Raw genomic sequence first — 123,087 nt, forward strand, 5'->3', positions numbered from 1 at the left:
AGACCTGGGCTTTGGCCACTGAGGTAGTAGGTCCACAGGTGGCAGGCAAATTTTTTGGCATCTTCAGCTGAAGCAAGCGAACCAGAAGCTCCTCCGAGAGAAAGGAAGATTTTGACGCCCAGGCTTTGGCAAGTGGCTATTTGGGAGGCATATTTAGTGCAAGGGACATCCGAGGACCAATGACAGTGTCCTGCTAGGTTTATGTCTGGAGTTTGGCCATTGCCGAATGTGTTCATGAATGCTATGTTGATGATCTCGTACTTTTTGGTTTGGCATGCTGCATCCAACTCTCCTTCTTTCACATTCTGGCCCCAGTAGGTGACAATTGGGCAGCTTTGGGATGAGCTCAAGTGAGAGAGGAGCAACAAGGGCCAAAGGAGGAGGACCAAAGCTTGTGTTTTCGAAGCCATGGAGGTAAGGTTGAGAGAAGAAAAAGGCAATGCTTTCTTGTTTATTGCAAGAGCAAGAGAAAGAGCCAATTTATAATGGGCTAGGGTCAGGGGCAGTAGCGTCAAATTCTATTATTTTTAATTCAATTTGAGGCAAGGAAATATATAAATATATATATTAATTTAAGTTGTAGCGGTCTATAAGCAACAAATGGGTGAGAAAATTGGGTGGAAGTATATATCAAATATTGAAGGTCCTTGAAGGTGCATGCAGGCCTGCAATCCAGTTTCAAGAACTATTAATATAGATTCTTAAAAATTTCCTGAAGGTCAGTCGCAAATTTTGGAGTCTGTAATGATGATTTTCAAGTTTTAGTCCTTCTTCCTGCCAAATTTCTCATTCCATTTTTCCAAGAATCAATCAATTAATATCAAATAAGACAGCTTGGCAGCATGTGTTTTGAATGTCAAAATTCATATAGAATCACTTGTTTCCCAAGAATCAAGTGTTCTGGTATTTGTTAAGAGAGCCGCGCATCATACAGTGGTAAACCTCTATTTTGCCTTGTTATTTTGTATCTTTTTGGAGGTTTTTATCAACTAAAATAAGTTATTTTGCAATTATTATTACTATTTTTAATTAATGAATAATTTTAGTAAATAGAGCAAAAAGGTTATTTTTGTCATATTTTTATGCTTGCTTTTAATTAATAAATTTTGGGATCTTTGATATTACAATTTGTTAAATTATTTTGTAGGTTATTCTGAAAAATTTGGATTAAAAAAAAAAAAGAAAGAGCTAAAAGAATTGCAGGAGAAGGACCACAAAATTTTAAAATTGTAGTGAAGGACCCTTGCTATCGAACTCACCGTTTTGACCAAAGCATCAGGGCAAATGGATTTGAAAAAGGACATTCTATGGTGAAAGGAGGAGGCCGCCACCCATACCTCCGGTTTCGGACCTCCAGACCACTTCTCTCAAATGACCGCCTTTGCCCTTCTCCATAACCTTCATCATCTACATTTGACCCTCCACAACCTTCACCATAACGCGACCATAGCCGTTCATCCGCCTCACCCGTGTCCTTCTTCATCATCTACCAGCATCATATTCTTCTCAGCCGAATCGGAACCAGGGGGGCCGTGGCTTCATTCTGCAGAACCACAACGACGACTCATTCTTCCTCAAGCTTCGACCACCAACATAACCATCTACAATGGCTGCGGAATCCTTGGAGCTCGTTGTGGTTGGGTTCAAGATCACGAGTGACTGATACTTTTTCTGGTGCTCTTTGGGATTGGATTTAATGGCTTGAGTTTGGGAGCTACAAAGGGGAGTCTAGTTCTAATATTTAGTTTAAACTATATATTGATGATTTCTGGTTTGAAATTTGTTATGTGTAGTTTAAAACTTAAAATTGCTAGTTGTAATTTTTGGTTTGGATTGGAATTGTTGAGATTTGGGTTGCTAATTTTAAGTTTGAGTACTTGGGTTTATAAATATATATTCAATTATATGTTTATACCTTTGTTGATTCATTGTTAGTATGATTTTTATGCTAGTTGTGTAGAGATTATGCTTGAAGTGAATTTAACAAAAAATTAGTATTCTCGTTGAGCATTCATTTAAAAGGAATAACTTCTTTAAAATGATCCTTATCAATTAATTTACTCTCACATCATTAATCAAGCTAAGATAGTCATTGGTTTATTTTTCAAAGAGCATCTCATTATTAAATTCCTTAAAATCCAAATTAATATTTTCACTTATCATTTTATTAAAAAGCCCAAAAAATAGTAATTAGGATTTATCTAATTTGCATTGTTTAGAAAGTAGTTTTATTAAAGAAAATTGATTTTAAAACCCTCTCAATGTTTTTGGTACTTAGTTTAACTTAGATTTTTAAATAAAAAGTTTCCGCGAGGGAAACGATTCGGATTATACACTATATTGCATTTATATTCAGTTTTATTTTTGATTTAACCCAAAACAACTACAAATGCTTAAATCATACAGAGTCACTTGTTTCAAAGTTCTAATTTCCTATAATTGATTCTTACTTCATCCATCATCAATTAATATGATAGCACAAACATTTGGACTCGATCTTGGCACAAACATCTGGACTTTTGCCAGTAGTTAATTGATTCTTACTTATCTCTAATTAAGAACAATACAACTCATGCATAAAATTCTTATTTTATTTTTGTATTTCTACTTTTATCTTTTAAAAAATATGTCTATATATTCTCATGCTTATAAACATAAAAGTTTCAAATTGTTAGCAGTGGTCCTGCGACGCAACGTGAGGGGAACACCAAGGTGTAAGAGCAGCATCACCCTTATCTTCTTGTCAAATTAAATATTTAAAGTTTAGATATTTATACTTTGAAATATTTGGACAAAAATAATATGATATATGTGTGTATATATGATTTGTGTAATATATATATATATATATATATCAATATATGATTTGTTTTTTGATACAGTATATCAACATACGATTACATCAATTTGGCGGTGCATTATTGTTCTTTTAAGGCCCTTAACACCTATTAATTCATACCCCCATTAATTCAATCCCCTGCATTTTTTTCATAACACGTGCGTTAATTATAAACGCGGTGATTCTTATTAGTCACTGCTTCCGATGAAAGATTGGTCTCCACTACGCTTCCCAACAAGTTAACTCAACCATCGACTATATACATAGAACCTATATGGCGAATAATTCAAATCTAACTAGCATTTTGGATTAAATTTCAACAATACTATCTTCTATCCTAATAAATAAGACTTTATTTATAGTTTATAAATAAGAACTTATATTTAAGATTGGAGATAGTATCTTAGACCGACTTCTATTCACTTATTCGAGGGTACAAATGAGAAAGAGAGATGGGGCCTGAGGGGAATAAAATATTAAATCCATCCAGATCATTCACTACAAATCTAATGAATAATAATGGGCTCTCCACTACCTTCCCATCCTCTTCCCCTCCACTACCCTTTTTTTCTCTTCACAACCATTGGATCAAAATTCCAATGATCCAAATTTAACATCTTATAAAAATAATGTTATTAAAAAAATAAATAAATAAATTTAAACTGTTAAAATCTGGTCTAAACAATTTACAATTGTAATAAAAAAAATTAAAAAAATTTGCTTTATAATAACAGTCTGTAGTTATAAACTGTTCAGATTAGATTTTAACAGTTTAAATTTATTTATCTATTTTTTATCATAATATTTATTTTTATAAAATGTTATAACATATTAAATCTGGACCATTGGAGTTTTGATCTAATGGTTGTGAAGAGAAAAAGAGGGTAGTGGAGGGGAAGAGAATGGGAAGAGTAGTGGAGAGAATCCAATTCCGAATGGGTTGTGAAGAGAAAAAGAGGGTAGTGGAGGGGAAGAGAATGGGAAGAGTAGTGGAGAGAATCCAATTCCTGAGAAATGCTATGTTTACTATCTCGTAATTCCCGGTGGCACATGCTTCATCCAACTCTCCTTCGCGCACATTCTGGCCCCAGTACGTGACCATTCCTAGTTCCTTTGCAGAGCTGAAGTGAGACAGCAGCAAGGACAGAAGGAGAAGGATGCAACCTTGTATATTGGAAACCATGGCGGACGGATTGGAGCAAAGTAATGTTTTTTTTTTTTTTTTTTTGGTTTAGAACAAGCAACAGAAACAACCTATTTATAAAGAGCTAGGGCTCGGGTCATTTAACATCAAATAAGTTCTTTTCCATGTTTTAATTTTCAGTTTTAGCTGTGACAAAAGAACCTTCGGATACGTGGTTGCTAGATTGATCATATTCCCTATATCATAAGAGAGTATCGCATGAGCTAGAAGATTTACATGTGACGCGTGTTAAAGTTGAATTTTGCAGTCATTAATTATTGGCTCTGGGAACATAACAGCTACAGGCTAGAGGACCATGCCTGGATGCTTGCGATGTTTAATTCAGAATGTGGTCACAATATGGTGCCGCTGATAGGTGAGTCTTTGTAACGTCAGTACTTCAACAACACTCACAATATAATCAGGTCCAGCTCTGAATGTATTATTAAGTACTCATATGAGATTACAGAGCATACGCATGGGAGAACGTAAGGCATGTAATATGCGGAAATATAATCTCAGATGATGCAGAAGCTTAGACAGAGAGAGAAGGGGGGGAGAGAGTACAGAAAAAGCTGTGAGAGAGAGAAAGGATCCCAAAATCATTCCACACACGTCTACCCGTTTCTGACCTCCATATATTATTCTGCACCCTCCAACGCACGCAACTTCCACGTTTTCTTCCGCATCTTCACGCTTCTGCGCAATGCCTCGGGCCTCTGCATATCTGAAGGGCCTCCATTTCCTAAGCCCATACACTCCGGAGTTACAGTCCCATTGTGGCTGTATGCGTGAAGCTCTTTCACGACAACATCACATATGGTAGTTCACTAGTTTGCACTGCCTTCAATGTCAAAGTCCATGCCATTGAGACAACATTTCCTGGTATGCTTTCTAGCAGCTAGATTGATCCTAATCCTATGCAAGAAAATCTTGAGCAATAGAAGATCTATTTATAGCTCTTCGTTATCAAGGACGAAGCTTAATTTGTCACTGATTGTCTCAACTACGATTTCCATTCACTTCACATTCATCGTAAATCAACCATCAAATTTGCGGTTAGCAATTCAAATGTAACTATTTTTTTTATATAAAATACTACCTTTGGTCTTTAATATAAGAGCTAGTTTGATTTTCAATTTGCATTGGTCATAAATATAATATCTCAATCCACTTTAGTTTGTCTCTCATATTTATTCATTTTTTTAAGATAATCTTTGTAATAGTTGTACATGTTAAAAGTTTTATCAAACATTAAAACTAATACACTTAATTAGTAAGGATATTTTAGGAAAAACAACACGTATTCATTACAAATAACTGAACAAATTTTTTTAATATACTCAAATTAGTCAATCAGTACAGCAAATAGTATATATTAATCTCATCCATTACTAGAAATCCAACGATCTAGATCTACGTGAAAATAGTGTGCTGGTGGGAAGGACTGCAGGGAAAAACTTTTTTTGTTGATTGCGATTCTAGGGCATGAAGCAACAACGACCGATGAGAACGTGACAATTGGGTGTGCCTCTTAACGTACTATTGGATAGCTTGTAATAATTGCCTTTGTCTTATTGCCAGCTGGTTTACAAAGTGATATCCTTTGGATATTGCTTCGTTCATCAATCCCCCCGGGCCGCAAGTTTGCACCCTGCCGGGTGCGTATGTTGGCAAATAGATAATGCACATCGCGAATAAAAGAGTGTTTTGGGTAAAACCAAAACATAACTGAAAAATAATTTTTAGAGAATAAATTTTAAAAATGGATTTGAGAAAAATAAATTTATGAAAATCTTTTAAGAAATAAGAATGTTTGGATAGTTATTATCAAAATTACTTTTATATATACAAATTACTAAAAAACATAAATTAATATGATAATTACATAAAAGATAGATTTTATAATATATTTAATTGAAAGAATAAAATGCTCATAATATATTTTTTACCAACATAATTAATAATTACATAAGATGATATAATTATAAATAATTAATATGTGTATTATATTTATGAGATAATAAGATTAAATATGTTTATAAAAAATAATTGCGGAATGTCAAAGTCATATTATTGTTTAGATATACTCTGGACAAGTATAATCATATTCTCTAATTTGAGCCACAAGTAGAATGGATTCACTTCTCATGAAACCATGATTTTGAGATTCAAAACTATGGTTTTGGCGCAAACTATGATTCAAATTATTTTCTAAAATAGATACTGTTTGGGTGACATCCCACTCAAATCATGATTTTACCTCACAAACCATATTTTGGGAGCACCCGAGCCCTAAGTCAAGGAATTCTTAGGTAATGGTACCTCACCTGTACACTAACCGATAAAAACATTCCATTTGGCCAAGTTCAACCTACGTAGTAGCTTATGTGTGAATTTTCAGATTTATAATTATTTAATAATTTTTTAAAAAGGTCCTTTTTTTTTTTGAATTTTCCAACTCTCTTTTTGAGGCATTTCTTTACCCCATTTTCTTTCTCTCTCTTATTATCCGCAACACTTCAGCATGCTCATCTTCCCCTCAGATCTATTGTCTCTCCTTCCTGCTCCTCATCCCTCTCTATTCAATCCACCAATAAAGCAAGGCCTGAGACTTTGGCTTTCATCTAGCCTCCAACAATATTCATCGGTTTGCAAGCAGTAACGCTGAAAGGGGGAAAACCACTTTATACTCTATAGATGGGCCTTCACAACCAAAAGCACTCAAGCATATACAAGATACGTTGGGTGTGAGAAAAGAGAGAAGAAAGAAGATGGTTTGAAAGAAGATGATGGTGGTGAAAGTGTGTGATGAGGTTACTATTCCTGACCAAACAAGCTAGGTAGACGGGAAATTGACCATGGTCACCTGACCGGTCCAGTCAGCAACAAAAACTGGTAGGTGGGTTGACCGATATGACTTGTTCAACTCAGAAGAAAACCGAGTTAACCCGACCGATTTGATGGGTTAACCCAGTTGTGTGTGTGTGTTTTTAAAGTTATTTTGATGCTAAAAAATATTACTCCGTGGTCCTATTCATAACGCATTTTAATATATTTCACACAAATAAAAAAAACCTTAAAATGTATTAACTTTCCATTAACATATAATAATTTTCTAATTTTACTCATATTTAATATATACACCTTTCAAAAAAAGATAATTACCTACACCATAATAAATAAAGGATAAAATAGATATTCACACTGAAAATTTAATAAAGTGACTTATAAATAGGACAAATAAAAATCTTCTCTCCCTGCCCTATAAATAGGATCAGAGGAGTATTATTTAGTGACTAATTGATTGTAGATATGAGTATTTTGTTGTCGTAAATCTATCTGGATATTTTTTTTTCGAATGAATATTTAGTAATTTGATAATATGATACTGTTGATGTCAATTTATCAAGAGAATTGTAGATAAAATCGAAAAGGACAATGTAAGTATATGATTATTTTGTCAGAGATTTTAGAATTAAATTAATATTTAGTCTTTTGGGTGGCAGGATTAGAATTTAAACTAATTTTTAATTTTTTTATTCCTCCATGTTTCGACCAATGTTTTAAAAGCCGGATTCAGACATTGAACTGGAAAAAAAAACTAACGTCATGGTTCAATCGGTCGGATCGGTCGGATCGTTAACATAATAATTAAATTAAAAATAATATTATATATCTATATAATGATATATGTGAAAAAAAATATCAAATCATTAAAAATTTTAAAAATAAATTTTCTAAATACATATACACATTTAAATTATGTTAGTCATTTATATTTTGGCAAAAAAATCGTTTCATATAAATTTTGAATAAATTAATTTATAGCCAAAAAAAAACACACACACACGAATATGAACATACCTCTAAGAAGTTTTTGTAAACGGAAATGGAAAACATGAGATTTAATATTAATATGGTCGTATGATAACCTAAAAGGCCTACTTATTTATGCTCCCGAGGTGCATTTATGTGATCTTACTTTTCAAAGAGCATGTGCTTAAATCTCTGTGCAACTCACCCTTTTACCCGTTGGACAGTGCCTCATATGCTTGGTATCCAGCAACCCCGTTTCATTTTAACAATTTCAAAACTCTCCCGACACCAGTTCCAGCGACCTTCAGGATTCATTCGGGTTCTTCTTCTCGGTTAGATCAAGTTTATCTCCTTCTTATAGTTTTTCTTCCCTTCCTTTTCCTTTTGTTACTTCTTTCTTCCTTCTACCATTTCTTTTTTTTTTCCCTTTTGCAGTCTATCAGTTTTCTTCCTTCCCATTTCATCTTCACTTTCAGCTCACAATGTCAGACCCACTCCACCTCTAACCTGGCCGGCTTTTAAAAATCCGTTCCGGTTCGCGGCTCAAATCCGGCTTCTGGCTCAAAAGCCGGTTCAAGACGGCTCAATTCGGTCTAACCTCTCAAACGGTTTGAACGGCAAAAGGGAGCCGTTGATGCTTCCGGCTCACGGTTTGACCGGTCCAACCGTCTGGTCTGGTCCGGGTTTTAAACCATTGGTTTCGACCTTGTTTTAACTCTAGCTTACACACTAACTTTTTACCCACTATCTCGACCTATTCAGAGACCCGCCTATTTTTCAATACCTTGTTATAAAGCACTCAAGTCAAATCTTAGCAACGTTTTGGGCAAAAAAAAAAAAAGCATAAACCACAAGATCGATTAAACTTTTAGTTGTAGATAACAAATTGAGTAGAATCAAGTTGTCACTTAAGGATCGAAGGCACTAGCCTTCTACACAACTTATTCCATACACGATAGTAGCTAGAGAGGCTGCAGTCACGCACTACTACTAAGATAAAACGCGATACAGAACGTCGGAGGCAGATTTCATCATGGCAACCAACGGCGCACGGACAATCTTAAGAGCTGCAGGGGCAGTACAGTTGATTTTACCACTGTACCCGGATAGATAATCGTAGTACCTGCTCCATAACATAACCCCACCAAACTTGGGAGAGGTTTCTACCTGCGGAAGAATCTCCTTGTTGAGCACATCGATCGGCACATAACCACCGGCACTACCATTTGCAGCGGGAGACGCCGGGAGGCCGACATAGAACTTGGTGGCGGTGTATGTGGTGGTCCACTGGTTCCATGAATTGATAAGTTTATGAGTATCTCCATCATCTGTGTATTCGCAAGGAGGGTTGTTGTAGAACTGGATCCAGATGTAGTCAAAGAGGCCAGTTCTCATGGCGGAGTCTAAGTAGTAATCTGGGATTGGACATTGTGGTGCTGCTGATAAGTAAAACTTCTTTTGCTGGGTGTATGCGTAAAGATCTCTAAGAAGGATATCCCAGTATAGGTTTGTACCAGCTCGGATGTCAAAATCAATGCCGTCTAAGGCCACCAGTCCCAAGGGACCTATGGCTTGGCCACTGAGGTAGTGGGTCCAGAGGTGATCTGCAAGTTCCTTGGCCTCAGCAGCTGAAGCCAAGGTATATTGCGAAGAATATCCTCCGAGAGAAAGGAAGATTTTGATGCCCAGGGCTTGGCAATGGGCTATTTGGGAGGCATATCCGGTGCAAACAGGCTCACCGGATGGAGTGTTCCAATTACAATGCCCTGAGAGGTCTATCTCTGGAGGTTGTCCATTGTCGAATTTGTTCAAGAATGCTATGTTGATTATCTCGTAATTTCCGGTGTCGCATGCTGTGTTCAACTCTCCTTCATTCCTATTCTGTCCCCAGTATGTGACAACTGGGCAGCCATGGGAGGAGCTCAGGTGAGAGAGTAGCAACAGGGATAAGAGGAGGATAGTGATAAGAGGTTGTGTTTTGGAAGCCATTAAAGTAGAGAGGCTGAGAGAAGCCAAGGCAATTATGTGGTTTCTTGCTGTAGGAGGAGCTATAGAAACCACCAATTTATAATGGGCTAGGTTCAGGGGCAGTAGCGTCAAATTCTATTATTTTTAACTCATTTTGAGGCAAGGAAATATATATATATATATATATATATAAAGTTGTGGCTGTCTATAAGCAACAAATGGGTGAGAAAATTGAGGGGAAGTATTTACTCGGCACTTCTAGTATATTTTATATAGATAAAACATTTTAAAATGTATTAATTCTCTGTTAAAATATAACATTATTTAATTTTACCTATATTTAATATATACATCTTTCAAAAGAGATAACTACCTATACTATAATAAATAAAGAACAGAATAGTATATTCATGCTGAAAATTTAATAAAGTGACCAATAAATAGGACGAAAAAAACTTTCTCTCTCTGTCTTATAAATAGGACCAGAGGAGTATTAAATATTGAAGGTTCTTGAAGGTGCATGCAGATCTGCAATACATTTTCAAGAACTATTAGTATAGACTCTTAAAATTTTCTTGACGGTCAATCGCAAATTTTGGAGTCTGTAATGATGATTTTCAAGTTTTGGTCCTTCTTCTTCCCAAATTTCTCATTCAATTTTCCCAAGAATCAATCAATTAATATAGAATAAGACAGCTTGGCAGCACGTGTTTTGAATGTCAAATTTCGTAGCCACTGATTCCAGGGCAAGGGTACCAACATCGTACGTCCATAATGGAGCTCTTGGAGATACAAGTGTTCTGGTATTTGTTAAGGGAGCCGTGCATTATACAGAATCACTTGTTTCAAAGTTCTAATCTCCTATAATTGATTCTTAGTTCATCCATCAGCAATTAATATGATAGCACAAACATCTGGACTCGATCTTGGCGCAAACATCTGGACTTTTGCCAGTAGTTAATTGATTCTTACTTATCTCCAAGTAAGAACAATACAACTCATGCATAAAATTCTTATTTTATTTTTGTATTTCTATTTTTATCTTTAAAAATATGTCTATATATTTTTATGCTTATAAACGTAAAAATTTCAAATTGTTAGCAGTAGTCCTGCGAAGCAACGTGATGGGACCACCAAGGTGTAAGAGCAGCATCAACCTTCTTGTCAAATAAAATATTTAAAATTTAGATATTTATACTTTGAAATATTTGGAGAAAAATAATATGATATATATGTATGTATAAATATGATTTGTGTAATATATATATATATATATATCAACATATGATTACACCAATTGGGCGGTGCATTATTATTCTTTTAAGGCCCTTAACAGCTAGCTAATTTCTTTCTTATCCTATTCACACACCCATTAATTCAATCGCCTCCGTTTTCTATAGCACGTGTGTTAATTATAAAGGTGATGATTCTTATTAGCCACCACTTCTAATAGAAGATTGGTCTCCGCTACACTTCCCAACAAGTTCACTCAACCATGGACAACATACATAGAATCTATATAGCGAATAATTCAAATGTAACTAGCTTTTTTCATTAAATTTCAACAATACTACCTCTTCCCCTAAATATAAAACTTTATTTATAATTTACAAACGAGATTTTATATTTAGGATTGGTGGTATCTTAAACGGATATTTATTCACTTAACATTTCGGGGTACAAATAAAAAAGAGAGACGTGCCTTAAGCGGAATAAAACATTAAATCCATCCAGACCATTCGCTACAAATCTAATGAATAATGATGAAGGTTTGCCGTGCCGGTGACAATAGGTGGGAAGTATAGGAGAGAGGGGGAGAGAGACCACTTTTTGTGATGATTCGAGGACAATGAAGCAACAAGTAGCTAGATTATATATATGGGCACGTGACATTAATCTTGATTCCCCTTGAAGGTATTGTTTTGGAAGTTTCTAATAACTGCATGCCTTTAATTAATTTGCTTTAATTTAATTCCTTCCCATGTGGTTGTACTTTTGCCTGGTTCAGGAGATAAGATGATCTTATTAATTTGAAGTGGCGAATAGACCATGCATATGTTTATATGTGGGAGGATTCGATTTTTCGGGAGAAAAAAATCCTATGATTACATTTTGTTGCCCCCTTTATAGTTGGTTCCTTGCTGAGAATCGTTTAATTTGTATATGTAATTTTTTTACGTGCTAGGTTCTTTTCATTATTTGTTACTACAGATTGGGAACAGCGTAACTTGTAAAGAAGAGCGAGAAGTCATAATTTGTAGATGATTAATGAAATTAAGGTCACTGTATTTATTTGTAGTTAATATTTCTTCCCCTTAATCCTCCTAAATCCTAACAATGAGAACATAATAATTCATCAAAAACTTGTCTAAGCTTTTTTATATGATCAGGTGACCACGTGATATCTCAGTCGATAAAGTAGTGACCACATGTGATGATAATTGGTTTTTGATACACCTGTTATCGCAATAATAGTACGTATCGCTGTGGGTTTTCTTTTTCCCGTCTGCTAAGTAATTAATAGTACATTCATGATTGAGGCAAAAGTGTTCGTTTCCTGATCAATGAAAACGGGCATCTTTTTATATCCTTTTTTTTTTTTTGGGCAAGCAAGCATCTTTTTATATCTGTATGTGAAAAACAGAATCACATAAAAAAATATTTAAACATTTAAAGGTATACCTAATACTTTATATTATTTTTTTAGTTATATTTAACACTATAAAAATTAGAATATAAGGTTAAAGTATTTGATGCACACAAAAAAGGAAGAGAAAAGGTCTGGATCAGAATACTGAATATATCTGAAAGATAAAATAAGGGTGCTGAATCTATCTTTACTTTTTAATTTATATTGTGTATCTTCATAGAAATATACTTTATTTTTTTCCAAATTTTCATTGAATAATGTTTAAAAAAAATTAATGAGAAGTCTCTGACAAAACTCAATTCCCTTTCTTTTGAATTTTGATGATATTCTCTCAACTTAGAGGTGTTTGGCTTTTTTACCAAACCATGGTTTGGCAAAAAATTTGCCAAACACCCCCATTTTTTTTAAAACCAAGGTTTTGGGCAAAACCTTGGTTTTACCCAACAAAACCTCGGTTTCCAGATAAGCAGGCGGGGGTTCAATTCAGCTCACGGTTTCCAGATAAGGGAATAATTTATTGGCTTCAATTATTGGCTCTCCCCAACAAAGGCTCAACGGTCAGCTCCTATTTAAATAATAATATTTTCTTTAGCAAAATAAATCATTTTCCTAAAAACATATTTATTTATTTTATTAATATATACACACACTAATTTCTTATTATTTATATTATTTATGCCATATTTATTATGTTGCCAAAATATATATTATTAATAAATTTATTACTTCAAATAAACATATATTATGAAATATATCTTATATGTAATTATCATTTAAACTTATGTCCTTTTTAGTAATTTCTACATATCAAAAAGTACTTCTGACAATAATTATCCAAACACTCTCACTTTATCAGAATCACTTTTCCAGAAAATCTATTCTTTCAAAATCTATTCTCTCCAGAATCTATTCTCCAGAAGCTATTCTGCAAACCATGGTTTTGCTTCATCCAAACACCCCCAATGTAGGGGACAGATATTATAAGCTCTTAAGGAGTTCGTGATATATTTTTTATAAGAATGAGAATTAAAATGACAGTGAAATTTGATAAAAAGACATAAATATATTTGTTATGTTACAGAATGAAATATTCAATACTATAAAAATAAATTTTATATTTAGTAGCAGATGTAGTATAAAAAAAGCTCATTCTATGGATGTTGAAGCCCCCTCATTGCTGAAAATTGGGGTGAGTCGCAATTAACGGAATGATTTGACAATTCTAAATATAGGCGTTATGGGCTTGCCGGACCTTAGGGAAGGACATTTATTATTTTTATTATTGGGCTTTAAGTTATACTTTTGGCCCAACAGAAAATTGGGTAGCCCAGCTACAATTGAGTCCTTTAGGATGTCCACTCATATGAGCTTCTGAACTGAATAGACCCAGCATACTTTCAAATCATTAATTTCAGACCAAACCCTAATTACATTATATTGCTCAATGATGAATGCACTATCGAAGAACTCGTGATTCCATTAGGATGTATTTGAAAATGCAAAAAGTTGAGTGATTAATTTATTTTCAGTCACAACTGCATTCTTCCTTATCTCATGCGACGCATAAAAGAGATGATAACTTAAAAAAAATACTTAAAAATAAAATAAAGTTGTACACAGTCCAATAAAGTCTACATCGTGTTTGTAACGCGTAATAAACGCATAATTAGTCCAAGTGAAACTGGACCATTAAAAAGTTTAATAATGTTGTTATCCTAAAATGAAGGTTTTAGTGACAGCAAGATCACAACTTTTCAAGTCTATAGCAATGTCATTACATATCAAAAGCATTTTTAAAAAAATATTTTTACATGAGTCGAGATAATTTATTTTCATATATTTATTTTGTATATTATAAAATTATTTTCAAAAATTTAATCCAAACACCTCATAACATTTTTAAGTACATTAAATTAATGACAGCAACGATCTTCAGCTTTTTTTTTTCCCCCTTTGCCAACGAACGATCTTCAGCTTTTGAAGTCTGCGGACTTTCTAAGTCGTTTTCATTATTACTTTCATGAAAATGTGAGTCTCGCAAATATTGCTCCACTCCTACTAAGTCTCTACAAATGTAAACATAATTTTCATAAATTATAATTTATTTAAAGTGAAACTTTAACTTACAAATTAAATATATATACCACGTAAAGGTAAGATCATTGCAACTTCGTGATCACTCACTTTAGTCTAATATAATCTAATATGGCCGCGAAGCCTCTTGGAAAATCAGTGATGGAATATATAACGGCCACAAAGCTTATGTTGAAAATAATAATTTAGCCGTCACAAAAGCATGGTTACGATAGAATAAAAATTCAAAATAAAAAAAGATGGAGTCATGAGCCTACTACAAATTAATATTGAGAGAATTGCTACGGAGTTCTAAGCAAATAACATAATTTTTAAAAAGTCATAATAAACATATAGCAGCTTATAATAACAAGTTTTGAAATAGAAAATGATAACTACTTACTTATCATTAATATTTTTTTATAATTGACTTTTTTAAGGCGCATCTAATTTAAATAATCTCTGGTAAAAAAAATTTAAATAATCTAATATTGGAAATGACATGGTATTATTAGCTATGAGGTCAGGGGATTTGATAGAAACATTGCCGTCACGCGACTGAGTTAGAGGAGAATATGTATGAAAATGGCAAAATGGGTGCTAAAAATAAGAAGAGAATTTTTAAGTAATTTTACATCTTTTAAATTATTTAGATTTAAGATCACATTTACACCGTTTTGAAATGCCGTCAATAAGTTAAATGAGTTTTTTTCTTGGCTCCTGTATTAAATGATGAATTCCAACTCTCAATTGCGTGTGCGTATCTGTGAGAGAATGTTTTGATAAAAAAAGAGTGTTTGTCCAAGGAAAATATATCTTAAAAGAGCGCACTATCCGGCACCAACAAAAATGCTTAATATTATGAACTCCAAGGACATTGTGCATTTTTTTTTTTTGAATTTTTATCTTTTTTTGAAAACAAGGTGGTTGAAATAACGTGTTCTCTCCGCATTTAGTCTTCTGATGACTTGTCTTCATCAGAAAAGGGTACAAGTGATCTGCCAATGAACTCTATAAATTCGACGATCCGTTTTCTGTGCGTGACAACATCTCATGAGCTGAGAAAAATAAACAAAAGAAACCACGGTTATCTAAGAACTGTGTGTTGTAATCCTCTCTAGTTGTTTCACTTTTGAACTTGTATTGAAGCTATTTCATCAATGTGATGGGCTGTGTGTTCAAATTTTTTTATGCATTATTGACATTGTTGTTGTTGTTGCATAAAAGACTCAGTTTGGCCATTGATGGTGAAGCATTGAAGAAGTGCATCGAGAAGGAGAGGAAAGCTCTTCTGTTGTTCAAACAAGGCATCTATGCTGACTTTGGTATGCTGTCCACATGGAGGGACGGAGATGATGAAGATTGTTGCAACTGGAAAGGAGTTCATTGTAGCAACCAAACAAGTCATGTTCAAATTCTTGATCTTCGTGGTTCAGATTCACTTTATATGGCTGGTACTAGTAATATTACTTTGTTGAGGGAGCTGCAAGATCTGAAACATTTGGATTTGAGTTACAGTTATTTCTATCAAAGTGACATCCCTCAGTCTATAGAGTCATTCACCAACTTAAGGTATCTCAACCTCTCTTATTCTCTTTTTGATGGGAGTATTCCCAATGAATTAGGAAAGCTTTCAAACTTACAATATGTTGATCTGAGTAACAATTACTTGGATGGAGCTATCTCTTGGCAAATCGGAAATCTTTCCAAGTTGCAGTACCTTAATCTTGGAGAAAATTATCTTGTTGGAGTGATTCCTTATCAACTTGGGAATCTCCCCAAGCTCCACACTTTATGACTTGGTGGTGATGGTTCTGACCTCACAGTAGCCGATAGAAACAATGTTGATGCAGAGTGGATATCAAAGCTCTCTTTATTAACCAATCTTGATTTGAGTTATGTGAGTGATGTTGGCAATTCTCAGGTGTGGCTGCACATGATTGGTAAAGTTGTGCCAAAACTAATAGAATTGACACTAACCGGATGTGGCATTTCTTATGCTCATAGCCTTCCTCTGTCTGCTTCTTCTTTCAACTATTCTTCTTCTCTTGTCACCCTTGACCTCTCTGACAATAACTTGAACTCATCATTATTTCAATGGCTCTTCATCTTTAGCTCTAGCCTTCAACAGCTTTATTTACAAAATTGCAGTCTTTCATCTCATAATCTCTATTTTTTATCTTCCCATTTTCATTTTCCTTCTCTCATTGTTCTTGATCTCTCTTATAATAAATTGATGTCAGCAATGACGTTGAACTTCGGCTCCAATCTTCAGGAGCTTTATTTGGCAAATTGTAGCCTTTCATCAAATAATCTTATCTTCACATCTTTCAATCCCAACCTTACTTCTCTTGTCCTTCTTGATCTCTCTCATAATCATTTGAAATCATCAACCATATTCTATTGGATTTCCAACTTCACTTTCAATCTTCATGAACTCGACCTCAGTTACAATTCGCTTAGTGGCTTCATTCCTGATGGTTTTGGAAACACAATGAGGTCTCTTGAAGATCTTTCTCTCTCCTATAATCATCTTCAAGGTGAAGTCCCAACATCACTAGGGAATATGTGCACATTGAAGAGCTTAACACTTGCCTACAATAACTTTAGTAGGGACCTTATGAGGTTCATTTCTAATATATCATCGTGCGATAGACATTCATTACAAAGTTTGGATTTAGAAGGAAATCGATTGACGGGCATGTTATCTAATCTTTCAGATTTTTCCTTTTTGCAAGTTTTGGACCTATCTGCTAACCAACTAGAAGGAAAAAATACCTAAAAGCATTGGACTAATGTCTCAATTGGAAAGATTGTATTTGGACAGGAATAATTTGGAAGGTGTAATCACCGAGTCACATTTCAAAGATCTTTCTAATCTGTTACACTTATCATTGTCTCACAATCCACTGAGCTTGGAAATCAACACGAGTTGGATTCCCCCTTTTCAGTTACGATATATGGATATGGCTTCTTGCATGATGGGTCCTAATTTTCCACTTTGGCTTCATAATCAACATCAATTATTATATTTGGATATCTCTTATGGCAGGCTTTCAGGTTCTATGCCAGAATGGTTTTTGTCGCTGTTAAAAAATATATATTACATGAACATCTCATTCAACAATTTTTTGGTGAAATCTCAATGTTTTTCTCCTTTCCCTCATTTGTTATCAAGAAAATTTGGCCTTCAGAAATGTTCAATGTTTTTCTCCTTTCCCTGACAGACATATTGGATGCATTTAGTTATGTTGTACTTATACCTTTTTTGGGCTTGAGTTCTCTCATCTTGGTCGATTGTCTGTGCACATTGGTGAATATTTACATTTACAATGTTACAATTTCCCTAATCCTCCAGGATTTAACCGATGCATCTGATGGAATTCATTCCATTCTTTCCCCGAAGATGTGTGCATTATGTCTTTAAAAGCTAAACTGATACATATTACTGTTTTTTGTTATACATTGTGTATTTGTGAAAGCTTTATGATCTGAAAACTGAAAATTTTGCTGCCCACACAGCAAGAGGATACAACAGCGGCTGGCTTTGTATCAAGGGGTGTGTCCCATATATATGGAATTTTCTGACGATGCGGAGGAGACTTTTGCTAGAGCGCTAGGCTTGCTCCAGGTATTGTTTTGAAGCATTTGTGTTTTACACGCCTGGTAAACAAGCTATTATTGATGTGTTAAAGTTGATATTTCATACTTCCATGTAAACACCCCTTTCGCCCAAAAAAGTAAAGGAGAAAAACGAAAAAATAAAGGGAAGAAAAGGATTGCTGTACTACAATGCTTGTTTTACTCTCGTGTTTGGTCTTTTGCGTGCACTTATGATGAGTATATATTCATGGTTTCTACCTTCAGAAGCAAGGAATGGTAAAGGAAGGAGAAGAAGTGGCCCTTGTACAGAGTGGCAGACAACCCATATGGAGGTCCCAGTCCACTCACAACATCCAGGTCCGCCAAGTGTAAACAGCAACAAGAGATGGGTTACAACCACTGGTTAAGTTTTGAGCTCATAAAACAGGATAATCTAGTCTAGAGTAGCATTACGTTACCTCTTTGCCTCTTGGTGGTTTGATGTCACAATTGCTTTGCTTGCTTGGTTTAGATTGTTTCTGTTTCAATTGTTTTATTACATGATATTGTATTTGTTCTCTTATGATTTAAAATTACTATATAGGTTGTATGTGGGACTGAATTTTGTTAGAGACTGGAAAGAGCAGTTTCTTCCTTGGTTGACGGACTCGGGATCGAATTGTTATATTCTGTTGTATTTTTTCAGAACTTGATCACTGTAAGAAAGCAATCAATAATACTGAATGGATGTGATGAATTTAGAGAGCGGTGGATTTTATTTATATTACCCTGTTCTCACTTGAAACCATCGATGCATTTGTTTCGAAAATGTGGATGCAATGTCTCGTCTTTGGGAACAGTTGCGTCACGTATCTAAAGTCGAAATAATTTGACTTCATTTAAAAAAATCAACTTATAAAATCAAAATAGTACTGATCCATTGAATTTTGAGATAAAATTTGTAGGAAATTGAAGAGGTCCCACTCGAGTGAGTTAGTCTCCTTCTGTCAACGGTTCCCTCGGTGTCTCTGTAGTTTTAAATAAATTTACTCGTTCAATGAGCTTCGTAGTTGCTATTTACTTTTCCTCGCTTTTTTTCCCGTTTTGGTGACAAAGATTAAAAAAAAATCAATTTTATTTCATTAAAAGAAAAAAGGTACGTTGACCCCCGCAGCGTAATGCATATGCCCCAAGCAAAGTCGTCTTATTCTCTAAAATATTTCAATATTTTCAAATGGATTTTTTAAATTATAATTGATGTAGATGAACAACATAATTAAATTTGAAAATATGTCTTGCATTAATAAAAGGAGGGAAGTTTTTTTATTTGGTGGATATACTTCTTCCAACAATTCTCATAACCTAGAGCCCGTACGTTTTCCTTTAAAGAAAAAAAGAAAAAAAATTATATTAGAGGTACCTATATTTTCTTTCAATTTTTAATTTGGTACCTATGTTTTTCCTTAGTTAAATAATTTGATTTTACTTTTCTTAATAACATTAACTCTTGTAATTTTATTCTATTAGCATGTTTAGTCTTCATGCAAGAGGAAATGACGTTACTAGAACAAAATTAAATATTTAATTAAGAGAAAAAACATGTAAGTACCAAATTAAAAATTGGAAAAATGTATACGTCTCTTTAAAATGGTTTTCCAAAAAACAAAAAAAAAACTGGCTTAATTGAAATTCGCTTTTTCTTTATTAATAAGGTAAATAGAAATTACGCGCACAAACAATCGTATAAGTTGTACAAATAACTTCAATCTTATCAGAAACAACTTAATGCGAAAATAGTTACTATTTCATGCTCCAGCCCCTCACACGCTGCTAATAATGGAATCAGTGTATCCACTATTCTTATCATGAAACCGTGACCACAGCATCACTCCTCCGTACTTGGGCGACTTCTTGATCACAGGCAAGATTTCCGATGTCAACACATCAGCCGGAACATATCCACTTCCGGCTGCTGCCGGAGCTGCCGGCAACCCCAAAAATATCAGCCCCGCCGGCACCGAACTTGTCCATGTGTTCCACGAATTGACAAGTGTTAGAGTTATAGATATTGAGTTGATGTATTAATATGGTAGTCTACTGTTGGGCCAGCGTAGGGCCTAGAGCCCAAACAGTCTTCTTGTTGTTGGACAAAGCAGTGTACCGTGTGTATATATATTTCTCCTAGTTATCAATAAAGTGTAGAGGTTTTCTCCAGTATTTCTTGGGCTAGTTCGCCCTGTTTACATGGTACCAGAGCTGGTTATTCCCTACGGCCCAAGACCCCTGGTAGTGCAGTGTTGAGGCGGTCCAGAATTTCTCACCATTGTGAAGCCTCCAGTCCCACACGCACCGTTAAGATTCAGTCCCAAATGCAACGACGTCATTGCATTCGATCAGATCCAAGAAGATTGATTCAAGAGATCTGAAATGTGTCCCACATCTTTCCCAAAAATCAACGAGCTGACACCTTGATCCAGAAATTTCGTCTCTCAAATCTCCATTTTTTTTTCTTTCTGTCAAAAACTATGGAATAGAACGAATCTTGGACGAGCTTCGATTCAAGATTCTCAACAGGCGGTGAAAATAAACGTTGATTTTCCTTCCTGGCCTTTTTTTTTTTTCTTTCCTGCACATCAGTGGTTCAGTCTACTCTGTGGCTTGTGCTGTCAAGCAAGTTCCACCGATTTTTTTTTTGGTGCTGTCCAGATCGGTGTTTGTTCGTGGTTTGGTTTCATTTATTTGTTGCAATTTCACTAGTTTTTCTTCTTTCTTTCAACCTGTCACTTCTTGCTCATCTTCCGCTGCGATCTTTCACTTCACCTCTAAAAGAATTCTACCAATGGCAACACCAATTGATTCCAACCATCCCCTTTACTTGCACCCTTCAGACACCCAGGCAGTTACGTTGGTCCCGCAAGTTTTGACAGGTTCTGGAAATTATGTAATATGGAGCCGTGCGATGTGTTTGGCTCTCCGTGGTAAAAATAAGTTGGGATTTATTGATGGTACTTATTGTCGTGAGAAAGCCTCAGAATTTTCCCACCAGTGGGATCGTTGTAATGCGGTCGTGTTGTCTTGGATCATCAATTCTGTAGAAAAGGATATAGCTAGTGGTTTGGTGTTTTCTGACAGTGCACACCTCGTTTGGCTTGATCTTCAAGAACGTTTTCTTAAGACAGATGGTACAAAAATATTTTCTATGTACAAAGCAATTTCATCACTCACTCAAGGCACACTCACAGTGGCAAGCTATTTCACAAAACTGAAGGAGCTATGGGATGAACTTTCAGTGTTGGTTCCTCTCCCCACATGCAAGTGTTCCACTGCCCAAGAGTATAATAAAGTTGTCCAGCAACAGTGCCTATTTCAGTTCCTTATTGGACTTAACGACACCTTTCACCAAGCAAGATCACAGATACTCCTCATGACACCACTCCCTACTGTGTCTCAAGCTTATTCAATGATATGTCAAGATGAGGAGCAACGTATGATCTGTTCACAGATTCCTGCAAATCCATTTGACACTGCTGCAGCCACCATTAGAGGTGGTCGTTCTGGTAGGGGCAGAGGCAGAGGTCGCCCTCAAGAAGTATGTACTCATTGCCATAGACGGGGGCACACTCGTGATCACTGTTATGAGCTTGTTGGGTTTCCCTCTACCTTCAAAGGCAGAAAGGCACAAGCTGCTAACCTGAGTCATTCACAAGAAGAGCACAAGGATTCAAAATCCAGCCCCACAAATGGACAACAGTCCATAACTCAACAACAGTATAATCAAATCTTGCAATTATTGAAGAAGGATTCCAAGGATGAGACATTAGGAGCAGCCAATTACATCGAAGAACATGTGTCTGGTATGCTTAACGCCTTACCCCTTTCATTATGTAAGACTCATTGGATTCTTGATTCTGGTGCTACATGCCATGTAGTTAGTAGCTTAACCATGTTGGATACTGCCCATGTGTACAATGGTCCCCTTAGGAAGATTCAGATGCCAAATGGTCAGAAAATCATTGTTACACACACTGGAACAATCAACTTATCTGAGAACATAACACTTACTGATGTTTATTACACTCCTGAATGTTGCTATAACCTAATTTCAGTCTCTAGATTACCCAAAGAAATGCAATGTATCATATCTTTTTACCCTGAATTTTGTACTTTGCTGGAGATTTTAACTGGGAGATCTCAAGTGATTGGTAGAATCACTAATGGACTGTACTTAATTGGAAAAGCCTTAAGACTGGACACACTTATGAGTTTTCAATCTAGTGAGAAAAGTGAGCAACTTTCAGAATTATGGCATAAGCGTCTAGGTCATGCACCCTTAAACGTTTTGAAACACTTAGAGCCTATAAGGAAAGATATCATAGATTTCCCAAGAAATAAATGTATTGTTTGTTCTCAAGCCAAACAAACTAGGCTTCCTTTTTCTCCTTCCATGTCTAATACTTCTTCTTCGTTTGAATTGTTGCATGTTGATGTTTGGGGACCCTATAAGGATCCCACTTATAAAGGGCATCGATATTTCCTTACAGTGGTTGATGACTATTCTAAGTGTACTTGGATTTTTCTGCTGATCAATAAAAATGAGAGCATGCAGTGCTTAAAGAACTTTGTAGCCTATGTTTCTAATCAGTTTTCTGTTACTGTCAAAAGAATTAGATCAGATAATGGTTTGGAATTTGTAAATAATCAATTAAGGACTTTTTTTAATGAGAAAGGCATAATCCATGAGACTACTTGTCCTTATACACCACAACAAAATGGTGTTGTAGAGAGAAAACACAGACATTTACTAAATGTTGCTAGAAGTCTCATAATTCTTTCAGGCATTCCTATTAAATTCTGGGGAGAGAGCATCAAAACTGCTGCCTTTTTAATTAACAGAACTCCCTCTAAAAGTTTAGGGTATAAAACACCTTATGAAATTCTTCATAACAAATGCCCAGATTTGAGTTTTCTTAAAGTTTTTGGTTGTCTTGCTTTTTCAGCTACTCCTAATAATCATGATAAGTTTTCCCCTCGTTCTGAACCTTGTATTTTTATGGGTTATCCCCCAAATCAAAAGGGTTTCCTGCTGTACAATTTGAAAACAAAGACTATTTTTGTTAGTAGAGATGTCCAATTTGCAGAAGACAAATTTCCTTTTAAAGATATGGATCATATTACTTCAAGGGGGGTTTCTAGACCTGTCCAGGATTATTTCTTGTATGATACTAGTGATTTTCCTTCCCACACGGACCCTGTTAATCACCACATCAATCAAGACCTTCCTGACATTAATATAGATCCTGAAATTCCTGGGAATGAGACTAATGTTGACATTGAGTGACCTGTAAGACACACAAGACGCCCTTCTTGGCTCAATGATTATATCTGCATCACTGATACAGCTTTCATGACTCAAGTAAAAGCCAAATGTAAGTATCCTCTCCATGAATACATTTCCTATGCTCATATATCTCCATCTCACAAACATTACTTGTTTTCTACTGATCAAATTTCTGAGCCATGTAGCTTCCATGAAGCTGCCAAGGACACAAATTGGTTGGATGCTATGAAGCAAGAGATGGATGCCTTAGAACTCAATCAAACTTGGAAGATAGTGGACCTTCCTAAAGGTAAGAAACCCATTGGATGCAAGTGGGTCTTCAAAGTCAAGTATGGCCCCACTGGTAAGGTTGAGAGGTATAAGGCTAGGCTAGTTGCCAAAGGCTATAGCCAGCAAGAGGGTGTTGATTATTTTGAGACATTTTCCCCAGTTATTAAGATGGTTACAGTTCGTTCTGTTCTTTCCCTTGCTGTCATGCAATGTTGGCATCTATATCATATGGATGTCAACAATGCATTCCTTCATGGAGACTTGCATGAGGACGTTTATATGCAAATTCCACAGGGATTTGATCAGTTTGGGGGGGACAAAGTATGCAAATTGCTCAAATCCCTCTATGGCCTCAAGCAAGCCTCTAGGCAATGGAATGCCAAACTCACTGAAACTCTTGTACGAGGGGGGTTTAGACAAAGCAAATATGACTACTCTTTATTTGTTAAAAGAGATAAAGGGGAAATTACTGTTATTTTAGCTTATGTTGATGATCTTGTGATTGCTGGAAATAGTCTTGACAGAATTAATGAAACCAAACTACATTTGCACAAAAAATTCAAAATTAAAGACTTAGGACAACTCAAATACTTCCTTGGTTTAGAACTAGCAAGGTCTGCAAAGGGTATTGTTCTCAGTCAAAGAAAGTATACTTTGGATCTCATTTCTGATACAGGTTTGAGTGGTTCCAAACCACTAACAATTCCTATGGAAAGAAGTACCAGATTGAGTTCAGTAGGCACTAATCCAGCCATTAAGAAAAGGACAAGACAGAAACAGAAAAATAACAAGGAAAATGATCCCATCTTACAGGATCCTTCATCCTATCGGCGATTAATAGGTAGGTTGTCTTATCTTACTGTTACAAGACCTGATATTTGTTTTGTTGTGCAGACTTTGAGCCAGTTCATGAGCAATCCAAGAAAATCACACATGGGGGCTGCTGTACGTGTAGTGAGATATTTGAAAAACAGTCCAGGATTGGGGATATTGCTGGCTGCAACCTCCAGAAGAGATCTGAAGTGTTATGTGGATTCTGACTGGGCCACATGTCATGATACAAGGAGATCAGTAACAGGCTATGTCATCCAGTTTGGTGGGTCCCCCATATGCTGGAAGTCAAAGAAACAGCAAACTGTGTCAAGGTCTTCAGCAGAAGCAGAGTATCAAGCTATGGGTACAGCTATTTCAGAAATAACTTGGTTGACTCGGATGTTAGGAGATCTGGGAGTAAAAGGACTTGAGCCAGTTAAAGTACATTGTGACAGCAAGGCTGCCATATACATTGCCACAAACCCGGTCTTCCATGAACGGACAAAGCACATCGAAATTGATTGTCATTTTGTCTAGGAGAAGCTACACCAAGGGCTTATCAACTTGGAGCATGTTAACTCTAAAGATCAGCTAGCTGATGTGCTCACTAAAGCACTTGGAACAGAAGATCATCGCAGGTTGATAGGCAAATTGGGTACCACCAATCTCTATGGTCCCCAACTTGAAGGGGGGTGTTAGAGTTATAGATATTGAGTTAATGTATTAATATGGTAGTCTGCTGTTGGGCCAGCGTAGGGCCTAGAGCCTAAACAGTCTTCTTGTTGTTGGACAAAGCAGTGTACCGTGTGTATATATATTTCTCCTAGTTATCAATAAAGTGTAGAGGTTTTCTCCAGTATTTCTTGGGCTAGTTCGCCCTGTTTACAATAAGGTTAGTGATGTTCCCATTAGCATACTGGCATGGACGATTGTTATAGAACTGTACCCAGACAAAGTCAAAGAGGCCTGTGTTAAGGGCAGTGCCCAGAAATCTATCAGGGTAAGGGCACTGTGGGGCCCCACTTATGTACACCCTCCTTCCTCCTGCCCTGCCATAGTTCTTCAAGAAACGAGCAAGATAATCATAGTACTGTGTCGAGCCAAGTTCAATGTCGAAGTCTATTCCGTCCAAAACTGCGTCGCCTAGAGGCCTTGACGATGACTTACCTCCCAGGAAAGTGTCCCACAAGTACTTGGACACGTTTCTGGCATCCTGAACGGAGGAAAGAGAGTAGCTGCTGACGCCGCCGCCGATAGAGAGCAACACTTTGATTCCCTTTGCCTGACAGGCTTTGATCTCCGAGCTAAACTTGGCGCATGAGCCGGCAATTGCAGGGTTACAGTGCCCGGCGAGATTCATTTGTGGGGTTTGGCCGTTGCCGAACTGGATGAGAAAGGCTACGTTGACGTAGGCGTATTTCCCGGTGGGACAAGCCTCCGACAGGGTTCCCTCATTGCCGTTTTGGCCCCAGTAGATGGCGATGCCGCCTTGTGAGGCATCGGAGAATCTAAGGAGAAGAAGGAAGAAGAGGAGGAAGGGGAAAGCTTGAGAGGATTTAGCCATGGTCGTACAAGTTGTTTGATTTGTGGCATGCTGGTGATTGGTGAAGCTATATATATCGTAGTCGAATATTTATTAATAGGGCCAGTTGGTTCCTTGTCACCAGCCACAAAGTTTGACGTTTGAATATAAATTGGCCGGTTCGTAGAATATGAGGAGGCCATTAAGTTTAAGGGACCAGTTCACAAAATATATATATATATATATATATATATAGAGGACCATTTCCCACTAACTAAAGGTCGGTCCTAGATATTTTACTTGATTCCTCTGTCAATTAATTAACAACTCTTACGTCAATTAATTTTTGCTGTTTGTTTATATATTTCACCTAGAAACTTATTTTCAGTTCGTCCTAAGAGGAGGCATGCGTGTCTGTTTGGAATAAAATTGGAACGGTACACATGATGAGGGGAATTAGTATGTGAACTTTTAATTGAAATATATGTTTAGTTTAACTTAATTAAGGTAGATGTTCCTACTTTCTTATATTCAAGCCCAATCTGTTTTGTGAGGAGCTTTAGCCCAACTAATATTAAGCCTCTCCTTTAATTTTTCAAATGTGAGTTGTGAGGGAATATGATAGATGTGTGAATATATCGCCAAAAAAAAAATCAAAATCTATTTTATGGGGAAAAATCAGATTTAACTTTTTTTGGTAACACCAATAGATTTAACTTTAATTAAATAAAATGATGTCCGAGTTAATCCGAACTTGTCCTTATATTTAATCCGTGTCTGTCATATAGATAATTATCGATTCATACTCAATATAATGAAAAGCTTCTTATTTTTTTTTTTGACCGAAGGGGAAAAGCTTCTTATTGAAACATTCATTTTTGTTTGGCTACGTACTCTGAAAGTTATCTTCAAAATAAAACTGGGTTTGCCTAAACTGATTAACCATATGAGTTGAGCTAATATAAAAAATTATTTTTATGAGAAAAAATGTGAGGGGAGCTGAGGTCAACAATTTTAATATTAATTGTTGTTTACTTACTTTTAAATTTAAGTTCCACATGTTTTGATTTGACTAAAATGTATTGCTTCTACGAGCATGAGTATGTAAATGTTCTTATTGATAAAGATAAGCATAAAACTGAAATTTTCAAAAGTTTGCCAGCAAGTTATTTAACCAAGATGAGCTAAGACAAGTCAGAAATAAAAATATCGCTGCAAAATTAGATTTGACAAGCTTACGCATATCTTTATAATTAAGTTGATCCATTGTCTTTTGACAGATCAGATGAGTCAAGGAATAAAAACTCATCTAATTTGTCCCGAAAACACATAAATAAATATCGATAGAAATTTTTCTTAGTAAAATAATATATGTTTGAGATAAGGAAAAGCCACAGGAGTGGGATAACATAGACCAAGATACAAATACTTGTTAATTGTTTGAATTTCATGGCCTAATGTTAATTATTTGATGTTAAAAGCCAAGCGTATCCCTATCTGCAAGGAAGCATTATCTGCAACTGCAAGTTTAATGAAATTTATCTCCCCACCTAATGTTCAGTTATTATTATTTATTATATTTCCCTGTTACAAATAATTTATATATATATGGTTCTATACAACATTGCAATGGATAGCGTTCATTCTTTAATCCAATTGTTGACCAAGAAGGGGATTTGATAATGATACTGTGATTAAATCAAGACGTTGAAAATGTCAGAAGTCTAAAGTTTAGTCGAATTTGTAGATTCATTAATCATAAAGATGGAGAATAAGATAACATAATGATATATGGAAGTCAATGATGTGGGAATCATATTTTGTCCTTTGAAAACGTCAAGCTATCATTTCCTTTCCTACTTCAGGGCATTAATATGTAGAGATGCTTCGTGTCTCTGCGAGAAAAATGTCAAAGGTCGGCCTGGTCAACCTGTAACATATACTTCTTCCGGTCTTTAATATAAGAGTTGTTTGTAATAAATATATGTTGTTTTCTCTAAAATACTTTTACTAATCATGTGTATTAGCCAGAACTACCATTTCATGAAACATTTAACATGCACAATCACTACAAAGATTACTTTAAAAAAATCGATAAGGATGACAGATAAGGTGGATTGAGGTTTTATATTTATGACTAAATTAAAAGTTAAACTAGTTTTTATATTAAGAACTGGACGTAGTATGCAATATGAAATGTATCATACTAGTATAACTTGAGATATATCCATAAAACAATTAAATTAAGTATGAGGAATATAAAGCAGATCAATCCGCAGGTTCGTGGTCGATCGGCTGGCTCAATGATTTATGTGGAATCCGAAGTTTCCATAGTTTCTCCCGTAAATTGCTTGAACCCTCCTGATGGCGCGTTAAGTGTTCACCATCAGGAGGATGCAAGCAATTTATTTATTTTTACTTTTATGCTCATTAATTATTAGTTAGTTTTACTACTTTAATTATCCACTCACTTGGTTTCTCTTTCCTCAAAAATAATAAATAAGGGTGTGCTGAAAATAAGTTGGAATTCATTTTTATATTTAATATTTTTAACTAACTTTAACCAAATTTTATTCATATAATTTGGTTATTTATATCTTATAAAAGGGGCTGAAGCTGTTGGCGGGGGGGCTGAAGGGAGTAATTTTTATCCTGATGAATGATAATGCTAGATAATAACCAATTACATATTCTCAAATCAACATTTATATTCCTTGCTCCTCATTAATTATTAATCTAATATCTTTATCATTCTTTGGGTGTTCAACATTGTGGCCCAAATACAAACCTACTAGAATGACGACATATATGGGCCAGCTTAAATACAAACCCAGTGGTCAATTATTTTGCCACGGCATATCTCTGTAATTTTTAAGCTTAAGATCAGTTAGTCATATTAATTTTTCATGAGCTCTAGCAGAGCATTGGTTGGTAAAAATGATCATCATTGTTTGTTTGCTCGTTATAATATTAAAAATGCTGGAAAGAATCTAATTTTTATACTTAATTAAATAAAAATGAAAATGAAGAGGTCTTATTGAGAATTACTATCTCCGGTCCTAAATATAAGAGCTAGTAGACTAATTTGAGGATATTAAAAAAATAAGTTAAATTATTTATTTGTAATAAATAGATACTGTCTTTTCTAAAATATCTTTACCAATCAAGTGTATTAGTTAAAACTACTATTATTAGAAGGACTAATTTAGAAAAAAATGTGCAAATATTAGAGATAAAATGGATTGGGGTCTTATATTTAGGAATAAAAAAAAAATCAAACGAGGTCTTATATTAATAATCGGAGGTAGTATATATAATTTTCCCCATCCCCTTTCCTCTTCATTATAGCTTCTCCTTTCTACGTTCTCCACCACCATAATTTATTGCGAGTAAATATTTTTTATATGAATAAAAACAGCAATTTTTTGGCCCAAAAAAATATACAAATCACTCAACTCAAATCATCATATAACAATTAATATTCCGTGTCCCACCCCAAAATTGGCTTTTCATTAATCGAGCAACTGTAGTTTTACTCTATTATCCTTTTCAATGTTTTAATTAAATAAACGTACAAGATTGGCCTGTATTTTATTATTTCTCTTGTCATCATTTGCTTACAATCTAATACTATTCCTCCGGTCTTTAATATAAGACTTATTTAACTAATTTGATTAGATTAAGGAAGTTAGGTAAGTTAATTAATTATAAGAAATATGACACGTTTTTTTTTAAAATATCATAATCATCTTTCTTAATACCCCCTCTTTCTCTTCTACTTGATTATGGTTGAGGGAGTATATCTTTCTTAATACCCCCTCTTTCTCTTCTACTTGATTATGATTGAGGGAGTATCTATAGGGGTAATTTAGAGAAAATTGATAAATCTAAGAAATGGGTCTTATATTTAGGATCAAAACCAACTCAATAATTGGGTTTTATATTAAGCACCGGAGAAGTATTAAAATCACATTAGAAGGCGTTGGGGTCGGTGTAATGGGCATGCTAGAAATGCAAGGATATATCAAATTAATTAATTAAACTGATTCTTTTCAACGAAAGAATTTGAGAGTTCTTGATGGGGTCCTTTCTCACAATTTTTCTAATTGTAATTGGAGAGGAATTTAGGAATTAAGAGCCTGGAAGAAATGAAATTGGATATAAATAATAAGGCATTTAGAAGGCAACTCAAGTATTTGGAACGAAGTAAAGAGAAAACAAGCAAATGAGGTAAATACATGAAGGGAGAAATATAATAAAATTACAAAGGAGCTACTACACAGTGCAGAGGATTTGTCTTTGTATCCTATTTGTTTATAAAATAATCATTTTATCAAAACTACATACCATATCATATATATATATATATATATATATGTTATTTACTAACTTATTTGTTTATCGATTAACATTTTTCTCTGTCAATCAAAAGAGGGCAGTAATAATCTTTGAGAAGAATATTACGTAAATGTACAAATGTGAAGATCCATATTGTTTTTAAATTGTCAACATGTTATTTCATATAAAAATGTATTTAAATTATGATTTTTTTATCAAATGATTTTATATGTTATAAAATCATATCCTTGATAAATACACAAAATAAGGAATTTGAGCTAACGTCCCCAACACCCCCCCAAAAAAAAAAAGGAAACTTCATTGCCAGCTTGGTACTTAATTATATAAATTGCATGTAGTTAATGGCTTTAATTTGTTACTCAAAGTTTCCCAATTTCTAGAATTTTGACAGTTAATATTAAATGTCAATTTTAAAGGCCTTCTAATTTAAATTGAGCCAGACTTTCAATTTCAAAAAAATTACAATCATAAAAACAAAAACTAAAGACTAATAATTATAGGATTAAACTTTTGTTATAGTTGATAACAAACTGACAAGAATAATCAAGTTTGCCACGTAATTAAAATGCAAGGCACTAGCCTGCTCCTACAACTTGGTCCATACACGGTAGCAGCAAGAGAGGTTGCAGTCACAGTCTGGTAGTGCGATAAAAGGCGATACAGAACCTCCGCCGCAGATTTCATCATGGCAACCAATGGCGCACGAACAACATTAAAAGCTTGAGAGGCATGGCATATGATCTGATCGCTATACCCAGACATTTTGTCATAGTTATAGCCCCATAACATAACCCCACCAAACTTCGAAGAGGTTTCTACCTGCGGAAGAATCCCATTGTTGAGCGTATCGATCGGGACATAACCACCGGCACTGCCGTTAGCAGCGGGAGATGCCGGGAGGCCGTCATAGAACTTGGTGGCAGTGAAGGTGGTGGTCCACTGGTTCCATGAATTTATCAGTTTTTCAGTGTCTGCATCATCAGTGTATTGGCAGGGAGGGTTGTTGTAGAACTGGACCCAGATGTAGTCGAAGAGGCCAGTGGTAATGGCTGTGTTTAAGTAGTAATCTGTTATTGGACATTGGGCTGTTTCTGATAAGTAAAATTTCTTTTGTTGGGTGTATGCGTAAAGCTCTTTAAGAAGGACATCCCACTACAAGTTTGTACCGCCTTCGATGTCAAAATCAATGCCATCTAAGGCCACAAGTCCTAGGAGACCTGGGCTCTGGCCAGTGAGGCAGTAGGTCCACAGGTGGGAGGCAAATTGTTTGGCTTCTTCAGCTGAAGCAAGGGAATGGGAGCCAGAAGCTCCTCCGAGTGAAAGGAAGATTTTGACGCCCACGCTTTGGCAAGTGGCTATTTGGGAGGCATATTTAGTACAAGGGACACCCCAGGACCAATGACAGTGTCCTGCTCGGTTTATGTTTGGAGTTTGGCCATTGCCGAATGTGTTCATGAATGCTATGTTGATGATCTCGTACTTTTTGGTTTGGCATGTTGCATCCAACTCTCCTTCATTCACATTCTGGCCCCAATATATAGGTGACAATTGGGCAGCTTTGGGATGAGCTCAAGTGAGAGAGGAGCAACAGGGTGATAAACGAAGCCCAGCGACTGAGAGAACAAAAAAACTCTTGTTTTATTCCATCTCAGAAAAAAACTAATCAGTCAGTCATATTTACAAGGCTCTCGGCCAATATATACAAACCTATCTAACTATTACAACCCTATGGGCTTTGAGAACAAGCCCAAATCCTATAACTTAAACACTAGGCCCAATACAGAGGAGCAACTAACTCTAATAATTCTAACACAAGGGCCAAAGGAGGAGGACCAAAGCTTGTGTTTCGGAAGCCATGGAGGTAAGGTTGAGAGAAGAAAAGGACAATGCTTTCTTGTTTATTGCAAGAGCAAGAGAAACAGCCAATTTATAATGGGCTAGCTAGGGTCGGGGTCATTAACGTCAAATACTTATTTTTCATTTTTCTTTTTTGTTTTTTGCCAACGTCAAATACTTATACTTTTCACATGTATGATTAGGATAGGAAATGAATCATATTAAAGTTTATAGCTGCCAAGAACTTAGCCTTGTGATTCAAAAAACCAATGAACCCGTGCGGGAGATGGATTCTGCTTTTCACTATAAAGAATAAAATCTAGAGAGGTGCAAGATTTTTACGTAGCCACTGTTAATATAAGAAGCAAGCTAGGGGACCAACAAATGGTCGATCTTTAATTTGTATTACAGGTGATCTAGATGGGGATGTGTTTCTTTTATCTTTTAGTTTATGAAATTTTGATCACCACTCTAACGTTGGATAGGTTTTCTTGAAAAGGGAACCTTATAAAGTGTTGGTTTCCTAACTCCTAATTTTTAAAAGGGAAAATTAATCTGGAGTTTCTTCTAATTTACTCAAGTTTTGAATCAGGTCCTTGAAATTTTTTTTCTTTTTATTTTAATTTTTCACCTTTAGGGTTGTTAGTTCCTACAGTTTAAATTTGTTAAATAAGTATTAACACTGTTAAGAATTTCTGTTAAAAAGCACTGCCCACTTGATTGCCACTTCTGAAAACATCATATTCTCTTCTGGTTAGCATCATCTCCTTCCATTACAACCTCAGGACCAAACTCTCCTCTCTCTTTTAGCTTATTCATCAACATCTCCCCTACCATTCTTGAACGACACAATCGTGAAACTGTACCTAGAGATGAATTCATAGATGAGAAGGGATTGGCAATCCAGTTTGACACAATAACCAAGGAAGTGGACAAGGTTACCATGGTTGACTTGGCAATGACTCAAACCTTGTTGAGAATTTAGTCTAGTTTAGCTTTGGAGAAGTTGTTGGTTACTTCCTTGATCTCTCTGTTTTTTCTATTACTAAAGCAGGGGCTTGAATAAAAATAGAATTGTTTCTCTGTGTTGCAGACAACTTTTTGGCCATTTAGACATCATTACCTTAATTTTCAGAGGCATCAGAAAATTGCTTAGAACCAATGGATCTTTACTTTTGTGCTTAAACGTTGATCTGTGAAGCATCTACATGGCATGGCCAAGATTTTGGGTCCTATTTTGTGCTTTACTGTGACAATAGTATTTGGTTTGGTTAAAAGACCTCCAATACATTTTATAAGGTTGCATCCATCAAAACTGTAAAATAATTCTCATTCATTGAAAGAAGATTCAAATGGCCTCAAGTTGGACAGAGAAGGAGATGTGACCGCAGGGAGGTGTTATAGTGAAATGAGAAGAAATTGGGAGCCATTTATAGGTTGAGAGAATGAGGGAGAAGAGGAGGAATGAGCAAAAAGAGAGAGAGGGGAGCGTGGCAAGGTGGAAGAAGCTTTTAGACGTGGCTTTTTATTATTGAGTAGGCCATGCTTTTTAAGGAAAATTCTCAACCGCGTTAATACTTATTTAACAGATTTAAGCCACTGGGACTAACAGCTCTAAAAGTAGAAAGTTAAAATACCCAATTGAAAAAAAAAAATTTAGGAACCTGATTCAAAATTGAAGTAAATTATAAGGGTATCTAAATTAGTTTTTCCTTTTTAAAATGTGGTTTTTCTAAAGATTTGTGCTCCTATTGAGAGGCAACCAACGAGAGACGGCCTATTAATCTTTGGTATACACATGTTAATGAATATATTATTTCAAAGTTGCAATTTCCTATTGATTCTCATCTCTAAGAAGAATGCAAAATTGACACGATTGGTTGATGATATCTACCTACACATATAACACGTTTAAATTAATAAAATGTGTGTCTGCAGGCGTACGTAAGAGAGAGAAAGAGATGGCTACACCTATTAAGTCGCTCTGTTCTTAATTTAAGCAACAGTTTATCTGGCAACACTTAAAATTAACCTTAATTGCAGAAGGATAGCAGCATTGTTCACGGTAAAATACACACGTCATAAATGGTGAAAAATGGGACTCATTCTATCAAATGTTGAGCATAGTGCCAATCAAGAAACCGTACGTGTCTCTCGTTTCAAAAGGAGCTTTGAAACGGCAGCAATATATTAAAGGAGATTAACCAAATATAGACATGGATGGTTGGTAAGATTTCTTATCATGGAGTATAATATTAAAACTTTAAACGTGGTTTTCATGTCTGATTAAATTTATTTCTATTAATTCCCTATCCAACATAATTAAAGTGTATTCCCCCCGTCCCCCTTTTATTTTAATTGTCACTTTCAAAAGATTACTACTATATACTAGTTTCGATTCTAATTATACGAGTTAATTGACTTATTTGAAAAGATTAAGAAAATAAATTAAGTTAGTTATTTGTACTAAATATGTGTTTTTTTTCCTTAAAATATACTTGTTAATCAAGTGTATTAGCTAGAATTATTATTGTTAGAATGATTACCTTAAAAAAAAAGTATAAATATGAGAGAAAAAGTAGATTGAGATCTCATATTTATGATCAAAATAAAAATCAAACAAAATCTTATATTAAATATCAGAAGTGGTATTTATTTGTTATTTTATAGTTGTTTGAAACAACAAGCACATCATTCATTTATGAGAACGGACGCGTGAAGAATGAATAAATATAATGCAGCCGATTGTTGAAACCGTGCGATGTGGGAGGCGGGGTGCCACGTCTAAGCTAACTGGGCCTTCTGCTGATTCACGTGATGGAGAGTTGGAGGCTAGCGAGGGATGCATTCGGCCATATTCTGGGTCATGGATGGGTACATCGAATCTCGTGTCTAGTAAGATATGTATGATTCTTTGATTTGGCAGCGTCACGATTCATAATTGCTTCCCCCAGTACATGCCACGGTGACACACACACACACACACATATATATATATGTATGTATATATAATTCTATATATTTATACTCCCTTCCTTACTTGTTATAAAATTCAATTTTGTGAATAGGTTTGTCTTTTTTTATAAGATTTTTTTTTTGAGTTTGTCAGAATATTTAATATATTATTATCTATTTTATTATTAGTTTAATATATTTAATATATTCGTTTTCTTCATTTATCTTACTATTACTCTCTCACATCTGTCTATTTATATGTAGGGATATATTTGGAAAAAATTATATTTGTTACATATTAATTGCTTTTTATTAATTTTAACAATTAAAAAAAATCTTATAATAAGGAGCAAAGTAGTATATATTCTTGGGAAATCCAGTCCTGATATGATATTTTTTTTGGGACTTCGCAGGTAAAATAATTAATCAACCGCCTGTAGATTTACTCTATCTCTTCATCAGGACTCAACTAGACATGATGATCGTGATTTGTGAGCGCAAACGAATAAATAATGTCGTTGAACTATTGGCCCGGTTTGATTTGTGTCATTAACACCAGGATCGCCAAAAACATCCAAACCAACAAGAAACAAGAGTTAAAACCTCAAAAGAACAATATCACATCCATACTCAATTGAAGTTTATACTTGCTTCCGATCCTTAATATAAGATATAATCAATTAATTTAGAAAGATTAATAAAATTATTAAATAATTTAATTATAGCATATATTATATGACTTTTCTAAGCTACTTATATAGATTATTATATTATATCTCAATTTATAAGTGAAACAAATTAATTTGAAAAAAATAATAAATATAAATAGTTTAAAATAATTTAATATTTTTTTAATTTATTTAAATTAGTTAATTAAATCTTATATTAAGAATGAGAGTGAGTATTCGATTTAGTTTGTAGTTTAAATTTTTGAGCGACTAACATGATCAACTTAGAGATTCAGTAACAGTCAAATAAATGCGGACGATGTTTTCTCATTAATTGTGCCACGGTGCAATTAATTAGACTTTGCCTTTGTTTTTATTCATTGTATTTTCTTTTCTAAAGTATTCCACGTTCTTCTTATGGAACTTGTTATCCAAACAACTGTTTCGTTGCGGTCACTATTTTTCTAATAAATTGTTTTTTCTTCAAAATTTTCTTTAATTCTCACTTGAGAAAAATTTCTTGAGTTATGTGCATTTTCCCCCATTTCTTCAATTTTTTTATAATTTGTTAACAAATTTATAGATTAAAATCGATATATTTTCAAGAAAATTTTAATTCATTTTGGTAATGCACCCCTCGCCACACGTCATCTAATTAGGGTACCCGAGGGAAAACGATAGATTGGCATGAGGCTGCGAAATTGGAAAATTAGTGATCAATTGTACTTTGCGTTTGAGAGGGTTTTTAATCACCTTGGCTTCTCTCCTTTTTGGTTCCGGTCCCGGCCTTCTTTTACCCTGAAACCACAGCGTTTTGGGGTAAAATGGGGTGATAAATGTATACTTTTCTAAAGATCATTTGACAAAGTGAAATATTTTTTACTGGCACCCAGTATGTTAAAATAATTTTTTATGTACATAATACTCTAAAACACTTATTAAAATGGTTTTTTTTTATTATACTTATTATATATATAAGAAAACGATTTGCTAAGATTTGTTTTTATCAAGTATAAAATATATTGCATAGTTCAATGAATATTTGATGCGATCCTTTATGCCTTGAGTATTCCCCATATTTTATCCAATGATATACTACAACTTAACGGTGTTTAACGATGGAGATACAAAGTAAGAAAGAAAATGTTTTCAGATATCCAACTATTTTTAATTATGTCACTATACTTCCTTTTCCCCCTCAATATCATGATAACGTGGAGGAGTGAAATACGAGACCATCGATAAAATTAAGAAACACTATCTGAACCAAGTGCCTTTCCCCTCTCATATATAGCTCTTCAATTTTTCTTAAGATTTTTTATTTTATTTAATCTTGTGTTATATATATAATTATTAGTTTTTGAAGTCTTTGAACGAATCGTCCCATACTCAGGTCGTAATATGAAGTTATTAAACCCAGAATTGCAGTAGTGAAATCATTTTCTATCCCCAAAAACAGTGAAACCAGGATTTGTGATGGTGAATCCTCCATCTATGACAAGATTGTGGCCGCTCACATACTTAGACTGGTCACTTGCCAAGTACAGTGCCGCCTCAGCCACATCTTGAGTTTCAAGCTTTGCGCCTTTCAGGTTGGAATAAACCCCATGGACTCCGTCATCATCAAGCCTGAAGAAAGCCTTAGCCGACGGTGTCGCCACCAAGTACGGCGACACACAGTTCACCCGAATCCCAAACTGTCCGAGCTCCACGGCGGTGTTCCTCGTCAGGCCCACCACTGCATGCTTCGAGCTCGTGTACGCATGTGAGGCCCCACCGCCGATACAGCTACACACACTGGCCGTTGATATGATGCTGCCACATCGTGCAGGGACCATCACCCTAGCAGCGTGCTTGGTCCCCAGAAAGACACCGATCAGATTCACGTTAATGACTTCCTCGAATTCGGATTTCTGGTTTTCGAGGATGTTGGTTTTGTTGACACCGCCAATACCAGCGTTGTTGAGCATGATGTCAAGCTTGCCGTACTTTGAAACCGCAGTGTCCACGGCGTTTTCGATGTCCTGTTCCTTTGTGACATCGCAATGGACGTAGGTAGCAGAAGAAGAGGAGGAAGAAGAAGAAGAATCCATGATGCTTTTGGAAACTGAGTGACCCAAGTCATGTTGGATATCAGCGATCACCACTTTAGCTCCGTGCTGCGAAAAGAGCCTGGCAGTACACTCGCCAATTCCGCTCGCACCGCCTGTGATCAGAGCCACCTTACCTTCAAGCCTGAAAGTGAATGATTTTACTCACAAGTATACATATTAAAACTTGAAACGTATTGGGGAGTTATACTCCCATTAACTGGTAGATGAGATTGTAATCTTTGCATACCTTCTCATGGCGACCGTGGCTAACATGGAGGCACTTCCCATGGTGGAGCTTTTAAGCCTTCTTCAACTAATACGTGCTAGTTCGATTTTTGCTGTGTGCTATATAACAGAGGACGAGGTGGGCTATTTATGGACAACATGTGAATGGCTGTTTATGGATTAAAATTGTCATTCCTTAAAGTGAATTTGTTATTTCTCATATTCAACTTGTCATTTGGTTGAGGGACATTTCAGATATTTCACCCACAATTTATATTTACAAAAGTAAGATTGGGTCCTTATTTGCTATTTTTCAAATTTAGAGTCTTAAATCATAATTATATATATTTGGGGGGTCTTTTTTTGCAATTTTTTCTAAAGTTTATCCTTAGAATAATTGGGACTTTTCGGTATGTAGCACGTGTCATGAATGCGCGCGATCCTTGTTAAGTGATAAGACAAGCATTAGAATTAGGTCCAATTTAACCTCACTCAATGTATTATTTAATTCAAAGTTGCAAACTTGTAATTGCAATCCTCTATATAAATTAAGAGAAAACGACATGATTGCCAGCTGATGAGGTAGAGAAATGGAATATATATATATCACGTTTAAATTCATAGATTATGTAAGAAATATGATGGTACTAAACATATAGGTGATTATTGGTCATGGAATATCAAAAGTTCAAGCGTGAAAATCGCATACGTCTTTGATTAAATTTATCGCGATTCCTTCGATCTCATATCAGTCACATAAGCATCATCCTTATCTTATTGTTAGACAAAATATCTTATATATATATATTTGTGTGTGTGTGTGTAAATACATATTCATTCATAGGATGATATGTAATAACGTGACAGTGTAATGTCTAATAATATCATTATCACGCTGGCCAACAAAATAATAATATCATTATATCACAATCGTCATCTCTTTTAATTTGTTTTGTCTCTCTCCTAAAGCATCTGCAATACCATTTGGCTGTGCATTCATGAAGGCCCTTACAACTACATTCTTTCTTATCCTATTCATAAACAAAATTAAAGATACTCACTGCATCATTTTCACCACCCACTCCCCAATATATATACTCCTCTGGTCCTATTTATAAGGCACTTCCAATATGTTTCACATAGACCAAGGAAAATCTTAAACTGCATTAACTCTCCATTAAAATATAGCAACTTTCCAACTTTACCCCTATTTAATGTATACTCCTTTCAAAAAAGATAACTACTTATATTATAATAAATGAAGGACAAAGTAGTACATTCACACTAAAAATTTAATGAAGTGGCTTATAAATAGGACAAAAAAAAACCTTCTCTCTCTGCCCTATAAATAGGACCAGAGGAGTGTATATATATATATATATATATAAGAAGTTCATAACTAAGAACTCTGTATCTAGAGAGTTGTCACTCGTACATGCATGTTGCACAAATACCCTTCATTATTTATCTCTGTGCATACATTGGCCTTTTTCCTTGCAGGTAATGAAAACTTTTGTCCTTAGGGCTGAACATATTGAGAAGTCGTTTTACAATACCCATATAATAATAATAATAATAATAAAACCATATTCTTGTTTATATATATCTAATGTGGCTTTAGAACTTCAACCATGTACCAAAAAACCTAGTTCAACTAACAAAGCTCGACACAGTTGGTAGATGGCTGGGTCCCTTAAACTTGATGTTCTGGGTTCGAACCAGGCCGTATGCATAGAAAAAGCTTTGTTGGGAGAGGTAAAACCCATTTCGGTGATCTCTACATCTTAAGAGGATTAGTTTCTAGTTATCAGCTGGGAGAAAATTTTAAAAAATGAAAATAAAAAAAAAAAGATTCATATTGACAGTTTAATTAACATGACAAGCATGGCTTTGAATTTATGTTCTACTTTTTCAAATAAGGCTTGCCAGAACGGCGTTCAGATCCTGTACACCTACTATAAAGAAATGCAAGCAGTGCCTCTGCCCCATATAGAGCCCTTTTTCGTGGTCGTTGATTGGTCTATGATCCACCAGCTTTCTTGATACCAATGTCCCGAAAACGAGGTGGTTCCAAGGACAGCGTGGCGGGAAGGTTTTGGGGATCGAACGAGTCATTAACTAACCCATTATTGATCTTTGCCAGGTTGATTTGTGGTCGTCTTCGTTAACATGGACATACTAGATCATAGCGGTATATGTGAATACTAAATATCACATTTTAAAACTTTTTCCCCTTTATTTTCAATTTTAAAAAGTTAAATAAAAACTTATATATATAAAAGAAGACATATGATTAAAGTTGCATTCATAATGATAACTTGAGCATAATGAAGTCGTCACTTAAGGACCGAAGGCACTTTGCCTCCTACAGCTCATTCCATACAGGATGGTAGCTACAGAAGTTGCAGTCACACTAGCTATAGTACAGCGATAAAAGGCGATACAGCACTCCCAACGCAGATTAGATCTTGGCAACTTTATTAAAAGCTCCATAACATAACAGAATTTATATCATATAGTACCCGCTCCATAACATAACGCCGCCATAATTGGGAGAGTTTTGTATACGTGGAAGAATCTTATTGCTGAGCTCATCTATTGGGATATAACCACCAGCCCTGCCAATTGCCCCCGGAGACGCCGGCAGGCCAAGATATAACTTGCAGATGGGGAAATCAGTCCACTATTCCACGTGTATACCGTTCTGAGCATTCCAGGGAGAATATTGGCACGAAGGGTTATTGTAGAACTGAACCCAAACATGGTCGGAGAGCCCGGTTTCAATCGCTAAGTATGGACCTGAGATAGGATTTGCGGCTGATAGGTGAAAATCTGTTATCCTTCTGTGGACTCATAACATGTTCCTACTTGTTTGATACCAAAGTCGATGCCATCTAAAACCGCGTTTCCTAGCAGGCCTTGCGAATTATTCTGATGGCCACCGAGAAAGTTGGCCCAGATGTAGTCTGCAACTTGTTTGGCGTCTTGGGCTGAAGAAAGCGAATAGGTCCGAAACTCTCTTCTGAGAGAGAGGAAGATTTTGACGCCTTTGCTTTGGCAGCAAGCTATTGGGGAGGCATATTTAGTGCAAGGGACACCCCAGGATTCAGAATAAGGTCCGCACAGGTTTATGTGTGGAGTTTGTCTATCGCAGAAGATACTGAGGAATGCTATGTTTATTATCTCGTAATCCGGTGGCGCATACTTCATCCAACTCTCCTTCACGCGCATTCTGGCCCCAGTTCGTGGCAATTCCTGATCCCTTGGCAGAGCTGAAGCGAGACAGCAGTAAGAAGGACGGAAGGAGGATGATCGAATCTTGCCTTTTGGAAACCATGAATGCGGATTGATAGAAGAAAAGACATGCTTTTCTTGTCTAGGACGAGGAACATGAAAAACCAATTCACAATAAAGGGTGTACGGGTTATTAACATCAAGTTCATTAATTTTTTTCCCTGTCTTAGTTCTCCACTTTAGCTGTGATAAAAGAACCTTTGGTGGTTTGGTTACGTGGTAGATTGATCCTATTCCTTATGTTATGAGAGAGCATCGCATGAGATAGAAGATTTACATGGGAAGCGTGCTAAAGTTGAATTTTTGCAGTCATTAGTTGATTCTGGGAACATAACAGTAGCAGGCTAGAGGACTATGCCTGGATACCGTGATATTTAATTAATTCGATTCCTCTCATTAATGCGAACGGGCCAATGTTTTTTTATCCTAACAATTGCTTCTTGTTATACTGCATGTGCGGTTATCAGTGCTTTTCAAAGAAGAATTAATTGTTCGGATATTGCACGGTTTCCATATGTCTACACCTTGAAAATTCATTGCAACATGAACTTGAAGCAATCTTCTAAATTATGATCTAGCGATTTTTTGTGACTAGCTAGCTTTAGTAGCGTGCTTATAATCATCGATACCCGTTCAGAGTTATAATTATTTCAAAATCTGGTTGAGGATATAATCTCCCCCACCCTCCAAAACCAAACCTGTAACAATGCGTAAAGCTCTTTCACAAGAGCATCCTGTAATACAAGTTTCCGCCGCCTTCGATGAACGTCAAAATCAATGCCATCTAAGACAACGAACGGTTCCGAGTATGCAACTTGTTAATGGTTCATCAGCCGAAGAAAGGATATAGATCGACGACATGATATCTGGCTAATAACGGTCTGAGAGTTTGGGCTTGGGCTGGTTTTGTGCTTCAACAGGCCCCCAACGGTAATGGTATTATAGCGAGACTCGACCTCAAGAGTTGAAATCTCAGAGCATCTAATGGTTTAGTGAAAAGATCTTTCAATTGGTGTTTTTTTCCATAGAAACAAATATCCTCCTATAGAAGTAACCATATTTAAAGTATGGTTAAACACTAAATATGAACACTTTTCTTAATAAAAATTTGAATATTAGTTTATCACGTTTTAAGAGACTAATTAGCCAGTCTATTCCCGTGTCAATACTCAGCTCTTGTTAGTCAATTGCTGCAGGCCCAGTTATTTAATATATATACTTTGCCCTGGCATATTTTTGTAGTCTTTTTGAAATTTTAGAGCTTGTAATATTAATTTGGAAAAATCCCATTAAAATACCCCCAAAATATAGAAATCCCGTAAAGGTGACTCATATTTGCGACATTTTTTTTTAATGAATTTCGAACTTGGAAAGATTAAAATAAAAAGGCCCTATTTCAGAGAATTTACACTACTAGAGGAAGAATATAATACATTTGAGTGTAGTAATTTCTATGAAACATGTCCGTGATGAGTTCTATGAAACATTTCCTTTTTTACTTTGATTTTTCCAAGCGTGAAACTCATAAAAAAATTGTAAATCGGTGAAAGGTGCTTCTAGTGTAGCAAATTTCTTAAATTTCCTGAAGTATGCTCGTCTTCGTCTTTGATTTTTCCAAGAGTCCAATTTGTAACAAAATCTTGCAAACCGCTAATATGAAATGGTGAAACTTATTTCAAGCGCAGTAAACGGTGCAGTAAATCTCCTGAAATATGCCGTTTTATTTGATAGTTTATATATTATTTTACACCATTTTAGTAAAATAGTTTGATTTGATGGCCAATAGTTATAACTTTTTTCTTTAAGAATTCAGCGGCGGATCAAATTCCACTTTGACCAACTTTTCCAGAAAAAATCTCGGCCGCTAGAGCATCGGCAGCCTTACTTTTGAAAAGAGCAATGTCATTAAAAAGCACAATATCTCACAATTCTATTTAAATACACTTGTGCATTTTATTATTTCTGTTGAAAGTGGAGTCACCGTTCTAATTTTTGTATATGTCCAAGGTATTTTTAACGTAATTTTTCTCAAGTTTAATTTTTATATTTAATCAAATGAAAATGGAAATGGAAAAATTGAAAAGGCCTTTTACAATTATATTTTTCCCTATCCCATCCCTTTGTCCTCATAGCTTCTCCTTTATTTTTACTCCACCTTCATAATATCATTGCGTGTAATAAAAAATTTTATATGAATAAAATAACTTTTGAAAAAATCACAAAAAAGTCCCTGAAAATTGAAAAATTGCATACAAGGAACCATTCATAAAAATTTTATCATTCGCTTATCAATTATTATCAAAACCAATATTAATATTGTAACGGGTTCCTATTTGCAATTTTTTAGTGTCTTTTTTGTGATTTTTCCCATAGCTTTTTGGCCCGAAAAGTATTCAAATCACAACGACTAATTTTTCGGCCTGTTGGCTTTTCATTAGTCATAGCCAAGCAACTGTAAGTTTACTCTATTATCAGCAAGATTATCTTTATTAAACATAACTAGGTAGACGTGTCCAAGCTTGGCCTGTATTTCATTATTTCTGTTGTCACGACTTGAGCAAAATCTAATATTAAAATCAGATTATTAGCAGGAGTTGGGGTCTGTGTAGAGGGATTAGGTGGAGATGCAAGGATTTGCTATCGAAATAATTATCTATATACATGTGGCAGGCACGTACGGGTCAAACGCTAGCAGCAATATAGGGAACAATGTCGTCGATCTTACGTGAAATTTCGGTTTCTCCCTGATGTGATTTGGTTGTTTTCAAGTTAAAATTTCTTTTGTCAAAAAATGTGGTCATCTTATCGGAAGCACCTTAGAAAAACAAAGTATATATGATGAGAAGTTTCACAGTACATATGAAAATAATGGACTAGGACTTCGGTCATTAAAGCATATAACCACCAATAATTTTGCCTAAACAGTGGTTGAAAGACGGAAACTTATGTACTAGCTAAAAAAATGGACAAATATAATTATCAAAATGGTTAAGGCATACATCAAATGGACTGGCCCTTGATGAGCTCGAGTTTAAAGAGGCCAAGTCAAGACATACGTCAAATGGCGCAAAAATGTTACGATTATTAAGTTAATCAACATTGACAGTTTAATACTATTGTGAGTAATAATTTTTCATATCAATAAAATAACAATTTTTTGTCCCAAAAAAATTATAGAAATTACTCATCTCAAATCATAAATATAAAAATTGATGTCATCATTGGTTTATTCCACTAGTCATAGTCAAGCAACGTAGTTTTACTCTATTATCTATTTAAGTTTAGCTAGATGTAGACGTACACGCTCGGCCTTTTTCTGTTGTCACAATTTGACCACAATCTAATATATTACCGGTTCTAATTATAAATGTACAGATAAAATCTCATAACTAAGATGAGAGATAATATTAATACCGGATCGATTATTAGAAAGAATTGGTTTCTGTGTGAAGTGGGTACGAGAGATATGAAAAGATATCAAATTCATTAATTATATACGTGGCGCCTCGAGTTACACGCGAAGCTTTGTCGCCATTGATCCTGGGACCACGCGAGGGTGAAATTTCGATTCCCCTCTAATGCGACTTGGTTGTTTCTAGTTAATAATTTCCCTTGTCAAAAAATTTGGCCATTCTGTCGGAAGCATCCTGGAATAATATTAAAGTACAACGATGAGAACTCTCACATATGAAAATAATAGACTAGGGCTAGGGTTATTAACGTCAAGTTTCCTTTTTTTTCCCCTTTTCCACAATACGACGAGTGACAACGCAGGCGAATGCCTTGTACATATCTTAATTGTAATTATCTCTTAGTTGATTCTTGATCCTTACTTATTGTCTCTAGCAACAAGAATATATAAAAAAAAGTATTATGCGTGGCAACTGCGGATTGGCTTATGGATATTTTAATATAAATCTGAAAAATATTGTAAGTAATAATTAACAACTACGTTATATTGTACCTCAAAGCATTGTAAAAGATCTATCTTGTCCTCTAGAATATATATGCCTCTATGTAAAGATATAAGGAACACATATTGTAAGTGTCTGAAACTATTTTTGCATACGACCACTTGTTGGTACTTTTAAGGCCTGGTTGATGAAGCGATAATGGAATATTGATTATCACAGGGCGTTTGAATGAACAAATTGTGTGTGTGTGTGAGAGAGAGAGAGAGAGAGAGAGAGATGACTTAAAAAGTCGTCAAAGACCAATGAAAAGAGAAAAAGGTTTTAAGCTTTTCCTAAATATATGGTCATCGAGCAGCTTTTAAAGGTAAATTTAAACTACAATTTAATACATGCATGTCCTTAGAGAAAATATAAATAAATAACTTGAAGTACAAATATGTGACATATTTGTCCATATATCGGCAAAAATATTTATGGACATTAACCAAAAGAAAAGAAAAAAAAAATCAACTAAAACAGAAAAATGTTTTGATATGTTCTTTCAAGGCATGATAGATCATCACGCATTTTTAGATACAAATCTATATCAAAATTTAAAATATTTTAATCAAGAAAAAATATAGATAAATACAATGTACAAATATGAACATGGTTGCATTATTGATAAATAAGTTATGGACATAGCCAAAAAAAAAACACACCAAAGAAAATCGGAAAATAGGAAGAAGTTGTAAGCGAAGAAGCAGAAATTAACTATGGCCTTGGAAGGCGGTCACATTAACGTCGATATATTTTCCACAAAATAAAAGGAGTATTATCTTAAAATTTTACTTCTCATAACTTAGCTATGGACAAAAGAACCTATGATTGATTCTATTCCCTATAGAAGAAAATCTCGCGAGGTAGAAGGACGTTTATATGTGTCTCATGTTAAAGGCGAAGCTAGCTAGCTAGACATTTGCGGCTTGTATTTTAATATTAGTACCAGAATATTAGAAGGAGCTGGGGCCTAATTAATTAAATAAGCAACGTCGTCGCTGAGTTATAGGTGCAATTTGATTTGTGTTAATTAGCTGTGTCAGCTGCACGCAGCAGACGGATACGACCGCAAACATCGTCAAAATGAACAAGAAACAAAAACTAGTAAAACCTTAAAAGAACAGTATCACGTACTAAATTATTAAAGTTTTTATTTCTCATTGATGATAACCTGACTAGAATCAGGCTTTCATCACTTAACATGGAAGAAAGGCACTAGCCTCGGACAATTGATTCCATACATGACATAGTGGCTAGAGAGGTTGGAGTCACAGTCTAGTACTGCGATAAAAGGCGATACAGAACCTCCGACGCAGATTTCATCATGGCAACCAACGGCGCACGGACAACCTTAAGAGCTGCAGGGGCAGTACAGTTGATTTTACCGCTGTACCCAGATAGATAATCATAGTACCTACTCCATAACATAACCCCACCAAACTTGGGAGAGGTTTCTACCTGCGGAAGAATCTCGTTGTTGAGCACATCGATCGGGACATAACCACCGGCACTACCATTTGCAGCGGGAGACGCCGGGAGGCCGACATAGAACTTGGTGGCGTTGAAGGTGGTCGTCCACTGGTTCCATGAACTTATAAGTTTCTGAGTATCCCCATCTGTGTATTCGCAGGGAGGGTTGTTGTAGAACTGGACCCAGATGTAGTCAAAGAGGCCAGTTCTGATGGCGGTGTCTAAGTAGTAATCTGGGATTGGACATTGTGGTGCTGCTGATAAATAAAAGGTCTTTACTTCCTTATAAGTGTAAAGATCTTTAAGAAGGACATCCCAGTACAAGTTTGAACCAGCTTCGATGTCAAAATCAATGCCATCTAAGGTCACGTTTCCGAGGAGACCTGCGCTTTGGCCACTGAGGTAGTAGGTCCAGAGGTGTTGTGCAAACTCCTGGGCGTCTTGGGCTGAGGAAAGGCCATATTGACCAGAGGCTCCTCCGAGAGAAAGGAAGATTTTGATGCCTAGGCCTTGGCAATAGGCTATTTGGGAGGCATATTTAGTGCAAGGGACACCCCAAGACTCAGAGCAATGTCCTGAGAGGTCTATATTTGGAGTTTGCCCATTGCCGAATGTGTTCATGAATGCTATGTTGATGATCTCGTACTTTCCGGTGTCGCATGCTGTGCTCAACTCTCCTTCGTTCACATTCTGTCCCCAGTAGGTGACAATTGGGCAGCCTTGGGATGAGCTCAAGTGAGAGAGCAGCAATAAGGGCGAAAGGAGGAGGACCAGAGCTTGTGTTTTGTAAGACATGAAAGTAGAGGTTAAGAGAAGCCAAAGGCAATGTGCTTTCTTGTCTTAGCAGGAACCACAGAAATGACCAATTTATAATGGGCTAGCTGGGGCTAGGGTCATTAGCGTCAAATCCTATTATTTTTAACCCATGTTGAAGCAAGGAAGCATCATTAATTAAACTATAAGAATATTAAGACTTCTACGTAGCACGTGCTATGAATGTTGAATTTTGCAGCCATTTTCTTCAAGGACCCCGCAAGCTATGTAATCACTAGCTAGGGAACCACGATCGGCCATCTTTGGTCTTCCTACGCTTCTAGATACATCATCATTTTTTCAAAAAAGTTTATGTCTCTTTTTTATACTATATAGTTTAGAATTTTACGATATTTTACAATATTTTTTAAGAAAACTAATCCTACTTTATAAGTTTTTTCACCTTTAAGAAATGATCTTTTAAAAAATATCCCTATTTAATTAAGGACATTTTTAAAGAGAACCAAAAATAAGTTTAACACAAACAATTTCCTTGATCTACATATTAATATAGGAACTTAATAACTAATTTACATATATTAAAAATCTAGTAAGTTGGTTATTTATGAAAAAATGTTTGTTGACTTTCTTAACTATCATTTTTTTTTAACAATTATCCTCTCTGATCGTTACTTCTACTAATAGAAACTCTCTTTAATATATCAATAATTTGAGTTTGTGAAAAATTTATAAGTTTGAGAAAAAATTAAGATCTTACATTTAAAATATAAAAAAAAAAATAGATATGATGTGTATGGGTGTATGTGAAGTGTGGGCGTGCGATCCCCTCTCCTATGGAGGGAGAGAGGTTTAAATTGTCTAATTCAAAAACCAAAAAAAGGGATATCACGTGTGTAATGATCACTTTTTGCGGTACACTTGTTAAATGATGATGAGCCAAGCATTACATCCAAATTTAACATTACTCATCGATATTCGGTACACATATTTTGTAGTGAATGTGTTATATAATTCAAATTATTATCCAAATGTTAAATTATAAAATAAAAATAAATAATTAAATTTATGCCACTAAAATTTGAAATGAATACTTGCATTAAAAAAATAAAAAAAATTTAATTTGTAGGAAATAAAATCTAAACCATTTAAATATTGATTTTATGATTAGAAAAGGAGAAGAGAAAAAGAATGGGAAGGAAAAAGGAAAGAATGGAATTATATCTCTAATAAAACAAAAGAAAACGACACGATTGCCAGCTGATGATGATGTGGAGAAATGGAATTATATGTATAGCACGTTTAAATTCATGATGCAAGAAATGTGATTATTGATCATGGAATATTAAAAGTTCAAACGTTATAATTGCATACCTCTTTGATTAAGTTTATCTCTACTCCTTCGATCACATCACATTTTTAATAATTGCTTCGCGCATCGAGTATTAATAAAGGGGTAGTTACACCGAATTTTTTAATTTTGCGGAATATATATAACATTTGGTTTTAATAGTGTTCTCTTCTTCATCAGGTTGAAGCATTAAATTAATTTTTTATGTAGAATATATAATTATTTCATTTTAATATTATTATTTTCATCTCTTAAAAATATGTCATATATAGTTATTTCTATAAAATATATAAACTCAGATTTCTATCATGGTCCTGCGAAGGGCATGTGTGAGAGAGAAGCATCATCCTTATCATTTTGTTAAATTAAATTTTGCATATCTATACATTCATTCATAGGATAACATATAATATTCCTCTGATCCTTAATATAAAACAATTTGATTAAATTAAAAAAGTTAGGTAAGTTAGTTAATTATAAGAAATATGACATAATCCTAAATTCATCTTGATTAATATTCCCTCTTCCTCTTCTATTTGATTATGGTTGAGAGAGTATCATAAGAGTAATTTAAGAAAAACTAATAAATATAAAAAATATGTCTTATATTTAGGAACTAAAATTAACTCAAAAAATATTTATTAAGAGGAGTAACATGACTGCCTAACGTGTAAACACCATTTAAAAATAGGGAAAATTACACTCAGGTCCCACAGAGCACAATTAATATCAAAAAGGTCTCTCGAAATCGCGAAATGATTCTGAAGTCCCCAGGGACATGTGTGTAATTAATTCTAATTGTGAAATTACGTAGTTACCCCTGTTAATTTGAACCTATTTACAACCTCAACAGTGCTGTTAACAACCTGAGAAGAAGTGGTTAACAACCTCAACAACGCCCCTGGTATTCCACAAAGTGAGTTATCATGAGCACTGCTGAGGTTGTCAATCACGTCTTCTCGGGTTGTTAACAGCCACTGTTGAGATTGTAAACGAATTGTTGCAATAAAATTAACAGGGGTAAGTAAGTAATTTCACAATTAGAATTAATTACACACAGGTCCCTGGGGACTGCAGAATCATTTCGCGATTTTGTGGGACCTTTTTGATATTAATTGTATTCTGTGGGACGTGAGTGTAATTTTCCCTTAAAAATATAATAGAGGCATGCAAGCAAGGCAATCAATATGTACTGTAGGTTGGGAAATTCATGTGTGACAGTGACAGCAACGAGGATGCATGTGAAACCTTTTTTTGGCAGTATCCTTCTGCATATTAAATTTAGGGTTAATTAATTCTCCGGTAGTTTCAATCAATTTTGAGTTAGGTACCTATAGGTTTTTTTTTAATTAGGTTTTATACTTTTACCTGTTTTTAATATGGTTTTTGTATCTATTTTTCTTTTTATCAAGTCCTTATAAGTTCACCCTATTTTTAATTAAGTCCTTGAATTTTTTTATTCTTTATTTTATTTTTATTTTATAAAAATAGTGAATTATTATAATAATTTTATTATATAAATAATGAATTATTATAATATTTTATTTTTTAGCAGCAAAAAAAATTAATTGTTCTAGAAAATTTCCTGAATTAATTAGTTATATTACTTATTTTTTATTATATAATTATTAATTTAATTTCATTATCAATATTTTATATTTCAGTATTAATCTATTTAATTAAGTGTATATTTAATTAATAAATAAAAATTAAAACTACATGGACTTATTGAAAATTTAGCAAAATTATGGGGACTTGATAAAAAGAAAAATAAATGCAAGGACCTAATTAAAAACAGATAAAAGTATAAGGACCTGATAAAAAGTGAAAAAACTATAGGAACCTGATTCAAAATTAGTTGAAATTATAAGGACTTGCAGATTAATTAATCCTTCAATTTACGGGTGATGTGAGTATGCATATGGAACTTTTTGTCCTTCCTTCTTTTGGCTTCATCTTTCTGTATTAATCAATGTATGGATACATGTGAATACTAAATAATTGTCACCTTTTTAAAATTTTTCCCTTTATTTTCAGTTTTGACATCTAAGTTTAATGAAAGAGAAACCAAAAAAAAAAAAATTAAATAAAACCTTGAGCATAATCAAGTCGTCACTTAAGGACCGAAGGCACTTTGCCTTGTACAGCTTATTCCATACATGATAGTTGCTAGGCAAGTTGCAGTCACACTAGCTATAGTACAGCGATAAAAGGCGACACAGCACTCTTGAGGCTGATTAGATCTTGGCAACATTATTGAACTCTCCAAGAGTAGTACCAGATTTGATCTTACCGCTATGCCCAGAATCTATATCATAGTAACTGCTCCATAGCATACACCCCCGTAATTGGGAGAGCTTTTTATACGTGGAAGAATCTCATGGTTTAGTCCGTCTACTGGGATATAGCCACCAGCCCTGCCAGTTGGCGCCGGAGACGCCGGCAGGCCAAGATATAACTTGGAGATGGGGAAGTCAATCCACTGGTTCCACGAGTGCATAAGGTCCTGAGTATTCCAAGGAGAATATTGGCACGAAGGGTTATTGTAGAACTGAACTCAAACATGGTCGAAGAGTGCAGTTTGTATGGCTGAGTCCGAGTATGGATCAGGGATTGCACATTGTGGTGCGGCTGATAGGTGAAAATCTTTTACCATTCTGTAGGAGTCAATATCCTTGGCAAGATCATCATAATAACAGGTTCCCCCTTGTTTGATGCCAAAGGCGATGTCATGTAAAATCGCGTTTCCTAGCAGGCCTTCTGAATTATTCTGATGGCCACCGAGAAAGTTGGTCCAGAGGTAGTCCGCAACTCGTTTGGCGTCTTGAGCTGAAGAAAGTGAATATATCCGAGAGTCTCCTCCGAGAGAGAGGAGGATTTTGACGCCTTTGCTTTGGCCGTTAGCTATTTGGGAGGCATATTTAGCGCAAGGGACACCTCAGGATTCAGAACAATGTCCCGACAGGTTTATGTCTGGAGTTTGTCCATTGCCAAAGATGCTGAGGAATGCTATGTTTACTATCTCGTAATTCCCGGTGGCACATGCTTCATCCAACTCTCCTTCACGCACATTCTGGCCCCAGTACGTGACCATTCCTAGTTCCTTGGCAGAGCTGAAGTGAGACAGCAGCAAGGACAGAAGGAGAAGAATGCAACCTTGTATATTGGAAACCATGGCGGACTGATTGGAGCAAAGATAATGTTTTTTTTTTTTTTGGTTTAGAACAAGCAACAGAAACAACCTATTTATAAAGAGCTAGGGCTCGGGTCATTTAACATCAAATAAGTTCTTTTCCATGTTTTAATTTTCAGTTTTAGCTGTGACAAAAGAACCTTCGGATACGCGGTGGCTAGATTGATCATATTCCCTATATCATAAGAGAGTATCGCATGAGATAGAAGATTTACATGTGACGCGTGTTAAAGTTGAATTTTTGCAGTCATTAATTATTGGCTCTGGTAACATAACAGCAACAGGCTAGAGGACCATGCCTGGATGCTTGCGATGTTTAATTCGGTTCCTCTCATTAGTGTGAATTGGTTTTTTTCCCCCATAATAATTGCTTCTTGTTATGCTGCATTTTTAGGTAGCAGTGCTTTTCAAAGAAGAATCGATTGGTTGGATCTTGCATGGTATCCATGCGTCTGCACCTTGTGTGCGTAATATTTGATGTGGCAAATAGAAACCTCATGCATGTCTGAGGTAATGATGATGTAGCTTTATGAGGCTTGAAAAGGCATTACAATGTGAACTATTGAAGGAATCTTCTAGATTATAACCTAGCGATTTATTGCCTCCTAGCTAATTAGTAGCGCGCTTATAAATGTTTCAGAATGTGGTCACAATGTGGTGCCGCTGATAGGTGAGTCTTTGTAACGTTAGTACTTCAACAACACTCACAATATAATCAGTTCCAGCTCTGAATGTATTACTAAGTATTCATATGAGATTACAGAGCATACGCATGGGAGAACGCAAGGCATGTAATATGCGGAAATATAATCTCAGATGATGCAGAAGCTTAGACAGAGAGAGAAGGGGGGGGGGAGAGAGTACAGAAAAAGCTGTGAGAGAGAGAAAGGATCCCAAAATCATTCCACACACGTCTAACCGTTTCTGACCTCCATATATTATTCTGCACCCTCCAACGCACGCAACTTCCACGTTTTCTTCCGCATCTTCATGCTTCTGCGCAATGCTTCGGGCCTCTGCATATCTAATGGGCCTCCATTTCCTAAGCCCATACACTCCGGAGTTACAGTCCCATTTTGGCTGTATGCGTGAAGCTCTTTCACGAGAACATCACATATGGTAGTTCACTAGTTTGCACTGCCTTCAATGTCAAAGTCCATGCCATTGAGACAACATTTCCTGGTATGCTTTCTAGCAGCTAGATTGATCCTAATCCTATGCAAGAAAATCTTGAGCAATAGAAGATCTATTTATAGCTCTTCGTTATCAAGGACGAAGCTTAATTTGTCACTGATTGTCTCAACTACGATTTCCATTCACTTCACATTCATCGTAAATCAACCATCAAATTTGCGGTTAGCAATTCAATGTAACTATTTTTTTTTATAAAATACTACCTTTAGTCTTTAATATAAGAGCTAGTTTGATTTTCAATTTGCATTGGTCATAAATATAATATCTCAATCCACTTTAGTTTGTCTCTCATATTTATTCATTTTTTTAAGATAATCTTTGTAATAGTTGCACATGTTAAAAGTTTTATCAAACATTAAAACTAATACACTTAATTAGTAAGGATATTTTAGGAAAAACAATACGTATTCATTACAAATAATTGAACAAATTTTTTTAATATACTCAAATTAGTCAATCAGTATAGCAAATAGTATATATTAATCTCTTCCATTTACTAGAAATCCAACGATCTAGATCTACAGTGAAAATAGTGTGCTGGTGGGAAGGACTGCAGGGAAAAACTTTTTTGTTGATGCTATTCTAGGGCCATAGAGCAACAAAGAGCGATGAGAACGTGACAATTGGATGTACCTCTGAACGTACTATTTTGATAGTTTCTAATAATTGCCCTTGTCTTATTGCCAGCTGGTTTACGAAAGTGATATCCTTTGGATATTGCTTCGTTCATCAATTTCCCCAAACTGGATTCTCTCCACTAACCTTTCCATCCTTTTCTCTTTCATTATCTTTTTTTCTCTTTACAATTATTGGATCAAAATTTCAATAGTCTAAATTTAACATCTTATAAAAATAATGTTATTAAAAAAATAAATAAATAAATTTAAACTGTTAAAATCTAGTCTGAACAGTTTACAATTGTAATGAAAAAAATTTGCTCTATAATAACAGCTGTAGTTATAAACTGTTCATATTATATTTTAACAGTTTAAATTTATTTATCTATTTTTTATCATAATATTTATTTTTATAAAATGTTATAACATATTAAATCTGGACCATTGTAGTTTTGATCCAATGGTTGTGAAGAGAAAAGGAGGGTAGTGGAGGGGAAGAGGATGGGAAAATAGTGGAGAGAATCCAATTCCAATTCCCCCCGGCCACAAGTTTTGCACCTGCTGGGCGTGTATGTGGCAAATAGATAATGCATATCGCGAATAAAAAAATATTTGGATAAAACTAAACCATAACTTGAAAAATAGTTTTTGGAGAATGAATTTTAGAAAGGATAGATTTTGTGAAAAATAGATTTTGTGAAAAAATAATTTTGAGAAGTAAGAGTGTTTAAATAGTTATTATCAAAAGTACTTTTTACATATACAAATTACTAAAAAACATAAATTAATATAATAATTATATAAAATAGATTTTATGATATATTTTAATTTGAAAGAATAAATTGTTAATATTATATTTTTTACCAACATAATTAATAATACATAAGATGATATAATTAATAAATAATTAATATGTGTGTATATATTTATAAGATATAAGATTAAATATGTTTATAAAAAATAATTAAGGGATGTCAAAGTTATATTATTATTGAGATCTACTCTAACAGGTACAATCATACTCTCCAATTTGAACTACAAGTAGAATGGGTTTACTTCTCATGAAACCATGATTTTGGGCTTCAAAACTATGGTTTTGGCGCAAACCATGGTTTCAAATTATTTCTCTAAAATAGATGTTGTTTGGGTGATATCCCACCCAAACCATGATTTTGGACCACCCAAACATGCCCTAAGTTGAGGAATTCTTAGGTACTGGGTGCCTCACCTGTACACTAACCGATAAAAACATTCCATTTGGACAAATTTAAACCTCCGTAGTAGCTTATGTGTGAATTTTCAGATTTATAATATAATCTTTTTAAAAAGCTCCTTTTTTTTTTTTGAATTTTCCAACTCTCTTTTTGAGGCATCTCTTTACCCATTTTCTTTCTCTCTCTTATTATCCGACATTTCAGCATGCTCATCTTCCCCTCACATCTATTGTCTCTCCTTCCTGCTCCCCATCCCTCTCTATTCAATCCACCAATAAAGCCAGGCCTGAGACTTTTGGCTTTCATCTAGCCTCCAACAATATTCATCGGTTTGCAGGCAGTCACGCTGAAAGGGGGAAAACCACTTAATACTGTAATAGATGGGTCTTGACAACCAAAAGCATTCAAGCATATACAAGATACTTTGGGTGTGTGAGAAGAGAAAAGAAAGAACATGGGTTTGAAGATGATGGTGAAAGTATGTGATGAGGTGCTATTCCAGACCGAACAAGCCAGGTTAGACGGGAAATTGGCCCACGGTCACCTAACTGGTCCAGTCAGTAACAAAAACTAGTTGGTGGGTCGACCGATATGACCCGTTGCAACTCACGAAAAACCGAGTTAACCCGAGTTAACTTGACCGGTTTGGTGGGTTAACCCATTTGTGTGTGTGTTTTTTAAAGTTATTTTAATGCTAAAAATATTACTCTTTTGGTCTTATTTATAACGCATTTTTAACATATTTTATACAGACTAAGAAAAACTTTAAAATGTATTAACTCTCCATTAATATATAACAATTTTCTAACTTTACTCATATTTAATATTACACTTTTCAAAAAAAATAACTACCTACATCATAATAAATAAATAAATGACAAAATAGTACATTTACATTGAAAATTTAATAAAGTGACTTATAAATATGATAAAAAAATCTTCTCTCTGTGTCCTATAAATAGGATCAGAGGAGTATTATTTAATGACTAAAGGATTGTAGATATGAGTATTTTGTTGTCATAAATCTATCTTAATATTTTTTTCGAATGAATATTTAGTGATTTTAATAATATGATACTGTGATGTCAATTTATCAAGAGAATTATAGGAAAAATGGAAAGACAATGTAAGTATATGATTATTTTGTTAGAGATTTAAGATATTAAATTAATATTTAGTCTTTTGGGTGGCATGATTAGAATTTAAATTAATTTTTAATTTTTTTATTCATCACTGTTTCAACCTTGTTTTAATTCTAGCTTTCACACTAACCTTTTACCCACTATCTCGACCTATTCAGAGACCGGCCTATTTTTCAATACCTTATTATAAAGCACTCAAGTCAAATCTTAGCAACATTTTGGGCCAAAAAAAAAAAATCATACCAACCACAAGATCGATTAAACTTTTATTTGTAGATGACAAATTGAGTAGAATCAAGTTGTCACTTAAGGATCGAAGGCACTAGCCTTCCACACAACTTATTCCATACACGATAGTAGCAAGAGAGGCTGCAGTCACGCACTAATACTAAGATAAAACGCGATATAGAACCTCGGAGGCAGATTTCATCATGCCAACCAATGGCGCACGCACAGCTTCAAAAGCTCCAGTGGCAGTACACACGATCTGATCGCTGTATCCCGATAGACTATCGTAGTACCTACTCCATAACATAACCCCACCAAACTTGGGAGAGGTTTCTACCTGCGGAAGAATCTCATTGTTGAGCACATCGATCGGGACATAACCACCGGCACTACCATTTGCAGCGGGAGACGCAGGGAGGCCGACATAGAACTTGGTGGCGGTGTATGTGGTGCACTGGTTCCATGAATTGATAAGTTTCTGAGTATCTCCATCATCTGTGTATTCGCAGGGAGGGTTGTTGTAGAACTGGATCCAGATGTAGTCAAAGAGGCCAGTTCTAATGGCGGCGTCTAAGTAGTAATCTGGGATTGGACATTGTGGTGCTGCTGATAAGTAAAACTTCTTTTGCTGGGTGTATGCGTAAAGATCTTTAAGAAGGACATCCCAGTACAGGTTTGTACCAGCTTCGATGTCAAAATCAATGCCGTCTAAGGCCACCAGTCCCAAGGGACCTGAGGTTTGGCCACTGAGGTAGTAGGTCCAGAGGTGATCTGCAAGTTCCTTGGCCTCAGCAGCTGAAGCCAAGGTATATTGCGAAGAATCTCCTCCGAGAGAAAGGAAGATTTTGATGCCTAGGCTTTGGCAATAGGCTATTTGGGAGGCATATCCGGTGCAATCAGGCTCACCGGATGGAGTGTTCCAATTACAATGCCCTGAGAGGTCTATCTTTGGAGGTTGTCCATTGCCGAATTTGTTCAAGAATGCTATGTTGATTATCTCATAATTTCTGGTGTCGCATGCTGTGTTCAACTCTCCTTCATTCCTATTCTGTCCCCAGTATGTGACAACTGGGCAGCCATGGGAGGAGCTCAGGTGAGAGAGTAGCAACAGGGATAAGAGGAGGATAGTGATCAGAGGTTGTGTTTTGGAAGCCATTAAAGTAGAGAGGCTGAGAGAAGCCAAGGCAATTATGTGCTTTCTTGCTGTAGGAGGAGCTATAGAAACCACCAATTTATAATGGGCTAGGGTCAGGGGTAGTAGCGTCAAATTCTATTATTTTTAACTCATTTTGAGGCATATATGTATAAAGTTGTAGCTGTCTATAAGCAACAAATGGGTGAGAACATTGAGAGGAAGTATATACTCCTTTAGTCCTATTTATAAGGCACTTCTAGTGTATTTTATACAAACAAAAAAAAATCTTAAAATGTATTAATTCTCTATTAAAATATAACTTTTTTTAATTTTATCCATATTTAATATATACATCTTTCAAAAGAGATAACTACTTTTACTATAATAAATAAAGGACAGAATAGTATATTCATGCTGAAAATTTAATAAAGTGACCAATAAATAGGACCCAAAAAAAACTTTCTCTCTTTGCCCTATAAATAAGACCAGAGGAGTATCAAATATTGAAGGTTCTTGAAGGTGCATGCAGATCTGCAATACAGTTTCAAGAACTATTAGTATAGAGTCTTAAAATTTTCTTGAAGGTCAATCGCAAATTTTGGAGTCTGTAATGATGATTTTCAAGTTTTAGTCCTTCTTCTTCCCAAATTTCTCATTCAATTTTCACAAGAATCAATCAATTAATATAGAATAAGACAGCTTGGCAGCACGTGTTTTGAATGTCAAATTTCCTAGCCACTGATTCTAGGACAACGCAACCAACTAGCAAGGGGACCAACATATCGTACGTCCATAATGGAGCTCTTGGAGATACAAGTGTTCTGGTATTTGTTAAGGGAGCCGTGCATTATACAGAATCACTTGTTTCAAAGTTCTAATCTCCTATAATTGATTCTTAGTCCATCCATCAGCAATTAATATGATAGCACAAACATCTGAACTCGATCTTGGCGCAAACATCTGGACTTTTGCCAGTAGTTAATTGATTCTTACTTATCTCTCTAATTAAGAAGAATACAAACTCATGCATAAAATTCTTATTTTATTTTTGTATTTCTATTTTTATCTTCTAAAAATATGTCTATATATTTTTATGCTTATAAACATAAAAATTTCAAATTGTTAGCAGTGGTCCTGCGAAGCAACGTGACGGGACCGCGAAGGTGTAAGAGCAGCATCAACCTTATCTTCTTGTCAAATAAAATATTTAAAATTTAGATATTTATACTTTGAAATATTTGGAGAACGATAATATGATATATGTGTATATATATATATGCATGTATACATATGATTTGTGTAATATATATATATATATATATCAACATATGATTACCCCAATTGGGCGGTGCATTATTTTCCTTTTAAGGCCCTTAACAGCTAGCTGGTTTCTTTCTTACCCTATTCACACACCCATTAATTCAATCGCCTCCGTTTTCTATAGCACGTGTGTTAATTATAAAGGTGATGATTCTTATTAGCCACCACTTCTAATAGAAGATTGGTCTCCGCTACACTTCCCAACAAGTTCACTCAACCATGGACAATATACATATAATCTATATAGCGAATAATTCAAATCTAACTAGCTTTTTTCATTAAATTTCAATAATACTACCTCCTCCCCTGAATATAAAATCTTATTTATAATTTGCAAACGAGATCTTATATTTAGGATTGGAGGTACTATCTTAAACGGACATTTATTCACTTAATATTTCGTGGTACAAATAAAAAAGAGAGACGTGCCTTAAGCGGAATAAAATATTAAATCCATCCGGACCATTCGCTACAAATCTAATGAATAATGATGAAGGTTTGCGGTGCCGGTGACAATAGGTGGGAAGTACAGGGGAGAGAGAGACTACTTTTTGCGATGATTCGAGGACCATGAAGCAACAAGTAGCTAGATTTTATATATGGGCACGTGACATTAATCTGGATTCCCCTTGAAGGTATTGTTTTGGAAGTTTCTAATAATTGCATGCCTATTATTAATTTGCTTTAATTTAATTCGTTCCCTTGTGGTTGTACTTTTGCCTGGCGCAAGAGATAAGATGATCCTATTAATTTGACGTGGCGAATAGACCATGCATATGTTTATATGTGGGAGGATTCGATTTTTCGGGAGAAAAAAATCCTTTGATTACATTTTGTTGGCCCATTTATAGTTGGTTACTACAGATTGTGAACAGCGTAACTTGTAAAGAAGAGCGATAAGTCATAATTTGTAGATGATTAATGAAATTAAGGTCACTATATTTATTTGTAGTTAATATTTCTTCCCCTTTAATCCTCCTAAATCCTAGCAATGAGAACATAATAATTCACCAAAAACTTGTCTGAGTTTTTTTGATATGATAAGGTGACCACATGATATTTCAGTCGATAAAGTAGTGACCACATGTAATGACAATTGGTTTTTGATACGCCTGTTATCGCAATGATAGTGCGTAACTGCGTATCATTGTGGGTTTTCTTTTTCCCGTCTGCCAAGTAATTAATAGTACATTCATGATTGAGGCAAAAGTGTTCGTTTCCTAATAAATGAAAACGGCATCTTTTTATATCTTTTTCTTTTTTGGTAAGCAAGCATCTTTTTATATCTGCATGTGAAAAACAGAATCACATAAAAAAATATTTAAACATTTAAAGGTATACCTAATACTTTATATTATTTTTTTAGTTATATTTAACACTATAAAAATTAGAATATAAGGTTAAGGTATTTGATACACACAAAAAAAAGAAGAGAAAAGGTCTGGATCAGAATACTGAATATATCTGAAAGATAAAATAAGGGTGCTGAATCTATCTTTACTTTTTAATTTATATTTTGTATCTTCATAGAAATATACTTTTTTTTTTCCAAATTTTCATTGAATAATGTTTAAAAAAAATTAATAAGAAGTCTCTGACAAAACTCAATTCCCTTTCTTTTGAATTTTGATGATATTCGCTCAACTTAATGTAGGGCACAGATATTATAAGCCCTTAAGGAGTTGGTGATATATTTTTTTATAAGAATGAGAATTAAAATGACAATGAAATTTGATAAAAAGACATAAATATATTTGTTATGTTACAGAATGAAATATTCAATACTATAAAAATAAATTTTATATTTAGTAGCAGATGTAGTATAAAAAAACTCATTCTATGGATGTTGAAGCCCCCTCATTGATGGGGGGTGCTGAAAATTGGGGTGAGTCGCAATTAACGGAATGATTTGACAGTTCTAAATATAGGCGTTATGGGCTTGCCGGACCTTAGGGAAGGACATTTATTGTTTTCATTATTGGGCTTAGGGAAGGACATTTATTGTTTTTATTATTGGGCTTTAAGTTATACTCTTTGGCCCAACAGAAAATTGGGCAGCCCAGCTACAATTGAGTCCTTTAGGATGTCCACTCATATGAGCTTCTGAACTGAATAGACCCAGCATATTTTCAAATCATTAATTTCAGACCAAACCCTAATTACATTATATTGCTCAATGATGAATGCACTATCGAAGAACTCGTGATTCCATTAGGATGTATTTGAAAATGCAAAAAGTTGAGTGATTAATTTATTTTCAGTCACAACTGCATTCTTCCTTATCTCATGCGACGCATAAAAGAGATGATAACTTAAAAAAATGCTTAAAAATAAAATAAAGTTGTACATAGTCCAATAAAGTCTACATCGTGTTTGTAACGCTTAATAAACGCATAATTAGTCCAAGTGAAACTGGACCATTAAAAAGTTTAATAATGTTGTTATCCTAAAATGAAGGTTTTAGTGACAGCAAGATCACAACTTTTCAAGTCTATAGCAATGTCATTACATATCAAAAGCATTTAAAAAAAAATATTTATTTAAAGTCTCTACAAATGTAAACATAATTTTCATAAATTATAATTTATTTAAAGTGAAACTTTAACTTACAAATTAAATATATATACCACGTAAAGGTAAGATCATTGCAGCTTCGTGATCACTCACTTTAGTCTAATATAATCTAATATGGCCGCGAAGCCTCTTGGAAAATCAGTGATGGAATATATAACGGCCACAAAGCTTATGTTGAAAATAAGAATTTAGCCGTCACAAAAGCATGGTTACGATAGAATAAAAATTCAAAATAAAAAAAAGATGGAGTCATGAGCCTGCTACAAATTAATATTGAGAGAATTGCTACGGAGTTCTAAGCAAATAACATAATTTTTAAAAAGTCATAATAAATATATAGCAGCTTATAATAACAAGTTTTGAAATAGAAAATGACAACTGCTTACTTATCCTTAATATTTTTTTATAATTGACTTTTTTAAGGCCCTGTAGTAATTCTCTAGTTGATATTGAGGCGCATCTAATTTAAATAATCTCTGGTATAAAAAATTTAAATAATCTAATATTGGAAATGACATGGTATTATTAGCTATGAGGTCAGGGGATTTGATAGAAACATTGCTGTCACGCGACTGAGTTAGAGGAGAATATGTATGAAAATGGCAAAATGGGTGCTAAAAATAAGAAGAGAATTTTTAAGTAATTTTACATCTTTTAAATTATTTAGATTTAAGATCACATTTACACCGTTTTGAAATGCCGTCAATAAGTTAAATGAGTTTTTTTTTTGGCTCCTGTATTAAATGATGAATTCCAACTCTCAATTGCGTGTGCGTATCTGTGAGAGAATGTTTTGATAAAAAAAGAGTGTTTGTCCAAGGAAAATATATCTTAAAAGAGCGCACTATCCGGCACCAACAAAAATGCTTAATATTATGAACTCCGAGGACATTGTGCATTTTTTTTTGTTGAATTTTTATCTTTTTTGAAAACAAGGTGGTTGAAATAACGTGTTCTCTCCACATTTAGTCTTCTGATGACTTGTCTTCATCAGAAAAGGGTACAAGTGATCTGCCAATGAACTCTATAAATTCGACGATCCATTTTCTGTGCGTGACAACATCTCATGAGCTGAGAAAAATAAACAAAAGAAACCACGGTTATCTAAGAACTGTGTGTTGTAATCCTCTCTAGTTGTTTCACTTTTGAACTTGTATTGAAGCTATTTCATCACTGTGATGGGTTGTGTGTTCAAATTTTTTTATGCTTTATTGACATTGTTGTTGTTGTTTCATAAAAGACTCAGTTTGGCCATTGATGGTGAAGCATTGAAGAAGTGCATCGAGAAGGAGAGGAAAGCTCTTCTGTTGTTCAAACAAGGCATCTATGCTGACTTTGGTATGCTGTCCACATGGAGGGACGGAGATGATGAAGATTGTTGCAACTGGAAAGGAGTTCATTGTAGCAACCAAACAGGTCATGTTCAAATTCTTGATCTTCGTGGTTCAGATTCACTTTATATGGCCGGTACCAGTAATATTACTTTGTTGAGGGAGTTGCAAGATCTGAAACATTTGGATTTGAGTTACAGTTATTTCTATCAAAGTGACATCCCTCAGTCCATAGAGTCATTCACCAACTTAAGGTATCTCAACCTCTCTTATTCTCTTTTTGAAGGGAGTATTCCCAATGAATTAGGAAAGCTTTCAAACTTACAATATGTTGATCTGAGTAACAATTACTTGGATGGAGCTATCCCTTGGCAAATCGGAAATCTTTCCAAGTTGCAGTACCTTAATCTTGGAGAAAATTATCTTGTTGGAGTGATTCCTTATCAACTTGGGAATCTCTCCAAGCTCCACACTTTGCGACTTGGTGGTGATGGTTTTGACCTCACAATAGCCGACAGAAACAATGTTGATGCAGAGTGGATATCAAAGCTCTCTTTATTAACAAATCTTGAGTTGAGTTATGTGAGTGATGTTGGCAATTCTCAGGTGTGGCTACACATGATTGGTAAAGTTGTGCCAAAACTAATAGAATTGACACTAACCGGATGTGGCATTTCTTATGCTCATAGCCTTCCTCTGTTTGCTTCTTCTTTCAACTATTCTTCTTCTCTTGTCACCCTTGACCTCTCTGACAATAACTTGAACTCATCATTATTTCAATGGCTCTTCATCTTCAGCTCTAGCCTTCAACATCTTTATTTACAAAATTGCAGTCTTTCATCTCATAATCTCTATTTTTTATCTTCCCATTTTCATTTTCCTTCTCTCATTGTTCTTGATCTCTCTTATAATAAATTGATGTCAACAATGACGTTGAACTTCGGCTCCAATCTTCAGGAGCTTTATTTGGCAAATTGTAGCCTTTCATCAAATAATCTTATCTTCACATCTTTCAATCCCAACCTTACTTCTTTTGTCCTTCTTGATCTCTCCCATAATCATTTGAAATCATCAACCATATTCTATTGGATTTCCAACTTCACTTTCAATCTTCATGAACTCGACCTCAGTTACAATTCGCTTAGTGGCTTCATTCCTGATGGTTTTGGAAACACAATGAGGTCTCTTGAAGATCTTTCTCTCTCCTATAATCATCTTCAAGGTGAAGTCCCAACATCACTAGGGAATATGTGCACATTGAAGAGCTTAACACTTGCCTACAATAACTTTAGTAGGGACCTTATGAGGTTCATTTCTAATATATCAAGGTGCGATAGACATTCATTACAAAGTTTGGATTTAGAAGGAAATCGATTGACGGGCGTGTTATCTAATCTTTCAGATTTTTCCTTTTTGCAAGTTTTGGACCACTCTGCTAACCAACTAGAAGGAAAAATACCTGAAAGCATTGGACTGATGTCTCAATTGGAAAGATTGTATTTGGACAGGAATAATTTGGAAGGTGTAATCACCGAGTCACATTTCAAAGATCTTTCTAATCTGTTACACTTATCATTGTCTCACAATCCACTGAGCTTGGAAATCAACACGAGTTGGATTCCCCCTTTTCAGTTACGATATATGGATATGGCTTCTTGCATGATGGGTCCTAATTTTCCACTTTGGCTTCATAATCAACATCAATTATTATATTTGGATATCTCTGATGGCAGGCTTTCAAGTTCTATGCCAGAATGGTTTTGGTCACTCTTAAAAAATATATATTACATGAACATCTCATTCAACAATTTTTTTGTTGAAATCACAAATTTACCACTCAAGTTCAATTATCAGCCAATAATTATTTTGAATTCAAATAACTTTGAAGGTGCAATTCCACCATTTCTTTGGCAAGCATCAGGACTTCATCTTTCCAAAAATAAATTTTCAAATTTGATTCCGCTTGTCTGTGGGCAAACTAAGGATGGAGGCATTGTCACTTTAGATCTATCAAACAATCAATTGAAGGGGCACATACCTAATTGCTGGAGCCAACTATATACGTTGGAGTTTGTTGATTTGAGCAACAATAATTTATCAGGAGAGATCCCATCATCTTTAGGACTCCTTGTGAATATGGAGCCAACTATATACGTAATTTTTCTCAAGTTTAATTTTTATATTTAATCAAATGAAAATCGAAATGGAAAAATTGAAAAGGCCTTTGACAATTATATTTTTCCCTATCCCATCCCTTTGTTCTCATAGCTTCTCCTTTATTTTTACTCCACCTTCATAATATCATTGTGCGCAATAAAAAATTTTATATGAATAAAATAACTTTTGAAAAAATCACAAAAAAGTCCCTGAAAATTGAAAAATTGCATACAAGGAACCATTCATAAAAATTTTATCATTCACTTATCAATTATTGTCAAAACCAATATTAATATTGTAACGGATTCCTATTTACAATTTTTTAGTGTCTTTTTTGTGATTTTTCCCATAACTTTTTGGCCCGAAAAGTATTCAAATCACAACGACTAATTTTTCGGCCTGTTGGCTTTTCATTAGTCATAGCCAAGCAACTGTAATTTTACTCTATTATCAGTAAAATTATCTTTATTAAACATAACTAGGTAGACGTGTCCAAGCTTGGCCTGTACTTCATTATTTCTCTTGTCACGACTTGAGCAAAATCTAATATTAAAATCAGATTATTAGCAGGAGTTGGGGTCTGTGTAGAGGGATTAGGTGGAGGTGCAAGGATTTGCTATCGAATTAATTATCTATATACATGTGGCAGGCACGTACGGGTCAAACGCTAGCAGCAATATAGGGGACAACGTCGTCCATCTTGCGTGAAATTCGGTTTCTCCCTGATGTGATTTGGTTGTTTTCAAGTTAAAATTTCTTTTGTCAAAAAATGTGGTCATCTTATCGGAAGCATCTTAGAAAAACGAAGTATATATGATGAGAAGTTTCACAGTACATACGAAAATAATGGATTAGGACTTCGGTCATTAAAGCATATAACTACCAATAATATTGCCTAAACAGTAGTTGAAAGAAGGCAACTTATGTACTAGCTAAAAAAAATGGACAAATATAATTATCAAAATGGTTAAGAGTTAAGACATACTCCATCAAAAGGACTGGCCCTTGATGAGCTCGAGTTTAAAGAGGCCAAGTCAAGACATACGTCAAATGGCGCAAAATGGTTACGATCATTAAGTTAATCAACATTGACAGTTTAATACTACTGTGAGTAATAATTTTTCATATCAATAAAATAACAATTTTTTGTCTCAAAAAATTATAGAAGTTACTCATCTCAAATCATAAGTATAAAAATTGATGTCATCTTACTCTATTATCCATTTAAGTTTAGTTAGATGTAGACGTACACGCTCGGCCTTTTCCTGCTGTCACAATTTGACCACAATCTAATATATTACCGGTTCTAATTATAAAATTTTATTTATAATTTACAGATAAAATCTTATAACGAGGATGAGAGATAATATTAATACCGGATCGATTATTGGAAAGAATTGGGTTCTGTGTGAAGTGGGTACGAGAGATATGAAAGGATATCAAATTCATTAATCATATACGTGGCGCCTCGAGTTACACGCGAAGCTTTGTCGCCATTGATCCTGGGACCACGCGAGGGTGAAATTTCGATTCCCCTCCCCCTCTAATGCGACTTGGATGTTTCTAGTTAATAATTTCCCTTGTCAGAAAATTTGGCCATTTTGTCGGAAGCATCCTGGAATAATATTAAAGTACAACGATGAGAACTCTCACATATGAAAATAATAGACTAGGGCTAGGGTTATTAACGTCAAGTTTCCTTTTTTTTTTGTCCACAATACAACGAGCGACAACGCAGGCGAATGCCTTGTACATATCTTAATTGTAATTATCTCTTAGTTGATCCTTGATCCTTACTTATTGTCTCTAGCAACAAGAATATATAAAAAAATATTATGCGTGGCAACTGCGGATTGGCTTATGGATATTTTAATATAAATCTGAAAAATATTGTAAGTAATAATTAACAACTACGTTATATTGTACCTCAAAGCATTGTAAAAGATCTATCTTGTCCTCTAGAATATATATGCCTCTATGTAAAGATACAAGGAACACATATTGTAAGTGCCTGAAACCATTTTTGCATACGACCACTTGTTGGTACTTTTAAAGCCTGGTTGATGAAGCGATAATGGAATATTGATTATCATAGGGCGTTTGAACGAACAAATTGTGTGTGTGTGTGAGAGAGAGAGAGAGAGAGAGAGAGAGAGAGAGAGATGACTTAAAAAATCGTCAAAGACCAATGAAAAAAGAAAAAGGTTTTAAGCTTTTCCTAAATATATGGTCATCGAGCAGCTTTTAAAGGTAAATTTAAACTACAATTTAATACATGCATGTCCTTAGAGAAAATATAAATAAATAACTTGAAGTACAAATATTTGTCCATATATGGGCAAAAAAAATTATGGACATTAACCAAAAAAGAAAAAGAAAAAAATCAACTAAAACAGAAAAATGTTTTAATATGTTCTTTCAAGGTATGATAGATCATCACGAATTTTTAGATACAAATCTATATCAAAATTTAAAATATTTTAATCAAGAAAAATATAGATAAATACAATGTACAAATATGAACATGGTTGCATTATTGATAAATAAGTTATGGACATAGCCAAAAAAAAAACACACCAAAGATAATCGGAAAATAGGAAGAAGTTGTAAGCGAAGAAGCAGAAGTTAACTATGGCCTTGGAAGGCGGTCACATTAACGTCGATATATTTTCCACAAAGTAAAAGGAGTATTATCTTAAAATTTTACTTCTCATAACTTAGCTATGGACAAAAGAACCTATGATTGATTCTATTCCCTATAGAAGAAAATCTCGCGAGGTAGAAGGACGTTTATATGTGTCTCATGTTAAAGGCGAAGCTAGCTAGCTAGACATTTGATGCTTGTATTTTAATATTAGTACCAGAATATTAGAAGGAGCTGGGGCCTAATTAATTAAATAAGCAACGTCGTCGCTGAGTTATAGGTGCAATTTGATTTGTGTTAATTAGCTGTGTCAGCTGCACGCAGCAGACGGATACGACCGCAAACATCGTCAAAATGGACAAGAAACAAAAACTAGTAAAACCTTAAAAGAACAGTATCACGTAGTAAATTATTAAAGTTTTTATTTCTCATTGATGATAACCTGACTAGAATCAGGCTTTCATCACTTAACATGGAAGAAAGGCACTACCCTCGGACAATTGATTCCATACATGACATAGTGGCTAGAGAGGTTGGAGTCACAGTCTAGTACTGCGATAAAAGGCGATACAGAACCTCCGACGCAGATTTCATCATGGCAACCAACGGCGCACGGACAACCTTAAGAGCTGCAGGGGCAGTACAGTTGATTTTACCGCTGTACCCAGATAGATAATCATAGTACCTGCTCCATAACATAACCCCACCAAACTTGGGAGAGGTTTCTACCTGCGGAAGAATCTCATTGTTGAGCACATCGATAGGGACATAACCACCGGCACTACCATTTGCAGCGGGAGACGCCGGGAGGCCGACATAGAACTTGGTGGCGTTGAAGGTGGTCGTCCACTGGTTCCATGAACTTATAAGTTTCTGAGTATCTCCATCATCTGTGTATTCGCAGGTAGGGTTGTTGTAGAACTGGACCCAGATGTAGTCAAACAGGCCAGTTCTGATGGCGGCGTCTAAGTAGTGATCTGGGATTGGACATTGTGGTGCTGCTGATAAATAAACGGTCTTCACTTCCTTATAAGTGTAAAGATCTTTAAGAAGGACATCCCAGTACAAGTTTGAACCAGCTTCGATGTCAAAATCAATGCCATCTAAGGTCACGTTTCCCAGGAGACCTGGGCTTTGGCCACTGAGGTAGTAGGTCCAGAGGTGTTGTGCAAACTCCTGGGCGTCTTGAGCTGAAGAAAGACCATATTGACCAGAGGCTCCTCTGAGAGAAAGGAAGATTTTGACGCCTAGGCCTTGGCAATAGGCTATTTGGGAGGCATATTTAGTGCAAGGGACACCCCAAGACTCAGAGCAATGTCCTGAGAGGTCTATATTTGGAGTTTGCCCATTGCCGAATGTGTTCATGAATGCTATGTTGATGATCTCGTACTTTCCGGTGTCGCATTCTGTCCCCAGTAGGTGACAATTGGGCAGCCTTGGGATGAGCTCAAGTCAGAGAGCAGCAATAAGGGCGAAAGGAGGAGGACCAGAGCTTGTTTTTTGGAAGACATGAAAGTAGAGGTTAAAAGAAGCCAAAGGCAATGTGCTTTCTTTTTTTAGCAGGAACCACAGAAATGACCAATTTATAATGGGCTAGCTGGGGCTGGGGTCATTAGCGTCAAATCCTATTATTTTTAACCCATGCTGAAGCAAGGAAATGCATCATTAATTAAACTATAAGAATATTAAGACTTCTACGTAGCACGTGCTATGAATGTTGAGTTTTGCAGCCATTTTCTTCAAGGACCCCGCAAGCTATGTAATCACTAGCTAGGGAACCACGATCGGCCATCTTTGGTCTTCCTACGCTTCTAGATACATCATCATTTTTTCAAAAAGTTTATGTCTCTTTTTTATACTATATAGTTTAGAATTTTACGATATTTTACAATATTTTTTAAGAAAACTACTCCTACTTTATAAGTTTTTTTCAACTTTAAGAAATGATCTTTTAAAAAACATCCCTATTTAATTAAGGACATATTTAAAGAGAACCAAAGATAATTTTAACACAAACAAATTCCTTGATCTACATATTAATATAGGAACTTAATAACTAATTTACATATATTAAATTCATGATGTAAGAAATATAATGGGACTATACACGGGTGATTATTGATCATGGAATATTAAAAGTTCAAACGTTATAATTGCATACCTCTTTGATTAAGTTTTTTTTTTTTTTTACCAGCCTTTTTGATTAAGTCTATCTCTACTCCTTCGATCACATCACATTTTTAATAATTGCTTCGCACATCGAGTATTAATAAAGGGATAGTTACACCGAATTTTTTAATGTTGAGGAATATATATAACATTTGGTTTTAATATAGTGTTCTCTTCTTCATCAGGTTGAAGCATTAAATTAATTTTTTACGTAGATTATATAATTATTTCATTTTAATATTATTATTTTCATCTCTTAAAAATATGTCATGTATAGTTATTTCTATAAAATATATAAATTCAGATTTCTATCCTGGTCCTGCGAAGGGCGTGTGTGAGAGAGAAGCATCATCCTTATCATTTTGTTAAATTAAATTTTGCATATCCATACATTCATTCATAGGATAACATATAATACTCTTCCGATTCTTAATATAAGATCTATTTAATTAATTTGACTAAATTAAAAAAATTAGGTAAATTAGTTAATTATAAGAAATATGACAAGTTTTTTCTAAAATACCATAATCATCTTTCTTAATATCCTCTCTTCCTCTTCTACTTGATCATGGTTGAGGGAGTATCATAAGGATACTTTTAAAAAAATTAATAAATATAAAAAATATGTCTTATATTTAGAATAAAAATTAACTAAAAAAATGGTATATTAAGGATTAGAGGAGTAACATGACTGCCTAACGGGTAAATACCGTTTAAAAATACAGAGGCACGCAAGCAAGGCAATCAATATATACTATCGGTTGGGAAATTTATGTGTGACGTGACAGCAACGAGGACGCATGTGAAACCTTTTTTTGGCAGTATCCTTCTGCATATTAAATTTAGGGTTAATTAATTTGCGACTACAGTAGCTTCAACCAATTTTGTGTTAGGTATCTATAGTTTTTTTTCCTTTTTATTAGGTTTTTATATTTTTATCTGTTTTTAATTAGGGCTTTGTATCTATTTTTCTTTTTATCAAGTCCTTATAGGTTTATCTTATTTTTAATTAAGTCTCTGAATTTTTTAATCTTTATTTTATTTTTATTTTATAAAAATAATGAATTATTATAATAATTTTAGTATGTAAATAATGAATTATTATAATATTTTATTTTTTACCAGAAAAAAATAATTTTTCTAAAAAAATTTCCTTAATTAATTAATTATATTACTTATTTTTATTATATAATTATTAATTTAATTTCATTATTCATATTTTATATTTCAGTGTCAATCTATTTAATTAAGTTTATATTTAATTAATAAATAAAAATTAAAACTAACATGGACTTATTGAAAATTTAGCAAAATTATGGGTACTTGATAAAAAGAAAAATAAATATAGGGATCTAATTAAAAACATGTGAAAGTATAAGGACCTAATAAAAAGTGAAAAAAATATAGAGATCTGATTCAAAATTAGTTAAAACTATAAAGACTTACAGATTAATTAACCCTTCAATTTACGTGTGATATATGCATGTGGAACTTTTTTTTTTTGGTTCTTTTGGCTTCATCTTTCTGTATTAATCAAAAACTTTTTTGTTGATGCTATTCTAGGGCCATAAAGCAACAACGAGCGATGAGAACGTGACAATTGGGTCACCTCTTAACGTACTATTTTCATAGTTTCTAATAATTGCCTTTGTCTTATTGCCAGCTCGGTTACAAAAGTGATATCCTTTGGATATCGCTTCGTTCATCAATCCCCCCGGGCCGCAAGTTTTGCACCTGCCGGTTGCGTATGTGGCAAATAGATAATGCATATCGCGAATAAAAAAGTGTTTGGATAAAACCAAAACATAACTTAGAGAATAATTTCTAAAGAATAGATTTTGAGAAGAATAAATTTTGTAAAAAAATAATTTTAAGAAGTAAGAATGTTTGAATAGTTATTATCAAAAGTACTTTTTATATATACAAATTACTAAAAAAACATAAATTAATATGATAATTATATAAAAGATAGATTTTATGATATATTTTAATTTGAAAGAATAAAATTGCTAATAATATATTTTTTACCAACATAATTAATAATACATAAGATGGTATAATTAATAAATAATTAATATGTGTATATATATTTATGAGATATAAGATTAAACATATTTATAAAAAAATAATTGAGGGATATTAAAGTCATATTATTGTTGAGGTATACTCTGACAAGTATAATCATATTATCTAATTTGACCACAAGTAAAATGGATTCACTTATCATAAAACCATGATTTTGGGATTCAAAACCATAGTTTTGACACAAACCATGATTTCAAATTATTTCTCCAAAATAGATACTATTTGGGTGACATCCCACTCAAACCATGATTTTACCTCACAAACCATAGTTTTGGGAGCACCCGAGCCCTAAGTTAAGGAATTCTTAGGTAATGGGTACCTCACCTGTACACTAACCAATGAAAACATTCCATTTGGACAAATTTAAGCCTACGTAGTAGCTTATGTGTGAATTTTCAGATTTATAATATTTTAATAATTTTTTAAAAAAGGTCCTTTTTTTTTTAATTTTCCAACTCTCTTTTTGAGGCATTTCTTTACCCATTTTCTTTCTCTCTCTTATTATCCGCAACACTTCAGCATGCTCATCTTCCCCTCAGATCTATTGTCTCTCCTTCCTGCTCCTCATTCCTCTCTATTCAATCCACCAATAAATCAAGGCCGGAGACTTTTGGCTTTCATCTAGCCTCCAACAATATTCATCAGTTTGCAAGCAGTAACGCTGAAAGGGGGAAAACCACTTAATACTGTAATAGATGGGCCTTCACAACCAAAAGCACTCAAGCATATACAAGATACGTTGGGTGTGAGAAAAGAGAGAAGAAAGAAGATGGGTTTGAAGAAGAAGATGATGGTGAAAGTGTGTGATGAGGTGCTATTCCTGACCAAACAAGCTAGGTTAGACGGGAAATTGGCCCATGGTCACCTGACCGGTCCAGTCAGCAACAAACACTGGTAGGTGGGTTGACCGATATGACCTGTTCAACTCAGAAAAAACCGAGTTAACCCGACCGATTTGATGGGCTAACCCAGTTGTGTGTGTGTGTGTTTGTTAAAGTTATTTTAATGCTAAAAATATTACTCCTGTGGTCCTATTCATAACGCATTTTAACATATTTCACATAAATAAAAAAAACCTTAAAATGTATTAAATTTCCATTAACATATAAAATTTTCTAACTTTACTCATATTTAATATATACACCTTTCAAAAAAGATAATTACCTACACCATAATAAATAAAGGATAAAATAGTATATTCACACTGAAAATTTAATAAAGTGACTTATAAATAGGACAAATAAAATCTTCTCTCCCTGCCCTATAAATAGGATCAGAGGAGTATTATTTAGTGACTAATGGATTCTAGATATGAGTATTTTGTTGTCGTAAATCTATCTGGATATTTTTTTCAAATGAATATTTAGTAATTTTGATAATATGATACTGTGATGTCAATTTATCAAGAGAATTGTAGATAAAATGGAAAGACAATGTAAGTATATGATTATTTTGTCAGAGATTTTAGATATTAAATTAATATTTAGTCTTTTGGGTGGGCATGATTAGAATTTAAACTAATTTTTAATTTTTTTTATTCCTTACTGTTTCGACTAATGTTTTAAAAGCCGGATCAAACATTGAACCAGAAAGACTAACGGGTCATGGTTCAATCGGTCGGACCGTTAACATAATAATTAAATTAAAAATAATATTATATATCTATATAATGATATATGTGAAAAAAAAAATCAAATCATTAAAAATTTTAAAAAATAAATTTTCTAAATACATATACACATTTAGATTATGTTAGTCATTTATATTTTGGCAAAAAATCGTTTCATATAAATTTTGAATAAATTAATTTATAGCGAAAAAAAAACACACACACAACAGAATATGAACATGCCTCTAAGAAGTTTTTTGTAAACGGGAATGGAAAAACATGAGATTTAATATTAATATGGTCGTATGATATACCTAAAAGGCCTACTTATTTATGCTCCCGAGGTGCATTTATGTGATCTTACTTTTCAAAGAGCATGTTGCTTAAATCTCTGTGCAACTCACCCCTTTACCCGTTGGACAGTGCCTCATATGCTTGTATCCAGCAACTCCATTTCATTTTAACAATTTCAAAACTCTCCCGACACCAGTTCCAGCAACCTTCAGGATTCATTCGGGTTCTTCTTCTCGGTTAGATCAAGTTTATCTCCTTCTTCTAGTTTTTCTTCCCTTTCTTTTCCTTTTGTTACTTCTTTCTTCCTTCTACCATTTCCTGTTTTTCCCTTCTGCGGTCTATCAGTTTTCTTCCTTCCCATTTCATCTTCACTTTCAGCTCACAATGTCAGACCCACTCCACCTCTAACCTGGTCGGCTTTTAAAAATCCATTCCGGTTCGCGGCTCAAATCCGGCTTCTGGCTCAAAAGCCAGTTCAAGACGGCTCAATTCGGTCTAATCTCTCAAACGGTTTGAACGGCAAAAGGGAGCCGTTGATGCTTCCGGCTCATGGTTTGACCGGTCCAACCGTTTGGTCTGGTCCGGGTTTTAAACCATTGGTTTCGACCTTGTTTTAACTCTAGCTTACACACTAACTTTTTACCCATTATCTCGACCTATTCAGAGACCTGCCTATTTTTCAATACCTTGTTATAAAGCACTCAAGTCAAATCTTAGCAACGTTTTGGGCAAAAAAAAAAAAAAGCATACCAACCACAAGATCGATTAAACTTTTAGTTGTAGATGACAAATTGAGTAGAATCAAGTTGTCACTTAAGGATCGAAGGCACTAGCCTTCCACACAACTTATTCCATACATGATAGTAGCTAGAGAGGCTGCAGTCACACACTACTACTAAGATAAAACGCGATACAGAACGTCGGAGGCAGATTTCATCATGGCAACCAACGGCGCACGGACAACCTTAAGAGCTGCAGGGGCAGTACAGTTGATTTTACCGCTGTACCCGGATAGATAATCGTAGTACCTGCTCCATAATGCAACCCCACCAAACTTGGGAGAGGTTTCTACCTGCGGAAGAATCTTGTTGTTGAGCACATCGATCGGGACATAACCACCGGCACTATCGTTTGCAGCGGGAGACGCCGGGAGGCCAACATAGAACTTGGTGGCGGTGTATGTGGTGGTCCACTGGTTCCATGAATTGATAAGTTTATGAGTATCTCCATCATCTGTGTATTCGCAAGGAGGGTTGTTGTAGAACTGGATCCAGATGTAGTCAAAGAGGCCAGTTCTCATGGCGGAGTCTAAGTAGTAATCTGGGATTGGACATTGTGGTGCTGCTGATAAGTAAAACTTCTTTTGCTGGGTGTATACGTAAAGATCTCTAAGAAGGATATCCCAGTATAGGTTTGTACCAGCTCGGATGTCAAAATCAATGCCGTTTAAGGCCACCAGTCCCAAGGGACCTATGGCTTGGCCACTGAGGTAGTGGGTCCAGAGGTGATCTGCAAGTTCCTTGGCCTCAGCAGCTGAAGCCAAGGTATATTGCGAAGAATATCCTCCGAGAGAAAGGAAGATTTTGATGCCCAGGGCTTGGCAATGGGCTATTTGGGAGGCATATCCGGTGCAAACAGGCTCACCGGATGGAGTGTTCCAATTACAATGCCCTGAGAGGTCTATCTCTGGAGGTTGTCCATTGCCGAATTTGTTCAAGAATGCTATGTTGATTATCTCGTAATTTCCGGTGTCGCATGCTGTGTTCAACTCTCCTTCATTCCTATTCTGTCCCCAGTATGTGACAACTGGGCAGCCATGGGAGGAGCTCAGGTGAGAGAGTAGCAACAGGGATAAGAGGAGCATAGTGATAAGAGGTTGTGTTTTGGAAGCCATTAAAGTAGAAAGGCTGAGAGAAGCCAAGGCAATTATGTGCTTTCTTGCTGTAGGAGGAGCTATAGAAAGTTAGAAACCACCAATTTATAATGGGCTAGGGTCAGGGGCAGTAGCATCAAATTCTATTATTTTTAACTCATTTTGAGGCAAGGAAATATATATATATATATATATATATAAAGTTGTGGCTGTCCATAAGCAACAAATGGGTGAGAAAATTGAGGGGAAGTATATACTCGGCACTTCTAGTATATTTTATATAGAAAAAAATTGTTAAAATGTATTAATTCTCTGTTAAAATATAACATTATTTAATTTTACCTATATTTAATATATACATCTTTCAAAAGAGATAACTACCTATACTATAATAAATAAAGAATAGAATAGTATATTCATGCTGAAAATTTAATAAAGTGACCAATAAATAAGACCAAAAAAACTTTCTCTCTCTGTCCTATAAATAGGACCAAAGGAGTATTAAATATTGAAGGTTCTTGAAGGTGCATGCAGATCTGCAATACAGTTTCAAGAACTATTAGTATAGACTCTTAAAATTTTCTTGAAGGTCAATCGCAAATTTTGGAGTCTGTAATGATGATTTTCAAGTTTTGGTCCTTCTTCTTCCCAAATTTCTCATTCAATTTTCCCAAGAATCAATCAATTAATATACAATAAGACAGCTTGGCAGCACGTGTTTTGAATGTCAAATTTCGTAGCCACTGATTCCAGGGCAAGGGGACCAACATCGTACGTCCATAATGGAGCTCTTGGAGATACAAGTGTTCTGGTATTTGTTAAGGGAGCCGTGCATTATACAGAATCACTTGTTTCAAAGTTCTAATTTCCTATAATTGATTCTTAGTTCATCCATCAGCAATTAATATGATAGCACAAACATCTGGACTCGATCTTGGCGCAAACATCTGGACTTTTGCCAGTAGTTAATTGATTCTTACTTATCTCCAAGTAAGAACAATACAACTCATGCATAAAATTCTTATTTTATTTTTGTATTTCTATTTTTATCTTTAAAAATATGTCTATATATTTTTATGCTTATAAACGTAAAAATTTCAAATTGTTAGCAGGAGTCCTGCGAAGCAACGTGACGGGACCACCAAGGTGTAGGAGCAGCATCAACCTTCTTGTCAAATAAAATATTTAAAATTTAGATATTTATACTTTGAAATATTTGGAGAAAAATAATATGATATATATGTATGTATAAATATGATTTGTGTAATATATATACATATATATATCAACATATGATTACACCAATTGGGCGGTGCATTATTATTCTTTTAAGGCCCTTAACAGCTAGCTAATTTCTTTCTTATCCTATTCACACACCCATTAATTCAATCGCCTCCGTTTTCTATAGCACGTGTGTTAATTATAAAGATGATGATTCTTATTAGTAACCACTTCTAATAGAAGATTGGTCTCCGCTGCACTTCCCAACAAGTTCACTCAACCATGGACAATATACATAGAATCTATATAGCGAGCAATTCAAATCTAACTAGCTTTTTTCATTAAATTTCAATAATACTACCTCCTCCTCTGAATATAAAACCTTATTTATAATTTACAAACGAAATCTTATATTTAGAATTGGAGGTAATATCTTAAACGGACATTTATTCACTTAATATTTCGGGGTACAAATAAAAAAGAGAGACGTGCCTTAAGCGGAATAAAACATTAAATCCATCCAGACCATTCGCTACAAATCTTGATTTGGAAGTTTCTAATAACTGCATGCCTTTAATTAATTTGCTTTAATTTAATTCCTTCCCATGTGGTTGTACTTTTGCCTGGTTCAGGAGATAAGATGATCTTATTAATTTGACGTGGCGAATAGACCATGCATATGTTTATATGTGGGAGGATTCGATTTTTCGGGAGAAAAGAATCCTATGATTACATTTTGTTGCCCCCTTTATAGTTGGTTCCTTGCTGAGAATCGTTTAATTTGTATATGTAATTTTTTTACGTGCTAGGTTCTTTTCATTATTTGTTACTACAGATTGGGAACAGCGTAACCTGTAAAGAAGAGCGAGAAGTCATATTTTGTAGATGATTAATGAAATTAAGGTCACTGTATTTATTTGTAGTTAATATTTTTTTCCCCTTAATCCTCCTAAATCCTAACAATGAGAACATAATACTTCATCAAAAACTTGTCTAAGCTTTTTTATATGATCAGGTGACCACGTGATATTTCAGTCGATAAAGTAGTGACCACATGTGATGACAACTGGTTTTTGATGCACCTGTTATCGCAATAATAGTACGTATCGTTGTGGGTTTTCTTTTTCCCGTCTGCTAAGTAATTAATAGTACATTCATGATTGAGGCAAAAGTGTTCGTTTCCTGATCAATGAAAACGGGCATCTTTTTATATCTTTTTTTTTTTGGGTAAGCAAGCATCTTTTTATATCTGTATGTGAAAAACAGAATCACATAAAAAAATATTTAAACATTTAAAGGTATACCTAATACTTTATATTATTTTTTTAGCTATATTTAACACTATAAAAATTAGAATATAAGGTTAAAGTATTTGATACACAAAAAACAGAAGAGAAAAGGTCTGGATCAGAATACTGAATATATCTGAAAAATAAAATAAAGGTGCTGAATCTATCCTTACTTTTTAATTTATATTTTGTATCTTCATAGAAATATACTTTATTTTTTTTTCCAAATTTTCATTGAATAATGTTAAAAAAAATTAATAAGAAGTCTCCGACAAAACTCACTTCCCTTTCTTTTGAATTTTGATGATATTCTCTCAACTTAGGGCACAGATATTATAAGCTCTTAAGGAGTTGGTGACATATTTTTTATAAGAATGAGAATTAAAACGACAGTGAAATTTGATAAAAAGACGTAAATATATTTGTTATGTTACAGAATGAAATATTCAATACTATAAAAATAAATTTTATATTTAGTAGCAGATGTAGTATAAAAAACTCACTCTATGGATGTTGAGGCCCCCTCGTTGATGGGGGGTGCTGAAGATTGAAGTGAGTTGAAATTAATGGAATGATTTGACAGTTCTAAATTAGGCGTTATGGGCTTACCGGATCTTAGGGAAGGACAATTCTTGTTTTTTATTATTGGGCTTTTAGTTAATACTCTTTGGCCCAATGGAAAATTGGGCAGCCCAGTTACAATTGAGTCCTTTAGGATGTCCAATCATACAAGCTTATGAACTTAATAGGCCCAGCATATTTTCAAACCATTAATTTCAGACCCAAACCCTGATAACATTATATTGCTCAGTGGTGAATGCACTATAGAAGAACTCGTGATTCCATCAGGATCTCTCTGAAAATGCAAAAAGTTGAGTGATTAATTTATTTTCAGTCACAATTCGATTCTTCCTTTTCTCAAGCGACGCATAAAACAGATGATAACTTCAGTCCCAAAAAAAAAAAAGAGAGATGATAACTTTAAAGAAAAATGCTTAAAAATAAAATAAAGTTGTACATAGTCCAATAAAGTCTACATCATGTTTGTAACGCATAATTAGTCCCTGTGAAACTGGACCATTAAAAAGTTTAATAATGTTAACCCCGCGGGGTTAGGTCAGCTGGTTGGGGCTGTCCTAGCTTAACCACGGGTCTCGAGTTCGAGCTGTAGGAACGCAGCACCCTTAAGGGTCAGAGGGCGCCGACCAAAAGGTTCCTTGCATGCCTTCGATTCGGATTAGTTTGGGGCCGTTGACACGCTTGAAAGATGGCTATTGCCCTGAGATACTGGATGGAGAAATCCAAAAAAAAAAAAAGTTTAATAATGTTGTTATCCTAGAATAAAAGTTTTAGTGATAGCCAGATCACAACTTTTCAAGTCTATAGCAACGTCATTACATATCAAAAGCACTTTGAAAAAATATTTTTACATAAGTCAAAATAATTTTTTTCATATATTTATTTTGTATACTGTAAAATTATTTTTAAAGAGTTAATCCAAACACTTCATAAGATTTTAAGTACGTTAAATTAATGATAGCAACGGTCTTCAGTCCCCCCCTCTTTTGCCAACCAACGATCTTCAGCTTTTGAAGTCTGCGGACTTCATTAGTCGTTTTCATTATTACTTTCATGAAAATGTGAGTCTCGCAAATATTACTCTACTCCTATTAAGTCTCTACAAATATAAAGATAATTTTCATAAATTATAATTTATTTAAAGTGAAACTTTAACTTACAAATTAAATATATATGCCACGTAACGGTAAGATCATTGCAGCTTCATGATCGCTCATTTTAGTCTAATATAATCTAATATGGTCGCGAAGCTTCTTGGAAAATTAGTAATGGAATATATAACGGCAACAAAGCTTATGTTGAAAATAAAAATTTAGCTGTCACAAAAGCATGGTTACGATAGAATAAAAATTCAACATAAAAAAAATGGAGTCATTAAACTGCTAAGAATTAATATTGAGAGAATTGCTATGGAGTTCTAAGCAAATAACATAATTTTTAAAAAGTCATAATAAATGTATAGCGGCTTATAATAACAAGTTTTGATATAGAAAATGACCACTGCTTATTTATTATTAGTATTTTTTGATAATTAACTTTTTGGAGACCCCGTAGTAATTCTCTAGTTGATATTGAAGTGCATCTAATTTAAATAATCTCTGGTAAAAAAATGTTAAATAATCTAATATTGGAAATAACATGGTATTATTAGCTATGAGGACTTGGGATTTGCTAGAAACATTGCTGTCACGCGACTGAGTTAGAGGAGAATATGTATGAAAATGGCAAAATCGGTGCTAAAAATAAGAAGAGAATTTTCAAGTAATTTTACATCTTTTAAATTATTTAGATTTAAGATCACATTTACACTGCTTTGAAATGTCGTCAATAAATTAAACGATTTTTTTTGTTGCTCTTGTATTAAATGATGAATTCCAACTTTCAATTACGTGTGCGGATGTGTGAGAGAATGTTTTGATAAAAAAGAGTGTTTGTCCAAGCAAAATAATACTCCTCCTACCCTAAATATAAGACCCCTTTTGTAGTGTAATTTACACTACCAAAAGGGTCTTATATTTAGGATCGGAGGAGTATCTTACAAGAGCGCACTATCTGACACCAACAAAAATGCTCAATATTATCAACTCTGAAGACATTGTGCTTTTTTTTTAATTTTTATCTTTTTTAAAAACAAGGTGGTTGAAATAACGTGTTCTCTCCACATTTAGTCTTCTAATGACCTGTCTTCATCAGAAAAGGGTACAAGTGATCCATCAATGAACTCTATAAATTTGATGATCCATTTTTGTGCCTCACAACATCTCGTGAGCTGAGAAAAATAAACAAAAAGGAACCATAGTTATCCAAGAACCGTGTGTTTTAATCCTCTTTAGTTGTTTTACTTTTGAACTTGTATTGAAGCTATTTCATCGCTGTGATGGTCTGTGTGTTCAATTTTTTTAATGCATTATTGACATTGCTATTGTTGCTGCATACAAGACTCAGTTTGGCCTCTGATGGTGAAGCATTGAAGAATTGCATCGAGAAGGAGAGGAAAGCTCTTCTGTTGTTCAAACATGGCATCTATGTTGACTATGATATGCTGTCCACATGGAGGGACGGAGATGCTGAAGATTGTTGCAACTGGAAAGGAGTTCATTGCAGCAACCAAACAGGTCATGTTCAAATTCTTGATCTTCGTAGTTCAGTTCATTTTGTATGATTGGTATCGTTAATATTACTTTGTTGAGTGAGTTGCGTGAACTGAAACATTTGGATCTCAGTGACAATTGTTTCTATCAAAGTGACATCCCTCAATCCATAGAGTTATTCACCAACTTAAGGTATCTCATCCTCTCTTATTCTGATTTTGTTGGGAGTATTCCCAATCAACTGGGAAAGCTTTCAAACTTACAATATGTTGATTTGAGTAACAATCACTTGGATGGAGCTATCCCTTGGCAAATTGGAAATCTTTCCAAGTTGCAGTACCTTGATCTTGGAGAAAATTATCTTGTTGGAGTGATTCCTTATCGACTTGGGAATCTCTCCAAGCTCCACGCTCTACGACTTGGTGGTGATTGTTCTAACCCCACAGTAGCTGACAAAAACAATGGTGATATAGAGTGGATATCAAAGCTCTCTTTATTAACAAATCTTGAGTTGAGTTATGTGCGTGATGTCGGCAATTCTCAGATGTGGTTGCACATGATGATGGGTAAACTCGTGCCAAAACTAAAAGAATTGACACTAACCGGATGTGGCATTTCTTATGCTTATGGCCCTCCTCTATCTGCTTCTTCTTTCAACTATTCTTCTTCTCTTGTCATCCTTGACCTCTCTGACTATAACTTGAACTCATTATTATTTCAATGGCTCTTCCTCTTCAACTCCAGCCTTCAACAGCTTTATCTACAAACTTGCAGTCTTTCATCTCATAATCTCTATTTTTTATCTTCCCATTTTCATTTTCTTTCTCTCATTGTTCTTGATCTCTCTTATAATAAATTGATGTCAGTAATGACATTGAACTTCGGCTCCAATCTTCAAAAGCTTTATTTGGAAAATTGTAGCCTTTCATCAAATAATCTTATCTTCACATCTTTCAATCCCAACCTCACTTCTCTTATACATCTTGATCTGTCTCAAAATCATTTGGCATCAACGACCATATTCTATTGGATTTCCAACTTCACCTTCAATCTTCATGAACTGGACCTCAGTTACAATTCGCTTAGTGGTTTCATTCCCTATGGTTTTGGAAACATAATGAGGTCTCTTGAAGATCTTGATCTCTCCTATAATCATCTGCAAGGTGAACTCCCAACATCACTAGGGAATATATGCACATTGAAGAACTTAACACTTGCCTACAATAACTTCAGTGGGGACCTTTCGAGGTTCATTTCCAATATATCATGGTGCAATAGACATCCATTACAAATTTTGGATTTAAAAGGAAATCGATTTGACGGGCATGTTACCTAATCTTTCAGGTTTTTCCTTTTTGCAATATTTGGATCTCTCTAGTAACCAACTAGAAGGAAAAATACCTGAAAGCATTGGATTGATGTCTCAACTGGAAAGTTTGGATTTGCATGGGAATAATTTGGGAGGTGTAATCACTAAATCACATTTCAAAAATCTTTCTAATTGGTTGTTCTTATCATTTTCTCACAATCCACTGAGCTTGGAAATCAGAACCAGTTGGCTTCCTCCTTTTCAGTTACTTGTTATGGGTATGGCTTCTTGCATGATAGGTCCTAATTTTCCAACTTGGCTTCGTAATCAACATCAATTATTAGGTTTGGATATCTCTGATCACGGGCTTTCAGGTACGATGCCAGAATGGTTTTGGCCATTGTTAAAAAATATAAATTATATGAACATCTCATTCAATAATTTTTCTGGTGAAATCTCAAATTTACCACTCAAGTTCAATTATCAACCAGAAATTATTTTGAATTCAAATAACTTTGAAGGTGCAATTCCATCATTTCTTTGGCAAGCATCAGAACTTCATCTTTTTGAAAATAAGTTCTCAAATTTGATTACACTTGTTTGTGAGCAAACGGAGGATGGAGGCATTGTCATTTTAGACCTATCAAACAATCAATTAAAGGGACACATACCTAATTGTTGGAGCCAACTAAATGCACTGGAGCTTGTTGATTTGAGCAACAATAATTTATCAGGAGAGATCCCATCATCTTTAGGACTCCTTGTGAATATGGAGGCTTTGATTTTAAGAAACAATAGTTTGACCGGAGAACTTCCTTTCTCTTTAGTGAATTGCTCCAAGTTATTATTGTTGGGTGTGTCAGAGAATAAGTTGTTTGCAATACCTTCATGGCTTGGGGAGGGTCTTAGGCAGTTAGAAGTTCTAAGCTTGGCGAATGAACTATTTAAATGGTAGTTTACCTGTGCATCTTTGTCACTTAAAGCAGATTCGGCTCTTGGATCTCTCTCATAATATGTTATCAAGTGAAATTCCATATTGTCTTCAAAATTTTGTTGTTATGGCACAAAAGGACATCAACCTAGCTGATAGTGGCCATACATATAAGATCAATAGGACAATATCCCCCAATCTCACTGCATCTTTTGAATTCTATATAAGATTAGCATGGAAAGGTCAAGATCAGGTGTTTAAGAGGCTAGAATTTTTTCTTAAAAGTATTGATCTCTCTAGTAATGCTTTAATAGGAAAAATACCAAACCAACTCATCTCTTTGTTAGGATTGGATTCCCTAAATTTGTCAAGAAATCAGTTAAGTGGAGAGATACCAATGAAGATTAGCAATATAGAATCTCTAGAATTTCTCGATTTGTCAAAAAATAAACTATCAGGCCCAATTCCTTCAAGCCTTGTTCATATTGATCATCTTAGTGTATTAGATTTGTCAAACAACAGTCTCTCTAGAAAAATCTCGATAGGAACACAATTGCAGAGCTTTAATGCCTCGTGTTATGAAGGAAACCTTGATCTTTGTGGATTGCCACTAAACAAAAAGTGCCCAGAAGATAATATGCCTTCAGTAATTTAGAATATCCAACTATATATCTGACAAACAACAAAAAAGAATGTCCAATTATGTAATTTCCTCTACTCTATAAGCACTTGAGAACTCAGGATTCCATTAGGGTCTCTTTCAAAATGCCAAAAGTTGAGTGATTCATTTATTTTCAGTCACAACTAGATTATTTTCCCCCCTCTCATTCGACCAATAAAAGAGATAATATCTTGGAAAATGCTTAAAAGTACACTGATTTTTCTACTAATATCTTATGTTGATTACATAGAACAGTCTAATGAGATCTGTAGAGAGATTATATTGAATCGAAAGAATAAAAAAGAAATTATAGAGCATGAGAGAAGTGTTATGATAATGGTGAAATGTTGTATAGACCTTATAGTTTATATACATTTATATTGTTTCTTTTCCAAACACTTGCACAAAATTATTGTCAAAATTGAAGTAGATCAATATATAAATAAGAGTATATTAAAAAATTAAACCATAATCTGGTGGTCCAAATTGCTATAGAAACTCCACGTCTTTTCCAATATGCAAATTTCGTCCTTGTACCATGTGGAATAATCTTTAATTAGTCTGCATAAAAGTTTGACTAATTAACATAGGTTTATTACATCTTGTACGTTGACGCAAAAAAAGAAAAGAAAAGGAAGAAGCAAATCCATCACTTTTGCAGGTTTATAGATTTTAATTCGGCTTTCGTTGCTTAGCCCAAACGAAACTCCGACACTAATAAGGTCTCTTTTGTCTTTATAACGTGTAATAAACGCTTGATTAGTCCTATAAAACAAAAAAGACTTGTTTGGATTAACATTTTAAAAAATAAATTTTATTTAACGGACTTTTGCAAATTGAAATTGAGATCAAAGTTTATTAATATAGTGTAATATATGTTTAAATAGGTTTTTGCCCAAAAAAAATCAGTTGAACATAAACTAATTTGAATGACACAAGAAAAATAAAAAAAAATCAGAAATCAGAAAAAAATTACTTCAACTTTTTGATATTTTTGCCCAAAAATCTTTTTTTTTTTTTTTTCAAAAGCTATCTGAAGCCTACATTTTTCATTCAATTCACTTTTTTTTTTGGTTCTAATTGATTTTTAAGCCTTCCTAATTATATTCCAAACACGCATAAAATATTCAATAATGTTGTTATCCTGTGACAAGGAAATAATTATATTCCAAACACCACAGCTTGTCAAGTCTATAGTCAAGTCAACACACATAGCATAACGCAAAATTGTTGACATTAATGGTCTTCGGCTTTGTCATTATGAATAACATCACCTTCTTGAAAATGTGAGTTTTTTCGTCCCAATAACATCATTACTCTGCTCCTAATAATTTTTAGAATATATGCCCTACACATAAGGTTAGGTCATTGCAACTTCGTAATGACTCCTTTTTAGTCTAACATAATTTAAAACAATGCACCAAGACACACGGACCTTAGTGGTTTTTTATACAGTAGTATTTTTTCTCCTTTTGGGTTAGATGCGGTTACTGCGTCTTCTTGCTAGTAATGAATATGCTATTATCTTTTTAATTATAGTAATCATTTTATTGTTGACATATTATATAAAATTTTCAACAACAAAAATCCTACTAAATCATTAATAATGTAACTCATCTCATTTTCGAAACTCTGTGTATGCAAAAGCTTATATCTAGTTATGTTATTTTTTTCTGGTAATTATCCAGTTATGTCATGATTAATAACATATAACATTTTATTAAATGTCAAATTATGTCACTTAACTTATAGATAGTATTTTTAAGGATGTGTATGTAATTATCTAAGTGATTGAATGATTTGAAATCAAATTATTTATCTCCACCCGTGGGCCAAAAAAAATTATTTATCTAAAAATATTTCTTCTCGTAGAATGTACATGTCGTTAATTCTAGACGTAGCTAAATCTTTCCCGACCGTCTATTAAGCTGTGCAGCGAATAAACAGTCACGATTATTTATCTATGTTTTGGACATCGAATACAGCTCACAATCTCCCCAGTTACAAGAGAATTTTGATATATTATATAAGCATATATATATTTTAATTGTTCATTTAAAAGTTGAATAGTTTAAATTTTATTCTAAATATTTTAATGTCTTTTTGTTATCACACCAAATGTACAAATAAACATAATTTTCATAAGCTATGATTTTAATTGCAGCTTCGTCATCACCTATTTTAGTCTAATATAATAATCTAAGATGGCCGTGAAGCTTCTTGGAAAATTAGTGATGGAATTAATATACTTTGCCTTTTTTTATTTGAGGGAGATTTCTACATTGTGGGGGCAAAAGGAGGAAGACTTTAATTGACTTGTAATTTTATAATATAATAACCATAAATCTTATGGTGAAAATAAAAATTTAGCCGTCACAAGAGCATCGCTACAATAAGATAAAGATTTAAAATAAAATAAATATGGAATCATCTAATGCGCTACGCTAAGAATTAATATTGAGACGCATCTAATTTAAATAATCTAATATTGGAAATAACCACAATATTATTAGCTGTAATTAGGACTCGTGATTTGATAGAACAATCGCGGCAACACGTCACAGGAGACTCCCTCTGTGTGTGTGTGTGTCTGAAAACGGCAAAATGGGTGCTAAAAATAAGAAGGGAATTTTTTTTTAAGTAATTTAACATCTTTTAAATTATTTAGATTTAAGATTATATTTACACCGTTTTGAAATGCCATCAATAAATTGATGGGATTGGGATTTGTTGTTAGATTCTGGGCCTTTGTAAGGCGGTTGCTCTTCAACCGAACGTGGAGACAGGCCTACTATAGGTTTGTGAACATAGTAACAAACAAAGTCCATGTTATGGTTGCAGTTTATGTGGTTAAATACCTCACCACACCATGAGAGACTAGCCATGAGATAATGATTTATATCTTTCCTCTTGCTGTTGTTACTCCTATTCGACTCTTCCTTATAATAACCACATAATAGTAACTTTAGTCTATATGTTAATATAGACAAACATTTTTAACTTAGTAATGATGTTCAAATAAAAAGCACACTCGGACGTTGTATAAGTATTTTTAAGCTATATTTTAGGCTTTTGACTGACTTATGGGAAAACTAAGATAACAACAATCAAGTAATCTTATCTATGAAATCACTTGGAAATGCTGAACATGCTACCCTGTTTTTTCACAGGGCCTGTTTCTCCTCCAGTTGGGCATGGGACGAAGTTATGATCTAAGTAATGATGGTTTGTTGCGTGAATTTTGAACTATATTACACTCATAATAATCTTCTCTACTACCATTTAATTGAACTGGTTATGCTTTAGTCATTGATTGTGAAGTCTTTTATGTTGTATACTAATTGAGGATACACATAGCTTGATGTACAATTGCCCTGTTTATGAAGTTAATTACTATATATGTTGCCATTATAAGTTTTGAATTGAATTTTTTTAAAATTATATGTCTGAAAAGATTATCTGTTCGCTTTGTATTGATATGATTTGTTGGAGCTATTGATCAAACAGTTCTGCTAAAGAACAGAACCTGAAGTCCATAATTTCAAGAAGTAGAACTTATACATTTATTTGATTGAGTTATTGCAAAGCATTGAGGAAATTTGTAAACCTTGGGATCTGGACATTTTGGAGAGCCTTGTATTCTTTGTTTTAGGAAGCTTACAGAAAACGGAAATAAAAACTGGTATATATAAACCTAACTAATAGATTGTGTTTAGTAATCTGTGTCTTTGTTTGGGTTGCTTTGTGTGTTATAATTATAATAAAAATCCCTTGCTTTGTGCTTAGGACATATTAATTTGAACCGGGAAATGATCTTGTGTTTTCTCTCTTTCTTTTCAGTTATTTTAAATTTTATATTTCAAATTATATTCAAGAGTACCTTATACTGTATTTCGTCGGAGTTTTATGATACATTACAATAGTTATAAAAACAGAAAAATATTTTTGCGACGTAATTCCTTTTTTTCGGTTTTAAGATTTCTAGGTTAACACATATCAAGAGATTAAATTTTGTTTTTTCAATCGCCCGAGAGCCTATCATCATTAAAGGAAAAGCACTGAAAATGAGTTATTTATTACTTATTTTATATTGTTTTCCATTTCCGCCGACCCGCAAGAATTTTAATAAAAGAACTCAAACAAGAAGCAACCAAAAAGTGTATAATATTTTTAAAGATAAATCTATAGCTTTTAGTTACCGTACTTGAATTTTCGAGAAAGAAAGTTTTCAACATATTTTAATTTGAGGTTTTATTTAATTTAGTAAAGTTAGAGTGAAGAAAAAGCACATCAAAATCTATAATTTTTTTCAGGTTATCTGTTGCCGCATCATAAATTATTGTCGTTTTAAACATTTAACATTATTCGAAGCACCACATCTTTGGACTCCAAATTAATATTCTTTATTCAATATGTCGGCATTTTATTACTGAAGAAAGATTGATATCTTATCTTATAGTCACAGTTAAAGCTACAGTTTATTTACGAATGGTGAGAATTGAAGCGAGTTGAGATTAATTGAACGATTTGAGTGCCGTAACTGGTAAATACAGACGTCATGGGCTTAGTTACCGGATCTTAGAAGGATAGTTCTTGTTTTTTAGTTAATGCTCGTCGGCCCAATGGATGCCAATTGGGCAGCCCAGTAACAATTGAGTCCTTTAGAGTATCCAATAATGTATCTACAAAAAAAGAAAAGAATGTCCAATTATGTCATTTCCTGTACTTTATAAGCACTTGAGAGCTCAGGATTCCATTAGGGTCTCTTTCAAAATGCCAAAAGTTGAGTGATTCATTTATTTTCAGTCACAACCAGATTCTTCCCCTCCCCACTCTCATTCGACGAATAAAAGAGATAATATCTTGGAAAATGCTTAAAATTATGCTGATTTTTCTACTAATATCTTATGTTGATTACGTAGAACAGTCTAATGAGATCTGTAGAGAAAGATTATACTGAGTCAAAAGAATAAAAAGAAATTACAGAGCATGAGAGAAGTGTTGTGATAATGGTGAAATGTTGTATAGACCTTATGGTTTATATTCATTTACATCGTTTCTTTTCCAAACACTTGCACAAAATTATTGTCAAAATTGAAGTAGATCAATATATAAATAAGAGTAGATTAAAAAAATTAAACCATAATCTGGTGGTCCGAATTGCTACAGAAACTCCACATCTTTTCCCATATGCAAATTTCGTCTTTGTACCGTGTGGAATAATCTCTAATTAGTCTGCGCAAAAGTTTGACTAATTAACATAGGTTTAGCTCATCTTGTGCGTTGACACCCAAAAAAAAAAAACCAAGCAACTCTATCACTTTTTCAGGTTTATAGATTTTAACTAGGCTTTCGTTGCTTAGCCCAAACAAAACTCCGACACTAAAAAGTCTCTTTTGTCCTTATAACGTGCAATAAACGCTTAATTAGTTCTATCAAACACAACTGGGCCATTAACGACTTGTTTGGACTAACATTTTTAAAAATAAATTTTATTTAACTGATTTTTGCAAATTAAAATTGAAATAAAACCTGATTAATATAATGTAATCTATGTTTAAATAGGTTTTCGTAAAAAAATATATATATCAGTTGAACATAAACTAATTCGAATGACACAAGAAAAAAAAAATCAGAAATCAGAAAAAATTGCTTCAATTTTATGATTTTTTTGGCCCAAAAATCTTTTTTTTTCTTTCCAAAAGCTATCTGAAGCCTACATTTTCATTCAATTCACTTTTTTTTTATTCCAATTGATTTTTAAGCCTTCCTAGTTATATTCCAAACACACATTAAAATGTTCAATAATAATGTTATCCTGTGACAGAGAAGTAATTATATTCCAAACACCACAGCTTTCCAAGTCTATAGTCAAGTCAACATATATAGCATAACGCAAAATTATTGATATTAACGATCTTCAGCTTTTTTAAGTTTATGGACATTGTCATTATTAATATCACTTCAGTGAAAATGTGAGTCTCTTTTTGCAGCAAACAAACAGGTCTGTTCAAATTCTTAATTTCGTTTCAGATTCATTTATTTTGAGAGGCACAATTAATATTACTTTATGAACAAATCTTGACTTGAGTGAAGTGAGTGATTTTGGCAACTCTAAGATGTGGCTGCAGTTGATGATGTGACATTTCTTATGACTATAACCTTTCTCTGTCTGCTTCTCCTTCCAACCATTCTTCTTCTGTTGTCACCCTTAATCTCTTTGTTAATAACCTGAACTCATCAACATTTTAATAGCCCTTCAACTCCAGTTCTAGTCCTCAACAGCTATATCTGTAAAATTGCAATTTTTCATCTCATAATCTTCACTTTCTATCTTCTCATTTTCATTTTCCTTCCCTCATTGTCCTTGATCTCTCCTATAATAACTTGACATCAACAATGACCTTTAACTTTAGCTCAAATCTTCAAGAGCTTTATGTGATAAACCGTAGCCTTTTCATCAAATAATCTTATCTTTACATCTTTCAATGCCAACCTTTCCTCTCTTGTCCATCTTTATCTCTATGATAATCATTTGACATCATCAACCATATTCTATTGGATTTCCATCTTCACCTTCGATCTTCATGAACTACACCTCAGTGATAACTTGTTTAGTGGTTCCATTCTATACATTTCTGTTGTCACAATTTGCGCACAATCTAATATATTAAAACCAGATCCATTACTAGAAAGAATTGGGGTTGTAAGGATATCAAATTAGTTAAGGGAGAATTGCAATCAAATTCTAAAGAAGAAACTTAATTACTAAAAAATTCTAATAATAACCTAAGCAACATATAATGACAAGTTTTAGAGTAGAAACTGACAACTTCTAATTTGTCATTGAAACTTGTTGATAGTTATTTTTCTTTCTTGGAACCTCATTATAATTCTCTCATTAATTAATTATATACATGGCGCCTCAATTTACCCGCGAAGCTTTGTTGCCACTGATCCTGGGACCATGCGAGGGAACAAGATCCTCGATCATACGGGAAATTTTGATTCCCCTATAATGCGACTTGGTTGTTTGTAGGTAATAATTTCCCTTGTCAAAAAATTTGGCCATTTTGTGGGAAGCATCTTAGAATAATACTACCTCCAATCTTTAACGAATTAGTTTGACATTTAATTTTGTCTTGAATAAAAAACTTCAATCTAATCTACTTTAGTTATTATTTTGTGGGAAGCATCTTAGAATAATACTACCTCCAATTTTTGAGAGGTCTTAATCAAGTGTTTTGAAACGCGCAAGTATGCATAATAAAAGTTGACACTTGAGAGCCACTAGCAGAGAAAAACGTGACAACAACCAGATCGAATTGCTACGAAATTCTCATAACAAAGAATGATATGCGATACTTCACCTGAAAAAACTTTGACAAACGCAGGGGGGATGGCAGGGGAGGTGATTTTGTTGCCTTTTGTTGATCTCCATTTGAAGAGTTCGCTGCCATTGTCCAAACCTCTAAAATTTGATTCCTGCACGAATTTGCGAGAAGTCAATTCCTTACACTCGTTATATCTGAGTATTTCGACACAAACATCAAACGGATCGTGAAAATTTTAACGAGTCAATCGACTGACTTAAAACAATTCAACGCAGAGTTAATGGCTCAGATATGTGAAGAGCGACTTCGGCGACAAGCAGAATAAGAGAAAGAGAGGGCTGGTGATAGACCTCGTCTGGCGTTTAAGCAAAGGTCAACCTAAATCCCCAACCACAGTTGTGATCCAAACAACCATGACCAGCGATACATTATACAGAATAAGAGTTATCCGGAAAATTAAACGTCTCCCAACAAACGCTGAACTAATTTGGAAAAGCTACCCGAAAAATGAAGAATTAACTTAACCCCCTGTTTGAATGGGAAGAAAGTTGAGAGGAAAGAAAATGAGAGGAGAGAAAATGGAGAGAAGAAAAAATTAGAGAGAAAACAGAAAGGAAAAAAAAAGAGTAAATATATGAATGACTAAAATACCCTTTCTGTTATATCAAAATATATCTTGATTAAAATCAAATTAAATATCATAATGAAAAACCATATTTACATTAAAAAATCATATAATTTAAAATCAAATTATTTGATAAAGATATATTATCATGTTATTATATTTTAATATCAAATAATTTTGTAAAAAAAGAAAAAAAATAACATTTTGGGTAATGTAATGCTAAAAAAACCAAAACAACAACTCTACTTGTTTTTCCTTTCAATTCATTTTAGAAAGATTTTTGCAATTTTAGTTATTTTATTTTTCAATCAAGCAAACATAGAAGAAAGACTTGACAATAATAAATAAAGTGAAAAAATAAAAAGGTATTATTTTGCTAAAAAAACATGTAAGGGTAGAGAGGCAAAATATGTTTTCTTCTCATTTTCTCTCCATATATGGAGAGAAAAGTTGGGAAGAAAATAGGATGTGGGACCCACCTTATTTTCTCCCCAATTTTTCTTTCTTCCCACTTGTCTTCCCTCATGCAAACAGGGAAAAAACCACTTCTCTCCTTATTTTTCTTCTTAGTTTTCCTTCCTCCCTTCTTTTCTCTCCATCCAAACATAGTATAAGACTTTGGAGGCTTTGAATTCATGAAAAGCAGAAGACCATTACCATGAAAGTGGCAACGACAAACAGCCAAAAAAGGAATGAGATGTTACTTCGACAAATGATGACAATGGTGATTAATCTAGTGGTTCTACACATAAAAAGTAAATTGGTTGTTAGAATTTTATGTTAAATCAGGTGACCCCAAACAACTAGATGCAGAGTCAATAATGGCTCAGGAATAGTGAAGAACAAATTAAGAAACAGGAAGAAGAAATTTCAAACCAGCATTTGACCATCCTAGTGATAAATCTTTGATCCCCTTGGGCACAGTCTATTACCTATTTGGTTGGGTGCAGATAGGGGTGTTCATAGTTGACCCGTCTCGGTTGACCCGTCCCGATCCCGGTCTTATTGGAACGGGACAGATCCGTCCCGAAATTTTTTGGAACGGGACAAATCGGGATGGGACAAAAATATGTTCGGTACAGGACGGGACACGGGACAGGGTCGTCCCGTCCCGGTATGTATATTTTTTTTTAATTCTTATATTTTATTTATATTATCAGTTTCTATTAATATTATTATATGTTAAAATGTAAAAACTAAAAAGAAATGAAATACGAAGCGGAAGCCCTCAGCCTCAGGCGCCAGTAAGCCCTGTCTGAACTGAAACTTTGAATGTCTGATTGTCTCTACTCTCTAGCGGCGCAGCCTCTCTCGGTCTCTCCAATCTCCAGTTTTCAATTTTCACTTCCATTCCCTTCAGATTTCAGACAACGACGGCCAACGGAGTAGTGAAGCGTGGCTGGTCGCAATCTCACAAGTCGCCTCTCAATCTCCGCTCTCGGCTATTCTGTCATCTGCAAAGTGCGAAAGAGGCCGTCGCCGTCGGAGAGCAGTGCTCACTGCTCAGTGCTCACTCACTCTGCCTCTCTCGTCTTGGCTTCAGCTCTTCACTCACGGAGTCACGGTCCCACTCTCCAGTTCTAGCCTCCATTGAAGTCGCAAGCTTCGTAGCTTCTCTCCAGCCCAGTCGGCCAGTCCATCGTCGGCGTCAGTCTTTGCTGTAGAGTGTAGATTGCAGACGCCAGACAGACCTCATCTCATCTCCAACCTCAATTTCTGCTTTCTCTGTTTCTCGTGAGTTTTCACCGTGTTTCTTGATTTTGGGGTCTTTAAAAATCCCTTTTAATCTTGTTGATTTCATCTTAATATCCAGCATGATATTTTGCCTATTTGTAATTTTGTATGAATATGATGGACTATGGATTGGCCGATTGGGATCTGTCTGATTTGCCTTATTCTTGGTTGTTGAATTCTTTTATAATTTGTTCTGTGAATTGGACCCAATCTGATTTGCCTCATTCTTGGTTGTTGAATTCTTTTATAATTTGTTTTGTGAATTGGACTAGCTAGTTCTGTGAATTTTCTTGGTTGTTGAATTCTTTTATAATTTGTACGTATCATTCTCTGGTTGATGGTTTGTGAAGTAGTAATATATATAATTGTAGATTCAGTTCAGTGTTTGATTCTATTAAAACTGTACGAAAATTTTACTATCTATTCTTGAAAGCTAATTGAGCCTTTATGATCATTTTGAAGAACTTCTCTTTGTGAAGAAACATGAACTCCGTCACAAACACCACTGAAGGAAACACTCAAGCGACTGAAGAAAATACTCAAACACAGTCACAAACTACTGAAAGAGCTTCAGGACAAGCAGATAATGAAGATCAAATTACTACATCACAAGGTGAAGAAGAGGGGGATGAATCAAATGTTGATGGATCAAGAAAGAGAAAAAAATCTCTAGCTTGGTTACATTTTGAGAAATTGCCTCCAGAGCAGTGGAAAAATAGAGAACCAAGGGCAAAGTGCAAGTATTGCCCAATGACAATTGCCTGCCACCCTACCGCACACGGGACAGGTGGACTTGTTAAACATTTACAGAGGTGTCCTAGAAATCCCCACAGGGCTAACAAGCTAAAGCAATGCATGTTCTCAACAGGGGCTAGTGGTAAAAGTTTGACTCATCATGTCTTTAGGCAAGACTTTTGCAGGAGAGCTCTAGTCAAATTTTTAGTATTGGAAGAACAGCCTTTTCGAATAGTGGAGGGTGAAGGTTTTAAAGAGCTGTTAAGGGCACTAGAACCTCATTTTCAAATTCCCTCAAGAGCAACAGTAACTAGGGATTGTTTGAAGCTATATTATGAAGAAGCAAGAAGGTTGAAAAGGTATTTTAAAACTTTAAATGCTCGTGTTTCTCTTACCACTGATACATGGACTTCTAATCAGAATACCAACTATATGTGTCTAACTGCTCACTGGATTGATGATCATTGGGCTTACCAGACGCGAATCTTGAATTTTTGTGTGGTTGAAAACCATAAAGGTGATACTATTGCAGCAGAGATTGAGAGATGCTTGTTATTCTGGGGCATTGATAAGTTGTTTACTATAACAGTGGATAATGCTTCTTCAAATGACATTGCAATATCAACTTTGAAAGATGTGTTGAAACATTGGAATGGTCTAGTTTGCAATGGGGAGTTCTTACACTTGCGTTGTTGTGCACATATTCTGAATCTTATTGTTTCTGATGGTGTAAAGGAGATGCATAGGTGTATTGAAGCAATTTGAAATGCCATTAAATATGTAAGATCCTCACCTGCAAGGTTTCGTAAGTTTAAGGATCTAGTGGAAAAAATGAAAATTGATTCGAAGAGTCTATTAAGCATGGATTGCCTAACAAGGTGGAATTCAACCTACATGATGCTGGAAAATGCTATTAAATTTAGTAGTGTTTTTGAAAGAATGGCAAAAGAAGATAGGGATTACACAAACCACTTCTTGGAGAAGAATTTAATTGGTCCTCCTGATGCATATGATTTGAGACAAGCTAAAGTTTTCTATAGCTTCTTGCAAGAGTTTCATGACATCACATTGCAATTTTCTGGATCAACCACTGTCACCTCAAATATATGCTTTCAAAATATAGTTGATGTGTTTACTATTCTAAATGAACATGTAGAGGATCCTAATTCTTTGCTATGTGAGATGGCTATGAGGATGAAGATTAAGTATGATAAGTATTGGGGTGACTTGCAAACTCTTAATCCTCTTTTGGTGATAGCAATGGTACTTGACCCCAGGTATAAAATGAAATACCTCACCTTTGCCGTTGAGGAGATGTTTCAAAGCCAAGCACAACGTGAACACATGTTAAAAATAGTCTCAACCGTCTTGTATCAGTTGTATGATTGTTATTCGGGTGGGCTTGACACATCTCAGTTTCATATGCAAATTCAAGGACAAAGGAATAGACAAGCTATAAGTGAAACTACTAGTGCATCTACCTGTGCTTCAGAACAATCAGGCTCAACTATAACTTCTGTGCATCATAAGCGATCAACTCAAAGGTTTGTTGCCCGATTTGAGACTGAGACTCAATCAGATAAGTATGCAGAGGTGGAGAAGTATTTGCAAGCTGAGTTAGTTGAAGCACATGAGCTTGACTTTGATATTTTGGCCTGGTGGAACCTTAATGCTATGAAGTACAGAGTCCTTTCAATGATTGCACGTGATGTTTTAGCCATGCCCGTGTCTACCGTGTCTTTAGAATCTGTATTTAGCACGGGGGGTCGTGTGATTGATGACTTTAGGAGTTCTTTATCCCCAAAAATGGTTGAGGCATTAATTTGTACACAGAATTGGCTATCTCCATCAAGAGTGAAGCTGAAAGGACTAGACATTGATGACTTCAATGAAACTGAGATTGCGGCACATGGTAATATCTATCTTTTAGTAGCATTTGATTGAAGCCAAAAATTTTTTAACATTTCATATAATTCCTCATCAAACATGTTTAGTCTTGGACTTGATGCCAATTGCGAATCTGTTAAGTGTTAATTCTATAATTTATCAGGGTCTGGGTTTGGTCGCTGCATGCTTAATCATGTTTGTTAATACTTGAAGATTATCTAGATTACTAGGCATCTAAACGTTCTGTGCAGTTTTCCTTTTAAACATTTTCTAAGCATAAGGCCCTTTCGAGTAGTATTTTATTACAATATCACTGCTAAATCAATTTAGCATCACATTAAATTTTTTTAAAAGTTCTTTTCCACGTTAATTTTTGTTAAAGGACTTGAAAATTAATATTTGAAGATTTTTTCTTAGTTTTCTCCATACACAAATTCTGGAAAATTTTGAACAACGAAGAAATGTTGTCCTCCCAATGCGTGAGCAAAGTTGTTGATAATCATAGTAAATTTTATTTGTGGTCCAAGGCTATTTATTTGAAGATATATGATCACACACCTCTGATCAATAGCGAAGCAGGTAGAACATGAATTCATGTCTACTTCGTTTGTTTTGAAGAAAAGAATTGGTACTATGAGTTTTCAACGTACTGGGGAGGAGGGGATGGTGGTTTCAATATTTCTACTTGAATAGGACAATCCTTCCTTTATGCTTTTGATGCATGTATTGAAAGGCCTATATATCATCAATGTGGCCGTCTCCTTTGCGCACTTGTTATATTTGGATGCCTTCTCAAGTCAGTGGCACTGGTTGAATAATTGAATGGTTTTCCAAATCCAGGCATTCCTTCATTTATTTTATTTTCATAATTTGTTATGGACAGTTTTAAAATTCCTTTTTTATCTGATTTATTAACTTCATATTAACATTTAACAATTTTTCTTTCCTTGTCTTCATTTGTAGAAGAATCAGCTGCCTCAAATTTATTGGATGAAGAGGAGCAACGAAATAAGTGAATGACCAGTAAATGTTGGATTGTGTGCTGCTGTGCTGGATGGATTTGGTTCTGTTATTTTTTGGCTTATTTTCTGGACAAGTGTTTTTGATGTAGTGTGGTCATTTCTCATTTGGTGATGGACTTATTGCTTCCTTGGACATTTGGACTGTTTGTTAAGTTTCTTTACGGTTTAAGACCATTTTCCAGTGAAGGGATTTAGTTCTGTTTGTTATTTTCTGGCTTAGTTGTTTTCGTGCTGTCCCATTTATTAAATACTTGAATTATTATCATGATGTTGCTGGGTAGTAGTTTATTTTTTAGTGTATCTTCACAGCATTTTAAAGAGGCCCACAGCATTTTAAGGCCCATATCATTTAAAATTCCCTATTAAAAGGCCCACAGCATTTTAAAATGGCCCACAACATTTTTTAAAAGGCCCACAGCGTTTCCAGAAGCCCCTCAGCATTTTTTCAAAAAAAAAAAACAGAGTACCAGGACGTCCCGGTCCCGTCCCGTCCCGATCGGGACCGGGACAACATCGGGACGGGACGGGACGGGACGGGACACGGGACAAATTTCTCGTCCCGTTACTATTCATCGGGACCGGGACCGGGACGGGTCTGTCCCGGTCCCGTCCCGTCCCGTAAACAGCCCTAGGTGCAGAAGATAAGTGCAGCATTTTGGAAAGATAATTTAAGGAGAAAGAGTAACGAGGATTGAGATCCGGAGAAGGGCAGATTGAGAAGTCATAACACGCTTAGGGACCGATTAAATTTAAGGATTGTAGAAAGCTGATTCTGTTGGAGGGACGAGGGTTGCTTGAATTAATGAATTCGAGTCTCCGGTCTCTTATCGCTCTACAGAAACAGACTAACACGACTACATGTGCCGCTACTGCGTGGGTTGTGTTGAACGTTGCCTTCCTGATGGCTGCCACGTCATTTGGATAAGACCTCACTGTGCTAATTTAATAAATTATTTTACTACCTTTTGTCATTAATATAAAATCTAATTAACTAATATGAGTAAATTAAGTAAATTAATTAAGTTATTTATTTAAAATAAATAGGTGTTATTTTTTTTAAAATATCTTTACTAGTTAAGTATATTGGTTATAACAACCATTATTACAAGAATTATCTTGAAAAAGAATGAATAAATGTGAGAGACAAATTAGATTGGAATATTATATTTAATACCAAAATAAAAAGTCAAGCAAACTTTTATATTAAGAACTTTAAATAATATTAAATTCTGTACACATACCCTTGCAACTTTTAAATTATTAATTAATAATTAATTGGAAAAGTAAGACGCGTGGATTTCATACTCTTTCTATTTATAAAATCTCAAAATTTGAATTGGTTTGGTTTTTGTTATAAACTTTTATTAAAAATTATTTTTCACCAATTTTATCCCTAATTAATTTTTTAATTCTCTTTCATCATTTATTTCATAACTGATATTTTTTAATTTTATTTGCTTCCTCATTAAATAAGGACATATTTAAAATTTTTTTTTATTTTTACATATTTAATGTTTTTAATTGTTTTCTTAAACGGTATAATTTAATTAATAAAATCTTATAAAAAGTACCTGCGGAAGTATTTTCAATTTTTTTACTGAAATTTCTTCCCACGAATGATTCATATTTAAAATGAGAGTGGTATTTAATATTCTTGCACGGAGTTGAAAGGATGTAAAGTCCGCAGTACTTAGCGGTAAATAAAGACAGCACTGATGCTCCCCCCAGCGCAGATAATTGATTCTACTTTCGATTTAGATTTTCTCTTAATATATGTTTTTTATTATTTCAGGGGGATTTAAATTATTGATAGCTACTCAAAAGAATCTGCCTCTATATTTACTGCACGGGTTAGCTCCAAATGACTCTAAATTGTTTCCGTTGACAAATTTAACCTTCATCCTGCAATAATCTACGTATTATCTTTGTTTGTACAAAATGTTGTTAGTTTAGGAGCTGACATGTAATATGGGTAAACTTTTGAGTGAATAAGATTTAGGTGCAATAACAAGTACCTGTAGAAAATAATAAAACAGTACTTGAATTTAACTGCGTCGTTCTTTTTTTTTTTTCCTTCTTTTTTTGGTGTGCCCTTTTAACTTTAGCAGTGAAAGTATGGATTTTATTGATTAACCTTTTATTGAAAATTTACCTTAATAGGAGGAGATTTAATCTTAGTGCCGCTGATATCTTATTCCATTCTGTTGAATAATTTTGTTTTTTGACATGGTCAATAATGACGTGCCCGAATGAAGAACATGAATATTAATAGATATATAAAATAGATTTTAATGATCTACACGCAATTGCAATTGAATTGTTACCACAAGCCTGCTTCCCAGTCTTAGGTACAACAGTCATGTTCGCAGATCCATTCTAAAGACTTGTAACATATTATTGTATCGGTAAATTTGGATTATAAGTTAATGCATAAAAATGATTATACTCTTGATAAGTGATAACAAACTCTTGCTAAGTAACGTGAAACTTCATGCAATTCCAAAGTCAGTGAGGAGCTTTTTCCTAAACTTGGAAGTACCCAATGATATTGCAATTATGTACTTGAACTTGTCATTTGGGTAGAACGTGGATTTTACAAGTTATGTGATACAAATTAACCTCCCTTGAAGGATTCTCCCATTGGACTAGCTCTTTTATTGCGTCTTCAATCTCCACTGTCTTAAGCATATATGCATTCAAACAGAACCCCAAAGCGCTCAAACTCAGAACAACTTCACTCTTCAGCTCCCTCTCACCTTCTTCGCCCCCATATATGGTGTCAACAGCGTTCCTCGAGTGCTGGAGATATGACCCAATGGCTCTTTCCACGTCATCTTTGCCCAAACCAGAAGCCAATCGGATTTTAGATTTTGGAGACTTCCCCAATTCAAGATCACAGTTTATGTTATTCTTCTCAAACCCTTTCTCAAGAAATCTGAGTGATTTGATCTTATAGATTTCCTCAAGACTTTTTACAGACGAACAAATTACTTCCCTTATGTTCCAATGTCGCCTTCTAGCGTAGCCTCTAAGGTCTCTGCCCAGCAGGTTTCATTTCTCTGGAATTCATGCCGGAGGATCTTTAACGCGTGAGCTTCAAAACGCGAGAGATCCGTCAATTCTGATAGCAACTTCAAAAGCTTATTGTAGCAATCACTGTGAAAAGGCGTAAACCATAAGTTTGGTTCTTGGTTTGCTCCTGCGACAAATTTTTTCAATTCGTTAACATGCTTTCTCAACTTCTCTACGCCATCTTCCAAGCTTGTTTTCCCCACAAGACTCAGAGATCCAAAGGACTCGTGAAGTGACGCTAGACATTGAGCGATTTCAATTTTCGCGCACGAAGAAGCTCGTCTGGGGACGAGGATGAGATCCACCAGAATAGAACAAGATAGCCCGATGAAGGTCTCCATGATTCTGGCCAAAGCAAATTCACTTAATGGCCCAAAAATTTTCCTGCCCAATACAAGTACAGCCCCAATGATTGCGGAAATCCCACCAGCTTTTCCGTACATTCGGCTTTCTTGAAGGAAACTCGTGAAAATGAACCAAGAAGAGAGAGGAATCTTATAGGCAAGAACCTCTCGAACACGAAGTAACCTAATACTCCATACGTGATCCCTATCATAGTCCCTTGGAATTTAACCTTTGCTACTGCTAGTGTTGCTTCTCTGGTTGATACGAAGCTTATGGCCATTGGGAGTCCAGACCAGATCCCATTCTCTTTGCTATAAATCATACCCAACAACACTGCAAGGCCCAAAGAGAGGGAGCATTTAAACGCTGGAACAAGCTTTGGGACTATTAATGTCCTTGCCCAGTCAGCCCACTCTTTTTTAGACTTGGTGGGATTTTCAATTTTCTTTTCTTCAATGGGAGATGGGGATTTGGCCATCGATTTTTTATTAAGGAGTTTGGCGCAAAATAAGAAGAAAAAGCTGGGCAGGTCTTGGTGCGCTATTGGAATGGTTTGAAGGGATTGGAGAAAGTGTGTCATACTTTTTGTACTGGGTTCAGAAGCGGTCAGGGAGCATCCATTCATGTTGTGTTTAGGATTCTTTATGGCTAAGCTAACATGATTCTCAAGTCTGTTAAGGTCGTGTTGAAGATCCTTATCAAGAAGTGTAACGGGGAATGAATTAATGGTCCTTCAAGCCATTTCCATGCCACTCAATTTTGCATCTACCTCTTCAAGCCTATCTCTGGAGCTCAAGTCAAGGGGTCTCAAAAAGGGAGGCCTCTCCCATTTCATGCCCTCCTGTTAATTAAAGAAAATTAAAAATTAAAAATTAAAATAGAAAACATTTAATATTTATTATCAACGAACATCATATGCCAAATTCGCATATAACTAATTTTTATTCATAGCGAAGAGAAAGATGCACCTGGCAACGCGCGATATTATGAAGGAGCTCTGCTCGGCCTTTTGCCAAAGAGTTGGCACGAGATATCAATGCAACATCAGCTATCTTGTCCTCTTCACATATTGCCTTCACAAGAATTTTCAGTCTCTCAAAGGTATTCTGAGCTAGCAGCTTCTTGTTCTGTTTCAACTGCCACCAACGCCAATATAGAATATCATTAATGTCGGCATGCGATTACGCAAGGAATGAAAATGAACCAATTTTTGTTCTTTTGCCACGCTTGACTGTTAATATTGAGCCTTGTAGTTTACATGTACATGGATAGCAGACAGAGAACACGTAGCATTTATTCTATGGACCATCTATTCTTCATAGTGGTACCGGTGGTGATGGTGCGCGAATTATGATCATGGGGCTTTTGGAACGCACACAAACGTGATCATGTGAGAACCTACAGTTCTCTTGCATGCACCCTACTTTATAGAATTTGATGCCAACTACCACTACAAAAAAAAAATCACTTTCAGAGACAACTTTCAGCGGTGACAATAAAAGTCACTACCAAAAGTGGGACTTTTTAGTGGTGACATGAAAGTCGCCGCTGAATGTAGGACTTTGTGTGGTGACTGCATGTGATCGCCGCTAAACGTTATAACATTCAGCAGCGACAAATAATGCTGCCTCTAAAAGTATGACTTTCTATCGCCGCAGAAAATATCTTTAGTGGTGACACAAGATAGTAGGTCACCGTTGAAAGTATGTTTCAACAGTGACATTTTAGTCTTCATTGAAAGTGTTTTTCAAATTTCCTTTATTATTTTTATTAAAAGTTAATATATTAAATATATTTCAATCATAATTGTTTTTATTAATATAATTAACTCTAAATAACTAAAGCTTTTTATGTATTATTGTGTTAGGGGGAGAGTTAGAGAGAGATAATGTAGTGAGGGAGAGGGAAAGGAGGAGATAGAATGGGTGGGGTGTGTATGAGACAGAGATGTTATAATTACATATGTAAGATAGAATTAAGAATGTGTGTGAGGAATGGGGTGCAAGCATACATGAGAGAGAGATGTACGTTTGAGAAATAAGAAAAGATGGGAAGGTAGTGAGAAATAGAGTGTGTGAGAGAGAGATGTAATACGTAATTAAAGTATAATTGGAAGTGATATGCTGTGTTTGAAAGAAATGCATTATAATTGAAAGGGATAGCATTGTTAAGTTTATGAGGGAGAGATGATTATAGTTAAATTAGCGTGAGTGTACTTAAATGAGTGATAATATTTGATGATGAAGATTTGCATGAGAAAGATGAGTGGAAAATAATATAATCAAAGGGGATAATATAATTAGATGAGTACCAAATTCCAAATGAATAAATTTAAACTTGATTTCTTTTTTTTCTTTTTTTTTTTCATAGATGAAAGAAAGGTATTTCCAAGTCACATTGGACTTGAAACTAATACCTTTTGGACTTGGAGTGGTTAAGGAATAGCCCTCCCAACAAGTGCACTTTCTAAGATTCGAACTTATGTTCTCTTCCTTACATGGGTGAGGCTACTACGACCTCAACCAACAACTTGTTGGTAAACTTGATTTCTTATTGTTATAAAAAGATGATGATCATGTGATCCCATTTAAAATAATTTGAAAAGGTAATAAAAAATGTTATAGCTTAGATATATGAATCAATATAGTGTAAATATATAAATGAATTCGAATAAACTATTCATTTTGCTCCTTCAAATATTATGACTTGTTGATTGATGGTGATTAACTCTAAGTAACTAAAATCAACGCAGCTACTTAATAAAAAATTATCAAATACATAATAAAAAATTTCACCTTTTCTAATCTTAGTAAAATACCACATTCGGTCTTTAATAGAAGAACTCGTTTAATTTTTATTTTGGTATTAAATATAAGAACCCAATTCACTTGGTCTTTTAGATTTATTCATTTTTTTTCAAGATAGTCTTTGTAATAATAGTAATTCTAGTCAATATACTTAATTAGCAAAGATATATCATGAAAGACGACACATATTTATTGCAAATAACCAACTTAACTAATTTCCTTAATCTACTCAAATTAGTCAATTAGTTCTTATATTAAAAATCAGAAGTAGTAAAATACTACTATATTTCAAATATATCTCATTTAACCATAGATCATGTATTTATATATATATTTTTTGCCAACGATTTAAAATTTAGATATTTATTTAGAAAAATTGTAAATAAAGACCCCTCGAATATGTAAAATTGTGATTTGGGAACCTCAATTTAGAAAATAGCAAATAAGGACTTAGTCTCATTTTTGTAAATATAAAATTGTGATGAAATATTTGAAATACTCCTCAACTAAATGATAAATTGATTATGAGAAATGACAAGTTCACTTTAACGAATGACAACTTCAGTAGATTAAATCACGATTTGACTGAGGGTATGCCAAATGACAATTTGACTATGGGAAATGATAAATTCACTTTAGCTAGTGACAATTTCAGTAGATCAAATCACAATTTGGTTGAGGGCATTTCAGAAATTTCACCCATATTTCATATTTGCAAAAATAGGACCGGGTCCATATTTGCTATTTTCCAAATTTAGGGTCTTAAATCGTAATTTTACACATTAGGGTCTTTCTTTGTAATTTTCCCTATTTATTTTATTATATATATTTTTGCTGAATTTTATTTTATATATTATATGGCCATAATTAAGTTGATTTGAAATTTGATTATATAATTTATAATTTAAATGCTAAGTATGATTTTTTACAATAACAGTTTTGTTTATTATTTATTTTTGACATATGCTGATAAATTAAATTATATAATCAAATTTCAAATCAACTTAATTGCTACCTTCAGCTGCTGAACGTATATTTTTTTATGGTGACTTAATTTTTAGCGTCAACATTTTTTAGTTATGGTAATGACAAAAGTCGTCTTTGAAATTATACTTTTAGCAGTGAATTTTTTTATTCCTGCTGATAAATATTAACCACAGTTGCTATGGTAATGACTTATTGACGACTCTTGTTGCCGTCAAAAACTTTCAGCGGCGACTTTTGTCACCTCTGAAAGTCAATTTTTTTGTAGTGTAGTGAATGACAAATTTTCTGGACGTTCATTCTATCTTCAAAATACTCTATAAAACACTAAGTTAAAGCAAATAGTCACAGAGAATTTACCTCAAGACATGCAAGATGTGGGAAGGGTATGAGCAATGCGAGAATACAAGCCAAGACTCCAATGGCGCAACTAGCAGCCAGGCGAAGAGGGTGCATGACAGGATCGGTATGGGCACCATTAACATAAGCCATGACGTACACAATCACTATCTCGCCCAGTGCTATGCGTGTAGCAATCAAATGAGTCCACTCAGCCGGCAAAGCCACCACTATAAACGCGGCCAGCGCCACCGCCAACGACGTAGTTTCCTTCGTCAGTCGGCTCGGCCCTATAAACCACAAGCTCAATATCGCAGGACCTATGCTTTGAACTGTGGCGCAAAGCGCAAGCCAGCAACCACGCAAGGTGTCACCCAAGGTGGCATCGTTTACAATGAGAATAACTGTGATGTAGGAGAATGCAGGGAAGGCAATCGTCTGTTGAATTGAGAAAGGACCGAAAAGGGTGACGCCACCAACGATGGTGCAGGCTAAGGTGGTTCAAATTGCTGAGGCCAAACACTGTCGCCATAAAGCTTTAGAACCACCAATGGCTGGCGTACTTAAATGAAGAAGATTATATTAACAAAGCAGTATGAGGTGGTTTTGTTATAGTTTTTTTTGGGTTAAAAGAGCGCTGAAAATTGGTAACGAGGTTAGGTTTTTATAAAGAGGAAGACATGGCAGAGAAGACAAGTGATCATTGGGACCGCCAAAAAAATGCGAGTGGTTAATGTATTCGCGGCAACCAGTGACGATGACTGTAGATAAACTGGTGGCCAGTGCCGACTTAGTTATTAGACTTGAAGGATAGAATGAAAATATTGGGAAAATTTACGAAGTTATTTTTAATGCGATAGTAGATAAAGACTGTACGACTCCATTCGGTTTCAAGTTTATTAAAACTTTGCCTCCCCTCAATCAAATATTATGCTTGGGATGACTTGGTTGGGGGGAAGAGTAAAGGGAAAGATAAGTTATTAGGAAAGTACCTTATTCTCATCTCTGGCTCTGAATGATTGGCAAACTTTTGCCACAACTAAGAGAACTGCAATTAACAGGATGTGGCATCACTTATGCCCATAACCTTCCTTCCAACTATTCTTCTTCTCTTGTCGTTCTTGATCTCACCTTTAACAACTCGAGCTCATCATTATTTCAATGAGACTTCAACTTCAACTCCAACGTTCAAGAGCTTTATCTAAGAAATTGCAGTCGTTCAGCTAATGATCCTTACTATCTATTTTCTCATTCTCATTTTTCTTTCCTCATTGTTCTTCATCTATCTTATAATGACTTGGTGTCAGTAATAAAGTTGAAATTTGGCTTCACTCTTCTATAACATTATTTGACAAATTGTAGTCTTTCATCAAATAATCTTATCTTCACATCTTTCAATCCCAACCTTGCTTCTCTTATCCATCTTGATATGTCTCTTAATCATTTCACATCATCAACCATATTCTATTGGATTTCCAACTTTACCTTTAATCTTCATGAAGTGCACCTCAGTAGTAACTTGCTTGGCGGTTCCCTTCCTCAAAGTTTTGGAAACACAATGAACTCTCTTAAAATTCTTGATCTCAACTCTAATTATCTCCAAGGTGAAGTCCCAACATCAATAAGGAAAAAATGCGCATTGAAGAGCTTAACACTTGGCTACAATAACTTGAGTGGGGACGTTCAAAGTTTCATCTCTAATACATTATGGGGTGATAGACCTTCATTACAAAGTTTGTATTTTCCAGGAAATCAATTGACAGGCATGCTACCTAATCTTTCGGCTTTTTCCTTTTTGCAAGATTTGAATCACACTTACAATGAATTAAAAGGAAAAATACCCGAAAGCTTAGGATCACAATCTCAATTGAAATATTTGCGGTTGAATGATAATGATTTGGGACCGACAATTACTAGATCTCATTTCAAAAATCTTTCTAATTTGTTGGTTCTATCATTTTCTCTCAATCCATTACCTTGAAAATTAGCAGTAGTTGGATTCCTCCTTTCCAATTACAAGATATGCTTATGGTTTCTTACATGATAGGTCCTAATTTTTTATATTGGCTTCGTAATCAACATGAATTATACTCTTTCGATATTTCTAATGGCAGTCTTTTTGATTTTACACCAGAATGGTTTTGGCAACTATTGAAAGATTTAGATTACATGAACATCTCATTCAACAATTTTGTGGTCAAATCTCAAATTTACCACTCAAGTTGAATCATTGGCCAATCATTGTTTTGACTTTGAAGAACTTTGAAGGTGCGGTTCCATCCTTTTTTGTGCAAGCATCAGAACTTCATCTTTCCAAAAATAAATTCTCAAATTTGATGCCACTTGTATGTAGCCAAACTGAAGATGGAGGCATTCTCATTTTGGACATATCAAACAATCAATTAAAGGTGTATCTACCTAATTTTGGAGCCAACTGAACTCATTACAATTTGTTGATTTGAGCAACAATAATTTGTGGGGAGAGATCCCATCCTCTATAGGCCACTTTGTGAATATTGAAGCTTTGGTTTCTTGACTAGAGAACTTGCTTTGTCTTTGGTGGATTGCTCCAATTTATTACTATTGAATGTGTCAATGAATTAGTTGTCAAGACTAATACCTTCATGGACTGGGATAAGCCTTGGACAGTTGGAAATTCTAAGCTTATGGATGCATCATTTATATGGAAGTCCACCTATGCATCTTTGCCACTTGACACGAATTCGACTCTTGGATCTCTCTCGTAATAACTTATCCAATGAAATTCCATCTTACCTTCAAAATTTTACTATTATGGAACAAGAGCACATCAACTTAAGTAAGAGTATCATTATTATACCATCAATACAACATGGTGTTATAATATCTTTGATAGTTTGGAATTTTACATAACATTGACGTGGAAAGGGGAGGATTACACGTTTATGAGGCCAGAATTCCTTCTAAAAAGCATCGATCTCTCTAGCAATGCTCTATCAGGAGAAATACCAAGAGAACTTGTATCCTTGTTGGGATTGGTTTCTTTGAATTTGTCAAGGAACCTATTGAGTGGAGAAATACCCAAGGAGATTGGAAATCTAAAATCACTTGAATTTCTTGATTTGTCAAAAAATAATTTATTAATAATTGTGAAGCTTGACCCATGGATGGGAATATATTCTGCCTTGTTAAGGGAGATCTAGAAAATCTGAGACCAAAACGAGAAAGACTTTGGTTGACTCGTAACTCTATAATATAATAACCATAAGGCTTATGTTCAAATAAATTTTCCCCATTCATTTTTTCTTCACAACAAAAGTCAAAGTCTCCCCTCTGAAACTAAAGGGATCAAAGCTCCTATGAAAAATTGGCTAAGTAATGGCAGCTTCCTTGCTTTTTCCCACCAACCCAATCTATTTTCCCCCCAGCAATTTATTTTAACTGTTATAGACAAATATTTTAAAACTTTAATATATCATTGTAAATTAAACAACAAGCTTGAGTGTTGACACTCCGTTACAACTCGAAATATGCATATATCAATATTCCTGGTCCATCCACATGCAATTAATTCATAGTGAGACATAAAGATACTGTAAATGTAAAGTTGTTATAAAATTTATATTTTAAATTTATGGGAGTGGTTTTGATACTTGAAAATAAGTTGGTTTAATTTAAACATCTCAAGTAATTGCTAGGAAATAGTTAGAGAGTTGTTATCAATCCTTTTCTATGATACCTTTTCTTTGCTCGAATTTCCTTCGGTAAACTCTTTAAGGGTCTTATGACACCAACAATTGGACAAAGGTATTTAATTTCTTGATGACAAGTACTAATTTTTTCCAATGATTTTTTTCTTTTTTCTTGAATGCATTTTGTTTCGTTTCTGGCATTAAGTTCTCACAGAAATTTTTTTATTCTCCATAGATATTTTCTTATAGTAGTTGAATGGAGCTTTCCACGAAACTGCATCAATTTGAAATTAAAGCTAGATGATAGTTAATCCTAAAGCCCGTCATGGATACTTTTGTCTAACGTGTAGAAATTAAATTAGAGTGAAAATAGTGGCTCGTTATTGAACGTTCACCATGGAGCCTGGGCCATTCATTTTGAAGGATCAGATTATACTTTTCTTTGCCATCTTTTCCTACAAGATTTCTGACTAGAGTGAAAGCCATAGTTGAGAAAAGTCCGGGGAAGATTTTTCTTTTCACCAAAGACAACGGGCGTGATTGACAAGAAACCATCATCCATAAGTTTACTTTATTTAAAATGAAATTTTAATTTACAAGTTGAAAATAAAAAAAAATTAAAATGTTGTTTCGTTCAAAACAACTAAGATACAATAGTTAAACAAGAAGTTTAGTGCATAATTAATAGTCCAAATATCCTTTTCTCTTTATTATCACCTGTGTAAGCCATTTATGTCAACATAATCCGTGACGATGTGAGGAGAGAGTGGCCTAAAATACATTAAAATAATGAAAAGATATTTTAATAATTCTACTTCAATTTTATGCCCTTATCCCCAAAGCAAGAAAACAATAACCAGAAATGATACATATGAGCAGACTTTATAGTAAGACTTTAGTTGACTCATGACTCTATAATTTAATACCCATAGGGCTTATGTTCAAATAATTTTAAATAAAATACTCTAACTATCCTTCTATTTTATTTAAATTACAGAAATTTTTTCTATTATAAAAATATATATAAACCTTCCTTAAAATTAAAATGCATGTCCTTCTTTATATATTTAAGATTTCACTTCTGTTCATCCACCATAGGTAACTGTTAAATTTGACTTTTAAACTTCTATTTTGACTGAAATACTTGTCATTAATAGAAAAGTTATTGAAACATTTGTATTTGTAAAAAAAAAAACAATTTTTGATCCAATATAAAACAATTTTAACAAGTATTTTCAAATTTTTAATATGCAATAAAATTTTATAATTTTAATTTTTCACTGCATAATAAAACTTATTTATTTAGGTTTCTTTTAAATGACTAGAAAATATATTAAATAAATTTTTTTTTATCTTATAATATAAATTGTCTAAGTTTGATAGACTATAAAAATTATTTAAATTTATAATTTAAAACTTTGAAATAAAAACTTTGTTAGAAACATTATAACGTATTTAATCTATTATATATTTATTTAAAGAATTAATCAAATTTTCATTCAAGGTTTTAACTATTTGTAAAAATAAAAATAAAATTAAGGAAAATTCTTTAAATTCCTTGAAAAAATTTTATTCAATATTTTGAAATTTAGTGTGACGAAGGGTAGATTAGTAAATAAAAGTATCTTAATATAAATTTTAATTGAAAAAGTACTTTTTAAAATATATTTAACAGAGTTAACTGTTTGAATTTAAATATATATTTTCAAAATAAATGAGAGGCTGATGTAATTAGAGCAAAATATAAGAGAGTTCACGTATTTTACCCAGTAATTTTTCTCCGCTCATTTTCTCTTGACGACAAAAGTCAAAGTCTCCTTTTTGAAATTAAAGGGACCAAAGCTGCTGTGAAATTTGCTAATATTTCCCCCACCAACCCAATCTATTCCCCTCCCCCCCTCAAATATTTATTTTCTTAATGTGATCCTTAGAATAATGATAATTATGACCAATACACTTAATTAGTAAGGATATTTTAGAAAAAAAATATATTTATTATAAATAACTAACTTAACTAGTTTTTTTCATCTACTCAAATTAATCAACTAGTTTTTATATTAAAAACCAGAGTAGTATAAAATATGTATTAATAATTGTGAAGCTTGACCCATGGATGGGAATATATTCTGCCTTGTTGAGGGAGATCTAGAAAATCTGAGACCAAAAAGAGAAAGACTTTAGTTGACTCGTAACTCTATAATATAATAACCATAAGGCTTATGTTCAAATAAATTTTCCCCCATTCATTTTTTTCTTCACAGCAAAAGTCAAAGTCTCCCCTCTGAAACTAAAGGGAGCAAAGCTCCTGTGAAAAATTTGCTAAGTAATAGCAGCTTCCTTGCTTTTTCCCACCAACCCAATCTATTTTCCCCCCAGCAATTTATTTTAACTGTTATAGACAAATATTTTAAAACTTTAATATATCATTGTAAATTAAACAACAAGCTTGAGTGTTGACACTCCGTTACAACTCGAAATATGCATATATCAATATTCCTGGTCCATCCACATGCAATTAATTCATAATGAGACATAAAGATACTGTAAATGCAAAGTTGTTATAAAATTTATATTTTAAATTTATGGGAGTGGTTTTGATACTTGAAAATAAGTTGGTTTAATTTAAACATCTCAAGAAATTGCTAGGAAATAGTTAGTGAGTTGTCATATGAATCCTTTTCTGAGATACATTTTATTTGTTCGAATTTCCTTCGTTAAACTCTTTAAGGGTCTCCCTTGTGAAACCAATAATTGGACAAAGGTATTTAATTTCTTGATGACAAGAACTATTTTTTTCAATGATTTTTTTCTTTTTTCTTGAATCCATTTTGTTTTGTTTCTGGCATTAAGGTCTCAGAAATTTTTTATTCTCCATAAATATTTTCTTGTAGTAGTTGAATGGAGCTTTCCACGAAATTGCATCCTGAAGCCTAGGACGGATACTTTTGTATGATGTGTGGAAATTAAATTAGAGTGAAAATGATGGTTCGTTGTTGAATGTTCACCATGGAGATTTCGCTATTCATTTTGAGGGATCATATTATACTCGTCTTTGCCATCTTTTCCTACAAGATTTCTGAATAGAGTGAAAGCCATGGTTGAGAAACGTTCAGGGATGATTTTAATTTACAAGTTGAAAATAAAAAAAATTAAAATGTTGTTTCTTTCAAAATAACTAAGATACAGCAATTAAACGAGAAGTTGGGCGCATAATTAATAGTCCCAATATCCTTTTCTCTTTTTCATCTGTGTAAGCCATTTATATCAACATAATCCGTGAAGATGAGAGGTAAGAATGGCCTAAAGATACATTAAAATAATGAAGAGATATTTTAATAACTCTGCTTCAATTTCTGTGCATGGCATGGGTCATATAAGTTCTTCAAAGAACAGATTAAAGGACCATGACATAAAACTATGGTCTTAAGAGAATCAAGACCCAACTTTAAAGTTTGATTTTATGAACTAGCATTCATATTCTTTATTGGAGCGAAAAAGCAAAATACAGTTAAAAGGTTATATGTTTTTTAGTAACATAACATGCATAAAAAATTAGATATTTGTTTTAATTTTTAGGAGAAATTACAATCAAGTCCCACAGAAGAGAAATAATTACTAAAATGTCCCAATAACAACTTTAACAACTTATAATAACAAGTCCTATAGTGAGAATGACAACCTCTAGGACTTGTTTTTCAATTTTTTTCTTGCTTGGGACCTCCATGTAATTCTCCCTAATTTTTAAAATTAGTTTTTAAGGTTTATGTAAAAAATTAATCCTTTGGGCAACATTGAATCCTTAGAAAAATTGTATAAAATGCATTATTCTATTCTCGTGAAAGAGCAAGTTTAATTACACGTACTTTTTATTCATTATAAAAAGTAAGTGAGAAAATACCAATGAACAAAAAACCAGACCGGACACTGAACCGGTCTAGATAGTGGGTCAAGGGTTAATACGTCAGACCGGTCATATTAAAATAATATAATTTAATTAGCAATGACAATAAAAATAACATTCATTAATAATAATCATTTAACAAAATACAAAAAACAACCAACGTGGTTTAAAGTTTAAACATTTAATTGTACCAAACTACCATTAACAAATATATATCTTCATCACTACACAAAATCAAAATCATCATTAAATTCATTAGTAGGGCCAGGAATGGAGACATCAATAGTTGGAAGAGCAAAAGTAGAAGGAGTAGCAACATCATCTTGCAGAGGTAGAGGTTCAACAATATTCATATCATCATCACCACCTAAATAAGACAATAATAAAATGTCAATTAAGTTAAATCAAGATTAAAATAAAAATATTTATAACTTCTAAGAAACTAAGATAATAATATCTTCATTATCCCTCCCAGGAGTTGTCAAATTTGAAATGTCTTCATTATTGAAAACACTTTCAAATGTCGCCACATCTCTATCATCAAACTCTGGAACAGGATCTTCTTCAGTCACCCAAAAGTCCACCAAATCAATGTTTTCATAGTCAATAGGATCATAGCTTGCCTTCTGCTTCTTCAATGTACTCTTGACAAATAAAATTTCAATTAGATGTAAATCCATATCAAAATAAAAGCAGCCATAACTTATAAAATTACCTATGCTTCAATCGCAAGTTATAGTTTGTGAAAACTAAATCATTTAGCCTCTTGTGCTCCAATCTATTTCTTCTTTTTGTATGAATGTGTTCAAATAAACTCCAATTCCTTTCACAACTAGAAGAAGAAGAAGTTTGACTAAGAATGCGCATCGCAACACGTTGCAACTCTGGCACTGAACATCCATAATATGTCCACCATTCATCTAAATCATGAAAATATGAAATATAAAATTAGTGAATGACCATCAATATACTATTAACTATTAAATACAAACACTTACAAGGGTCAAGTTTCTGTGCTGCTTTTTGACATGATGGTCTATTGAAGGATTCTTTAGCTTCACGATAAGTAGTTGCTTGTTTCATTACCAAGAAGCCATCAACCTCTTCGTCTGAGTAAGACTCTACCACATCAATTAAAGCCATCATTAACTTTGACTTGATCGGGCAGTCTGGAGCATATGTGATTGTAGGATTCAGCAAATATGATGCTGCATGAAGATTGGTCTTCAAATGCTTATCCCATCAAGTTTGAATGATTGTTGTGTACGGCTTATACAGGTCCTTATTCTTCTTAAACATCTCCTTAATTGCCATTTTTGTCCTTCGTATGCCTTCATAAACATAAGGCAATGAAGGCTTCTCATCTGAATCAACAATTCTCAACAATTTTATAAGAGGAGATACAATTTTCACAACTTGATAACAATCATTCCAAAACCGATTGTCCAATATGATTGCACTGAAATTTTTTCCTGCTTCAGTCCTTGATAATTTGTGGTCCACAAAGTGTTTATCAACAACTAAAGCCTGCAAGTCATTCTTGTGCATATATATGCTATGCAATGTAATAAATGTGGTAGCAAACCTTGTGGCACCAGGACGCACAATTTCTTTCCAAGTCGGTCTTTTTCTCAGCCATGATAAGAAAACCATATGATTATATGCAAATACAGTTATCTTTGATGCCTTTGATGCAAGGTCTGACACATGAGGCATGCTTGAAAAGTCTTTCAATACAAGATTCAAACAATGTGCAGCACAAGGTGACCAATAAATACTTTTATACTTCTCTTTAATCAATCTACCACATGCTACGTAGTTAGCTGCATTGTCAGTCACCACATGAACAATATTTTTAGGACCAATCCACTCAATGACTTCACAAAATAGTGTGAATAGAGTTTTGGCATCTTTAACTAGATCCGATGCATTAACAGACTTCACAAATACCATACCATGTGTAGAATACACTAAGAAGTTTATCAAAGTACGCTGTCTAACATCAGTTCATCCATCAGCCATGAGTGTGCAACCATTGTTTTTCCATTTAGCTCGATGGCTATCAATGAGTAACTGACATTCTTTTCTCCAGTCACTCAACAAGTTGGTTTTAAAATCATAAGCACTAGGAGCTTTAAACCCAGGCCCTATTAAAGCAATGCCATCCACAGCTTTTTGAAATAAAGGACAATCAAACGCCTTAAACGGAATGCAGTTTACAGTAGCCCATTCAACAATCAACATTTTCACATTATGCTTTGCTTCTTTAGTTGCTAATGCACTCTTAATGCCATGTTGGGAATCAGGAGTTGTCCTAGGAGCAAAAAAATTGTCCATGCTCCCAGAAGCTTTCCTCTTCCTCACACTACTTGTGACATTTGGCGATTCAACATGAGTTTCTTCGACTTCCTCTTCTATGTTTTCAATAGTTTTCTTCTTTGACCCTTCTTTTAAAGACTCTGCCATTCTATAACGTACATCATGTGGAACTTTTTTACAAGCAGCTATTTGACCAACAGTGCCAGCAAGATGTTGCTTCATCCTATTTATCCCACCTCCTCTATAACTATTAGTACAAAAAAGACATGTATATATATTTTGTGTTCCTTCTTTTTTGTACGTAATATGTGCCCATGCTGGATCAGTTTTGGCACGTAATGAGGATGTGGGTGTGGAGGTTTCGATAGGAGGATTTGAAGATCCAGTATTAGGAGTCATGTTGTCATTTCCAGAACTTTGGTTATTTGAAATATCCATCACTGCTACTAAAAAAAAAAATCAAAAGCTTAATACAACATTAATGATTAAACAATCAAGTTATTCAGTTTCAGATTTCATATTGAACAAAGTGGGGAACCGTCATAGTTTTAAAACCGTCCATAGTTTCATATTTCACTACTTCACTATATACAATGAAAGGACCACAATTTTAAACCAAACACAGTTCACAATTTTGAAACCAAACAAGTAATTCTAAACTAGAGCATCAAATTATTCCAGAGTACCAAATTAATGAAATTATTCCTTCGTGCAAACCAATCCTCAAGCAGATACAAATCCATGGAATCCATTGATGGGTTTAGATTTCAGAATACAATTAATTTTCACAGAATATCCTCAAGCAGAAGCAGAATTCAGATTCCAAAATGGCAAAATCAAACCATAAAAATAATAGATCGCAGAGATTATCACCGTCACTTCCAAGTTCAAACGAAAATGGGTGAGTTTGCTGAGTGGCCGAGAGCAGAGGCTGAGAGTTCAAACGAAAATTGGGAGGTTGGACTTGGGAGAACTGAGATTGGCGAGCACTCAGCTGCTCACTAACAACTTGGATCGGCGACGACAGGGCACTAACGGCGCGGGCAAGGCGAGGAGCTTCAGGGGTGGGCAAGGCGAGGAGCTTCAGGCGAGGCGACGGCAGGGCACCGAGCAGCTTCAGGCGAGGCAGGGGACGATGGTGGATGACCACACTGAGAGTGAGGGCATTCAGGAGTGCGAGCTTCAGCGAGCTGGGAGATTCAGTGAGCACATGGTGGCGAGATTCAATGAGATGGGACTGAGGACGAGGCAGTGAGCACACGGCGACGAGATTCAGTGAGCTGGGCCGAGGACGGGGAAGTGAGCTAAGCAGTCGGCGGCTGCGAGGGCGACTGAGGACGAGATGGAGATTGGAGACCGAATGAGGAAGAAGGAGACGGGTGCAGGGTCGAGCCGATTTTGGATTCGGTTTGCTTTTTTTTAAAAATGAAACGTCGTCATTTTTGGGCTCTGGAGGGGGCAAAACAGTGAACCGGATAAACCACCTAAATCGACGGTTTACCCGGTTTAACACCGGTTCTTATCGGCTCAACCAGTTTACCACCGGTTCAAACCCTGGCCGGTTCTTGCCTTAACCCAGATTGGACATCAGGCCAGTTCACCGGCAGGTCCGGTCCGGGTTTTTTTTTCATGGTTGAAAGTTGAAGTGAGTTGAGACTTGAGATTAAAGGAATGATTTGACCGTTGTAAATATAGACGTTATGGGCTCACTGGATTATATCGGGTTACTTCTTCTGTCCTACTATTAGGCTTAATAGTTAATTCTTTCTGGCCCAATGGATGTCAATTGGATAGCCCAGTAACAATTGACCCTTTAGTATGTCCAATTATATAATTTTCTGAACTTAATATTAGGCCCAGCATATTCTCGGAGCTTTGATTTCAAACCTAAACCTTTATAATTGGGAGAATTACAATAAGGTTTCAAATAATTATTAAAAAAATTTAAATAACAACCTCAGCAGCTTTTAATGATAAGTTTAAAAATAGAAAATGACAACTTGTGATGCTTGTTTTGTAATTATTTCTTTTTTTAGACCTTATTATAATTCTCCCTATATAATTCCTCAATAAGTGCACTGGAGGACTCATGACTTCACTAGGACCTCTTTGAAAATGCAAAAAGTTGAGTGCTAATTTATTTTCACTAGATTCTTTTCTAAGCTCATTCGGCACGTAAAAGAGATAATGCCTTGGAAACTGCTTAAAATTATACTGATTTTTTATAATCTTCAGATTTTATGTTGATTACGTAGTCTAATGAAATTTGTAGAGAATGATGGAAAAAAATAAAATAAAAAATTATAGAATATGAGAAGTGTTATGATAAGAGTGAAATGTTATTTAAACGCTATGATTAATATTAATTTATACTGATTTGACGCATATTATTGTTAAAATTGAACTAGTGGTTTAAAAAACTAAACCATAATCTGGTGGTCCAAAATGTTACAAAAGCCCATCCAAGAGTGACGGATGGTCTTGGCGCTTGAGCAACTTGCAGTAGACCATACTGCATCTTTTTTATTTTATTTTAACATTATTTAAACATAAGCATATACATGAACATGTCAATAGTGGGGTCAAATTAGGAACCTCATTCAAACATTACAAGTAATATTGCCGTTGACAAACATAGTCCTTTTACATGTACATGAAAGTTTAAAACTAATTAATCAACGTAAGTTTAATGCATCCTGTACGTTGGAGACAAAAAAAATGATGGAAACTCTATCGCTCTTTCAAGTTTACAGACTTTGCCTCTCATTGACTAATTAGCCCGCATGAAACTCTATCACTAATAAATCTAATGTATTTTTCTAATACAAGATGGCTGACAAGATGATAAATTGATGACAACTCTAGCACCTAAAGTCTACTTTGTGTTTATTACGCGTGACAAACTAATGGTCTTCATTAGTCCAAATGAAACTGTACCATTAAAATGTTCAACGCTGCGATAATGATAATAACCTTTTTCTGCCATTGATAATAACAACAACTTTTATAGTCCTTCAATATAATGTTAATTTATTACAGGAGTTAAGTATACGCTAAATTGATAGCAACTGTTCATCTGCCTCTTTTAAATCTATGGACTTTGTCAAAATGTGAGTGATTTCATCTCAAACATTACTCAACAACCAAGAGAGTGTTTGGTTAGAAACTAAACAATGGTTTAAAAATACTTTTACGGTATACGAAATAAATATATAGAAGAATTTGTCTCGTTTTGCGAGGGTGCTTCCAAATACCCCCTAATAAGTCTAAATATATGTTCTACACACTTGTGTGTGTGTGTGTATAGATTTAGTCTAATAATAGCTCCAATGCTTAATATAAGAATTAAATAACTAATTTATGGGTATTAAGAAAATTAGTTAGAGCTAAATAACTAATTCTCAAACTTTTGATTTCAGACCCAAAACCTATATAATTGGAAGAATTACAATGAGGTCTCAAAAAAAGAAAATAATTATTAAAATGTCTTAATAATTTAAGTAGCTTTTAATGGCAAGTTTGATAATAGAAAATGACAACTTCTGATACTTGTTTTGTAATTATCTTTTTTTTTTTAGACCTTATTATAATTCTCCCTCTATAATTCCTCAACAAATGCACCGGCAAAAAGTTGAGTGCTAATTTATTTTGACTAGATTCTTTTTGAAGCTCACCTGACGCATAAAAGAGATAATAACTTGGAAACTGCTTAAAATTATACTGATTTTTATAATCTTCAGATCTTCTGTTGATTACGTAGTCCAATGAAATTTGTAGGGACTAATGAAAAAAATAAAATAATATTATAGACTATGAGAAGTGTTATGATAACAGTGAAATGTTATTTAAACCCTATGATTAATGTTCATTTATACTGATTTGACGCAAATTGTTGTTAAAATTGAACTAGATCAATAAATAATGGTTTAGAAAACTAAACCATAATCTGGTGGTCCAAAATGTTACAAAAACCCATCCAAGAGTGACGGATGGTCCTGGCGCTTGAGCAACTTGCCGTAGACCATACTTCATCTTTTTTTTATTTTTTCATTTTAACATTACTTAAACATACACATGCACACGAACATATCAATACCAGGCTCAAATTAGGAAACTCATTCAAACATTACAAGTAAAATTACCGTTGACAAACATAGTCCTTTTACATGTGCATGAAAGTTTAAAACTAATTAATCAACGTAAGTTTAATGCATCCTGTACGTTGGAGACAAAAAATTGATAGAAACTCTATCGCTCTTTCAAGTTTACAGACTTTGCCTCTCATTGACTAATTAGCCCGCATGAAACTCTATCACTAATAAATCTAATGTATTTTTCTAATACAAGATGGCTGACAAGATGATAAATTGATGACAACTCTAGCACCTAAAGTCTACTTTGTGTTTATTACGCGTGACAAACTAATGGTCTTCATTAGTCCAAATGAAACTGTACCATTAAAATGTTCAACGCTGCGATAATGATAATAACCTTTTTCTGCCATTGATAATAACAACAACTTTTATAGTCCTTCAATATAATGTTAATTTATTACAGGAGTTAAGTATACGCTAAATTGATAGCAACTGTTCATCTGTCTCTTTTAAATCTATGGACTTTGTCAAAATGTGAGTGATTTCATCTCAAACATTACTCAACCACTAATAAGTCTAAATATATGTTTTACACACACACACACACAGATTTAGTCTAATACTACCTCCAGTGCTTAATATAAAAGCTAGATAACTAATTTCACAAGAAAATTAGTTAGATTGGTTATATAATAAATACGTGTTCTCTTTTCTAAAATATTTGTGTTAATCATATGTATGTAAAGAGCAATGTTTTAGGTTATAGAAAGTAAAACCTATGATTTGAAAATAAAACTAAAAAGAACTAATAATGGTATTGATTTTTTTTATTTTTAAAACCAAAGTTGTTGAACTAACGTGTTCTCTCCACATCTATTGTGACTTTTGTTCACCAGAAACGTCTACATATAGCCCCCCACAATGAACCACGGTTATCAAAGAATTTTGTGCCATAAACCTCTCTAGGTTTTTCACTTTTGAACTTGTATTGAAGCTATTTCATCAATACAATGGGCTTTATGTTGAAATATTTCTATGCATTATTGACGTTGCTGTTATTGCATTCAAGTCTCAGTGTGGCTGTTAATGGTGGATCAATGAAGAAGTGCATAGGGAGGGAGAGGAAGGCTCTTCTCTTGTTCAAACAAGGGATCTATGCTGACTCTGCTACTATGCTGTCCACATGGAGGGACGGAGATGATGAAGATTGTTGCAACTGGGAAAGAGTTTATTGTAGCAATGAAACAGGTCACGTTCAAATTCTTGATCTCCATGGTTCAAACTCACTTCATTTGGTTGGTGTCATTAATATTACTTTATTGAATGATTTGCATGATCTGAAACATTTGGATCTCAGTTGCAATTATTTATATCCAAGTGACATCCCTAAGTCCATAGAGTCATTTACGAACTTGAGATATCTCAACCTCTCTTATTCTCTTTTTGTTGGGAGTATTCCCAATGAATTGGGAAAGGCTTCAAACTTACAATATGTTGATCTGAGTAACAATCACTTGGATGGAGCTATCCCTTGGCAAATCGGAAATCTTTCCAAGTTGCAGTACCTTCATCTTGGAGGCAATGATCTTGATGGAGTGATTCCTTATCAACTTGGGAATCTCTCCATGCTGCACACACTGCAACTTGGTGGTTATGATTCTAATCTCACAGTGGCTGACAAAAACAATCGTGATGTAGACTGGATATCTAAGCTCTCTTCAATAACAAATCTTGGGTTGAATAATGTCAGTGATGTTGGCTATTCTCATCTTTGGCTCCAAATGATTGGCAAACTTTTGCCACAGCTAAGACAACTGCTGCGATTAACAGGATGTGGCATCACTTATGCACATAACCTTCCTTCCAACTATTCTTCTTCTCTTGTCGTTCTTGATCTCTCCTTTAACAACTTGAGCTCATCATTATTTAAGTGGCCCTTCAACTTCAGCTCTAACCTTCAAGAGCTTTATCTAAGAAACTGCAGTCTTTCAGCTAATGATCCTTCCTTTCTATTTTCTCATTTTCATTTTCTTCCCTCACTGTGTTGTGATCTCTCTATAATGACTTGATGTCAGTAATGAAGTTGAGACTTTGGCTACACTCCACTCTTCAAGAGCTTTATTTGATAAATTGTAGCCTTTAATCAAATAATCTTATCTTCACATCTTTCAATCCCAATCTTTACTTCTCTCTCCATCTTGACATGTCTTTTAATCATTTCCACATCATCAACCATATTCCATTGGATTTCCAACTTCACCTTCAATCTTTACGAAGTGTACCTCAATAATAACTTGCTTGGCGGTTCCATTCCTAAGAGTTTTGGAAACACAATGAACTCTCTTAAAGTTCTTGATCTCACCTCTAATTATCTCCAAGGTGAAGTTCCAACATCACTAGGGAATATATGCACATTGAAGAGCTTAACACTTGGCTACCATAACTTGAGTGGGGACCTTCAAAGTTTCATTTCTAAGACATCACGGTGTGATAGACATCCATTGCAAAGTTATGTTTTCCAGGAAATCGATTGACAGGCATGTTACCTGATCTTTCAGCTTTTTTCTTTTTGCAAGAGCTGGATCTCTCTCACAACAAATTGAAGGGAAAAAATACCTGAAAGTCTTAGGATCACAATCTCAATTGAAATATTTACGGTGAATGATAATGATTTGGGAGGTGTAATTACTGAATTCTCATTTCAGAAATCTTTCTAATTTGTTGGTTCTATCATTGTCTCACAATCCGTTGGCCTTGAAAACTAGCAGTAGCTGGATTCCTCCTTTCCAATTATATCATATATGCTCATGGCTTCTTGCATGATAGGTCCTAATTTTCCAAATTGGCTTCGTAATCAGCATGAATTATACTCTTTGGATATTTCTAATGGCAGTCTTTCTGGTTTTATACCAGAATGGTTTTGGCAACCATTGAAAGATTTAGATTACATGAATATCTCATCCAACAATTTTCTGGTCAAATCTCGAATTTACCATTGAAGTTCAATCATCGGCCAATTATTGTTTTAAATTCAAACAACTTTGAAGGGCAGTTCCATCCTTTTTGGGCAAGCATCAGAACTTCATCTTTCCAAAAATAGTTCTCAGATTTGATGTCGTTTGCATGTAGCCAAACTGAGGATGGAGGCATTCTCATTTTGGATGTATCAAACAATCAATTAAAGGGGCATCTACCAAATTGCTGGAGCCGACTGAACTCATTACAATTTGTTGATTTGAGCAACAATAATTTGTTGGGAGAGATCCATCCTCTATAGGATGCTTATGGATATGGAAGCTTTGGTATTAAGAAACAATAGCTTGATTGGAGAACTTCCTTTGTCTTTGGTGAATTGCTCCAAGCTATTATTATTGGATGTGTCAATGAATAGTTTGTCCGGACCAATACTTCATGGATTGGGATAAGCCTTGGACAATTGAAAATTTTAAGCTTACGGATGAATCATTTATATGGAAGTCTACCTGTGCATCTTTGCCACTTGACACAAATTCGACTCTTGGATCTTTCTTGTAATAACTTGTCCAATGAAATTCCATCCTGCCTTCAAAATTTTACTACTATGGCACAAGAGCACATCAACTTAAGTAAAAGCTATCATTATTATACCATTAATACAACATGGTTTTATAATATCTTTGATAGTTTGGAATTCTACATAACATTGATGTGGAAAGGGCAGGATTACATGTTTATGAGGCCAGAATTCCTTCTTAAAAGTATTGATCCTCTCTAGCAATGCTTTATCGGGAAAAATACCAAGAACTTGTTTCTTTATTAGGACTGGTTTCCTTGAATTTGTCAAGAA

The 123,087-nt window shown here is 34.4% G+C and overlaps 11 protein-coding genes, 2 long non-coding RNA genes and 2 pseudogenes across 13 annotated transcripts; 3 read left to right on the forward strand and 12 right to left on the reverse strand.

Annotated features, from left to right (window-relative positions):
- The window catches only part of LOC114730396 (hevamine-A-like), a 909-nt pseudogene extending 499 nt beyond the window's left edge, over positions 1-410 (reverse strand).
- An 8,421-nt stretch (positions 411-8,831) lies between these two features.
- Positions 8,832-9,236, reverse strand: LOC114730397 (hevamine-A-like). The gene has a single exon (XM_028917451.1). It carries the CDS (start codon positions 9,234-9,236, stop codon positions 8,832-8,834), a length of 405 nt encoding a protein of 134 aa, XP_028773284.1.
- Positions 9,237-9,458: 222 nt separating this feature from the next.
- Positions 9,459-31,843, reverse strand: LOC114730391 (uncharacterized). The gene is made up of 3 exons (XR_003738835.1): positions 31,803-31,843; positions 29,195-29,197; positions 9,459-9,575 (listed from the first exon to the last, which is right to left on the reverse strand). It is a non-coding gene; the product is annotated as an uncharacterized LOC114730391 (long non-coding RNA).
- Positions 17,790-18,896, forward strand: LOC114730390 (uncharacterized). Its single transcript, XR_003738834.1, has 2 exons — positions 17,790-18,163; positions 18,400-18,896. It is a non-coding gene; the product is annotated as an uncharacterized LOC114730390 (long non-coding RNA).
- LOC114730387 (hevamine-A-like) lies at positions 19,794-26,103 on the reverse strand. Its single transcript, XM_028917445.1, has 2 exons — positions 25,427-26,103; positions 19,794-20,164 (listed from the first exon to the last, which is right to left on the reverse strand). The coding sequence occupies exons 1-2, from the start codon at positions 26,097-26,099 to the stop codon at positions 19,935-19,937; spliced, it is 903 nt and encodes a 300-aa protein (XP_028773278.1). The 5' UTR covers positions 26,100-26,103; the 3' UTR covers positions 19,794-19,934.
- Positions 31,844-37,311: 5,468 nt separating the features above from the next.
- Positions 37,312-38,256, reverse strand: LOC114730389 (secoisolariciresinol dehydrogenase-like). The gene is made up of 2 exons (XM_028917446.1): positions 38,216-38,256; positions 37,312-38,110 (listed from the first exon to the last, which is right to left on the reverse strand). The coding sequence occupies exons 1-2, from the start codon at positions 38,254-38,256 to the stop codon at positions 37,312-37,314; spliced, it is 840 nt and encodes a 279-aa protein (XP_028773279.1).
- Positions 38,257-46,552: 8,296 nt separating this feature from the next.
- LOC114730386 (hevamine-A-like) lies at positions 46,553-47,709 on the reverse strand. The gene has a single exon (XM_028917444.1). The coding sequence runs from the start codon at positions 47,703-47,705 to the stop codon at positions 46,716-46,718; it is 990 nt and encodes a 329-aa protein (XP_028773277.1). The 5' UTR covers positions 47,706-47,709; the 3' UTR covers positions 46,553-46,715.
- A 3,631-nt stretch (positions 47,710-51,340) lies between these two features.
- On the reverse strand, positions 51,341-52,207 carry LOC114730398 (acidic endochitinase-like). Its single transcript, XM_028917452.1, has 3 exons — positions 52,024-52,207; positions 51,686-51,936; positions 51,341-51,583 (listed from the first exon to the last, which is right to left on the reverse strand). The coding sequence occupies exons 1-3, from the start codon at positions 52,205-52,207 to the stop codon at positions 51,341-51,343; spliced, it is 678 nt and encodes a 225-aa protein (XP_028773285.1).
- Positions 52,208-56,780: 4,573 nt separating this feature from the next.
- Positions 56,781-57,776, reverse strand: LOC114730399 (hevamine-A-like). Its single transcript, XM_028917453.1, has one exon. It carries the CDS (start codon positions 57,774-57,776, stop codon positions 56,781-56,783), a length of 996 nt encoding a protein of 331 aa, XP_028773286.1.
- A 10,502-nt stretch (positions 57,777-68,278) lies between these two features.
- Positions 68,279-69,185, reverse strand: LOC114730406 (hevamine-A-like). Its single transcript, XM_028917459.1, has one exon. It carries the CDS (start codon positions 69,144-69,146, stop codon positions 68,328-68,330), a length of 819 nt encoding a protein of 272 aa, XP_028773292.1. The 5' UTR covers positions 69,147-69,185; the 3' UTR covers positions 68,279-68,327.
- A 5,648-nt stretch (positions 69,186-74,833) lies between these two features.
- Positions 74,834-75,832, reverse strand: LOC114730400 (hevamine-A-like). The gene has a single exon (XM_028917454.1). The coding sequence runs from the start codon at positions 75,830-75,832 to the stop codon at positions 74,834-74,836; it is 999 nt and encodes a 332-aa protein (XP_028773287.1).
- A 5,584-nt stretch (positions 75,833-81,416) lies between these two features.
- LOC114730401 (putative receptor-like protein kinase At3g47110) lies at positions 81,417-94,015 on the forward strand. Its single transcript, XM_028917455.1, has 3 exons — positions 81,417-81,565; positions 81,645-82,739; positions 93,649-94,015. The coding sequence occupies exons 1-3, from the start codon at positions 81,417-81,419 to the stop codon at positions 94,013-94,015; spliced, it is 1,611 nt and encodes a 536-aa protein (XP_028773288.1).
- A 6,285-nt stretch (positions 94,016-100,300) lies between these two features.
- Positions 100,301-113,528, reverse strand: LOC114730403 (uncharacterized; annotated as a pseudogene).
- Positions 113,529-114,090: 562 nt separating this feature from the next.
- LOC114730404 (uncharacterized) lies at positions 114,091-114,801 on the reverse strand. Its single transcript, XM_028917456.1, has one exon. The coding sequence runs from the start codon at positions 114,799-114,801 to the stop codon at positions 114,091-114,093; it is 711 nt and encodes a 236-aa protein (XP_028773289.1).
- Positions 114,802-120,271: 5,470 nt separating this feature from the next.
- On the forward strand, positions 120,272-121,330 carry LOC114730405 (receptor-like protein 43). The gene has a single exon (XM_028917457.1). It carries the CDS (start codon positions 120,272-120,274, stop codon positions 121,328-121,330), a length of 1,059 nt encoding a protein of 352 aa, XP_028773290.1.
- The last annotated feature ends 1,757 nt before the right edge of the window (positions 121,331-123,087 follow it).

Source organism: Neltuma alba, unplaced genomic scaffold, assembly GCF_004799145.2.
Source record: "Neltuma alba isolate B1F8T4 unplaced genomic scaffold, ASM479914v2 tig00012731_pilon, whole genome shotgun sequence".
Taxonomy (NCBI): Eukaryota; Viridiplantae; Streptophyta; class Magnoliopsida; order Fabales; family Fabaceae; genus Neltuma; species Neltuma alba.

Bases quoted from the DNA above. Each gene is read 5' to 3' on its own strand.
- LOC114730401 (XM_028917455.1), top strand. From the start codon at position 81,417: ATGGCATCTATGTTGACTATGATATGCTGTCCACATGGAGGGACGGAG. The intron at 81,566-81,644 runs GTATCGTTAATA...TTTCTATCAAAG, and splicing joins CAGTTCATTTTGTATGATTG to TGACATCCCTCAATCCATAG. The intron at 82,740-93,648 runs GTTCATTTCCAA...TCTACTCTCTAG, and splicing joins TTCAGTGGGGACCTTTCGAG to CGGCGCAGCCTCTCTCGGTC.
- LOC114730399 (XM_028917453.1), bottom strand. From the start codon at position 57,776: ATGGCTTCCAAAACACAACCTCTGATCACTATCCTCCTCTTATCCCTG.
- LOC114730386 (XM_028917444.1), bottom strand. From the start codon at position 47,705: ATGTCTTACAAAACACAAGCTCTGGTCCTCCTCCTTTCGCCCTTATTG.
- LOC114730387 (XM_028917445.1), bottom strand. From the start codon at position 26,099: ATGGCTAAATCCTCTCAAGCTTTCCCCTTCCTCCTCTTCTTCCTTCTT. The intron at 20,165-25,426 runs TTATTGTAAACA...TAACTCTAACAC, and splicing joins TAATGGGAACATCACTAACC to TTGTCAATTCGTGGAACACA.
- LOC114730404 (XM_028917456.1), bottom strand. From the start codon at position 114,801: ATGGTATTTGTGAAGTCTGTTAATGCATCGGATCTAGTTAAAGATGCC.
- LOC114730400 (XM_028917454.1), bottom strand. From the start codon at position 75,832: ATGGCTTCCAAAACACAACCTCTTATCACTATGCTCCTCTTATCCCTG.
- LOC114730398 (XM_028917452.1), bottom strand. From the start codon at position 52,207: ATGGTTTCCAATATACAAGGTTGCATTCTTCTCCTTCTGTCCTTGCTG. The intron at 51,937-52,023 runs GCAATGGACAAA...CCTCCCAAATAG, and splicing joins AGCATTCCTCAGCATCTTTG to CTAACGGCCAAAGCAAAGGC. The intron at 51,584-51,685 runs GTAAAAGATTTT...GTTTGAGTTCAG, and splicing joins ATATTGACTCCTACAGAATG to TTCTACAATAACCCTTCGTG.
- LOC114730406 (XM_028917459.1), bottom strand. From the start codon at position 69,146: ATGAACACATTCGGCAATGGGCAAACTCCAAATATAGACCTCTCAGGA.
- LOC114730397 (XM_028917451.1), bottom strand. From the start codon at position 9,236: ATGAGAACTGGCCTCTTTGACTACATCTGGATCCAGTTCTACAACAAC.
- LOC114730389 (XM_028917446.1), bottom strand. From the start codon at position 38,256: ATGGGAAGTGCCTCCATGTTAGCCACGGTCGCCATGAGAAG. The intron at 38,111-38,215 runs GTATGCAAAGAT...ATTCACTTTCAG, and splicing joins GCCACGGTCGCCATGAGAAG to GCTTGAAGGTAAGGTGGCTC.
- LOC114730405 (XM_028917457.1), top strand. From the start codon at position 120,272: ATGGGCTTTATGTTGAAATATTTCTATGCATTATTGACGTTGCTGTTA.